A 115,364-nucleotide genomic window follows, 5' to 3' on the forward strand; every position below is an offset into this window, starting at 1 on the left:
GAATTTCACTCCATAGATGTTGCAACGCTGCACTCAGTAGTTGCAGGTCAACTGGCTGTGGACGGTGATTGTAAAGCCTTCTCTGCAACGCATCCCATGTGTGCTCAATGGGATTGAGGTCTGGAGACAACGGGGGAAGGTGCAGATGGGAAATTGCCGATTATTAACACTGATGAACAAATCTGCCTCTATGAGGTCTGGAATTGTCATCCAGAAATTAAAAATCCCTGCCAATGAGATTTGAGGGATGTAGTCTCGATAATTTCTTGGACATAATGGACTGCGGTGAGGTTCAACAATACGGAGTCCGGTTTATCCTCCGGTGTAAATCCCAGAACAGACCATTACACCGCCTCTTCCAAACTGCATTGAAGTGAGGATGATCTGGGGCATTGCACGCATCCCTTGTACTCGGTAGGCTCTTCAGCACCTGCTATCACTATAGAGACAAAAACACGACTCATCAATAAACAACAGCATTCCAATTGGTACTCTCTTCTAGGCGCTCACTGCACCATACTCTCCTGAGTTGCAGGTGGCAGGCTGTTGCTGTAGGTTGTCTCAAAAGGGCATACAATGTGAGGCCAACTTCCCTCAAACGATTCATATTAAAGGCCTAGCCAAAACGTCTTGTACTTCTTAGGATCTGGCAGGCACCATGAAAAGTGTTCCGTCTTGCAACAATGACAATATTTCTGTCCTCCCTTTACGTCATAATACACTGAGATCCATTACCAGGCCTCCTATTGGCACTTCCTCTAAGAAACGCCAACTGCCTTTGCAATATCCACTTGCAGGTGACCTCGGTGACTCATTCTCACAATAATATTGTGGACTTCTGGTTCGAATGATGGTTTCGAGATGATGTCTTTCCATGGTTAATAATAACAACTGGTTTAAAATGGAGAAAAGATGAGAAAAGGTGTTTGTTTACAAATGAGTAATCTCCATGTTTACTCCGTTATTAAAAATGAGGATTAACATTTGTTGGTTTTTTATTTGTATTTTTTATTTTGTTTTATCCAACTAACAAGAATATATCGGTCAATTTAGTTAAAATTAATAGAATAAGAACAAATTACAAATATTCCTATTCATTTTTGAACAGTTTATAAAAATGTTCTCTGACTGACTGAACGCACAGACCAAACTGCTGGATCTAAAGGGCTGAAATTTTGATAGTGCATTTCTATAATGACATGGAATGCCGCTAAGAAAGGATTTTTTGAAATTCTACCCCTAAGGGGATAATATGGACAATTTCTTACCATGTATAGACCAAAGTGAACTGAAAATAAGAAAAATTTGAGAAACAAGACATTATATTACAAAGCCATACTAGCACTCTGCATCGTATTGGAAAAGTATATTAAAATAGTTCCAAGTGGACGAAGTCCTGGGTAAAAGCTACTTAAACATAAAAATAATCTTAAAGGTAAATTATTTGTAATTGATAGATTTTTTATCACATAAAAGTATATAATGTATGATCCATAATACCAAAACACATGGTTTCTAGTGAGACTTCAACCTCTCTGGTCCATGTTTTCACCTTCCGTCTCCATGCTGCATCAAGACTATGAATCTGTCTGCTCACCGCCTTTCTCGTTTTCTAGCCTATGAGGTTATCAATAAAAAAAACATTCTGGTTCAAGCACTGGGTTAATTTGGTGGAAAAGTACTCATGCCCTTTTAACTCTAACTTCCGAGGTTCGGGAAAAATGGTGTGCCCAGTTGATGGGCATACGTCAAAGGATGGATGTTAGCGGGAAGAGTGTATGTGGTCGGCTCGACAGGCCAACTGTTTTCTTTTGTATAAAGATCTGCAGTACCCCCTACCCTGCTGTCCCTTAATTCAAGAAATACAGATCTTTCGCCCACAGAGCTGAGCTGGTTTTTTAAATTAATAACTTAACTACACTCCATGGCGAGAAAGAGTTATCCCTCTGTGCTCTTTGTAGCCTCAGAGAAAGGGAGGATGTGATCCATTTCTTGGGTGTATGTCCCATCCTCTCAGAATTTAGATATCCCTATACAGGTCACAGCAGGCTCAGCAGAACCCGGATAATTGAATTCCTTAATGGCAGGAACAGTCTGCAGTTGATCAGATTCGCACGACAGGCTTGGTCGTATCGTCATGATCTAATTGTGGAATTCAATTATGATCAATGTCCTTGTCCTTTTTAAATTAGTATCATTGTATTATTATTATTTTTTTTTTATTTATATATATATTTTTTATGGTTGTGGCTTCAACCTCTGGCAGATGGTTTTTATCCATACCGTTATTTTATGTAATGGCATATATTTTTTTTTTTTTTTTGTAAACATTTTGTATTAATAAAGCATTATTATTATATAATGTAAGATATATTTGGGATTTCTAGAAGAGGGGTTGGAAGAAGAAGGTCGTCATCAAACACGCCTCCGAGCACACCGGGGAGGCTGCTTCCTGCGACGCCGTCCCCGTCGAGGCACCCTCACCTCCTTTCGAGATCGCCCAGCTCGCTCAGCTCATCGCCGTCGAGGAGAACGCGCTCCGGGCCGCCGACGTTCGGCTCTGCGCCACCTTCGCGTTCCGTCTCGCGCAGCGACCTCCTCGCCGCAGTGCCCATCTCGGCCCCGACCAGCCCGAGAGGTTCGCCGGCTCACTCGATGAGGAAACAGCTATAACGGTTGCTTCCAATCCTCCCCGGCACGGCCGACAAGGGGGATTGGGTATAAACGAAAAAACCTATCTTCGACACGTGTGCTGTATATAAATGTACATTTATACTTTTTTAAATACGCAGCTGAAGCGCTTCCCCCCCTGTTTTACAATTTTCAATATTTAAAACTGTAGAATCTCATTAATCAAACCAGTATTTCCTTTTCAAACCATCTGCCGCAATCAACTCACAGTACCTGTTCAGGACTGTCAGCGTTCTGCGTTACTGGGAACGAGATATCACCTACCTCTACGCAGATACTGACAGTGTGATATCGCGCTCTACTCTCTTCATTTTTTAGTTCATGTTCTCAGAAACAGTGTGCTGTTTAAGTTATTTTAGCAATATCAAAATTACGTCCTGATTGTGTTAACTCCTAGTATGATGATGGGTAGGAAATAAATTGTCTTTTCCACAATAGGCATTTATTTGGTCTAATATAGACCATCTTCAGTGTTTTTATTTATTTATTTATTTTTTTAATAAAGTGGTTTGACGGTTTTTTAAATTCTTATAAGTTCAAAAGTGTATATCTATATAGACTTGGCGAATCACTGGAAACCCATTTATCCGGACCCCAATGATCCTTACTTCCGGATTATCTGGACCCGTTTGTTAAAATATTTTTTATAAATTATTTGGAGATCATGAGATGCGGTCTGGTATAGTCACACAATCTCCAAATAATCATTAATTAATGGTCACTAAAAACATTTTTTTTTATGAATTTTTCATATTTCTCAATGTATGTACATTAATTTTCCACCTTTTAGAAAATTAATATACATACATTGAGAATTATGAAAATTCAATTATGGGACCTTTAATTCGTCATTTGAAATTCGTAAAGGCCACCAAATCGCCCCACTAGTCACACGATCGAAGAGGCCAACAGTCACGTTTTTTTTTTTTTTTAATTTTTTTTATTAGTTAATTAAATAAAAAATAAATAAATAAAGGTGTATACTATTTTAAAAGACTAGAAATTGTTGCGTCATGTTGTTCGTATGTTGGCTTCCATTGAAAAGGATTTTTTTATTACATATATTTTTATTAGGTATTTTTCACATATAAATTTTTCGATAAACTCATGTCCGGACTTAAACAAAAATAAAACTAATAAAAATGTAACTTGAAAGTGTTCACTTTCGTATTTTTTTTCCGTTTTTATGAAATGATACTTATAAAATCATAAATTTTTGGATTATCCGGACTTTCAATCATCCGGACAAGTCCCGGTCCCTTCAAGTCCGGATAAACGGATTTCTACTGTGGTAATAAATGCCTATTATGGAAAAGACAATTTATTTCCTACGCATCGTCTTATTATTATGATGTTCCACAAAATCAGGGTGGACACCATCAAAAAATTCCTGGTATTTATTTTGAACACATATTTCTCTAAAAAATTTTGTCCTGAAAAAATGAATAAACTAAGTATATATTAAAAAATTACAGCTAGAAGCAAACGAACAAAATAAATTTTAGAATTTTATTAAAAATTGGCTTCGACCCATTGAGGACGGTCAGCGTTCTTTGTTCCGGAAGTGAGAGCCTGATGTCGTACTCATACCTCTACACAGATACTGAGAGCGTGATATCACGTTCATTCCTTTTATGCAGATGCTGAGAGCGTGATATCACGTTCATTCCTTTTATGCAGATGCTGAGAGCATCACGCTCTACTCTCTGCACTTTTATATTCCAGTTCATAGAAGCAGTGTGCCATTTAAGTTATTGCTTTTATTATATTGAGAGTGGGAAATTGAGAAAACCAAACTATTGTTTACCGTTTTATGACTAATCTGGATCTTGATGAAAAGCAAATTCGATTGTTATTGACAAACTTTGACCTATTTTAAAGACATCATCAGGGCAAAACAATCTTAAATATATCTACAAATTAACATAATTAAGTTTTTAATGGACGATTTTTTTATTTCTTTGAAGAACGACTTAGTCCCAACATTGCCAAGGACTGTAACTTTTTTCCCTCGATCAATTTTAAGGTCATCGTTTTAAACAACACACTGCTTTTTTGAACTTCAGGCTAGAAGTGAAGATACCAGAGCGGGATATCACGAATTTGAATTTCGTGAATTTTCACTAATTGGCAATTTGAAAAGGACCATCGGCGTGAAAAACCAAAAACGCCAATTTTTACAACAAAAAAAATACCTGGGATACCTCTTTACTTTCACAACCGATTTGCAAACTTATTTTTTCTTTTCCCATCTGCAGTTTAAAAACCAAAAATTCTTTTTGCCTGAACAACACCCGAATTAAATACAGGAAGGTGCATATTATTTTAGCACCATGATGTGAACTCAAACAAATATTTGAAGTACAAAAAAAAAAAAATTGTTAATACTTCACAATTCGACTTACAGTTAGTTTATATATTGTAAAGTTAAGTGTGTCGTTAATGAATATTTTTATATTTTTTTACTATTTTGAATAATTAGAACAAAGCTTTATTGTTGTTTTTTAAACAAAATTTTCGATGGAGAAACCATCTCTCATCTTCAAAAGACCCGAAACTTTGCAATGTTCTGTGGAGATTGTAGGGCATCTATAGGTTCTAGGTTTTTTCTTCTTTTTTCCCCGAAATCGACAAATGACCAATTATTTAAGACTCAAGACATATCGCTTTGTTTTTTGGTTTTTTTTTTCTTGTGTGTACAAAACAAAGAACAAAGGTTGTGGACATAGCTTGTAAAAAAGTATGTATTTAAACTATTCAAGAAAAACAGATTATTCCCGCTTTAAATTTTATAATATATGCTATAATATTATACAGACGACACCAGCCAAAATATATACGAAAAAATACATTTTATATTTAGAGCGAAACTGAGCCCTTCTCGTTAAAACATATAGGCTGGAGATTTTTATTTTAAGGCAGAAATGTTGAATTTATAAGCTTTTATTTATTTTAAAATTGTACTGATTGTTCAACCCTGAGGACCATCCCTCCGGCCTTTCAATACAAACCATGGTTGTTAAACAAAAAATTTTTATTTATAATTAGTTAAATTAATTAGAGAAAGAAAAGTCTGTTTTGATAAACAAAAAGTTCAAATTGAGGGTTCATAAATTTCTTTTGGGCCGGTTTGTCTGTGTGTCTGTTTTACATATCTAGAGCACTTATAAAAAAAAGCAATATGCACAACCAGACAGCTCAAAATTTTAGTCTAGCTCGTAGTGTTTTATAAAAGTACTAGGCCTTGCAGACAATTCTTTAAATTTTAACCCACACGATTAAACTTTCGCTAAAGCTTCAAACTCTTTTAAATAAAATTTTAAAAAAAGTTAAAAATAAAAACACAAAGGGCTAGAGGATGAAAGCAATTCAAAGGACAATAATGTTGAATGATGTCCAGTATGTTAAAGAAAAAAAATTAAATCAACGCCCAACTTCATATACGTAAACGAGAGAGCTGTTATTTAAACGACAGTAATAATAATAAAAATAAAACCGTCCTTTATATCACAATGTATTACCATTTTTTTTGAGTTTCAAAGTCTTTCGATTTTGTGTCTTTCAGTCAAATAAAATACAGAAGACTCGGAAGGCTTCGGATTAAAAAAAATAAATAAATAAATACATATAAATAAAACGACCCTTCAATAAAGTTCATTTTGCAAGCTTTCTAAATTTAATTGTTATAAAAAAATTTAGTCCAGAGCAAATTTGAAATCAGCTTTATTACATTTGATAAATCGTTTTTTTGCATTTGAAAACTGTCATGCTCATTGGGATACAATCATTAATTTATAAGTTTTGTCATGTTATTATATCAGTGTCTTACACCAATTCTCCCAACGTCGATGTTTTCAACCGATAAATTATTTTATATGATTTCTATGTCCAAGTTGTTGGTATTTTGTTTTTCAAGACTCAAAAATTGTTTTTTCTTGGTACAATATTTAAAAACTTGACGTTGGGAATCTGGCTTTAAAATATTAGGTGAATTTACTAATAAAATATTAAGAAAAAAAACTTGTTAACATTGACAAAAGATTCCTCAAAATAGAGAAAAAAGAACATTTGTTAACCTAGCAGGTTCTAGGTAGTTCATATAGTTTATAGATTGTTAAATTAGATATAGAATAAATTTATATGTATTATTGGGTGATATTTCTTATAAGAAACAAAATATATAAATAAAATGGTACTGATTGGATGTAAACGGCCAAAGTGATAATGTTGGTTGGATTTTCAATAAATATCAGTGATTGCTGATACGCTTTTCATTAATTACCTTCTAATTAATATTTATTTCAGAGGATTTGATCTTTTTTTTTCTACAATCAAGCGTTCAAAATAAATCTCCAAAATCTTAATATTTTACAATCAGAAGCTTGATTTTAAGGCTGTTTTTGAATTGTGTACCAAATTGCACTGATCGATAGATTATTTAATTTGGTAATGTCGAACAAATTAATTGTCATACTTAGTATAGCAGGAGATTCATTCACTATTTTCGTGGTCCGCTTGACCAATTAATACAAGACAATTAAGGTTTTTAGTTGAGATGAAAAAAAGCTAATGGCACAAGCGGGATTCGAACCCACGACCTTCGGCTAGATACGCCGCTGCTCTACCACCTGAGCTATTGTGACCTCGATCCACTCGGACATCAACTCCCCATCTCAACCCCACCTTATGAGTTTTCCCTCCTTTTGCCATTTTTCTTCTCGTGCCATTAGCTTTTTTTCATCTCAACTAAAAACCTTAATTAATTGTCTTGTATAGCAGGAGATTGGTACAGCCATTTCAAAGTACGATATTAGACATATGAGATCTTTTTGAGTGCTAAATATGAACTGATAGCAGTTCACGATTCTCTTGAATCTGTTAACAAGCTCGATCATGAGTCCATTCAAAAAGGGAAAACGCAAAGGAGGGAGCAAGAATTTGAAAAATTCAAAATTTGAAAGGGAAGAGTCGCTTTGCATGACGTAATTTGTAGAGGATGAAGAACAACGGCGGGAGATTTGGGAAATTAGGGGTTTCCAGCGTAGGGTTTGTTCAAGGATGATCTGTTGATTTTTGACAGATGGATAAAAGATCAGTTGTTCGTTAACGCAGAGGGGATGAATACGAGGTACACATTTAACCCACTGACAATTCCATAAAGTCCATTATTATTGATAAATAAGATGACTTCGTAATGATGTTCATAAAAAAATTTTTTTTTATTTGTTAATGAAGATTAATTTGTTGTAATAATGAGGTTTATAAGAGCAAATAAAAGAAATCTTCATGTTCATATTATATTTTACACAATATAAGTACACAAAAAAGTATATACAGCATAAAAGCATTTAATCGTGCTTCTTGAGGTGATATCGATGTGAAGACCCTCTTTCGTTTCTTTTATTTTCAATATATACATTTAAAAAAGAAAACAAAAACAAACAAAAACAAAAATAGAGCAAAATAAAGAAATAGAAAAAGGGAAAAGAGAAAATTAAATAAACTGAAAATACTTCGTGGTCAAGGAGCGTCGTCGAGGGGGTAGGAGGCGATGATGAAATATACGCCGAATCAAATTTTCCAGTAGTCCTCCTGTTTCCATCGGGGAATTCTTCTCTCGCCCGAGATGAATTGTTTCTTTTTGTGCGTTTATACTTTTTATTTTTAAAAAAATTTGAAATTACCTGAAAAAAGAATAACTCCCTCGGGGATTTCTCTATTGGTTTTATTCTCTCGTGAAATAATCGTGGCTGATTGGTCGATGTTGATACGTTGCGGCTCCTGATGAGTTGATTACTTATTCCTCCTCTTACTGTCTTGACGATTTGGCATTGGTTTGAAACAAATCAAACCGAACGATCCTTACCTTTGTGGGCAGAAAAGGTTGGTAAGAAATCAATAAATTTTTCTCTTTTTTCTCCCTTTTCTTCGTTGTTTTGTTAGTTATTTAAAAAAAAAAAAAAATACAGCATCCTCCATCTTCATCCTCTTTACAAATAAATGAGGTTATTTTCAGTTGCTATGTTGTTTTTCTTCTTCTATCGCTGCGAATATATGACCCTCACAAGACAAGAAAAAAATGGAGAAACAACAAAAAATAATTTCAAAATTTTTGTCGTTTCTTGTTTGGTCGTTTTGTTTTTTTATGTACACCCCCTCGGGTCAAGCCTCTGTTCTTCGAGTGCGAACGAGGCAACTAAAAAAGCAAAATTTCAAAACTCCTAAGCTCCCACATTCAGGGCTACAGAGCTCGCCTTACAATCTAGCTTTGTCTTCGTATCATCCACAAACACTAGTCCTCCGAAACTTGTCAAGAACTCCTCAAGCTCTGAATCTGTCTCAAACGCTAGCTCCGATCTTAGGAAGTCTACAGGTATCGATGGCCGATAACTAAACACAATTTTTACAGCATGAGCTAAATTCTATGAATTGGAAATTTACTTTTTTTTTCAAATATATATTTGTTTTTGCTATTTCTACATGTGGATGATTGCTTTTTCTCCTCCTGAATATCAATTTTTAAACAAGTGACAATGTTGGAAGCTGGTAAAGATGATATTGGTGAAATATTTATCTCCTTGGTTCTTCTTGGGTTATTTAAATTCTTCTATTTATTATTTTCTCTGTTCTCTATTTATATCCATTTTTTAATCTGTTGTCTTCTTGTGTTTCAAAATGTACTATCATATATTATTCTTTTCAGTAATGATTTTAATGTTCTTTCTTTTCTTTCTCCCAAAATTCGTGGGATTTCTCAATATCCTCTTCTTGGTTGGTCTGATATTTTCTGATGTTTCCCTTTCTGATGATATGGCACCGGAGTGTCGAGCCATCGTAAAAATGGATAAAAGCAATCATCCAATGTAAAAATACATAATAAATATATTATTAACTTTTTTAAAACTAATATTAATGGAAAATTGGGCTGAAACACTACATTTTTCATGTTAAAAATTAAAGATTCAATTGAGGAAAAAAAAGGAGAATTTTTTTTTATCATGATCTTCTAGAGTCGCGATACATACCTGGAACTCAGACAAAGGTAGAAATCATCCTTAAAATAAACTGTTAACACAAAAGAAAACCTAGATTGAAAAATTTATTCATATAATAATTTTAATTCTGAGACTTGATTTTTTTTTCTCTTGAAAAAATTTTATTTGTCTAAGAAGCAAAGTTAATTATGATTTTATAATGACCTGATTGTCATTATCAAGGGTAAGAGATCAAATTTCTTTGTTTTACTAAGGGTATTATGTTGAGAAAAAAATTAAGCTATTACATGACAAAGCCGGTCTGCTTTGCAATTTCAAGTTTAAAAGTACGTATATTTACAGGAGAGCTTAACCTTCGAGCGATCACACTGGGGTAGTTTGACTGACCCCCCCCCCCCCGTGCTTTCTATTGTAAAAATAACATAGAAAGAAATGGATAGATTGAAAAGTGGCCATCTGAGGACTGTCAGAGAAGAAAAATAAACTTTGCAGTACTACCTCGTGCATCATGTTAGTTTTTTCAACCGTTTATTTTAATCCTTTTTCTCCTGTTAATTGCACCAAGGCAGAGTTCTATCTTTATTCTTGTACTTCTTTACGTCTTAAATAATTTTACAAATAACATTTCTAATCCTGGGCGAAGTTTACTGATTGAAAAATTCAAGAAATCTTCAATTGGAATAGCTGGTAAATATTTCAGAAATTTGGATTATAGGCGGGGTACAGGGATGGAGATTTAATTTTCTTCTCCTCAGATGCCTTAGATTCAACGATTTTAGTTCAGAGCAGAGAAAATGATAAAATTAGAGAAATCCATGATGTTTTTGATTAGTACGTGTTCTTATGAGATGAATTATTTGATGATTTATTTTGATGGAGAAGCTCACGATTCAATACCTAGTAAATCTGCCAAATATATCAAATTTGTACACCACAATTTTTGAAGGGTTTTTTTTCCGGTTTTTCAAATTTGACGTTCACCTTATAAAGACAATCCCCCATTAGCCCTAGGGTGGGAAAAGCTGTATAGAAAGAGATTGTTAAGAAAATCAGTCTAGAAGAAACTGCAATGCGTACTACATGGAAGCAGGTAAGCTTAATTTGAGAAATTGCATGCTAACAAGTTCTATATCGAGCATAGAGCAGACGCTTGACAAAATGTATGCTGTGAAACCCACTAATTGCACTCAGGAACAAGGAAGACCGCATGGTTTGTTGTGGTTCACATTCAAATAGGAATAAATCAAAATTATTTATTGCCTATTGCTCACAGGGGAAAGTGGGTCCTTTAAAAATGTTAAATGTTGCTGGAGGTCAGTGCAGAAGAATGAAATACTGCCGTTATTACAGTGATTTTTGAAAAGGTCACCAAAACGCCACTTTTAGGGATGGTTAACTAGACCACTAGACTGACGATTCGGTAGGCAACTTGGACGGAAGAGTGTGGAGCCAGGGCTTGATCGGAAATGCTTGGACAGTCACAATTGTGTTATAAAAAAAGAAGAAAAAATTGTGTAACGTGTTTAAAAACTGGAAATTTCTGTACTGGATTCATCGGAAAAAAAGTTTCTTTAATTAATGTCATATTGAAGAAAAGGATGTTTAAAAAAACTTGTCTTAGTTAATTAAACTTAATTATAAGATTATTTGGAGATTGTGAGATGCGGTCTGGTGTGACATAGGTAAACATTTTCTTTATAGTGCCAACGTTTCAATCTTTATTGAGAACATCTTCAGGGTTCGAAGTGTTTATTTTCTGTGCAGATGTGTCATTATTGTGTGTCGTGTTGAGAGTGCTCTTACAGTGAGTCTAATTATAAGAGAGTTATTCTCTTTTCTTTTTTATTGATTCTATTGTTTATTTTTAAAATAAGATGTTTTTCCCTTGTTATACAGCTATTGTCAATTTTATTCTTAAGAAGCATAATCCCTTAATGTAATACCACTGGCATGGCAGTGCAAGTGCAAACACCATCATAAGGTCTGTTTGGTGGAGATATTCGAGGAATTGTTGGGAACTGTTATCTCGCAATCAAGCCCTATACTTATAGAGCATCTGTTGAAGTAAATACGTGGTGAATAGGCGTAACATCATGTTTCAGGCCTCGCACAGCTGCTCTCACTGTTGAGTAAAATCGCTGAGTTAGCCAAGCCCACCCTCCATACTCTTCAGACCTTGCCCCTTCATATTTTTACTTGTTCCTTTCCCAAGAATACCAGTTAATAAAATAAAAACGTTAATACCCCCTATACCAGTTAATAAATAAAAGGTAGGGAATTTTGTAACTAAAACACTCCGAAAACCAGACTTATTTTTCTCATTTAAGTCATCAGACTTTTACGAAAATAGGATATTTCTGATGATGGGGGCTCTGTCCACAAGATGATTAAAAATAACTCACTTTACTGATCAAGCAATGAACTGCTCTGAAACCTCTTTACTACCAACTCTTCAGTGATTGCTGCTTAATTTTGAATTTTGTCTTTACCTTCATTCAATAATTTCTCACCCATTCATGTTCCAATGGTCTAAAACACCAACTTTAATTTCTTTATTTATGAGTTATACCCAGTTACAAGAAATCACAATTTAATGATACTCAAATTTGAAAAACCGGCCAAGTTTAGGCAAGGAATTATGGGTAAGATAAATTTGGTGAGCGCGAGCATTGAGCCGTGAAAAAGAGCTGATTCTAAGGATCTGAACCACTGAACTGATTGAGCAGTTTCAATGCAATTTTTAAAAGTAGCAGTTTTTCAATTTTTCTCGCCTCTATTACGCAGACTCGCGATACTATAAATTCATCCTTTTATTGGTCTGTATCATTGCTCAAATTCACCTCTGAAGTTCATAACACATTCGGTAACTCTGATTACAAATTCTAACAAAATTTAACAATTTATGTCCTTGTTTTGGTCGGCCGTTGGATAATCAATTGCTAATTTTAATTTTTTTTAAAATGAGTTGGGATAAATTTATACCCCACGCGACCACTTGAAGGTTAACGTTCGACTATCTATTGGACATTGTGGGCTAGGCTTTACAATACTTAATCTCATTAACTTTTCATGTAAATCATGAGATTTTGAACCCAAAACATCAGACGCACTAATTATCAAATCTACGAAAAAAAAAAAAAAAAGTATCTAGCAAATACCTACGATTTGTCATACATCGAAGTTTTAAGGAACGGGTAAATTTGATACATACGCTTTTACTATAACTTTAAGAGCCAACGTCCTCTCTCTCAGCATGAAGAGGTCCATGAGGTATGACGACATCCTCGGCGCTGTTTTGTACAGCTTGAATATCTTGTGGAAAGAGCCGATCAGCCAGGCCTTCGAAACCTGTACGGCATGGCTGATACAATCATCTTTTTTGTCTTCGTCTTTTAATGAGCTCATGAGCGTATTCATGTCTTGAAGGGGGAAAAAATTATTAATATAAGTAGATAAGGAGTTTTTTTGTTTTTTGTTTTACCCATGAATTCTTTGGTGAATATGTAATAAAGCAATCTGTAAGCGATGAACTCTTCTCGGTTTGATTTGCCATCTTCAACCTCGTTGTGCAATATACGGAGTTGTGACTGGCACTGGTTGAATTCGGCGTGATCCCCTTTCTCAAGAGCTATCCTCGCATGAGTTTCATATACTTCTACACTAAGATTATCCCTTATACCTTGAACCTATAATTATAAATTTAAAAAATAAATTAAAAGTCAATCTTGTGTTATATATCATAATTTTTTTTTTACTTACAGTAAGATCTTGTCTAATTGATTTCAACTGCTCACATGCGTAATGATAATCACGTTCTGCACTCCATTTTTTCTTTACCATGTCTAGAGCTTTTATTAAAACATAAGGAGGCCGCACCTTAAAAAATAAAAAATAAATATTTTTAACGAATGTAAGTTATAAATAGACTAACTTGTGAAGCCTCTGGAGCTGAAGTGAGTCTCAAGTAGGATTTTTCCAAGTCCTCGCATGTTCCGACAATGTGCAAGTCGCTTATGTCAAAATCGCCCATTGGGTTGGGCGACGAGTTGAAACCTGTGTCGTATACGAACAAAACGGGAGGTTTTCTTTTTGCGAAGATGTTCTGTTGCGCTTGGCCCTGAACGTTGTTAAAACGAGCGGCGCGTTTGTCAAGGACTTCCTTCTTAACGACCATGTCCTCGTTGTTCATGAGGCCGAATTCAGAGTAGAAATGTGACTTCTCTCTTACGGGTGTGTTGTAGTGTGTATGCTTTTTTTGGTTTCTCGGCCCTTTTTTGTTCAAGTTGTTCCTTGGTTTTTTAGGACTCCTAGGGCTAGGGCTGCGACTCCTGTCACGGTCGTAGCTATCAGAGCTACTTCTTGAAGAACTACTGTCACTAAAACAAAAACAAAAAAAATTAAATATAAACTATATTATTCAACTTTAAAACCAAAACTTACCTTCTGTAAGTCCTTTTCGTCTGCCTTCTCTTAGGAGGCGAAGGGCTTTTCTGTTTAGGGCCCAACCTCCCAGCTAAGCTCGTCTTCAGTTTTTCTTTTAAATTTAGCATGGCTTTACTATCACTATCCAAACTAAAACCATAATAAATATATAATAAAGTAACTTGTTGAAATTATCAATAAATTTTGATAATTAACTTACAGCGGTAATGGTTCAGCGTACCAATCTTTGACCCAAAGAGTACCATCGTTAGTCGCTCTCATAAGCTTTCCCTTGAGAATCACACCCACTCTGTCTTTATCCATCTGAGTGACACATTTTGCATAGCATCTATTTACATAATCCCTATAAAAACAATACCGGTTATTTTTTTTTTATATATTTTTTTTAATAAAAATTATATAAAAAGTTAAAAAATAACCTTAGAGAAAGCGGCCATTCTTCAAGCGCTCGGATTCCTTGCTGTTGAGGCAAATTCTGCTGCGAAAGCGGCGGTAGAGGAGGCGGTTGCTTTGCAATTTCATTCTGGTTCTCTTTTAGAACGGGAGGAGGAGGCGGAGGTGGTGGTGAAGGCGGAAGCGGAGGCATGGCGGAAGGGAGCGGAGGGAACGACGGGGTGACATGCGCCTGGTTCTGTTGTTGCTGTTTTTTCTTCTTCTTTTTATTTTTCTTCTGGCCAGCCGTCTGGTTCTGGCCCTGCGGCCTTCCCTGGTTCTGATTAAAAGGGTTCGTCGGATTCAAATTGATACGAGGTCGTGGGACGTTCATCATAAACCTTATCGGACCTTGTTGAAAATCTAAATTTAAAAAAGGATTTTAAGACAAAAATTTTCAATGGATAAGAGAGATAAAATTGAGTATATATACATGCTACCTGTATTGTTTTGAGGGAAAGACCTCGCCGCTTGTATATTGTTCTGATCTTGGTTTTGTACGGGTACAAATCCGTTTTGCTGCGGTGGAGGAGGACCAGGAGGGAGAGGTGGAAGTTCGCTCATTGTCTCTTCTTTTTCTTTATTTTCCTGCGCCGCTGGCTGAGTCGTCTGCGCAATGTTTTGAAACGGTACCATCGGCCCTTGAGATACGAATCCTCGATACTGCTGGCTGCTCTGCTGCTGGTTCATATAAGCAGCTTGCATACGCTGCAATAAAAAAAAATATATATTTAAAAAATCAACACAGGAAAGAAAACCATTCAACTTACAGCGTAAAACTGATAATATTCTTGAGTCCCATACCCCTGCGGATACCTATATCAAAAATTCAAAATTAATATAAATCTCAGTTTAAAATATATCGAATATCTTACATGTACGGGCTTTGATACATGTTATACATGTTCATGTTGTAAGACCAAGGCTGCTGCTGTGGTTGCTGCTGCTGTTGTTGCTGCTGATGAGGAGGTTGAGCAGCATTTTTATCAGACATCACACTCATGAGAGAATAAGATTCTGAAATTTAGAAAAAAAATCCGTTTAACCTACTTGACAGAATTAATGTCGCGCGTTCACTTTATATTCAAACTCACCTGCCAGGTCAGAATATAATAAACTCTATTGAAAAGTGAGTTATGAAAACGGTTGAAAACACGATTTATTTTTTTAACCAACCGAGTCGCAATTTTATAGTTTTAAAGTCGAAATTTCACCAGAAACAATCGCCATTTACAACCCGTAATGACCTCAAGGATCAAACATGATGGAACCACCGTTAGGTGTCCTTGAGGTGATCGATCATTTCGTGACGACACCATTTACTACGTCACGAAAAGGGCGCTAAATTACGATTTTTTAAAAAGTCTACTTCTATAGTACGAAAAATTGAACACTAATTTCTTTTTAAAATAGACATTATTAATTTGACGAGACATATCTATAAAAATATAAAAGATGCGAAAAGGAATGATAAATTTAATGAGATAACAAAAATATACAATGGGGCAAAACATCAGCACACCCACTTTATTTTCTAACTTTTTTTTTCCGTAAAAACCAGCAAGGGCTATCATTGCCTTTATGAAACAGTGCATGTGCATGTGGGTATAGTGTTTTTTTTTAAATAATAATAATTTAATAGTATGCACCACGTTACATATTACATGCTCTTGATGCACGAATTATGACAGCGTAACAAAATAGTATAAATTCACCTTGATCCATTCTAAACACAAGTGTTAGATTAACGATATGCATGAAAAAGAAATATTGCTTCAATAATAAATCATTACAGTTAATCCAAATCTATCGAGTTGAAAAAAAGACAGTTTTTACACTATGTAGCTTTTCTCTGGAGGCCAAGGGACTGCAATGATTTTCTAAGAAAAGATGCTCTCTTTTTCAAACATTTTGCAGGTGAACAATGTATGATCCAACGTCTGTTGCACCATGGGCATTCTAAACTTTCTACAATGTTAAAATGATGAATGTTTGCTCTATTACTTTCATGGCCCGAGAGAGCTTGGGTTATTTTATATGTTAGGTCGATGCTGTTCCTTAACCTGGAGAGTGGAGGTGATGGTGAGAAAGAACGCCTTTGAGTGCTGTCCCACAGCAGATGTAGACCAATGTTGCTCCCATCTTTCCAAAACGTCCTCATTTACCAGGGCTTCCATGAAGGTCCTCAGTGACATTCTGAAGGATACAGGCAATATGGAGTCATTGACAGCTTTCTTGTTGCCCTCTTCGCCCACATGGCCTTTACTTTCCCAAAAACCACATCTATTCCAAGACTCTATGACTGGAAATTTCGTGTGTGTGTGAACCCTAAGGAACGTGTGTAACCAGCCCACCAGCCTCTACCACCAAACAGGGACGACTCAGGGGCAATTGTTGAGTTGGCATTGCTACTCCATCTTTTTTTGGAAAATCACTAGTGTATAACAAATAATGCGGTGGACCTAATATGCTACCTTGTGGCACTCCTACATTTATTATTTTTGATTTTCTGAATATTTATCTTCTTGTTTGATTCTAAAATGTCTGTCAGGTAGGAATAACACAACAATATGGTGTCAACTTGGTTGTTGACAATTTCAAATAGGAATATTAAGCCATAGGTGTTCCTTATTGTTTCCAGAGATATGATAGGGAAATGTGGTCTGTAGCACAGCAGTAAGTGTCATCTATGGTTAAACGGACTTTATGCACAGTATTTTAGGAATTTATTCTGCACTTTTCCAATGTCATGAATTGAATTTTTATAGTGGGGTAAATATATCTGGGCGTTGTATTCAAGTTCAGATCTTATATATAAATATATATATTTCACAGGGTGGGCGACCAAGTCCCGAGGGGTTAAATGCCTGGGTATACTCGTCGCCATCCCTAAAAGGTCCAGGACTTGGTCAGCTCACGTGTCCTGCATAAATCTCTTGAAATTATCCTCAAACCACATGATTTTGGACCATTTTATCTCAGGGAGTGATTTGGTGATGTCCGCTCCTTCAAAGATTTCAAATCTGGACCTAGCATACCTATCACACTCTGTTAAGTAGTGCCTAAGTACAGATCTTACCCCAAAGAGAAATATAACACTTTTAAACAACTTTTGTTAGTGATGTCAGATGTATTTCTCCTTAGAAAACCCAATAGTTTATAACATATTATTACTAGCTTTTACCCGTGACTTCATCCACACTGGACTCTGTTTTAATGTACCTTTCTAATGCAATGCAGAATGCAGTATGGCTTCAAATTTTTCTCATCTTCAGTTCACTTTGGTCTATACTTGGTAAAAAATTAAATGGAATTTCAAAAAATCCTTTCTTAGCGTCTATCCAGGTCATTATAGGAGTACACCATCAAAATATCAGCCCTTCAGATGCAGGGGTTTGGTCGGTACGTTGACTGTCCATCAGCCAGGGAACTGTTTTTTATATATATACAGATTATTATTAATTCATCACAGAGAAAAGATCAAGGGGGTGGATACTGTACGATAATAAAGATAGGAAAAATTTCCAGAAACTTCTCAGCTTAACTCTGTATTATTTGTCACATCGTTCATTTCATCTATATGCAATTTATTAAACTGTCCACAAATACATGACAAGAATTTTTTTGCTAAATATTTAATAAAATTTGTACCTGTGTGGATAGAGAATTAGAGTTCTTTGGTATAAATTTGTCGTTAGTATTAAACTTCAGAGAATCGTACCTTTCGAATTTTGGCGTCATGTAACATCACTTTGTCCAATTGGTATGGCATTGAAGCATAGTTGATAACAAACAGCCCGCCGTTTTATCATAAATGGTTAATATTTACTATTTAGCCACAAGTTGTGTCAGTTGACAGTTCTCTAGGTTATGATTTTGTAAGTTGAGACAAGTTTTTGTTTGAATTTTAATAAGGTAACTTTTTCTCTCTGTTGACAGTTGAAGGATTGCGTTGTAGACATAACCGCATGTAACTTTTTCCAGTTTGAACCAAGATGCTCTCTTTCCTCAGGAGCCTTGAGTTAGATAGATCGCAGCTTTACGGCAAGTTTATCACAGTCCATGAAGAACACGGTGGAGACGCCAGCTTTGCTTTAAGCTCCTTTATCACAGAATTCCTCGGTGATAGAGACGCCTCAGTCCTGGTTGTCGCTTTGCACCACAACTTCGAACACTACTTTCACACTTGCCTCAGGCTCGGGATGAACCTCAACAACCACAAGGATAGGATCGAATTCGTCGAACCTGACGCTGTCAAACTTTGTCAATTGGAAACTTTCAACGAAGCGGATGACTTTAAAAATTTACTGAATGTTTTGAAAAACAACATCAACAGGCTTGAACGCCAGAAGGGGAAAGTTTGCCTAGTCGTTGACTGCTTGACCGACCTGCTCGTTCTATCCGACGACGCCAAGACGGTCAAGATATTCATTCACTACCTGTACACTCTGCTCAAAGATAATCTATGTATAATCGTTCTAAACCAGTACGCCCAAGGGGACCAGGCGGAAATAAGCGTCAAAACGCATTTAGAGATGTCTTCACACCTGAACTTGTACGTTTCGCCTTTAAAAACTGGCTTTTCGAAGAAAGTCAGCGGTTCCATGAGACTCGAAGCGAGGGGCGATTCTAACCAGCTCAATACCAAATTCTACCATTACAGACTAACGGACAAACAAATTAAAATTTTCTCACCTGGCAACATTTCTTAAATCCACTTCGAGATACTATATATTTAACTGCATTCATATTTTATTAAAAATGTACATAGTACACATGTTTTTTTTTATATTTTTGTTTTAATTAAATAAAAACCAAATTTTTTTATTTGGAAACATTTATTTATGACATTCCCATTCATAAGGCATTGGTTCTTTAAAAATTCGTACTAAATATACACACAAATGTATGTATTTATTTTATTTATACAAATCTTGATTTATGCTTCATTAGAATACATTTGTAGCAAGTCTCATAAAATGATGTTTTTATATTTATTTTCTTGATATTGTTATATCAACCACCTACGGTTCCAGTGCTTAAAAAAATGTACTTTGCGTTTGAATTAAGGGCTTTAATTAATTAATTTTTTGCTTTGTGCATGGATCGCATCTGCCATATATAAGGACCGTTTCAGTTATATAAAAATAGTATCGACTATTTTCTATGTTTCAGTGGATTTGGATCACAGCTGATTTAAATTTTCTTTTTTACTGTCCTTTGATAAAACAAAATGCTCAAAATTTGTATTACCATCTGCAATTTTTAATTATGACATGTAAATCTTTATGTTGATGCCAAAGCATATATATATATATATAATGCAGGGTGGGCGAACAAGATCCGAGGGGTTAAATGCCTGGGTAGACTCGTACCCCATCCCTACTAAAAGGTCCGGGACTTGGTCGGCTCATGTGTCCTGCATAAACCTCTTGGACCTATTCACAAACCCCAAGATTTTGGACCATTTAATCTCGGGGAATGATTTGGTGATGTCCCCTCTTTCAAAAGTTTCAAATGAAATGTGAAAAACCTTATCCTACAACCTCAGTTGAATGCTTTTATATTTCATACTGTACAAAATTATTACAATTTATTTCATTTACTGGTTCAACTAATTCTCGCACTCTAGTCTTATTATATATTTACAAAGTGCATTATTTTCATTAAATATGTACCTAATTATTGCAGTTTCAATTGTCTTTCAGCTTTATTTTGTTTCCTCTGCCTTATTTGGTTAGTAATTATGTCTTTCATTTTTGTTGTTCAGTTTTTACTCTTTAATTGTATTTTTATATTTATCATTTATATTTACCATTTATATTATTACCATGTATATACGTCCTTATTCTTTTTATATTTATTTGTATTTTTACATATATTATTTATATTTTTTGTTATTGTAAAATGTCTTTTTTTATAGTGGATTTCAATCCATAAATAAATAAATCTAGACCTAGCGTGCCTATCACACTCAGCGAGGTAGTGCCTTGCCGTTTCTTCTTTTATTTTGCAAAAACGGCAAAAGGGATCTGGTAGAATACCCATTACGGAGAGGTGTCTTCTCAGTGGGCAGTGGCCCATCAGGATACCTATCATCCTCCTAATTCCCTTCCTTGAGTTAGAGAATAGCCATTTCGATTCTGCTGGTTTGATCTCCTTAACTAACTCCTTCGATCACCTGTGTCCGAGGGATAGATTCCATTCCTTAAAGAATTGTTTCATACTCCAGTGTTTAATACTATCTTTCGCTGTGCTTATAGAGTGAGGTAATACCAGTTGTGGCCCGACAAACGCAGTTTTAGAGCCTTCTTTGGCCAGGCTATCCGCCTCATTACCATAGTGTCCTTTATGTGCTGGTATCCAGATATTCTCAAACCTGGAAGATATTCTATTGATAAGATCTACAGTTTCCTCCACCAGTCTAGATGTTGACAAATCTTTTTGTAATGACCTAAGACTAGCTTGTCAGAAAAAATTCTACTATCTTTTCCCTTGATTTTATTTTCCATAAGTGTTCTACAACACACATTAATGGCCCAGATTTCCACCTGAAAAACGGAGGTGTTATTGCCAAATGGGGAGGAGATGCTGATTCCTAATTTAGGTATATGGATTCCAGCACCACTTCCTCTAGCATTGATATATCTGTATAGCAGTTTATGTTACGATGGTCATCATCCACACTATAGTTATATTCACAAGGAGTGACTACCTGAAAGTACTTTTTCCCCGAAGAGGTTTTAGCCTTTTTATTGCTAACGCTTAATAATTGGCCGTTAACCTTACTCAAAAGTTGTAGGATTTTCGAGTGACCTATGTTATTGCACTTATGGTTCCATCTGCCTTCACTAATTAATCTGTAGCAGCTGATTAGTGCTCTGACCTGTGGAGGGGTGTGGTATTGGTTATGATTTCAAGTGCTAGGTTGGGTGTAGTTGAAAATGCTCCTGTCATTATCAAACAGCCTAGTCTTTGAAATGACCTTAATTTGTTAATATTCCCTTTATTTTCTAGACCTTTCCACCATACTAAAGCTGCGAACAATATCTAGGTAGATGATGCCGAAGCATAGTGTATTTTATTTTCTTATTAAAATTGAAGACAGTTCTCTTTATTTTAAGCCCTCTGACCTCTGATTGGACTGCCAAATGATCGGACTGGTGGGCGGACTTTGTTTCGAACATGATACCGTCCGTTTTTCAGTAGCATATTGTTTTCCTCTGGCCAGGCGCCTTGTTTTCAGTATCTTAAAATTAGTCAACGTCTTTCCCCTTTCAACAAAGTAGTTCTCCTCTATTGCAACATGAGAAAATTTATCTTCTGAAAAGTGCTGTTTATGTGCACTGCATTTCCTGGCGGAAAACTCTAAGGCCTTGGAGCGACAGGTGTTATCCTGCAAGGGCGAATTGTAAGGTGGGGTGAAACATTTCTCCTCTCAGCAAGTTATTTTCTTATTAATCCCTTGTTTTCCGTATGTTTTATTTATTTTTATTATTAACCAATGTAGATAGCAATGAGGCGAGGAAATAATATGGCACGAATCTCTCTTCAGTTGTTCCTGGGATATCACCTTGAAAGAAGTAGGACGGCTACATGAATGGTGTCCTTTACCGAAGGCAGTCTCCTCTAGGGGGTGGTTAGCAAAGTTTAAATAAAACCACAGCCAGAGCAGATCCGGAAGTTCTTACGCTAGGGGTGCCCAATAGTCTGGGAGATAGAGTGGCCTTCTCTATCTAGGGAGTGCATGGGAGAACAGGCTGATGCATTTCAGCCACCTTGGGTAGACCTTTATGCACGGCATACGGTCTGATGCTTAATGCAGTCTTGGCCCCTCGAGGCTGGGACAGCTTTTACACCAACGCTGGCAGCTGTAACACACATCCTGTAGTGAGCGGAGGTGCATCATCTCTCATCTTGAGAATCAAAACGTCCGGTAAGGTCATGAGTCAGGTACGGGCGCTAAAGATCCTCATTGTCCTTTTAAGGACGACCGAGTATTTGGGAACGCACTGTCCAAACTCCAACTCCAGTGTTTCCATCAACAGGCTCTTTTAGACGACCTACTTTTCTTAACTCCTTTCAATAGGGCTTTTTCCAAACATAGAGTGGGTCTGGCACGTAATAACGGATCACCTTTATAAAGATAAAAGTTGAATTTTGAACAAAATGAAAAAAAACTTATGCACACACCCAATGTAAAGAACGATCACACTTCCCTGCAGTACTCCCGCAGAGAGCATCGGTCAGAATAACTTTTTCCTTGTCAAACCTGAAAGAAGAGAATTAATTAAAGTGTATTTGGATTTTGTAAAGAAACACTTTAATTTATACAGGAGACGCTTGTACCACACGTAGTCGAATGTTCCATATCAAGAACCACGAGAAACACTTGCTGAAGGGTCGACAGAGAACAAAAAAATTATGTATACATAAATCACTATGTATTAACAAACAAAAAAATTATTATTAAACTCGAACATTATTTGTTTTATATTAAACAAATTAACAAAATTGATTGCAAATTGTCAAACGAACTTTCACATACAATAAACACAACACAAGAAACGAACAAAGAGGAATTATTTTGAGTAAAAGGATCACAGTTTATTTTCTGGCAAGTACGCTGTTCTCCCCTTTTAAATATTATAATAATGTATAATACTGAATTTCAAGATATGTTTACTTTTTTCTGTCTAAAAAGTACAGTTTATAATTTTTTTTTTAATTTTTACAAAATGCAAAATAGTCTCACTCAACATCAAAGTATATCACAGTAATAAATGGAATGTTCACAGGGAATAATAAATGGAATTAATTATTAACAAAATTAAGTACCTAACATTTTAAGTCCAAGTCATTAAGAATTTTTTTAAATTGTTTTCTTTAGTTAAAAAAGAAAAACCTTAAATAAATTTAACATGCAAAATAAATTAACTCTTAAACATTTTATATAAACAATGGACGGTAAACTGAAATTAATTTCTTTTATTGTTTTCTTTTACCTTAAAAACACCCCTGATAATTAAATTTAACATAGAAAATAAATGAAGTCTTACAACACTTTATTTAAACCATGGACGGTGAATTGAAATGTGATTTAAAAATCAAAACTTAAGAGATAACAGATTTAAAACAAGAAAATATCAAAAATTTATTTTAAACCTGCTATCCCCCATTAAATATGGCTATTAAGGTCACAGTCTTAAATTTTACCATTTGTAATGACAATCTGATCTCTCTCAACCAAAGCGAATTATGGCGAATAAAAAAACAATTTTTTTGTATTAACAAGAGATCAAAGACCTTTGGTATTTATAATTTTGAAACAGTTTAAAACATGCAACAGCACCTCCTTGCTTTACTGTCGTCGACTACGTTTTCCGAAGTGTCGCCTGAGAACTTTTTAACGACGGCTGGAGAATCGATGTCTGACACGGTCGCCTGTGACAGGATGGAAGTCACATCCGGGCTCACGGTCCTGTTCTGCGCCCTTTGCTTTTTCAATTCAGCCAGTGTCCCTGCGTTTATCGTTACGGAGACGTGAATGTTGATTTTACCATTGCCCTCTGTTGAGTAACTCGTCTCAGTTGGTACTTCTGTTAAGAAAAAAAAAAAATCAGTGCGTTCAATGAAATTCAAAAACACTGATGGCTTACCGATTGGGAACGAGGGGCTGTCATTGACAAGCGCAGTTGCATCTTTTCCTTCAGGCTCCCTCCTCAAATTTGTCAACTCTAACAAACAAAGGTCATTTTCCACTGGAGGAGGTTTATTAACAGTCGGAGAGTTGGCAGGAACACTTTCACCGACAGGAGTAGGCTATTAACATTATCAATTAATTATTATTATTAGAAGTATTTTTATAATATTATTACAAAGCTTGCACCTATGGGAAAAAATTCTAACATGCCCAACAGTACAATTTGTAAAATTTAATTCAACCAGACACTAGATAAATCACTAATCTGCCTATCTTCACATGGTTTAGTCTGTCAGACGCTGTCAAGATAAGTAGATCAAAAATGATCGGTAATGACCAAATTATAAGTTTATTTCATTTCAGACCACATGGAGAAATCTCACGTTTTAATTTACCTGTGCGGCTTGAAGGCGTAGTTTGGCTTCTTGCACTGCGTCTCTTTTAGATGTAAGCCCCCTTTCTCTCAGGCTCGTCCTGCGTACCGAATGGGCCCTCGAGTTGTTGCTCTGGCTCCTCCTGACGCGCCTTTTCTCAGCCATTTTTTTACTTTCCTGTTCAGTTTTCAACTCGACGATGCGTTCTCTCAATTCTGGGTCTTCGCAAATATCGGCTGGCGTTTCGTCGTGCTTTGTCCTTGCATTTAAATCCGCTCCATTTTGCACCAACAACTCCAACACTTCAATCTAATATAATAAATATATAGTTTTAAATTATAATATCTTATTTTTGTTTTAAAATATGACATACATGGCCCCAACAAGCCGCTGCGTGAACAGGCTGCCAGCTGTCATTGTCCTTTCTGTCAGTAGAAACGTGATGATCGAGGAGGAACTCTACCACCCTTTGATACCCATTTGCAGCAGCGATATGAAGCTAAAAAATTGTCAAATCAGAAGAGGCTGTGACCGACGGAAAGAAAACTTACAGGCGTGGCTCCTTGCTCATCGGCATCTTCCAACCCCAGCACGCCAGTCGCGAGGTCTTGTAACATCGTGGTCTCCCTAGCAGCCCTCGTCTCATCGATAATCGCCTGTGTCACTCCCCTTGCAGCCATGGCACCTTCAATCTCCTCCAAAGACAGTTCATCTTCGCAGATATCATACGGCATATTTCCATCACCATTTACAGCCAGAAGATTTGCACCGCTAAAATTTAATAAATCAAATAAACAAAATCCCAACACTATTATTAAAGAATTTACTTGTTTATGAGGTGTTTAACAAGATGAAGATGACCACAAGTCGCCGCTGCATGAAGTGGCGTCCATCTTTCAGTATCCTCGGCATTCACATTCGCTCCAAATTCTAATAATAGTTTCATCATTTCTTCATTATCGTCAATACAACACTAAAAAATACATAATCAGAAAAGAAGAAAAAAAAAAAGAAGAAATTATATTGAATGTTACTTGGTGTAGAGCGGTCAGCCCGTCTTCGTTGGTCGAGTCAGGGCTGACACCCCGTTCGAGAAGCCTTTTGACCTCGGCGATGTCATTCCTCGAAGCGGCTTCAAGAAGTATTACATTATCGCTGAATCTAATCCCAGGTTTTTTACTCTTGTGTACGGGCCGAGTCTTGAGCCATTCTCGCTCCCTCATGGCCCAAGATTTCAACTGAGCCCTCCGCCTCCGCCTAGCCAGCTGCAGTCGGTCCTGGGTCGACATCCTCTCGATGGTTGGCATCTCCAGGACCAACTCAGCATGATCCATGGCGGCTAAAATACAAAAAAACATAGTTTACATAGATTTCAATTAATTATTCTTTCACGGGATCCCAGTTGTGATTTCATCTCAATCAAAACCTTAGATAAAAGTAATAATTAATTTAAAAAATTAATGCAGTCAATTATGTCCGCTATTTATATAGTTAGCTCTAAACAACAAAATAGGAGGCACACTATCAAAATGTCTGTCTATTTCTTGAGTCTAATTGAATAAAAATAAATTATTTATTACAATTTAGGACTGTGTGAACAATTAGTATGTCATTATCTGTTTTTAGAATATTTATTATTACTACTTAGATTTCATGAAATCAATTTATTGCTACTTTGACTATGGTTGATGATTCAGATTAATCAGTCAATAATTATCATGCATCTTCTTCCACCACCACGTAGATGCTGTATTTGTATTAATTAGATGAATTTTATGTATATATTCAAGAACCTGTTTGATGATACTTTTTAATTATTATTGCTTGGTTTTATGAACTGACAATTTTTACTACTTTGAACTATGTCTGATGTGAGTTCAATTGTCAATAGTCATAGATGTCTATTTTCTTCCACTGCCACGTACATGTATTTATATTAATTATATTAATTTTATGTACATATTTCATATAACTCAGTCTGATTGGGGTGAGCTACATTTTTTTAATTATTACTGTTTGGATCATATGAACAGTAAAATTATTACTAATATGAATTTTGGTTGATAATTCAGTTCAATCATAAATAGTCATCATGCATCTGTTTTCTTTGACAGCACTGGCAGACAAACCTCTCCATCACTGTCAGCATGCATACAGAGCAGGAAGATCAACAGAAAGTACACTATACCAGCTAACCAGTGACCTAAAGGAAATAGCAATCTGCGCATCCCTCGATATTGAGGGAGCCTTCGACAATGCATCTCATGCATCAATGAAGGTCTCTCTAGGTAAACAAAACACGTAGACCAAACCACATCCAGATGGATTGGAGAAATGCTAAGAACTAGAATAGTTGAAACAAAAATAGGAACAGACACTATAGAAGTAAGCACAACCAAAGGACGTCCTCAAGGAGGGATATTGTCACCTCTTCTATAGCCTAACAGTTGATGAACTGCTCAAGACCCTGGACTGTACAGGGATAAAATGTCAGGGATACGGACATAGTTCTAACTACCAGGAGAAAATTCCAGGAAACTCTCTGTGACATAATACAAGAGGGTCTAAAAATCACAGAAGGATGGTGTAAAACCGCTGACTTAGGAATCAACCCTAATAAAACAACTATAGTCGCTTTTACACGGAAAAGGAAACTAGATCACATGAGGCAAATAACACTCAATAATACCGTGATAGAAATCAAAAAAGAAGTCAAACATCTGGGCATCACACTAGATAAAACACTAGCGTTTAGGAAACACATTGGCTCTGCCGTCATGAAAGCGATGTGAGCTTTGATGGTCTGCAGAAGAATAACAGGAAGGAACTGGGGATGCAGACCGGAAACCCTGCTATGAATGTACACCATGATAGTAAGACCTATACTTACATACGGAGCTATAGCCTGTGCTGACAAAGCAGAACAAGTAACTAAAAGGAAAGAAATCACAAAAATACAAAGACTTGTATGCATCTATATAATGGGAACAATGAAAACATGTCCTACAATTAGCATGAAAAAGTACTGGGATTAATCCCCATACACCATTCTGCGGTAATAAGCGCAGAAAACTATCATTAATTTTACGAAAGAGAAACCTCCAACAGGAGGTTGGAATAAAACTAAAATGGAGAGATAGCAACAAACTATGGCAAGACCATCCGATACTCATGGCTCCGAGAGATGACATGAACAGGATGTTTGAATTTAATCAAAACTTCCGAATAAACCTAGGTACCAAAAAAGAATAGGAATGAGAGGGAAACACCTCTTTCAAGAATGGCACCATCCTTTGGTACACAGATGGATTTAGAACACAAGAAAGTACAGGGGCAGGAGTATTAGGACCTGGAACCAAATACTCAGAACCCATGTGAAAATACACCAGTATCTTCCAAGCTGAGATTCATGCAATCGAAAGACCCAACTCAACCTAAGTAAAGGGTACAAAAACAAGAATATAGCTATCATGTCAGATAGCCAAGCAGCCATCAAAGCACTAAGCTCAAATATCAAGGATGGTGCTGAAGTGCAAAACCAAACTAAACATATTTGGTACGCAGAACAAAGTCAGCCTCTGGGCCCCAGGACACATGGGAGTAGAAGCCGGACACCCTTGCAAGGCAAGGAGCTGCTACACTGCTGACAGGACCTGAACTTTTCTGTGGCATAAGAACCCACACTATTAACGAGTATCTCAAGGCAAAAAGAAAATGAGGGAACTATGGAATTCACTCATTGGACACAGACAAACCAAGAATCTTCTAACCAATTTTGGAAGGAAAGAAATTACAGAATGTGTCAAGGGAATCAGGAATAAACTGCGAATCCTAATAGGATTCCTAACAGAACACTGCAAGTTAAATGGACACTTAAAGAAGATTGGAACAATCCAAAATGGCACATGCAGATTCTGCAAAGAGGCAGAAGAGACACCAACACATCTATAACAAACTGCGGAGCTACACTAGCTCGCAGGAGGAAATATTTTGGGATGTATAATGTGACCATAGAAGAGCTTCAACCACTGAAACCAGGCCTGTTAATCAAGTTTCTTGATGAAATAGGACTCACCGATATGTACTTTAGGCAGAGCACGGGGGATACAATAGCTCTTAAAGGGCACAGTATACTATACCCTGAAATTACATCTACATCTGTTTTCTTCCACCACCATTTAGTTGCTGTATTTTTATTAATTAGATGAATTTTATGTATATTTCATGAAAACATGTATGATTGAGGTGTGCTACTTTTTTTTTTTTAAATACAGGGTTCGCAACAGCAGAGGTCATATCAATCCTCAGGGTGCCAGTGCTTAAAAAAAAAATCCCATTTGTAAATATGTCGGGGTTTGAATGCAGGCTCCTAGGTTCGAATCCGTGCCAAGTGATGAGCTTCTAATTATTATTGCTTGGATTTTATGAACAGACAATGTAGCGCTACTTTCAACTAAGTCTGATGATTCAGTTCAATCAGTCAATAGTTGCCATGCATCTGTCTTCTTGCACTACTAAGTACATGCTGTATTTTTACTGATTAAATTAATAGTATATATTGTATATTCTATTCAAATCTTCTTGATTGAGGTGAACCATATCATTTGTTAAATTATTATAGAATTGATTTTATGAGCAGTTAATTTATTCCTAATTTCAACTATGGCTGATGATTCTGTTCAGTCAGTCAATAGTTGCCATGCATCAGTCTTCTTTCACTTCTCAGTACTTGTTTTATTTATATTAGATTAATTTTATGTACATATCATACAACTCTGATTGAGATGAGCTATATTTTTTTTAATTACTGTTTGAATTTTACGAACAGTAAAATTATTGCTATAATTTGAATTATGGTTGATAATTCGGTTCAATCGTCAACAGTCATTAGGTGTCGGTTTTCTCCCACTACCACATACAGTGATTCACAGATTTGTTCACATCGGTAAACCATTTTCAATTATCTCTAGTCTGCAAATCCCATACTTTTTAATCCCAGACAACAAACAGCAACAGGAATGAGTTCTTTAAACTGTTAGTAAACAGAAATTTCACCCTAATATTCTTTATTCATGTTTACATCTTTGAACTGAGCCAGTTTATTATGAGTCTTCATGTGAACAGTTTTGTGTCATGGGTTACTTCAATTCAAATTTTGCAAAAACCATTCAATAATTCGTCTCAAATTTGTTATCAGGTATGAACAATTTAGTTATTTTTCTTACATATTGAAAATATTTCCTTTCCTTAATGGTTTTGGTCTATTCTGTTTAATTACATGATGCTTGTATGAAGCCATTTTCAACATTTTTGAAAGATCAAATAATGATATCTCTACAAGAAGGACTTCCTTATTGTGAAATTTCAAAAAAATATAAATGCTCTATTGGGTTAATAACAAAACAAGATCTTCCAGAATTTCCAATAATTGTTTTAAAAAGAACAGTAATGGTTCTAAAAAAAAATTTCCGAGGCCAAAAGGCGTTGTATCATAAGCTCCATTCGATCAGGAGAGATTGACAATGCTGTCCAAATTCAGCGTAGGCTGCGTGATAATGATAATAAATGCCACAAGTTGCTTCGCTTGAATTTTGCACAAAAAAAAAAAAAAACTACACAGAGGAAATGTGGGATAACGTGATTTGGTCTGATGAAACCAAAATTAACAGATTAGTGTCAGATGGGAAAGTTTGGGTTTAGAAGGGAAAGAAAGAACCCTTAAGTTCTCAAACGGTCCTACCTATGTAAAATTTAGTGGTGGGAACACGATTTGGAGTTGCATGACATCAAGTGGTGTTGGAGTGCTTCATAGAATATCAGGATGAATGAATGCTGTGGATTACGTTAACATTCTCGAGGACAGTTTGTTAAGATCCCTAGAAAATTGGGGCAAATCCATTGACGAGGTCCTATTTCAGCATGACAATGACCCCAAACATACGGCCAGGCTGACCAAACAGTGGCTTGCCGATCGTGGTTTTAATGCCATGGAATGGCCCCCACAGTCACCTGACCTTAATCCAATTGAGCACTTGTGGGGAACACTAAGAAAAGATCTTTAGTCGATTCTGCAGAGGACGCTTCAAACTTGGATTTTGGGAAAAAATACAAATTGAATGAGGCCTAATTGATCCAGAACAGTGCAGAAATCTCGTGAGAAGTATGCCCAGAAGGATTGATGCAGCTTTGAAAGCTAAAGGAGGACATACAAAATATTAAAGGACTTTCTATGACAATCATATTATAGTTTACAGATGGTAATTTCTTTTATATTATTTTAATAATATGATAAAGGATCAATTTAATTTTTTGGTGTTTTTTTGTGTTAAGATAAATAAAATTATTTAAAAAACTACGTTTACTTGATTTCCTACAATTGTTTTGCAAAGTAAATAATGAAATAACACAATTTGTATACCTATATCTGTGAAGTGAACAAATCTGTGAGTCACTGTATATGCTGTATTTTTATTAATTAGATTAATTTTATGAACAGTCAATTTATTGCTAATTTGCCCTATGTCTGATGATTCAGTCCAGTCAGTAAGTCACTAAGACGTACATGCTGCATTTTTATTAATTAGAAGAATTTTACGTATATATTTATCCATTTATGTTTAGTGGTTTAATTGACTAAATTATTTCTTTCAATTAATTATTCTTTTTATGTAAGGTCTTGCTTGAGATGGAAAAGTTAGCGTCACGAGCGGGATTCGAACCCATGACCTTCGGCTCAATACGCCGCTGCTCTAACCACTTGACCTATATATAGAAGCAACGTAGTGAACCAAAGACCGTGGGTTCGAATCCCTCTCGTGACGCTAACTTTTTCATCTCAACCAAGACCTTACATAAAAAGAACAATTTATGTATATATTTAAAAAAACCTGTTTGATTGAGGTGAGCTGATTTTTTTTTAATTATTACTGTTATGGCTTTATTAAGTTAATTTATTGCTACTGAACTTGGACTATGACTGATGATTCAATTCAATCAGTGAATTACTGCCAGGCATATGGTCTTCTTCCATTACCATGAACATGCTACATTTTTATTAATTAGATGAATTTTATTTATATTCCATGAAAACCTGTTTGATTGTTTTGAACTATAGTGTATGTTGAATTATTATAACTTGTAATTTGAACTAGGGCTTATGGTTCTATTCAGTTGGTCAATAGTCGTCATGCATGCCTTCTACTACTATCACATATATGCTGTATTTTTATTAATTAAAAGAATTTTATGTACATATTTCATACAAATCTGTTTGATTGAGGTGAGCTATGATATTTTTTAATTATTATTGTTTGGATTTTATGAACAGACAATTTATAGCTACTTTGAACTATGGCTGATGAGTCAGTTCAATTGTCAATAATCATCATATATTTATGTTTTCCATTATAAAGTACATGTTGTGTTTATATTAATTAGATTAATTTTATGTACGTATTTCATACAAATCTGTTTGATTGAGGTGAACTATGATTATTTTTTAAAATATTACTTTTTGGGTTTTATGAATAGACAATTTATTGCTACTTTGAACTATGGCTGAGGATTCAGTTCAATCGTCAATAATCATCATTTATCTGTCTTCTTCCTTTATTAAATACATGCTGAGTTATATTATTAATTACATTAATTTTATTTACATGTTATACAAATTGTGATTGAGGTGAGCTATGATATATTTTAATTATTATTGTTTGGATTTTATGAACAGACAATTTATAGCTACTTTGAACTATGGCTGATGATTCAGTTCAATCGTCAATAATCATCAAATATTTATGTTTTCCATTATAAAGTACATGTTGTGTTTATATTAATTAGATTAATTTTATGTACATATTTCATACAAATCTGTTTGACTGAGGTGAACTATGATAATTTTTAAAATTATTACTGATTGGGTTTTATGAAAAGACAATTTATTGCTACTTTGAACTATGGCTGATGAGTCAGTTCAATTAGTAAATAGTCGTCATGCATCTGCCTTCTTCCACCACCATGTAGATGCTGTATTTATATTAATTAGATTAGTTTTATGTATATAAAAAAATCGTTTGATTGAGGGAGCTACAATGGTTTTTCTATTTTTTCTTTTATGAGGGCTCACAAAAGCATAGGTCATGCCAACCCTTGGGGTACCAGTGTTTTTGAAAAAAACGCGCATTTGTAAATGACTAAGCATTGCATTCTAATTATTATTGCTTGGATTTTATGAACAGACGACAGATTTATGCTACTTTGAACTATGACTGATGATTCAATTCAATCAATGAATCGCTGCCAGGCATCTGGTCTTCTTCCACTACCACATACATGTTGTTTCTATTAATTAGATGAATTTTATGTATATTCCAGAAAAACCTGTTTGATTATTTTAGGCTAGTGTTTTTCGAATTATTATAGCTTGGAATTTGAACTATGGCTGATGGTTCTGTTCAGTGGTCAATAGTTGTCATGCAAGCCTTCTACTACTACCACATATATGTATCTTTATGTATTAGATGATTTTTATGTATAGATTCCTCTACAAACCTGTTTGGTCGGTTCGAGTCATATTGATAATTGAAAGCTTTGTTGAAAACTAGTTTACTGTGTGTTAAAAATCTACTAATTGTAGAATAATGGAGAGAAAGATTCCATGTAAATTAAAGGACAGTTATTTCTTAAGAGTTTTTATATCCATAACCTTCGGTGCAATAAATTATTGTTATTCAATGATCCTTGACATTTCGAGACTTCGGATAAAAGCGTGCGACCCGTTTCCTGTTACAAAGTCTTTTTCTTTCCCACACCTTATTATTTAAAAAAAAAAGTATTACTCCATCTCAATTTACCTGTTGATCTATCCGGTTTATATGCACCTTTTGGGGGGGATTTTACGGCTCGCACCTCGACCCGAAGGCCGGTGAACACGCGGGGGTTTCGGAATAATAAAAAGATAATAAAAAAATAATAATAAAATAACAGGACGGAATCGGCGTTTTCCCCCTTTTTTTGGTCTCTCTCTCTCTCTCTCTCTCTTTTGACCGGGGTTCAACAGCTGAGACGGGCCGACGATCCCCTCCCAGGGCTCCTCCCCGTTCTCAATCCTTTCATCACTTTCTACACCTTTCACTCCAATTAAAAAACTTTTTTATTTCATATAATCCATATGAAATGTGTTAAGGGACTTTCATTTTTCTCTACCTGTCGTCTTTAAGATCATGATTCCATAACGCCGGGTGCTGTTTTACAAAGCAACCTGTTTTCAAACTTTACAAAACAACAAAAATTAAACAAAGCAACATTTATTCTATTATTATTAATCAATGAACCTCATTTAACACAGAACAAAGCTAGATGATAGATGTGTTAGTCAGGGTGTGTATTATACTGCGTTCTTTAAGAGCTATTGTAACCCCCATTCTGTGCTTAAAATCACACTAGTAAGTCCTAGTTCATCAAGGAAGTAGATTAGTAGGCCCAGCTTCAGTGGTTGAATCTCTTCTATTACATTGTATATCCCAAAACACTTTCTTTGGCGTGTGTAGCACCATCACAGTTTGTTAGTAGGTGTCTCTTCAGCTTATTTGCAGAATCTGCACTTGCAAACAGAACAAACCTAGATGATAGATGCATGCACTCTTTAAGAGGTATTGTATTCCCCATTCTGTGCTTAAAAGCACACTAGTAAGTTCTAGTTCATCAAGGAACTTGATTAGTAGGCCCAGTTTCAGTGGTTGAATCTCTTCTATGGTTACATTACTTTGGGCATGTGTAGCACCATCACAGTTTGTCAGTAGGTGTGTTGGGGCCTCTTCAGCTTCTTTGCAGAATCTGCACTTGCAATCAGAACAAACCTTTTTTCATTTGACACAGAACAAAGTTAGATGATAGATGCATGCACTCTTTAAGAACTATTGCATCCCCCATTCTGTGCTTAAAAGCACACTAGTAAGTTCTAGTTCATCAAGGAACTTGATTACTAGGCCCAGTTTCAGTGGTTGAATCTTCTACAGTTACATTACTTTGGGCACGTGTAGCACCATCACAGTTTGTCAGTAGGTGTGTTGGGGTCTCTTCAGCTTCTTTGCAGAATCTGCACTTGCAATCTGAACAAACCTCTTCTCATTTGACACAGAACAAAGCTAGAAGCATGCACTCTTTAAGAGCTATTGCATCCCCCATTCTGTGCTTAAAAGCACAATAATAAGTCCTAGTTCATCAAGGAACTTGATTAGTAGGCCCAGTTCAGTGGTTGAATCTCTTCTACAGTTACATTTCTTTGGGCGTGTGTAGCACCACCACAGTTTGTTAGAAGGTGTGTTGGGGTCTCTTCAGCTTCTTTGCAGAATCTGCACTTGCAATCAGAACAAACCTCTTCTCATTTGATACAGAACCAAGCTAGATGATAGATGCATGCACTCTTTAAGAGCTGTTGCATCCCCCATTCTGTACTTAAAAGCACACTAGTAAGTTCTAGTTCATCAAGGAACTTGATTAGTAGGCCCAGTTTCAGTGGTTGAATCTCTTCTACGGTTACATTACTTTGGGCATGTGTGGCACCATCACAGTTTGTTAGTAGGTGTGTTGGTGTCTCTTCAGCTTCTTTGCAGAATCTGCACTTGCAATCAGAACAAAGCTTCTTATTCTTTTAAAGCCCGTCATATTTCATTTTCAATTATCTAATGTCTATAAGAAAATTTCACAGATATCCATTGATACATTCGACTCAGGATCTGATGGTGACTTCTCAAACTTCAAAAATATACCCTCAGTGAAGTTGTTTTGCAGCTTCTTAAACAATCATATATAAACAGTTGGAATTATATCTGTTTGGTTCCAAATCAAAGTAGGTTCAGGTGTCCTCACGGCTAACTCTTGGGTCTAACCCTTTTTCACTTATTCTTCAGTGACTTGACTTTAGACAATAACTGTTTCTTTCTATTTTTAATATGATCATCTTGCTCTTTAGTTTTCAGTCAATGATTTACACCAGTGGTGCGATGACATCTTTAAACTTGGACAAATGTTTTTGTTTATTACTTATTGTACTTAAAAAGCAATCCATCTGGCTCAATACAAAATTCAACCTTCATACAAAAACCATCTTCACAAGAGACTAACCGAGGAGGATCCTCTCGTGTTTTCACAAATTATGACGAATTGATTCTGTCTGTATATTTCTATTGTCTGACTGGTACTTTAATATGCATACTGTTTAGTCATTGCTGAATTACTTTTTCTTCACAGCTTACCAATAATATCGATTCTATAGAACAGTTCTTGAATCTTAAATTCCATTCTGCATACCAGCAGTAAAATGTTCTTCTACCAGCATTCCTGTATGCAAATAAATAAATGTTACATCCCTTCTTGATAAGGTAGACTTCCCAGTTTGAAATACTGATATGAATTTTTCTTTTTTTCTGCTGTATGCAGGTATGCTGTTCTTCGGTGTGCTTAATTGTTCCTAAAAGTTGCTGGTAGAAAAATAGTATCCTTGGACGGTAGAAAAATTTAGCCTGATTGCTGATTCAGTAGATGTATGTTCTACAACCGCACTGCCAGAATAAAAACCTTTGAAATGTCATAAATAAAACCCATTAAATCAAAAAAAGTCATTACAGGAAAAAAAATTTAGAAAATTTAAAAAATCTCTTGGTCAGTAAATAACATAGCTTGGTCTTTTCTGATCCCGATTTGTCTATCCTTCCTGCTTTAGCCTGTCAGACATGTTTCAGCTTTTCTCACCATATTCGGAAGTAGTTTTGTGTGTTATTTTGTTAATAAGTTTGTAAAATATCAATGCATATTTTAGAAGCAATGAGAAATGATCAGACCAAACAATTTACAGTTTAATTGTCTTTAGCGTTTTATAATATATATATAGATTTTTTTTAAAAAATTAAATACAACTTTTAAAATGGTTATCAAGCAATATAAATTTGTATGATACAAAAAATGGTACGTTTAACTCATCTGTGTATAAAAATTAATGCTTATCGAATACAACTGTATTGTAAGAAATTGACCGTTTGAAAGTTCGCTTGTGAATCGGCAAGCGGCATCAGGCCCGATCGCTCTACGGGCGAGTGGATTTTGATCTGCCTGATGTGAGTATCCCGCCCATTTTGGTGGTTGCTCATTATCGCAATCTGTATCATGAACGTCCTCAGCTGTTTCGCTTTGGCGTCCTTGACCGGTATGACGATCCAACCTGCCGGCTCGTGCAGGTCGAGTACTTCAATCTCCTGTATGTCGTTGTAGCTCGTACCGGCTCTGATCGACACCCTACAAAGGTTCAAAAGTGAAATCTTCCATTTAATATTAAACTATTCGTACAAACCTGGACGGCGTGTAGCTTTCGTCGAGTTTAAAATCAGTGTATATGCAGACGTCCGACACCGTCGTCTTTCTCCTAAACTGTATGCTTACAAGATGCGGCAGACCACCGTCCGACTGCCAGTACGTGTCTAATAAATCATCCCTTAGCTGATCCACACCAAAGCCTTAATGCCGTTGTAACATAAATTATTATTACTTTAAAAAAATCTTCAAGGTGGGATAAAATGTCCTCTGTAAAAAGTATTCACCGGGTTTACAGGAAGATAACGACCAGATTGATTGACTTCCGACCTCCCTTAATTTTCCAAGCCTTACATCGCGGAATAAATCGTTCTCTGCCGGTTTTGTTTCTGATTGCTTTTCATCTTCTTTTTCCATTTGCACGACTTATTATTATTATTGTTATTTTTTAAACAAAAAATAAACGTTTTAACTTAATTTGAAAACTGTATAACAGTTTATTACCTTCAAACTTCAAACGACCATAACTGACTGTGAGGTACCTCGAACTACCCTACAGATAGTAGCACATATAGACCCTCAAAGTTTAAAAAATAATAAAGTAACATGTTGATTATCCATTCAAATAATAATTATATTATAAAAAACCATATATCAAAATTAAGAAGAAAAATATGAATGCTTAAATTGCCTAAAATTGACTTAAAGGATAGTTAAATATGTATGTAGTTTGTACAGTTGGTTTGTATTTATTTCCCGGGTATGTTTAGTTCGGGTACAAATGACCAGAGCGCTCATAGTTAAACAATGTTGGTTATCCTCTGTTTATGTTTATGTTTCTTTACATTATCAATACTGATGGTCCATTAGAAAAAAATCGATTGATTGTAAAATGCCTGTAGACATTACGAGGCTGACGGAAGGCTGGCTGGAGCTGGAAAGTGACCCGGGGCTTTTCACCCTCCTCCTGGAAGACTTCGGGGTCAAAGGTGTCCAGGTGGAAGAGATCTACGATCTGCAGAAGTCGTTGGAAGGGCCGGTATACGGTTTTATATTCTTGTTCAGATGGATCGAGGAGAGGAGGTCGAGGAGGAAAATAGTGGATCAGAGCGAGATGTACGTCAACGACGAGGAGATAGTCAACAATATATTTTTCGCCCAGCAGATGGTAATTAATAATTGTTAATAAAGGATATAGTTGTAGGATCAAATTGGTTTGCGTTAAAGGTACCCAACAGCTGCGCGACGCATTCTCTCCTGTCTGTTCTTCTCAACTGTGCTAATATACAGTTAGGGTCGACGCTTAGTCGGCTGAAGGGACATACTGTGGGCATGGACCCGGAAAACAAGGGCTGGGCGATCGGCAACAGCCCCGAGCTGGCACGCGCGCACAATTCGCACGCGATGCCCCAGGCGAAACGCCGGCTGGATAAATCGTCCGGCGTCTCGACCGGCAGGTACACAGGCGAAGCGTACCACTTTGTCAGCTATGTACCGATAAATGGTCACCTTTTTGAACTGGACGGGTTGAAACCGTCTCCGATCGACCACGGCCCTTGGGACAATGGAGAAGACTGGACTGAAAAGTTCCACAGGGTGATAGCAGACAGGCTCGGGGAAAAGTACAATGACATCAGGTAAAAAGAAATTTTTTCAGATAAATGTTTGATCCACTTACTATAACTCTCCATCTCAATTTAATTGTTGTCACTGACTCTTGGTGTCAGAATCTGACTCCATCTCAACCGACACTAACTCATGGTCTGTGTATCTGATTCCATGTTAACCAAACTGACTTTTTCACCCTGGTCACAATAATCCTGTCTACAATTTGATCGCACATATTTAACATACATATCCATAAAATTGTACATTACATTATGTATATAAAGCTTTTTTACGCAGAAAACAAACACTTTGAGTGAGTCGAAATACTTTGATTGAATATAAAAAATATTTTTTTTTTTATTGTATAAATTCACTTTTTTCCACATCCTACATGTATTTGTTAAATTTAAACAATGCTTGTAAATCCCAGGCCCTGAAGATATCTCAATAAAGATCGAAACATTGGCATGATAAAGGAAATGTTTTTCTGAAACCTACGTCACATCTCATGATTTCTGAATAATAAAGCTTTTTATTCTCTCCTTAGATTTAGAATGTACCAAAATTTAAATGATTTACAAAAGTTAAGAATGCACTCAGGTGCCTTTCCTCTAACACTATGCTGTACCTTCCAACTTGATTCTTGCAGCAGTACTTCTCTCTAAAGCTTGAGCCTGGTCCTTTCCTTTAGCTCGCAATCAAAAAGCCATCCCACATCTAGACTGCTACCTCGCTATCCACCTTTAGGGTTTTCAATTAATTTAAAACAATGTAAATACTCTTTAGCTTTTCCATGACTGCTTAAAATTTGGGTATTTTTATTGTGTGAGCAAGTTGAGCCTTCCTACTTGCAAAATTGCGGGGAAAACACCTTTTCATGTGGAATCCTTGCTCTGTTTCAAGTACCTTCCAGAATTCTACTTTCATATCGTTGTTCATTGCCGCCTCCTATGCCTCTTGGTCTGCTGCCTTATTTCCTTTATTATCGATATGAGCCTTGACCCATTGGAATGCTATTTCCCAACCTTTACTTTTTAGGCATTGTAGGCAAGGTCTTTTTGATAATATTGGATGATGGCTCTGGTTATAACCATTCCTCAGTACTTCTAAGGCTACTTGGCTATCTGCTTTGATGGTCGCTGATTTTGGACCTTCCAATTTGTTGTCCTGTTCCAAGATTAATGATTTGGAGAATTAAATTGAGTTACTGGCTGCTGAAAGGGGCCATTCTTCAGGCGTCTGGTTCCAGGTCTGGTCCGCTGATAACCAAACTTGGTCTGAAGCATCTGACACCGTCTCAACTGACACTGACCAACGGTCTCTGAATCTGGCACCTGGCACCATCTCAACCAACACTGACTGACGGTCTGTGCATCTTACTCCATCTTAACCGAACTGACTTAGGGTCTTAAGAATCTGTCATCGTCTAAACAGACACACTGACCCACGGTTTCTGAATCTGACTCCATCTTAACCAAACATTCATGATCTAAGAATTTGACTCCATTTCAACTGACACTGACTCACAGTCTATCTTTTTAATAAGTTAGCTTAAAAGTAGGCCAGGTGATAACATATGTATGATAACGTATATGCTGAAAGATAAGCTGGAAGTGTGTGGTGATTAGTGACTGTTAATCGATATTTATTTTGAAATCGTGAGATGCGGTCTGGTGTGATGTAGGTTTCAGAAAAACATTTTCTTTATCGTGCCAAAGTTTCGATCTTTATTGAGATCATCTTCAGGGCTCAAAGTGTTTGTCTTCTGTGTAATTGTGCCATTCTTGCGTATCATGTCGAGAGTGCCCACTATAGGCACGATAAAGAAAATGTTTTTCTGAAACCTGCATCACACCAGACCGCATCTTACGATTTCTAAATAAATAAGCTGGAAGGTTTGTAAAAGCTGGACAAGGGTCAATACAATAAGGATAGAGTGAAAATGACCAAACTAAGGTTACTAAGGGCAGTAAATTGAAGGATTTCCCATAGTAGAGTTTGAAGTGGGGAAGGCCACTATAGTTGACCGTCATCATCATAGGACTATAAAAATTACAATCCCCTGACCAAAATGAGTTCAAATCCCTAAACTCTATTTTTATTTTAGATTCAATCTGATGGCTGTGGTTCCGGATAAACGTTTGGCCTTAACCCACAGGCTAAACATGCTTCGAACAAACAGACAGATAGTTCTAGACGCCCTTCAACAGTTGGTGAGCGATCGATGCGAAGGTGGAGACGAAGTTTCACTCGTTATCGGAGAAGAGATTAAAGATTACACGACGCCGATCGTCATCAGGACGTCCGAAGAGGACAAATTCATCGTGATACGCGTTCCGAAGGGGGACAAGCAAGAAGAGTCGCAAGGGCTCCAGAGGACGTTCTCGCCTAAGGACTTGTTGGCGCTTCTCAAGAACCTCGATTCAGAAGTCTCCTCGACTGAGGCTTCCCTCCGCGAAGAAAATGACAAGAGGAGAAGGTATAAAATCGATGACTGCCGTCGGACGCACAACTATGACGAGTTCATATGCACTTTTCTTTCGATGCTGGCCGAACAGGGCAAGCTGACTGAACTCGTCGTCCCACCTTCAGTCGTCCCGAAGAAAGTAGTCGTAACCAAAAGGACTCAGGAACGACAGAATAAAAAGAAAACAAAACAGAGAAGAAGAAAATAATTACTCGCTTTGATAATTAAGAAAGCATTTTTATGATCCTTCCGTTTGAATTCTAATGACAAGCAATAATTTATTATTAGAAAAATAAAGAAATGAATTTCAATGAATCTATTCAGAGGCATGAAATGGAAAAAAGGTTTTTCCAGTTTTGATACTATTGTAAATATTTTGTATATATATTTTATACTTGTTAAATATTATAAATATATCTATTTGAAGCTAATAAATGTTTATATTTATGGGGGAGAAAAGCTGGTAAGACAATATTCATTGTGCATTGTCCCCAATAATCATAGTTCTATTTAATAAGTCAGTTTCAGCAGGAGTTTACACTGATATTTTTAAAGGTATCTTGATCATTCCTTTATATATGGGCGGTCTTCGAATTTACCATTTTGTAGTCATTGGCATTAGATATATTTTTGTTGCTTTGCTCAGCTTTGTTAGCAATGCGCTAGTGTCAGGGCATCAGTTATATGTGATATGGACTTTTGATTAAGTTATCACTCAGATCGCAGGAGATCGGGGCAGCCGAGTGCTCATGGCGACTGACTCGTATTTGCCACGTTAGTAGCTTTGGGTTTGAATCCTGGAAGAGACCATGGCTTTTTAATAGATTATGGTTTGCTAAATGTATTATAAAGTTTGACCATGCAACATGCAATGCTTAAGTGCATGTTAAGCCCTCCTGTATGATCTATTTTCATTTAGACTTAATGATTATGGCATTCGTGAGATGTTGCTTAGCTGATCAATATATTTCCAATGACACCTGTGTACCCCAAGGATCACTTCTAGGACCATTTCTTTTTAAGCCGTTTATTAATGAAATTTATTAATGAGTAGTGAATTGTTTCATTACTATTTTGAGAGAGTTTTATGGTCTCACTAATCTTTTGTGAAAGTTTTTCAAAGTCTCACTTCTATTTTGTGAAAGTTGTTCATGGTCTCGCATAATTATTTAATATTTTGTGAGAGAGTTTTATGATCTCACTAATATTTTGTGAAAGTTGTTCATGGGCTTGCTTAATTATTGAATATTTTGTGAAAGAGTTTTGTGGTTTCACTAATATTTTGTGAAAGTTTCTTATGGTCTCGCTTAATGATTGACTATTTTGTGAGATAGTTTATGGCCTCACTATTATTTTGTGAAAGTTTTTCATGGTACTATTTTGATGAGAAATTTTTTACAGTTTCAACTAATGATTTACAATTTTGTGAGAGGTTTATGAACTCACTAACATTTTGTGAGAGATCTTTTTGGTCACTACTCTTTTTAGATAATTTTTCATGGTCTCACTAATATTTTGTGAAAATTTTTCATTGTCTTGCATAATGATTTACTATTTTGTGAGAAAGTTTCATGGTCTCACTAATATTTTGTGAAAATTTTTCATTGTCTCGCATAATGATTTACTATTTTGCGAGAAAGTTTTATGGTCTCACTAATGTTTTGTGAAAGGTTTTCATAGTGTCACATAAGAATCTACCTTTTTGTGAGTTTTACAAGCTCACACTATTTCGTGTCAATTTTTCCATGGTCTCACTGCTACTTTGTAAGTATTTTTCATGGGCTGACACAATACTCTACTTTTTTGTGATCTTTATTCAGATATCGTGAGATGCGGTCGGGTTTGTGATCGTTTTTCTCATACAATGATCTATTTTATGAGTTTTTCAATCCCCTCTTACAAGTAAATTCTTCTCTGCAGGTTCACTGATGGTCAATCAATTTCTAATTTTTAATTTGTTTCCTTTTTTAATTTAGCCTTGTCTATACATAAAAATAATGGTTGTACTTTAATACATGTAATATAGACATGAAGAAACTTGTCCATACCACCTTTGGCTACTTTGCTAAAAATTCATAATAAATGTGTGTTTCTTAGTGACCTGTTATTTCATAATTTGTTGAAGTCGTGAGGAAGTTTAGAATGAGGTAGTTTAGAAACACACCTTTTTCATTCTTTAAATGTCAGCAAAAAAGTAAAAAAGGTGTTTTTCTAAACTACCTCATTCTTGATGACTTCAACAAATTTTGGAATTACTGTAAATGGATATTATACCCTTTGAACGGTTGAGTTTTTATCCTGATTTAATTTTATTTCAGGTATTACTTTAAACATATACAACTTTACTTTATTTTTAAATTTAATTTCTGCTTTATGCATTGCTTGACTGTTGGCATAGTGAATTTTTAGTCTGCAATTTTCTGGTCGTATAAGAATTTCTAATTATGTATTTATTTATTTTCTGACTTGATGAATTCTTTTTTAAGAAGAAAGTTTTGGTAAAATGGTAGATTTGTAGAAAAATTAATGGTCATTCAACCCTTTGTCAAAGGAGTCTTTGCCCTGAATTGATTTCTTCTGGAGGGGGCTCCGACATGGGGAAAATCACACCTAAAAAAAGGTCAAAATTTTCACAAAAAAAAACCCAATTTGATGGAATTGTTCAAGCAGTTTTATACTTAAAAACGAGTCAAATGGTCAAATTTAATCCAGACGGTTTGAAGATTTTTCGACCATATCGGCTCACTCGCATTTTGAGTTTTGGCAGTCGTGGGAAGGCCCGTAAACAAGACCGTCGGCCGTACCGACCTCCACGTAAAAAAACGACCGTGTTTACGGTCCGACCGTCGGCCCGTCCGTAAATACGACCGTGGCCGTCCTCTCATCCGCATACGAGGAGACTTCAACGTTGACTTCCCCAGACGGGGAAAATATGGATTTTGTGAGTTATACCACCCGAGGTTATATTTACACACGAGCCCCTTTCCAAAAACAGGTTTGATTTTTTTCTCTTTCTCTTCCCAGGGGTTTAATGACATTTTGACAAGGTGTAAATATTAAAAGAAACCCGTGTTTTATCATGAAAACCACGGAACGTGCTATGAAGTAAGTATCCTTTCTTCCCCACTCTTAAACAGACGGATCATTTTCACATTTATGCTTTTTTCCCCATTTTTGTTAAGGATAAAGTTTAAAGATGTGTGAGCTGGGCTGATTTCACGAGGGCTGTCGTGTAATCTCGAAAATATGGGAATGTGCTGCAGCCGACACAACACCGACGGTGCCAGACCGTTGAGTAAGTAAACGCATCTGAGGTATTAAAGCCAAAGCAATCAAATTTCTACATGTCATGTACCAACATCAACACTATAAATACTATAAAATGATTTCCTGTTTAGTATGGATTTTTAACAATTTCTATCATCTTCTTACATAGTATGAATTCCATGCAATGATCTACTATTTTGTGAGCATTCTTAAGAAAAAGGGTTTTTAATGATGTCACACATGATCTACTATTCACTCAGAGTTTGTCATGGTCTTGAACAATGATCTGTGTAGGTCTTGGTTGAGATGAAAAGCTAGTGTCACGAGCGGGATTCGAACCCATGACCTTCGGTTCAATGTGCCGCTGCTCTAACCAAGACCTTAGATAAAAAGATTAATTGAAATAATTACTGGTGGTCAATTATGACTGCTAAACATATATGGATTATTGTAATAATTAAAGAACTTTGGTAACAGCTCCCCGTGGCCACTTCATAGGCTGAGAATCAAATCCTGGTAACACGACATTTGAAAAATGGCAAAAAGAGGGAAAACTTGAAAGGTTGTGGGTTGAGATGAGGGATGAATTGGTGTTCGAATGGATCAAAGTCAATATTTAGAGCAGCAGTGTATTTAATCAAAGTCGTGGGTTTGAATCTCAGTTGTCACTAGTACCAACACCTTAAATTTATTATAAAAAGAATAAATTAATTGAAATAATATGAATAATAATGGTATTTTATTTAACTGTTAGAGAAAGAATACAAAAAGAAAATAAACATTAATAATAAGTCAATTCACTAGTTTCGGGTCCGCTTGACCAATTAATATATTACAATTAATTAAGGTTTTTAGTTGAGATAAAAAAGGGTCACGATAGCTCAAGTGGTAGAGCAGTGGCGTATCAAGCTGAAGATCGTGGGTTCGAATCCCGTTCATGCCATTGACTTTTTTATCTCAACTGAAAACCTTAATTAATTGTAATATATTAATAATAAGAATGGACTAGTTCGTCTGTTGACAAAATAGAAATGAAACAATTACTAAAGCTATATTGTAGTAGTTTTTCATGGTCTCATTTCTAGTTTGTGAGCCTTTCATACTCTACGATTTTATTTATTTATTTTTTGACCCACTTCTATTTTGTGACAATTTTTTCATATTCTCTCACCACAATCTATTCTTGTGAGAGTTGTTGAGGTCTTGCACAATGATCTACTGTTTTGTGAGTATTTCATTGTATCACACAATGATCTATTTTGAGAGAGTTTTTCATGGACTCACACAATGATATACAATTTTGTGAGAGTTACACAATGATCTGAGTACTGTGAGTTTTTCAAGCACTTTCACAATGATCTCTAATAATAATAATAAAAATAATAATAATATTTTATTTTACTGTAAGAGAAACAATATAAAAAGGAAACAATCATTAATAATAACTCCATTATATTTAGTGGTCTGATTGACCAAATTACTTCTTTCAATTAATTAATCTTTATGTAAGGTATTGGTTGAAATGAAAAAGTTAGTGTTACGAGGGGGATTCGAACCACGACCTTTGGCTCAATATGCCACTTGAGCTATCGTGACTTTGATCTACTTGGACACCAACTCCCATCTCAACCTACTTAATATTAATAATACATTATTAATAACAATGGACTGTCTGTCAATAAAATAGAAATGAAACAATTACAAAAACTAGCTCTATTTTGTGGGAGTTTTTCATGGTGCCATTATTATTTTGTGAGTTTTTAATGGTCCCATTATGATTTTGGGAGGGTTTTCTTGGTCTACCTTCAATTTTTAGAGATTTTTTTCAAGGTCTCACTACTGTTTTGTGAGTTTTTCCATGGTCTCGCCACTATTTTGTGAGAGATTTTCATATTCTCACACAACAATCTAAACTTTTGTGACAGTTTTTCATGGACTCACACAACGATCTATTTTGAAAGAATTTTCATGGTCTGAGATGTAATTTGTGAGGGCTTTTCAATCACTCGCACAATGGTCTCCTTATTTTACAAGAGTTTTTCATGGTCTTACCACTATTATGAGTGAGTTTTTCATGGTCTCAGACTCAGTGTTGTATTTTGTGAGGATTTTTCAAGCAGTCACACAGTGACCTACTACTTGGTGAGTTTTTCATAGTCTTACATGGGTTTTTAAACTGCTCACAGTTATCTAATAATAATAATTATTGTTATAATTATAACTAACTATAAGGAGATATGATACAAAAAGGAAATAATCATTAATAATATTGGACTAGAGTCTGTCTATCGATAAAATAGAGATGAAACAATCACTAAAACAATGAGCTCTATTTTGTGGGAATTTTTAATGGCGTCATTATTATTTTGTGAGTTTTTAATTGTCCCACTACAATTTTGCGAGAGTTTTTGTGGTCTCTCTTAAATTTTTAGAAATTTTTTCAAGGTCTCACTACTATTTTGTGAGAGTTTTTTCATACACTCACACAACAATCTACCATTTTATGAGAATTTTTCGTGGTCTCATTATTCTTTTGGGAGTTTTTCGTGGTATCACCTAATGAACTACTATCTGTCAGTTTTTCATGGTCTCATACAATAATCTGTTTATCGTATTGTTAATGATTTCACCCAATTATGATCTTTATATTTACCAATACATCTTTTTCCAAAACGATTCACAATTTCATTGTTCTCTGTAAAAAAGTTTTTGAAACGTTTCATTTTACTTTCTTCAAATTTATTAAATAGTTACTGAAAGTTTATTTATTTATTTTTCAGTGTACCAACAAGGCTACAAAATGGGCATGGAAATGGGTGTAGCCGAGTCTAGATACACTCCGGATCCAAACCGACCAGGCCAGCTGAAAAGGCAAGGCGTCGATATTATTAGGACGCCAACGACGCCATCGGAATACAGAGATAGACAAGGTACTTAGAATATTATATCAGGTCGAAAAATAAGCCCTAATCATTTTTTGACAATTTATCAATATATAGACCAAATGAAGTTAAGTTTTTTCCATTAATAGAGTTTTGCAGGTACTGAAATAAATGAAATTTTTTAAAATGTATAAACAATAGTACAATTAATTAACGTTTTTAGTTGAGATAAAAAAGTCAATGGCATGAGCGGGATTTGGACCCATGATCTTCGGCTTGATACGACACTGCTCTACCACTTGAGCTATCTTGACCTCGATCCACTCGGACACTAACTTCCCATCTCAACCACACCCTTTTTGAATTTTCCCTCCTTTTTGCCATTTTTCAAAATTCAAAAAAGGTATGGTTGAGATGGGAAGTTAGTGTCCGAGTGGATCGAGGTCACGATACCTCAAGTGGTAGAGCAGAGCAGCGGCTATCTAGCTGAAGATCGTGGGTTCGAATCCCGCTCGTTCCATTGACTTTTTTATGTCAACTAAAAACCTTAATTAATTGTATGATATTAATTGGTCAAGCAGACCACAAAACTAGTGAATTTAATAAACAATTATGTTTTCAAAACATGCCAGGGATAAAATCAAATTGTTTAAAAATGCTACAGATTTATTTTACAACCTGAAAATATATCTTTAATTTGGTTGTTCTTACAGTTCAAAGCCAGACCATGGCTCGACATAAAATAGTCGTCGCGGTTTACAACTACCAAAGCAGGGAAGCGTCTGACGTCAGCTTTGTCAAGGGCGACAGGATGGAAGTTCTAGATGACAGGTAAAGAAATTTAGAATAAATTATGTTGGTATTTGTTAAATATTTTTTTCTCATTTATGCAATAGTGAGTCAGACTGGTGGAAAGTAAGGCACTTAAGGACTGGCGATGAAGGACTTATCCCTTGGAATTTTGTAGCTCAAGAAAAGTCTGTCGAGAGTGAAGAGTGAGTCTTTAATTTCATTTGCATTGTTTCCTCTGATTATTGCTTTCTAAAAAAAAAAAAAATTATTCTAGCTGGTATTTTGGTAAAGTATCGAGAAAAGAGGCCGAGAAATTTTTGATGGCTGAGGAAGAGCCAAGGGGAACGTTTTTAGTCAGGGACTCTGAACACAACCCGAGTGGATATTCGCTTTCTGTCAAAGACTGGGAGCAGACACGAGGCTATCATGTCAAACACTACAAAGTGAAACCGTCGGGTGACGAAGGCTATTTTATAGCAGCAAACAAAATATTTCCAACACTCCCTGCCCTCGTTCAAGCTTACACAAGTAAAACTTATCAAAATTAAAATTAAAATTTCCTTTTAATAATAATTTTTGTTTCTTTTTGTAGAAAATGCCTTAGGCCTGTGCCATGTTTTATCGAAACCTTGCCCAAGGCCTGAACCTCAGATTTGGGACCTGGCTCCTCAATTGCGTGATCATTGGGAGATAGACAGGAGCGAAATTCAGCTCATTCACAAACTCGGCCAAGGGAATTTTGGCCAAGTTTGGTATGGTAAGTCATTTTTAATCAAAAATTTTCTTTAGGAAACAAAAAAACTGTTTTTAAATACTCCCCTTTATTTTATCTAGGTAAGTGGAGAAATAGTATCGAAGTGGCCGTGAAGACATTGAGGCAGGGTGCAATGTCGACCCAGGCTTTCCTTCAAGAAGCAGCCATTATGAAGAAATTCCGGCACGACCGGCTTGTCGCTTTGTACGCCGTCTGTTCAAAACAGGAACCGGTTTACATCGTCACCGAATACATGAAGAATGGCTCGTTGCTCGGATTCCTCAGGAACGGTGAAGGGAAAGACCTAGCCCTTCAAGACCTCATATATATAGCTTATCAGGTATTTATTTATGTTTTTCATATCATTTTGTCCAGATTGTAATATCTACCGTAATTTTCGATTACGTTTATTTGTAATAATTTTGCACCAGAAAAAGAGCCTAAAAGCTATGTTATGTGTCAATAAAAATGTAAGTTTTCGCTGCCTTGCTGTGCAGTGCACTAAATCACTGCCAACCTTTCAATAAAAATATATATACAATAAAATAATAAAAAAATGGAAATGTGCATACATCAAGTCACTAGCTGAAATGTGCCTACTTGTTTTGTAAAGTAACAAATTAACAGCACCTCCTCGCCTCATAAAGTCAATAGTGAAAAGTGCCACATAAATTCTCTAGTGGAAACTGATCTCCTCCCTTAAGTCACTTATGAAAAGCAACCCCTTGCTTTATTAAGTCAATAGTGGAAAATGCCACATAAATTCTCTATTGGGAATGATCTCCTCTCCTCCCTTAAGTCACTTATGGAAAGCAATACCTTGCTTTATTCAGTCAATAGTGGAAAATGCCAACTAAAGTAAGAACTGATCTCTTGCTATATAAAGTCTCTTGAGAAAAGCTACTTGCTTCATAAGGCCAATAGCGAAAAGTGCCACATAAAGTCTCAAGTGGGAACTGATCTCTTGCCTCAAAAAATCACTTATGGAAAGCAACCCCTTGGCTCATAAAGTCAATAGTGGAAAGTGCCACATAAAGTCTCAAGTGGGAACAGAACTCTTGCCTCAAAAAGTCACTTGTGGAAAGCAATCCCTTGGCTCAGAAAGTCAACAGTAGAAAGTGCCACATAAAGTCACACATGAGAACTGTCTCTTGCCTTAAGGCACCCTTTGCTCTATAAAATCGATAGTGGACAGTGCCATATAAAGTCTCTAGTAGGAACTCATTTGCCTCATAAAGTCACTTGTGGAAAGTAACCTTGGCTCATAAAGTCAATAGTGGAAAGTGCCACATAAAGTCAATAGTGGAAAGTGCCCACATAAGTTCTCTAGTAGGAACTGATCTCTTGCCTCATAAAGTCATTTGTGGAAAGCAACCCCTTGCCTCATAAAATCAATATTGGAAAATGCCACATAAAGTCAATAGTGGGAAGTGCCACATAAATTCTCTAGTAGGAACTGATCTCTTGCCTCATAAACCCACTTGAGAAAAGCTTCTCCTAGCCTCATAAAGTCAATAGTGGAAACCGACTCATTGCCTAGTTACTAGTGTAAGGAATAATGGCTGAGAGATTAGGGTGTCCAACTCTTATTTACGAACTTGAGTTCCCGAATAGACATGGATTTTTAATTGAAATATGAAAAACAATGGAAGTTGAGTGGTTCTGACCCCTCATTGTGATAACTGGAGCATCTAGAAAAAACGGTGGTTGTTGGCTTGATCTTTGGACATATAAGTATGAAGGGTAACAAAAAGACAAACGAGGCGGCTTAGGCTGTAATGTCTCTACCTTGACTTAACCACCATGATCCAGCTCTTACGATTTGAATCAAGTAAGAGGGGTTCATATTAACTTGATTAATAATAGGTTGAAAAGATTGACACAGTCATTTACTTCTGGAGTGTGTTCTTACTTGGCTCCTTATAGGGAGCGTGTAGGCATGGTGCCCAATATGAGAATTGTGCTTAAGTAGTGATTGTAGGAAACAGGGCTGTTTTATTGTATATAATACTTGGTAGATATGATGCTTTTTGTTTTCTGATGGAATGTATTTATTATAGCGAATTTGTAGTGTGGAAAGGCAGATGGTGAAACACTTTTGGCAATTAAAGTAAATGCTTGTATTTTTTCAGGTGGCGAGTGGTATGAGTTATCTGGAAATGAAACAGCTCATACACAGAGACTTGGCGGCAAGGAATGTCCTTATCGGAGAAAACAACATTGCAAAAATCTGTGACTTCGGCCTCGCGAGGGTAATCGAAGACGACGAGTACTGTCCCAAGCAGGGTAAATATTTTATAATTTTACTTTAAAAATGTAAAACAAGTAATAAACTAATTGAAAAGGTGTAATATCGATATATTTCAGGGTCAAGGTTTCCTGTGAAATGGACAGCTCCTGAGGCTATCGTCTACGGTAGATTTTCAATAAAATCGGACGTCTGGTCGTACGGAATTCTCTTAATGGAACTCTTTACGTATGGGCAAGTCCCATACCCTGGTAAGATATTTTGTATTACTATTATTTTTTTAGATGGTTCTAATTTTGACGTTTTCAGGTATGCACGGTAGGGAGGTGATCGAACAGATCGACCGAGGGTACAGAATGCCGAAACCGACCTCGCACCACATACCCGATCCTATATACAGGATCATGCTTCAGTGTTGGGAAGCGGATCCGGAAAAGCGTCCCACGTTCGAGTTCTTAACGTCGTACCTCGAAGATTTCAATATAGCATCTGAAATCCCATATCGAGATGTGTCCGATTAATTTTTTTTTCTTTTTGACGACGTGCCAATTGCGGAAAAGTTTCCCAGAGGTTACAAAAGTTGCAAAAACAGGGTCAAATTTTTCAATTTTTGGGCGATCACGGATGGTGATGTGTTTTTGTTTTTGTGCTTTTTTTTTCCCAAAAACCCCCTCCCCCCACCCGAATTTCACTTTGAAGAGACTGTGCCTTTAAAATTTTCTGCCTTCTCACACAATTTTTCAAAGAGGAGAGAGAGGAAAAAATGCTATTGTTCTAAAATTTAACGTACATGTGTTAATGTACAATGATCTCAAGAAAGCACAATTTAATTTAATTTTTTTTTCGCTTTTTTATTTTTTTTAAATAGTAATATGTGCGGACTGATTAATTTGTAGCGTGAAGCATTGCGAATGGCAATCGGCGTTAATAAATGTGTGAATCTCTTCATATCAAGTCTTTGCTTGACATCCATGCAGTTCCTAACCATAATTTAAAAATAAAATAAAATAAATAACAAAAATACAGATATTCAAAATAGCCTGTGATTTTTATGTAAAAAAAGAACATTAGGGTGTCCGGATTTGAAAACATTTGAACAGACAAGAAAGTGTCCCTGCATCCCTTCTATTTTCAACAATATGGGTAGTGTAGATCATAGATTCTCAGCCTTATTCTATGCTTAATTATTTATTTTTTGTTAAAGGTGCTTTACTAATCGAGTAATCATTTAATAAAATGGCATGTGAGTTGCTTTGTGAAAGCATATTAACCCAGCAAATGTTTTTCTTTTTTAATACCATTTTATTGCATTGTTTAAAAAAAAGTTGCTCCGCAGAATAAAGATTGTGATTGAGATGATAAATTATGCCTTTTTTCAATCGCCAAAAATATTAGTATGAGCAAAACTGTGCCATCTGAAAGTTTTCCCCCTCAGATCAACACAGCGAAGAAGATTGAGAGAGAAATAAGTGGCGATAGTTTTTTTCTTTTGTACTAAAAAAATTGCAACAAATTGTGTTCTCTTGAGCATTTCGCTAGTCACACTTTTAACATTTTGGACTTTACCCTCATTGAATTTGCTTAAGAATACAAATTCACGTGAGGGGAAAAAATCAGGAATGACAAGGTCTCTATTGTAAATTACAAAAAAAAAAAAAAAATGCTTCTCTACTTTGTACCAATCAAAGGTTTTGCTAATTTAGTGATAATCATTAGTCAAAAATTTTTTCATTTTTTTACATGTACAATTTAAAAATAATTTTTTCTGTTATTAAAATTTATACTAAAAAAAATATAAATATATATAACTAGTATCAAAAGTAATATGTATGTATTTGTCTGTGTACACAATTTTGTGGAAATCAATGCATTTATTTACAATTTAGAATAGTAGCGTTTAACTTAACATGTTATTATTTTTTTATATTTTTTCCAAGTTTTCTTGTACTCAATATGATTTAAAATAAATAGAATGTTTATTCATTGTCTTATTATTGCTGTAACATCTCATTATTTTAATAATCCTGACAGCGTACTGGATTACGAGCATCAAATAATGCCATTGGTTGCGGAAAGTGTTTGCTTGCCTCAACGTCACTAGTGAGGAACACGATGGCCGAGTGGTCAGAGCATTCGACTCGAATGTGAAATCTTGATTAGCCGTGATGTATTTTTAATGGGAAGTATTTAGTGATACTGACCCCTCGTACAAGACACTGAATGGATAGTTGGATTCACAAGTGGACATTTGCCTTCTTGCCACATAACGTCACTAGAAATTTGACATTCTGGCAGATATAGTGTCTGGTTGAAATAGTGCTCTAACCTCATAAAGTCCATAATGGAAATATGTCAACACCACACAGTCATTAGTGGAAAATTGCCATCTTTACACATAAAGCCAATAGAGGTAATATATGTACATCATCCAACAACAAGTGGAAATTTGCCTTCTTTCCACACAAAACCACTAGTGGAAATTTGTCTTCTTGCTACAGTCAATTCTGTAAAACTTCGTATATATCAAATTCCCACAAAGTCATTCATGAAAAGTACATCTTTGCCAAATAAAGCCATTAGTGGAAATGGACATTCTGCCACACAATGTCACTAGTAGAAATTTGACATCCTGCCAGATGAAGTGTCTGGTTGAAATTGTTCTCTACTCTCATAAATTCAATAATGGAAAATTGCCATCTTTCCACATAAGTCACCATTGGAAATTGACTTTCTTGCAGTATAAAGACACTCGTGGAAGGTTAGCTCTTGCCTCAAAAGTTACTAGTGGAAAGTGCCTCATAAAATCATTAGTAGAACACTTCTTGCTTCAAAGTCACTAATGGAAATTTGTCATCCACTTTCCACCAGTGACTTTGAAACAAGGATGTACTTTTCACTTGGGTCTTTATATGGCACTTAAAACTATTGACTTTATGTGGTAAGAGGTCATTTTTCACCAATGACTTTAGGAAGCTAGGGGTAACATTGTATTGGTGCTTTTCACTTGGTCTTTATGTGGCACTTTCAAATATTGACTTTATGTGGTAAGAGGTTACTTATCACTAGTGAAGTAAGGAGGCACTTAAAAAAGTGACTAAGCAGGCAAGAGGCCACTTTCCACTAATGACTTTGGGGTGAGGATGTGTTTTTCACTTTAAGAGGTCATTTTTCACTAATGACTAGGAGGCTAGAACATTGCATTGGTACTTTTCACTTGGGTCTTTATGTGACACTTTCCACTATTGACTTTATGTGGTAAGAGGTCATTTTTCACCAATGACTTTAGGAGGCTAGGAGTAACATGGTCTTTATGTGGCACTTTCAACTATTGGCTTTATGTAGTAAGAGGTTACTTATTACTAGTGAAGTAAGGAGGCATTTAAAAAAGTTACTAAGCATGCAAGAGGCCACTTTCCACTAATGACTTTGAGGTGAGGATGCGTTTTTCACTTTAAGAGGTCATTTTTCACTAATGACTTTAGGAGGCTAGAACATTGCTTTGGTACTTTTCACTTGGGTCTTTATGTGGCACTTTCCACTATTGACTTTGGGTGGTAAGAGGTCATTTTTCACTAGTGAAGTAAGGAGGCACTTAAAAAAGTGACTATGGAGGCAAGAGGACACTTTCTACTAGAGACTTTGAGACAAGAACGCGTTTTTCACTTGGGTCTTTATGAGGCATTTCCATTCGCGACTTTATTTGAGTTGTCATATTTCCATTAATGACTTTAAATCGGAAGTAGGCCACTTTATTGTGGAAGAAGGCTAAAAATATGGTGCGTTTCCATCAAAATCAATCGCTGGCTCTTAATTAACACGTTATTAATTATAAGAGTATATCCATGAGGTTTTGATACTAATAGTCATCAGGATCTTTCGTTTTTCTATTAAATTTCTTAATACTGAACTTATTCTCAGGACTTTTTACTTTTGATTATGTATTATTTTGGCATTTGTGCAATTAAAGAAATTAAGAGTAGGTACTAGATGGACAATTAATTTGCTAGGGGGTTTTATGCGAGTCGAAGTTGCGCCCGTTCTTTTCTTTCATGGCAGGCCGGTAAATGTTTTAAAGATTAAATTTCCAAAATTGTTTTCCATTCTTGTTTTATATTATAGTTTAAAATAACAGCTGATTACATTTAAAGTTTAAACTATGTTGACCGACGACAACGTCCGCGGTTTTGTGCTCGGTAGATTCTTCTCTGTCCATCTTCAGTTTAATCCTTTCGTCTTGTGCTGTCCGTTTGACCGTCCGACCGGCTGAAATTTCACGCCCGGTGTCAGAACGGTGTTTAAAACAAGGTATTTTCTTTAAATGGGACGCTGACACTGTTCAGATTATCAAAATTGGCAAGAATTTCTGTAAAAGATTTGTTCAAAATTGTCCTTCTCACTTCTCCAGATTTCGTTTCTTCAAGGGGGAAGGGATGATACATTTCGTCCATCTTCTCAACAACGAAGACATACCGGTTCAGGTATTATACGCAAACATTTTGACATATAACTTTAGCGAATAAAACCGCTGTTTTTCTTATGCAATTACGACAAATTGATCGTAACAGTTAAAATTAAAAAAGAATACAAGTCAGTCTGTAAATATCTTAGCATCATCTAAAATATTTTTCTTGTAGTTACAAACTCAAGACATCGTACAATCTTCCATCTTTTCATTATACTGCACTGACAACGCCCGAAAAGGACGATCAACAAACTGATTTATTGCCTATCTTTAAGTATCTCTTCATATCACGAATATTTATGATTAAACAGACTTATGTTACTTATGTTTTGATCAGGTCCAGTTATCCTGGAATTTCGACATAATCACTATACTCAATGATTTGACAACTGTTGAACTTTATTCACTTGTACACCTAACTTGGTTGGTAGATATTCGATCACCCCACTGATGCAATCAAGCTTTGACGATTGAAAGTATTCTAGGGTCAAAGCAAGTAAAAAGTTCTATCAGGCTTTAAAGCCATGTGTGAAAAGTGCCTCATAGAGTCACAAATGCAGTTACCCCTAGCCTCCTAAAGTCAGTAGTGAAAAGTGACTTTATGCCTCATGAAGTCAATAGTGGAAAGTGCCACATAAAGTCCCAAATGAAATGTGGCATCCTTGTGTCAAAGTCACTAGGGAAAAGTGCCTCATAGAGCTACAAATGTAATGTTACTCTAGCCTCCTACAGTCATTAGTGAAAAGTGACTTTTTGCCTCATGAAGTCAATAGTGGAAAGTGCCACGTGTAGTCCCAAATGAAAGGCGGTGCCCTTGCCTCAAAGTCAATAGGGAAATATGACTCACAGAGTCACAAATGCAATGTTACCCCTAGCCTCTTGAAATCATTAGGGAAAAGTGACTTTATGCCTCATGAAGTCAATAGTGGAAAGTGCCACATAAAGTCGCAAATGAAATGTGGCATCCTTGTCTCAAAGTCACTAGGGAAAAGTGCCCCTTAGAGCCACAAATGTAATGTTACCCCTAACCTCTTAAAGTCATTAGAGAAAAGTGACCTCATGCATAACGTCAATAGTGGAAAGTGTCACATAAATTCACGGGTGTGTACATAGTGTCTAGTTGGAAAGGCTTTATAAAATCACTAGGGAAAAGTGCCTCATAGAGCTACAAATGTAATGTAACTCTAGCCTCCTACACTCATTAGTGAAAAGTAACTTTATGCCTCATGGGAAGTCAATGGTGGAAAGTGCCACATAAAGTCCCAAATGAAAGGCGGTGCCCTTGCTTCAAAGTCAATAGGGAAATATGATTCATATAGCCACAAATGCAATGTTACCCCTAGCCTCCTAAAGTCGCTAGAGAAAAGTGACCTCATGGATAAAGTCCATTGTGGAAAGTGCCACATAAATTCACTGGTGGGTACTTAGTTTCTATTGGAATGGCATTATAAAGTCATTAGAGAAATGTTTTTACTAGCAACAAAGCAACAGTAAAAAGAAAGTGCCTTCTTGCCACATAAAGTCCATATTGAAAAATGACCTCTTACTTGGTTTTACTTCAGTTGGTCTTTTATTTTTTACCCGTTAATTCTATTGGGTTGTCCGGAAAATAATGCAGGATTTTGGTATTAAACAAAAAAAAAGAAACTAGTTACTTTAAAGCAATGTTCTTTAATCAAAATAATTTCCCATACTCTCAATACATTTCTCCCAACGTGTTGGTAACTTATTAATTCCGTCTGAGTAGAATTCAGAATTTTTAGAATTGATAAAGTCAATAAATGCATTTTCCAGTTCCGTTTGATTTTTGAATATTATGTGTTGTAAGTAGTGGTCCAGGTGTCTAAAAAAATGGTAGTCAGTAGGCGAGAGGTCCGGAGAGTAGGGTGGGTGAGGCAAAGTTTCATAGCCAAGCTCCAATAATTTTTGTGACGTTACACGTGACACATGTGGTCGAGCGTTGTCATGCAACAAAATGGGCCCTTTCCGATTGACCAAAGAGGGCTTCATTACTGCCAATTTCTGATGCATGGTATTAATTTGGTTACAGTATGATTCAGCATTGATGGTTTCGCCAGGATTTAAGAAGCTGTAGTGTATTAAACCAAATGAAGCCCACCATACCGTAACCATTACCTTTTTTTGATGAGTTGGGGGCTTTGGAAAATGTATTGGAGCTTCTCCTTTGTCGAGCCACTGTCCAGAATCCACTTTTCGTCACATGTAACAATTCTGGCCAGAAATGGGTCATTTTTGTTTCGACAAAGAAGTGATGCACAAACATCAAAGCGCTGATTTTTTTGGCGATCGTTTAATGAGTGTGGAACCCAATTTTCGAGTTTTTTCACTTTTCCAATCGCCTTGAGGTGGTCAGCGACGGTCGTTTTACTGACTTTGAGTTGCTCTGCAAGTTCTCGAACAGTTGTTTTGGGGTTTTCTTCCACCACTGATCGCAGAACATCATCATTAAGAGAGGAAGGCCTTCCACGACCTTCTTCATCTTCAAGGCTGAAATCTCCCTCCCGAAATTTTTTAAACCACCTTTGCACAGTGCACTCATTAACACAACCCTCGCCCCAGACTTGGTTAATGTTTCTAGCCGTTTGGGCTCCGCTTCGGCCGAGTTTAAACTCGTAAAAGAAAATCGTACGAAATTCTCGCTTTGACATTATAAGGATGACTGAATTATTTCCAAGTAGCGGAATGCTACAGAGGTAAACAAACAATATCATTTGGAAGAGGATTAATAAGTGTTGACATTCATACAAATGAGTAATCCTGTAAACGTAAACAGAATATTTTATATAGATTGAAAACTTAAAATCCTGCATTATTTTCCGGACAACCCAATATATCCTGTAGTTTTAAAGTGAGAATAATCCATAAAAATTGTTCATTTTGCTATTTAGGAAGTGGCAGAGGAGTTTTTGGATGTATTTCACCAGAACCACGAAGAAGGGACGGCGGACTTCGTCGAGCTCCTGTTCCATGCGGGCGGCTGGTCGACGTTCGTCTACCTCGGCGGGACGTTCCCTCAGAAGCAGCAGTTTGTTGAGATAAAGGCAAACGTAAACCTTGGTGTCTGCACGGGAGGCCGGCGGTGGATAACTTTAAGTGTTGCAGGCCACGCACGACCTCTTCGCCCCGGTGGCCAACAGAGAGATCGACTTCCAGAGGCGGTTCTCCGAGTTCCTCAGCATCGTACTGGAAAGCAACAAGTGCTGTCTGATGTACAATGATCAGTTCATGTCCGTCGTCATCAGAGCCTATCAGATCCTATCCGCTGGGAAGTGGGACATGTTCAGGCTCATAGCTCAAATCCTCGGTATGCCTTTAAAACATCTTACTTTTTTTTCTCTCTCCTATGGATATATTGCAGGTATGAAAATGCTCTGCTCTCTCAACAAGGAATACGAAAAACTCAAAACAAATTACATATCAGATATATCGAACCCCATGACTCTTTCCCGCATCCATCGCAACACACTTTATCAAGGATGGCAGCAGTCATTTTTTAAAATATACCATTTAGTACAATTTTTCGTTTATAAAACACTCTGCGAGTAAGTATATGTTGCATTTTTTTTTGTTATGAGGTTTGATTATAAATTTTTACAAATTTTAAGAAAATGCCAAGGTCAAGGAACAGCAGATATCGTTGCCTCGCCATTTTGGTAATTTTCTTCATATTGGAGTGTTCATTTTGGGTTTAAAAATAAACTTTTGTTTTAATTTAGCCGTTTGACTAATCTTTTAAATGAACTGATGATTTCGACGACACTCCCTCCTACGCCCATGTTCAAGGATAGGTGGCTCACTTTGATATTGAACGGCCTCAGAGACAAGAATTATGACCATAAAGGCCTCTGCTACATGGTCTGTATTTTTTTTTTGTCGAAGAGACTTGCTAAATAATTTTAAAATTATAGGTTCTTTATCTTCTCCTTTGCCGCCCTGAGGACCCGAGGTGGCAGATGAGGCTATTCGATTTTGTGAAATCGGATTTGCTCTATTCCCTCAGGATGTACACTGATCTGTCTTTGATCAGTCTCAGAATTTTATCGAGTGTGGCAAAGTGCACCAGGATTGATTTGAATGGTTTCGAGCTGGAGACGATTTACTATTACCTGTACAACCCAGACCAGTCGCTGGCCATCCTCGCCGCTGAGCTTGTTTTCGAGTTCCACATGAGACAGAGCCAAGACGGCTTTTTGATAATAAAAAACTTAATTAAAGTCTGTCGCAATTCTTTTGTAAGTTTTTTTCTTATTTAAAATCTTGTCAGGACGTTTATAATTTTTTTTTTCAGATGCGCTGTGATGAATTGTTGATGGACTCGATTTACGATAATATAAAGGACATCGTGACCTGGGAATCGTGGACGGACTTTTTGAAAGATTGTGTGGAGGAAGATGTCCATGATGTCATGGCGCTCCTGTATGCCTATGCGCGCAAAATGACAACAGGTTTTATTCCAAGGTTTCGGACGGTGAGTCGGACAATTATACAACAAGACAGGTTGTTTCTATCCGGCTTGGTTTAGACGATCATCCGTGAGATGTCCCCGGAGGAAGTGACTGAAAACCGAAGGACTTTCACAGACCATTTTTTAAAGGATTGGTTCTGCCTGCTAGAACTGGGCAAGCTTACTGTCAGGCCTAAGTCCCTGGCAAAGTTGATCAAGCTACCTCAATATTTTGATGAGGCCATCATCTCAAAGGAGGTAGGACACTACTATGGACATCCCAACATGCTTCTAACTCTAAATATTTTTCAGAACGACGCGATGACTGATGTGGCCAAAGTTTGCCTCGCATACATCACACTCGGACATGAGCACACGCTCATTGAAGAATGCTGTCGAACCCTTTCAAAGATGAGCGAGTTTTCCCGACACAACCCTGATGTCTGTCAAGAGGTGAATCTTATCATTTCAGCCACGACTAAAGTCGTTTTTAAAGATTTCAAGAAATTTAAAACTGACCTCATGGTATGTTTGGTTTAATTGAGACTTGAATGATTAAAAAATCATTAGTTCCTCGTTTGAAAACATTTATAAAATGCAGTTTTTAAATGTTGTGAGGATTAAGGAAGGAAACTTTGTTTTTAGACACAGTGTCAAATTCTTTCTGCAACTAAGTTTTTAGAAGTTGACGATCTAATACTATGGGAAGTCTCCATGGAAAAACTCAGCGTCGCTTCTGCACAAAGGATGAACCAAAATTTGGTAACTTTAACGATTATAACTATTCAAACACTATAATGAAATTTTTCGATGTTTGGTAGATAAAAACTCTTATATTGATGCTTTTCCAATTGTTGATGAAGAGGGCCAAATGCGTGATTAACGAGCTCTGTGAGACGAAGACGTGCAATCTAGGGATGGTCAATGTCCTCGTCAGCAACTGCATGTCACGTTCTATAGCATTGAATTCCGTCATAAGGGCGTTTCTGGCTCCGAGCTTCGGTCCAGACGTTCGCAAAGTCGTAAGTAAAAAGTAAACCGTCTTAAAAGTCCCTGCGGTTAAAGTCTCTTCTAGGCATTCATGACCATGCTGGACCTCCTGGAATTCCTGGGACCGCATATGACACTCCCCGAAGGGATCTGGTTCTCAAAGACAGCCTTTGATGATGAAGACGTGTACAAATTAGTCAGCTACACGACGGAAATGATCGAAAACTCCAACTCCTGCCAGACAAACCATATAAGTAATAAAACTAAATATTTAAGTCATGGTTTGCTCTCTCTTTATAAGGCGCATATTGGTATTTCTCTACATACAATGTGTCTGGTGGGTACAAATAATCTTGTCCTTGCATAAATTTATATGTTGCCTCCTGCCTAAATAGTAGGTTGGAAGTGCCTCATAAAAACAGTAGTACAAAGTGACCTCACCACATAATGCGAATAATGGAATATGCAACAACAGTCGGAACAAGTCTCTTGTATCATAAAGTCAATGGTGAAAGTGCCAACTAGACTCATAGTAACTAGTTTTCCTATGTTTTCCTCCTGCCTACCTAGGCACTGGTTGGAAGTGTTTAATGATGTTAAAATGACCTCTTGTCTCATATGCCTCATGCCATTTGACTCACAAAGTCAATAGTGGAAAGTGCCTCCTAACCTCGAAGTAGCTAGTGGAAATTTGCCTGCTACCTACATAGACACTGGTTGGGAGTCCCTCATAACGCTAGTGACCCCTTGCCTCTTAAAGTCAATAATGGGAGCTGATCTTTTGACTCACAAAGTCAATAGTAGAAACTGCCGCCTAGTCTAGTTGAAATTTGTCTGCTACCTAATTAGACATTGGTTGGAAGTGTTTAATGATGTTAAAATGACCTCTTGCCTCATAAAGTCAATAGAGGGATCTATCTTTTGACTCATAAATTCAATAGTGGGAATCGATTTTTGTCTCATAAAGTCAACAGTGTAAAGTGCCTTCTAACCTCAAAGTCACTAATGAAACTGTGCCTTATTCCCACATAATGTCACTAGTGGAAAATGTCTCTTAGCTTAAAAGTCATTAGTTGAAATGTTCCTACCTCCCACATAAAGTCATTAGTGGAAAGCGCTTGTTAGCTTTAAAGTCATTGGTGGAAATGTGGTTTCATGTCCTTTCTTAATGTTTATCTGGGATTGCATTTATAGAAGGAGTAGTGTACCCACTGGATGACCACCAAAGGTAGTGAAATGCCGAAACGCGTTTAGTTGTTGATAACATCATAGACACAAACACAAACTTTACAAAATATATTTCAGCCAGTGCCAAATTAAAAGACTGTTGCTCCGTTCTTTACAAACTCTGCATGTTCATATCAAAAGGCATACTCGACGTGCAATGCCTCACCCCTTTGATGAGACATCTTGGAAAGGTGTTGTGATAATTGATAATAATTTCTGATTTAAACAAATAAAATTTCAACTGCTTTAGAATCCTATTCACGACGATATTATAGTTGAAGCGATAAATAAATTCACATCAATGTTTCCTCATAAATGGGAGCTTCTTTCAAACGCAATTTTCAACACGTATGCAATTATCAAAGATGACTGTTTGCCGAATGACTTACCTCTACAGGATACAGCGGAAGTAAGAGAGGTAATGAACTTCTTTCAGGCTTTTTTTAACACAGTATTATCATGGAAATTTTTTTTGGTAGATGATGTCGAAGCTTTTCACCGAGCTGTCAGTCCTGACGCAGGTGCTGACAAGAAGGCTGAGGTTCTCTGATCCGAGGACGCTTAGAAAAGTGAGCATCAGGCTGCACACTGTCCTGATTGATCAGGCTTTAAAGCCGACAGGGTTCCGTTCTTGCATCGACCTTCTATACGCCATAAGAGACCTTCTTGCCAATGAAGACGTCCAGTTCATGTACATCTCTTCCTCATTCTCATTAAAAAAATTTAAAATATTTCCATTCGCAGTTTGTCCTGCCTTGATGAGTACCACATAGAGTTCAGCGCGGATGTCGCAAAGTACTACAATTTCCTCAAGCAGAGCATCTCGCCGACGTAAATTAAAAAGTGCCCTGTTGGTAAAAGGTCGGCTGTTTCATTTCATTACATTATCCCAAAATTCTCAACCGCCAACCTTTACCGAACAGTGTATGAATATGTACTGTCTTATGTTTTGCTAACTTATTTTTTCTCCCAGGCCGACATTCCTTTCAGAAAGGGACAACCTACAGCTCCTGGCTGCTTACCCGATATCTTAGGTGCACAAGGTGTTCCAAACGATTCATCAATTTTATCACTGTTTAATAAATTTATTTATTTTTGTTTGTTATATTTTATAATTAAATTTGCTATGATAAATTTGGGCAAAAGGAAAATTTGACTGATTTATATGAGCTCAATCCTGCACATCCTTGTACATTGGAATTGAGCTTATGACAGAATCATTACCAAACCATCAGCCCTCTTGTACTAAAAATTCACTCTCACTAAGTACAAAACAAAATCTCTACTACATATAAAAAAACACAACAAAAAACAGCCTTTTTAACTCCAAAAATCAGAAAAGAGGACCTGAATCTGTGCTAAGCACAATTCTTATATCGGCTGACCTTCTTACACGCTCTATATAAAGAGCCAAGAATGTGAAAATGTATTTTAATATAATAAGTAATTATTTAATGAACCAAACTTGACAAATCAAAAAATCATACTACATGACTATCCTCATTTAACCAATCTAACCTTCAACCCACTCCCACTACATAATCACTCTAATAAGTACATTCACTTTCAATATACACCAAACGAGACTTGTACCAACTGCTATGCACAATAGAACAGCCATGTTAACTCCAAAAATCAGAAAAGAGGACCTAAATCCGGGCTAAGTACAATTCTCATATCAACTGGCCTTCTTACACGCTCTATATAAAGAGCCAAGGATGTGAAAATTTATTTTAATACAAGTAGTTATTTAATTAACCAAAGAGAAGACAAATCTAAAAATCAAACTATATGACTAACCTAACTGAACCGATCTAACCTTCAACCATCTCACATACACAATCTCTCTAATAAATACAATCACATTCACTATGCACAAAACAAGATCTCTACCAAGTACTAGGTTCAGTATGACAGCCTTGTTTACTCTAAAATTCAGAAAATAGGACCTAAATCCGTGCTCAGCATAATTCTAGTATCTGATGATGTTCTTACATGCTCTCCATAAAGAGCCAAGGGTGTGAAAATTTATTGTAATCATATTAGTTATTTAATTAACCAAAGATAGAAAAATCTAAAAATCACACTATATGACTAACCTCATTGAACCAATCTAACCTCCAGCCCTCTCACACTACAAATTCACGCAAATAAATGCATTCACTCCCAATATAAAAAACGAGATCCCTACCAAATATTAAGTACAATACAACAGCCCTGTTCCCTCCAAAAATCAGAAAAAAGAACCTAAATCTGTGCTAAGCACAATTCTCGTATCGGCTGGCGTTCTTACACGCTCTCTTTAAAGAGCCGAGGATGTGACAATCACAGGGAAACACAAAACGAGATCAGTACCAAGTGCTATGCAATAAAACAGCCTTGTTAACTCCAAAAATCAGAAAAGAGAACCTAAATCCGTGCTAACACAATTCTTTATTGGTTGGTGTTCTTACATGCTCTCTATAAAGAGCCAAGATGTGAAAATTTATTGAATGAATGAATGAATGAATAATAGTATTTATTTACATGGAATACAACAAACTCAAAATATGTTACAAAATACTTTACGGCATGGACAACAGTCCGTCAGCCGGAGGTGAAAATTTATTGTAATTATATAGTTAGTTATTGACTTAACCAAAGATAGAAAAATCTAAAAAACAAAGATTAACCTAACCGAACCAATCTAACATTCAGACCTCTCACACTACAAATTCTCTCTAATAAATACATTCACTCTAAAAAAAAAACTAAAAAAAACGAGATCTCTACCAAGTACTAAGAACAATACAACAGCCCTGTTTCCTCCAAAGATCAGAATAGAGGACTTAAAACTGCTCGAGATTAGCTCTCATATCGGGTGCCTCTTACACGCTCTCTATACGGAGCCAAGGTATGACATCCTTTACTTCAGAACATCGATCAACCTTTCTCTACCAATCTCGCACACCAGCTATGGCCCAAAACTAATACCCGGCCGTACCTATGGGTTCTTTGAATCGGAAATTTCGACGTAAAATGTAAATCTCAAGACTTGGAAGACTGCAGAAAGACATATAAACAGAATTCATAATTTCTGACAAACTTAACGCCCTAACGTCCATCAAGCAACCCGCCAGTACCTTATAAAAGATTTTCGGATATCTTAGCTAATCTTAAATAAAAGATTATAACTTATAACCGGATATTGCAAAAATAAGGGTTAATTTTATTCCTGCATGAGTGTAAAAATAATTTATTATATGTATTAAGTAATTTCATTGGATAAAACGACAGAACAGGGTTTTTTAAATGATTCCGCACCGTAACACATGAGGAAACTTGACAAATGGCCAATTCCTTCTTTAAACTAGTACAATTTACCCTGAACAAAGCTATAAAGTTTTTTTTTAAATCCATATTTAACTAAATTTTACGAGTTAACTTCCTGGAGTTTATTATTTTTATGTTTGACCTTTTAACGTTGTCCTGTTGGTACTGTCGCATACACCTTACTTATTAAGATTCCCTGAGGTTGTCACCTTTGCATTTAGGTTTTTTTTTTTAAATTTTTGATTCGGTAGTCAAGGAAAAAAGTCAGGTAGGCCTTTGGGAATAATCGCACTTCCCCGTTTCGATAGGGCCGAGATAGGCCAAACCCGGAAGTCGTGTTTTCGGCAGCCTTGACGGCCTGCCTGGGCCTCCTTCTTCCACTCACAGCGCGGAATTATCGCCAATTGTCCTTTACAGAGAGTCATTATCGAATTGAGCCACTATGAGACGCTGGCTCCTATTTGAAATTATAAATTATATCGGCTTTATGACCGGGTACTTCTAGAAAAGGCGAAAACCATTTAGATTCAGCTTAGACACAGATGGACATTCCAACCTTCACCCTTTCTTAAAATGCGAATCAGCTAGTAGAAAAAGTTATATAACATGTTCCGTCAAAGGCTGTTTCATGGTCATTCCATGTGCCACTTTAAGTCGGATTTCAAACCCAAAATTTGTCAAATTTCCCCCAGCTACTATATACATCTAGCATGGAATTAACTAAAAACCCAAAGAAATTTTGCCAAATATTTTTTTTTATTAATTCATTTCTTTTGTCATTTTTTAAACATTTTCTCTTTGCCTTTTGTTCTTTCCCAGGCCTATCTGAGGTTTATTAGAAGGGAAAATGTTGGCTGGTGTCGATTTGGAGGAGCGTAGCTGGTCCTTTGTTGGCCTCTTGAGTGGTGGGGCTGGTCGGGGCATGGAGTCTCAAGGACAAGAATTCCTCTGCACCGGCCTTGAAAACTGGGATCATCCCATCCTCCGGGCCCGGGGACCGGCTTTACTATCTACGTCCAATCCACTTTCACGATAATGGAAAATATAGAGGTGTAGATGGGAGAAAAAGTCCTTTTGCAACGACGGTTCTCGCCTACGTTGACGAAGTAGTCCGATTTTACAAAAGAAATAAGGAAAAAGCGGTCCATCTACCTCACTTACGATGTCGTGATCCGAAATATACCCCATAATTTAAAAAAAAGGAAAACAAAAGATAATGGTTACTCGGTAGAAACAAACAAACAACAGTCCAAATAAAAACTAATGCCCCGGCTTCACTTAATCTATAAAACACCTCATAAAAAACAACAACAATAAAACTATAAGTATAATAATTCAGCTTAGGTATATAATAAAATGTACAATTGGATAAGTAAGTAAATTGCGAGTAAATAGAGAGTTAGTAAATGAGTATGTGAGCGAATGCGTGAATGCTTATTTAGTATTAGAATGTGTACTTACAATTCACTTGGGTGAATGAGTTTGATTGATTTTTAGCTTGGCTAAGTGTGTGAATGTGTGTGTTGTTGTTTAGTGACTTGGTGAATGAGTATGTGCGCGAATGTGCGAATAAGTGAGTAAATGCGTAATTAATTATTTAGTATGAGAATGAGTAACCGAGTGAATATGCGATTGATGTTTAGTGAGTTAGCAGATGTGTAAAGTGAATGATTTTTAGCGAGTTAGGGAATAAGTAAGTGTGTGAACGTGTAAGTATGTAAACGAAAGCGTACGTGATTTTTTTTAGCGAGTTAGGTGATTAGTAAGTGCGAGAATGTGTCCTTGTAAGTGAATAAATGATTGTGTGGTGTTTGTGTGTGTGTTTGGTGAGTTACGGGATGAGTAAGTGTGTGAATGATTGTTAGTGATTGAGTGGACGAGTATGTGTGCGAAAGTGCGAATAAGTAAGAGAATGCTCAATTGAATATTTACTACGAGAATGAGTAAGTAAGTGAATGCGTGATTGATTGTTTACTGAGTAAGAGAATGAGTAAATGTGTGACTGACTTTTAGCGAGTTATGAGATGGCTAAGTGTGCGCGTGCGAGTGTGCGCGCATACGAATGTGTGATTGTTTAGTGAGTTCGGAGAAGAGTAAGTATGTGAATGCGTGATTTATTGGTTAATGGTTTAGTGAATGAGTATGTGTGCAAATTGATTATTTAGTGAAGAAACGAGTGAATGTGTGACTGATTGTTTACTGAGTTAGTAGATGTGTAAATATATAATTGATTTTTTTTAGCGAATTAGAAGATGAGTAAGTGTGGGAATGGCAAATAAGTAAGTGAATGCGAGATTATTTACTGAGTAAGAGAATGAGTAAGTGTGTGATTGTTTTTAGCGTGTTAGTGAATGAGTAAATAGGTGAATGTGCGCTTGATTTTAGGGAGTTATGAGATGGCTAAGTGTGCATGTGTGTAAGTAAATGTATGATTCAGTGGTGAGTTAGAAGATGAGTAAGTGTGTGAATGTGTGAGCGCGTAAGTAAATGCGTGATTGATTATTTAATAAGTAACAGAATGAGTACGCGAGTGAATGTGCGAATAAGTGAATGCGTTATTGATTATTTAGTACGTTAAAAAGTGAGTGAGTGTGATTGTTGTGTGGTGAGTTAGCACTAGTGTGGTGTTTAGTGACCGTTAGCCAACGATTATTTGGAGATTAGAAAAACATTTTGGGCACTCTTAACACGAACACAAAAATGACACATCTAAACGGAAAACAAACCCTTTGAGCTCTGAAGATGATCTCAATAAAGATCGAAACGTTGGTATGATAAAGTAAATGTTTTTCTAAAACCTACGTCACACCAGACCGCACCTCACGATCTCCAAATAATGTGTGATTAATTTTAGCAAGTAGGGGATTGGTATGTGTGTGAATGTGAAAGTGAATAGGATGAGTTTGCGAGTGGTTGATTTTTTAGTAGGTTAGATGGATGATAAGTGTGTGAAAGCGTGATTGATGATTTAGCAAGTTAGTACATTTGTAAATGTGTGAATACCTCATTTATAGTTTGTGAGTAAAAAAACTAAGTGTGATTGATAGTAGTGAGGGGACCAGTAAGTATGCGAATGTATGAGTGTGTAAGTGAATTTGTGATTGTTTGGCGAGTTAAAAGATGAGTAAGTGTGTGAATATGTGAGTGCGTAAGTACATGCGTGACTGATTATTTAATGAGTAATAGAATGAATACGCGAGTGAATGTGAGAACAAGTAAGTGGATGAACGATTGATTAGTTATTATGATAAAGAGTGAATGAATGTGATTGATTGTGTGGTGTGTTAGCAGGTGTGTAAATGTGTGATTAATTTTAGCGAGTAGGGGATGGGTAAGTGTGTGAATGTGTGAATATATAATGAGTAATAGGATGAGTTTGCGAGTGAATGTGTGATTGATTGTTTAGTAGGTTAGATAGATGATAAGTGTGTTAATAAGTAAGTTCATGCGTGATTGACTATTAAATGAGTAAAGGAATGAGAAAGTGTGTGAAAGCGTGATTGATTGTTTAGCGAGTTAGTACATTTGTAAATGAGCGAATAGTTTGCGAGTAAAAAGACGATTGTTTAACTATTTAGGGGATGTGTAAGTGAAGTGAATGTGTGATTGTTTAGCTAATGAGTGGTACAAGTATGCGAATGTGTGAGCGTGTAAGTGATTGTGTGATTGATTGTTTAGTGAGTTACAAGACGAATGAATAATTCAACAAGAGAATGAGCTAGTTGTGTTGTCTAATTAATGATTGAAAGAGTCAGAATGTGAATGTCTGAACGTTTTAAGTGTTTTTGATATTGAATTACATGAACGGCCAGATATTGTATACAATACGTTCAGAAAACATTTAAATAATTTTAAGCTTGTTTGGTTTTTGCAGGTTAAAGCATAATATCGTGGGCATGGCGCATAAGAGTTGTTTTTATTATTGAAATACATCGAATTTTTCATCGCTGTCCGATATAGTTTAACGTGGAATGTTAAGATTTGAAATCGACACTACGGCACAGATCCGATTCTCAAACGAAAAGAAGAAGAAGAAACGAAAGTTAAAAAGCCGCAAAAAGAGGAGGAGAGGGCGAAAAAAAGGGAAAATAAATCGTGTGGAGTTGTAATGTATGTAGGTTTTGATTGTGTTGGCCGGGTTAAGTGGATGCAGGCGAGGATGGAAACTGGTTTTCGACGTCTAACCCGGTCTCTGACTAAACCAGCTCTGCCTTCGTGTGGCCACTTACTTTCCGTTGTCCGAGTCCGACGGAGACTTTTTTTTACTTTTCTCCTTTTCTTAGCCGACCTAAGAAGGATCAATGAGACGACTATTAAAAAAACAAAAAACCTTTGTACAATAAATTGACTAGTCAAACTATACTTTCAAAACAGCTCTGGACATGATTTTATAGACTAAGTTTGTATCTTTAAACCTCCTAGGCAATTCTGCATTATAAAGGCTTGTAATTTATACATTTATTCATCAGAATTTTACAAGACATTACAATATAGTTATGATTATAATAATTCAAATTTATACGCACACGTACGAGGCATGACCATGACACCACCTCCGGGCTATAAGCTCATAAGAATCTTAAAACCGTACTGCATTTCAATTGCAGATCTGCACGAAAACATTCCGAACCTGTTCTCACAGTGAAAAACATCAATGGGAGCAAGGATGCTGAGGTTTGAAAAGAACGATAGAAATTTTAAAAAAATGTTATTGACGTCAATATTCTATATTCTTCGTTGTGAAGATATGGACCTTATTGACTTGCTATAAAGTGACCAAGGTGGTCAATTTTTTTTTCTCTACGAGCCGTGAGGACGTATTTTTAGCGCGAACGTCCCAAACCAGGTTTCGCCTGGTTACGTAATTTGAAAAGTGAATGTCAATAGCAGAGTCAATGGCAAGGCTACGAACCTGCTCCCTTACAACCTCAACCTTGAATCAGAACCAAATGCCAACTCGTTTTCCTACACCTTTTCGAGCGAGGCCCGACGATCCCACGCCTCGATCTTTCAACGGCCAAAACAAAATATTACTTCCCCGAGGGGGTATTCGCTTTTTGGCGGTTTTTAATAACTGATTCACTTATTTTATTATCAAGGAGGTAGGAACCAACAATTCTGCATCCATTGGTACTGCATGGATGACATCAGCCAACACGCGTTTTTTGGTGTTGGGTGATTCTTTGTACTATCAACACTAACACCTACCAAGCAGAATTTTAGTTCCTAATAGCTTTAGACATAGAACTAAAAGCTCACATAACATATGAACGAAGTCCGTAAGAAGAGAAGAGTGATGAGAATTGAGTGGCTCATAGGATCATCATGTTTTCCCAGGATCCTGATGACTAAGATATTAGAATTTGTTCTGGGGCTGGAGAGTAATTGATGCGATTCAGTCCATACTACTCCATCATTCTGGTCAGTTCGTTAAAAAAAAAATAAATAAAATAATAATAATATTTTAATACAGTACTTAAAAAAATATAGGTGCTTTATTGAAAGGAATGTTTAGGAAGAACTAAGAAACATTAGGAAAAACGTGGTACCAGAGTAGAATTGAATAAAAAAGCGAACAAATGACTAAACTCACAAACGAAAATACCATGGAAGCACATAAACGTTTGAAGGAACGATAATCGACTAAATAAATTTTTAAAAAAGACAACCCATAGAAAGAAATAAGCTCATAACTTAAATTGATTGAACAAAAATACAAACCATGGAATACTCGTAAGAACGTCAACTGTCTATACAAACATGAGAAAGTTACACACAAAAAGACGAGGAATTGAAACGGAAACCTATGAACGTAGGTAGAATTGAGTGCTAACGATCATTGACTAAACAAACAACTAAGTGAACTAATAAAAAAGACAAACTTTGAAATGAGATAAACGCATAAAATAACAATGAATTGAATAAGCAAAAAAAATAGTGAACTAATGAGTAAAAAGTTTAACAAGACAAAAACGCATGAACTATTGATGAATTGACAAGCAAAAAAAAAAAAGACTGAACCATAACGAAGTACATAGAAAGCATAAACGCATGAACTAAATATCAATTAACTAACAATACCACAGAAATGTATAAACAAACGATCAATTGACTAAACAACCAAAAAAAAAAAAAAATGAACAAACTAACAAATAAAAAGACAACACAGAAATCGGGGCGTCGGTGGCCGCAACGGGTTAGGCGTTGACACGGCGTTCATCACTGTAAGGTTAAGGTCCGGGGTTCGAATCCAGCGGCCCTGCATTCGAACCCGACATACTTACAAATGGGCTTTTTTTCAAAAACACCGGCACCCTGAGGATTGACATAACCCCCGCTGTTACGAACCCTCGTAAAATAAAAGTTAAAAAACAAAAAAAAAATATACAGAAATGTATAAACGTACAAAACTATCAATTAACTAAATAAACAAAAAGTAAACAAACTAACAAACAAAAAGACAACAGAAATGTATAAACAAATGATCAATTGACTAAACAAACAAAAAATGAACAAACTAACAAACAAAAAGACAACACAGAAATGTATAAACAAACAATCAATTGACTAAACAACCAAAAAAATGAACAAACTAACAAACAAAAAGACAACATAGAAATGTATAAACAAATGATCAATTGACTAAACAACCAAAAAAAAATGAATAAACTAACAAACAAAAAGACATACCATAGAAATGTACAAAACAAATGATCAATTGACTAAACAACCAAAAAAAATTAACAAACTAACAAATAAAAAGACATACCATAGAAATGTATAAACGAATGATCAATTGACTAAACAACCAAAAAATGAACAAACTAACAAACAAAAAGACAACAGAGAAATGTATAAACAAATGATCAATTGACTAAACAACCAAAAAAATGAACAAACTAACAAACAAAAAGACATACCACAGAAATGTATAAACAAATGATCAATTGTCTAAACAACCAAAAAAATGAACAAACTAACAAACAAAGGACTAAACTATCAATAGAAAGACAAACAAGAGACTACAACTGAAAAACAAATCTATGAAGCGCGTTTGAACAAGTGTTTAATTTGTGTAAAGGAACACCACAGAAATCCAATTAACCAGGTTAAACCAAGCTCTAAGAAATGGATGAACGGACAGATAACTTAACGTTGACCATTGTCGGTTTCCAAATTTTGAACGAAAATCAATAAATTTGTTCATGGATGAAGTTGAAGGCTATTACAATTGCTGAGGGCTAGCACTCAAGAACAAACTAATTCACAAAAACAAAAACGTTTGTAGAAAGAAAGTAAAATGGAATCTGAATGAGTTTGTATATATTGTAATATTTTAAAATCTCGCCTAAAGAACGCCTCCGATCATCTTTACACACTTAATAATCCATTATTTTGCATATTCCTTTGCGTTTCAATCCAGCATCGACAGATTCGCTAAAACATGAATCGAGGGTGATGAATAAATAATTTCGGTTTTAAATGTTGAAACGTAAATGTCGGAGTTAAGATTGAAAAATTGGATATTAATTGAATTAGAAGTTGTACCATAATGCAATACAGGAGAAGAAACGGTTTATGACATTTATTAATCTGATATAAAATCGCGTTTGTAAGAATTTTTGAACGCATTAATCGCCGAAAAGGAATTAAACATTTGGATTGTCTTGCGATTTAGAAGCGGAAGGTGGTTCGTAATAGAATCGAACCTCAACTGGAAGATGACCAAGAATGGCTTAGGAAGAGGAGGCGACAGGGCAGGGGCAAGGATACATATAGAAATGACATAACATCTCCCATGTGGTAAAAGCGCGCATTAGGGACGAAGTTTCTTCTGGAACTGCTTCTTTCTTCTGGAAATTTGCCTTCGGACCCTAAGTACGCCTCTTCCATGGATCTTTTTTTTTAGGCAGGGATCAAGGAGGTGGAACAGCTGTCCAGTGATATAACTCCTCCAATTATGATTTAAATGTCAAGGTTTGCTTGGGTTCGATTCGCACAACTAGGCACAATACGAATCTGGGCGATCTCGGTGGAAAAACAGAAAAAAGCAACGACCAAATCGACTCGTTAAATTCTAGAGTTCACGTTTACAAAAGTAAAAAAGGAGAGACGTTAATCTATCAAATTGTTTGGTATATTTCGCATCTCTTACTTCACCAATCAAACTTTCTTTGAGTTAAAATAAACCATTTATTTATCTTACAATTTGTCTAATCTTGTTTTTGTTTTTAATGTTACTTGTTTGCTTCTACGTCCGTTTGTTTTTCTTTTTTTTGTTTTTATGTTTATTTATACTTTCCTTCGTTGATATGTTCTCTTAAAATGTACACCCACTCACACATTCTCTCACTCTCCCTCTCTCTCTTACCACTTACTATTTCTCTCTTTTTTTCTCTTTCACACTTGCTTTTTCTTTCTCTCTTTAGTTCTCACAATTGCTCTCTTTTTCTCTTTCTCTCTCACCACTTACTATCTCTCTCTATTTATTTTTCTCTTTCACACTTTATCTTTCTTTCTCTTCTTTAGCTCTCATAATTGGTCTCCTTTTATTTTTCTCTCTCACCACTTACTATCTCTCTCTCTATTTCTCTTTCTCTTTCACACTTTATCTTTCTTTCTCTTCTTTAGCTTTCACAATTGGTCTCTTTTTATTTTTCTCTCTCACCACTTATTATCTCTCTCTCTATTTCTTTTTCTCTTTCACACTTGCTCTTTTTTCTCTCTTTAGCTTGATTCACACGTGCTTTTTCTTATTTTCTCTTTCTCTCTTTGGTCACCACGTATTATATCTTTCTCTTTGATCTCTCTTTTGTTTTTCTCTCTCTTCTCACTTACTATGTCTCTCTTTCTCTTTCTCTGAACACCTACTAGTTCTTTTTCTTTTTTCTCTTCCACACTTGATATTTCTTTCTCTCTTTAGCTCTCACATTTGCTCTCTTTTTATCTTTCTCTCACACCACTTACTATCTTTCTCTCTGTACCTGATTCCCATGTGCTTTTTCTTATTTTATCTTTCTCTCTGATCGCCACTTATTATATCTTTCTCTTTTATTTCTCTCTCTCTCTCTCTCTCTCTCTCTCTCTCTCTCTCTCTCTCTCTAACTTTCTCCCAATCTCTGTCTTTAGCTTTCACTCTCTTTTTATTTTTCTCTTTATCTTCCTCTCAATCTTTCTTGCATTCTTGCTGTCTCTCTATATCTCTCTCTCTCTCTCTCACTCAAACACACTCACTCACACACACACACACACACACACACACACACACACACACACACACACACACACACACACACACACACACACACACACATCCTTATTCTTTGCTATCTATCTTTTTATTTATTTCTCTACCTATCACATGTTCCCCTGTTGGAATTCTGCCAGAGTGTACCACTCAGTCTTTTGATTCCTCTTTCTCTCTCTCTCTCTCTCTCTCTCTCTCTCTCTCTCTCTCTCTCTCTCTTACCTCTCTTACACACACACACACATTTTCTCCTTAACATAAACTTCTGGTACTATAAATTCGTTTCTAATGCACAATTATTGTATTGCTTTTTATTTTCGAAGAATGCCATTCTGCTAGTAGATTACGTAAAGATTTATCAGCTCGATTAGGTCCGTCAGATTGATTCCAATGAAATCGTATGCTCTTCTTTTATCCAGGCCGTTCGAGAAATCTATGTGATAAATTTTACATTTGAACATTAATGGCAAAATATTGATTTAAAAAAAAAGCTCGGGCAGAATGGCATAGTGTGTTTGTCATATGGAGGATTGGTCCGATATATTATTATTTGTCAGAGCTCGCAGTCATCGTAACTAAACGGATCGAGGAAAAAGGTAAAACGGAAACATAGCAGTGTCAACAATCCCGTAGAAAATAGAAAAACGCCAGAGCCACCTTTTTTAAAGACGGAGTTCAACAGTTGACAACAGTGCTGACCTAGTCGGTTTTCCAAAACAACGCAGCTGGCTGGCAGAATCACTTGGTTTGTACGTAAAGTCCGTATATTACTTTAAAAAAAAATTACACATGGAATGTTTGATATTTTTTTAAAATAGCCGAACGTACGAAATTGATCCAAGGGTAGTGCAGTTGATACTGCACTGAGGCTATCGCCGGGTTTATCGCTGCACAACCTCAGCCCAGATAAGAGAAAGGGACCCGACCCAAATTCACGTTTGGACCGAGAAACTATGAAAAGACGAAAATGACGTTTATTTATGAACGTGCTTTCACGTCTCAAAGATATGTGGAAAAAGCTCTGCTTGTGCCCCTGTACGAGATGAACTGCCACAATGACAGTAATCTTAGTAATAACTAAATTAACAAGCAACCTAACTAATCGATTATTATAAACTTAAGCTTAACAAAGCTTTAATGCTGGTCGATGGACGATAGACCAATTTTGGTCACGGTGCTCAACGTCGTAACTATGCTCTAGAAACCCTGAACCTAAACCTTTGTAGGTATAGAAGAGAGAGAGAGAGAGAGAGAGAGAGAGAGAGAGAGAGAGAGAGAGAGAGAGAGAGAGAGAGAGAGAGAGAATGTGATTGTGAGTGTGTTTTAACAGAACAGATGAACGAACGAGAGAATATACAAATAAAAAAACAAGTAAAAACAAATGCCCAAGGGAAGTAAGCAACAGACAACAAGACAAAAAGAGACGTAAAACGAATCAAGGAGCAATTAAATAATAGGACATACCAATGAACTAAAGACAAATAATATGACTAATAGATGAGCAGTCAAATAAATGAATATACAAACAAACTTATTAGCGACGAAACTACCACACACCGGGTGACATAGGAAGAAAAGAACGAAGAAACGAATACGTACACATACACATTCTCTTTCTCGCTCTCTCTCTCTCTCTCTCTCTCGTTAATAGTAAGAGAGGTCTGTCGAGACCTAAATTTGCGATTTTTTTTAAATAAAACGAGATTAATTCATTCATTCCCTGTGTGACTACCTGTCTGTCTTTTAAATAAAATCTCGCGCAACTCTTTCTCTCGCTCTCTTTCTTTCTATTTATCTAACTACCTATCTCTATCACTTTATTTATCTATCTATCTACTACTACTACTAAATGTCTTTATTCTTTAATATATATACAAAGTTTACAAATCGGCAGTATATATTACAGAGCAAGAAAGACGTTCCTCATGGTTTAAAACCGTCTGAGGAATGCCTATGTATCTATCTAATTTATTAATTATATATTCTTTTTTATCTATTATTATTATTATCCATTTTTCTATCTTCCTCTTTACATCATTCTCTCACTAATTCTCTTTCCTTCCTACTTCTTCCATTTCTTACTACATCTCTCTCTCTCTTAAACTCTCACTTTATCTGTTTTACTCTATTGCATTTCACACTCGCCTCTCGACCTCTCTGGCCCTCCATTTCTCTATCTCAACTTCGTTTTTGTTTCTACTTAGATGTATAGTTATTTTCTCGCAATTTTATTATTTATTAATCAACTATCCACCTTCTGGTTTCGTTCTCACGCTCTCTTTTTCTTTTATAACGACCCATTACTATTTCTCTTGGCCAGAGAGGTCAAGAGGAGAGCGTGAAAAGGGATAGAGTAAAACAGATAAAGTGAGAGTTTAAGAGAGAGAGAAAGAGAGAGATGGAGTAATAAATGGAAGGACTAGGAAGGGAAGAGGGTTAGTGAGAGAATGATGTAATGAGGACGATAAAAAAAATGGATAATAATAATAATAGATAAAAAAGAACATATAATTAATAAATTAGATAGATACATAGATACCGTTTAAAACCGACCCTCAGACGGTTTTAAACCATGAGGAACGGAGGAACGTCTTTCTTGCTCTGTAATATATACGAATGAGAGAGAGAGAGAGAGAGAGAGAGAGAGAGAGAGAGAGAGAGAGAGAATTTAGCGAAATTTTATTTAATTATATATATATTCGTCACTTGGACTTTATTTTGGATTGGTATCTTTGTTGGTTGATCACTTTCTATCTGTGCCTCACTGATTCTTTTTTGAATCTCTCTCCCGTCCCCCTTTCTCACTCTCTCACTTCTTTTTGCCTCCTCTTTCTCTCTTACTACCCGATCAGTAAAGTTTTTAAAAGCGTTTCACGGGAAAGTAAAGACTAATGCATTGATCTTGGAAATAAGGAAATAACGTCGTACAGACGGTTTTTCACGGGATGTGGTCCGGTCTTACAGGGCGGATTCGGATTATGGGTTGAAGGACGCGTCGGAGGGCCAACCGGGGAACTGTTAAGGCTTTACTGTTTAGGTCAGTGGTAAAGGATTGGAGTAGGGCCACGTTGCCGGTTCTAACCTTCTTCACCATCTACACTAGGAATAGATCCAGTTCTCTTTGACTCCTGACCCATCTACCCGGTCCAAAACGAATGAAGACCACTCTACAAGGGCTGGTTAAAAACTAATCGGCCCGCTTTGAAATTAACTTTGACCCGTTAGATTTAAGACTCGATAAACCTAGTTACGTGGTTCGCTTTTGATTTTTTGATATACTGATTCCAGTATATTTTTTCTTTGGAGAGTTTACTTACATTTTCAGAGATACAAGATGAAATATCCTATCAACCTTTTTTCTTTCAATTGTGATGGCTTAAAGAGATACCTGAGCACGGATAGAGGACTTTTTTGATCTGCCAACCTTTTTTCCCCCCATTAATAAATTCAAACATGCGCAATTCTCTCTGTCTGTCTGTCTGTCTCTGTCTGTCTGTCTGTCTCTCTCTCTCTTTCTCTCTCTCTCTCTCTCTCTCTCTCTCTCTCTCTCTGTAAATAATTTTTTTTTGTAATGAAATAATATAGAATTAATGAGCGGATTGGGCGGAGGCGGATCGACACATTCGAAGTGGCGGCACGGTCCTTGAAAGCGAACGGGTTCAGGGACGTTGAGTCTGTACGGACGTCGTTCGAAATCACGGTGCTCCCTCTGACCCAGTCATCTCTGATTCGGGGCCGTGTCGCAGAAAAGTATTGAAAAACAATCCACAAACGACGGAATGGGCGAAGGAGAGCGAAGACGATGGGTCCTGAAACGAAGCCGGTCGTGAGGGCGGATTTGGCGGAAAGTTCAGAAATGAATTGTCTAAGATCAAGGCTAACAGGATTCGATAGATTAATTGGAAAACATTTTGAAACCAAGTGGTCATCTTTACAGTAATAAAATCATGTCAAACTCTCCCATTCAAACAGACACTCTATCACCCCTTCTCTCTCCTTCTCACACGCTTTCCCTCTATCTCTCCCTCTCTCTCACTCTCTTTCTAATCTATCTCTACCTAACTATGTATGTATCTATCAATCTCTCTTTCCATCTCTCTTTCGCACGATTTCATCTCAACCTCCCTCTTTCTACTTACTGTTCATCTCTCATTCATTCTATCTGTTTCTCCCATTCTCTCTCTCTCTCTCTCTCTCTCTCTCTCTCTCTCTCTATTTATATATCTATCGCTCTATCCATCTCTCTTTCGCAATATTACATCTCTCTACTTCTACTATACTTACTGTTCATCTCTTACTCATTCTCTCTCTTTCTCTCACTATTTATCTATCTATCTATCTATCTCTACCTAACTATCTATGTATGTACCTATCACTCTATCCATCTCTCTTTCGCAATATTACATCTCTCTACTTCTACTATACTTATTGTTCATCTCTTACTCATTCTCTCTCTCTCTCGCTCGCTCTCTCTCTCTCTCTCTTTCTGCCTCTCTCCCAATCCCACTCCCTCGCCCTCCTCCTCTCTCTCCGTTTCTGCCTCATTCTCTGCTCTCTTTCTCTCCCTATCTCTTCTTACATTCTTTTACATTCCTCCATCTCTCTTACAATATCATTAATTATGTCTTTCATACTCACCATTTCACTCACAGACTCTCTTATTTTAGCACTCTTATTCTCGTCCTATCCTCTCTTCCTTTTTTTACACTCATCGTCTCTCAATCCCTATCTTATCCATCCTACACTCTATCCTATTTTATTTCTCACTCTGTGGCTCTATCTCTCTCTTACCGTCTTCCTCCTTCCTTCCTTCCCTTATCATTCTAACACTCGAACTCTCTTACGTTATCTCTCTCTCTCTCTCTCTTTCATTTTTTACTCTTACTTCTCTCCTTTCCTTCCTTTTTTTCCATTTTCCTCTTCTTCCTGAAGGGACTTTCTCTTTCCTCTCTTTCCGTCTTCCTCACACTCTCGCTCTCTCTCTCTCTCTTTATCTCTCTCTGCCTCTCGCTCAATCCCACTCACCCACCCTCCAACTCTCCGTTTCTTTTTTATATTTATCCGTATCTTTTTTATATTAATATATCCGTCATTTTTACTTTATTTTTGATCGGTATCATTTTTTGTCTTTCTGTCCGTCTCAGTACATCTTTTGATTCTCCCCTTTTTCTCCTACTCTTTCTCACGCTTGCTCACTTTCTATCTTTTTCTCCCTTTTCTCTTACTATTTCTAATTTTTTCCTCTTCTTCCTTTCTTTGTAATTCTTTCGCTACCCGGCCATATTTCTTACTCTTTCCGTCTCGCTCTCTTTCTCTCTATCTATCCAACTAAACCAACTCTCTCTTTTGTAATTCTTAATTGTCTTACACCCCCTATACTCTCCGGCAGTCTCACTTTATTATTCTTCCGATCTCTTAATCTTTCTCTCTCACTCTTGCTCATTATCACTCCTTCCTCTTAGTTCTTCTAGTTCTTTCCCTCTTCTTTCTGTCTTTATAATTCTTTCTCTAACTCTCTCTTTTTCTCACTCCTTCCTTCTCTCTCTCTCTCTCTCTCTCTCTCTCTCTCTCTCCAACTTTCCATCTATCTAACAATCCATCTATCTATCTCTCTTTTGCTCTCTTTCTTTGATGCTCCCCCCCCCTCTCTCTCTCTCTCTCTCTTATATTATCTTAACTCTTTCCGACTTTTTTCGTCAGTTTCTTTGTGTGTCTCTTTCTTACTCAAACGCTAATATCTCACACCAACAATCTTCTTCAACTTTTTTTGAGCACTCGCATTTAAATAAAATCTTAAACTTTGGTTACAGATTATGAATTTAATAATGAAAATCAATCATGACGAGGTAATACATATGAAAAGAAAGGTCAATAGAAATGAAAAAGTGCTTGATTTATTTGTACGCCATAAATTAGCATTGTGTTTTTCATAGAACTGGAAGGCTGACACTAGATAAAGAACAAGTGGAAAGAAAGAATAAAATATTTTATCAAAGTACACATTATACGCTAAATTGACCAATTGAAAGATAATGAACAATACATTTTATTCAAATTTATATCGTTTCATTAAACATTAAAATTATTGAAGGCCATAGATCAAATTAAACTATCTGTTCATAAAATTGAATGTTGAATGTTTTTTGTTATAGTTTGTAATGTTTTTGCTTGATAGTAGGGTTTGTCAAAAATTATAAATAAAAAAAGAGATAATAAAGTCAGCTTTGTCGAAGGGTTAGGATTATCTGCGATATTTACCCTTTTTTGTCTCTCTACGATCTACGGGACGAGAGCAACTGCGGATAGATTTATCTATTCAATAAGAAAGGAATTTTTGTATAGGTTTCGTCTGAAATTGACCTCCGTTATCACGAATCCCGATGTGAGAACTAGCACGAAGTCTTATTGAAGAAGTTGCAAAATTCGCGACCTGCGCTTGTTTAAAATGTGGGTTAAAAGTTGTTTAAAAGCGTTAGGCGTGATTTCTTTAGAGTGAATTTTTTTTCACTCGTGGTATCAAAGAAGAGCTTACGGTTTCAATGGACCAATCAAACTGACCTAATCGAGCCGATAAATCTTTACGTAATCTCCCATTTGAGATTTGCTATCTTCGCAAATCGTTACTGTTTAAAACCTCTACAATCGCCAGAGAGAAATCAGAGACCCTCAATCGTTCCAAATATGAAGTAAAAACTGAAATCTCGCATAAAATCAAACTGTAAGTCAAACATACAGGGGAAACATGGAAGAAAAAACACCGAAAACCCAAGTAGTAATACAGACAATTAGATCCAAGTTAGACAATTCAGTCATTATTTGGCCCAACATATTTTAGAAAGACAGCCAAAAACCGTACGTAAACATAATAAAGAAATATCACAACAGAAACTAAGCATCAAGCCGGATCCGCCGACGATAAAAGGTTTAAAGTCTACTTCGACCTCGCAGTCCACCTGTTAGAAGTCGAACACAACCTATATCTCAATTAAATTCACTAGTTTCGTGGTCCGTTTGACCAATTAATATCATACAATTAATTAAGGTTTTTAGTCGAGATAAAAAAGTCAATGGTACGAACGGGATTCGAACCCACGATCTTCTGCTTGATACACCGCTGCTCTACCACTTGAGCTATTATCGTGACCTCGATCCACTCGGACACCAACTTCCATTTCAACCAATCGAGGTCACGATAGCTCAAGTGGTAGAGCAGCGGCGTATCAAGCCGAAGATCGTTGGTTCGAATCCCGCTCGTGCCATTGACTTTTTTATCTCGACTAAAAACCTTAATTAATTGTACTATATCTCAATGTTAATGTAGTCTTTGTACAACAAAGAACAAGAACACTTAGTTGGTCCCTGTAAGATTTTGTTTCCACCTTTACACATCAAACTGGGACTTTTTGTCAAGTTTTTAGCAGTAGAAGGACATTATTTTCAGTACCTCACGAATAATGAGGAAATTTCTGCAGGTATTTTTATAAGATCTAGAGTTTGGTGAAACAATGAAGGGTATTGAAAAACTCGCTTGGATGAGCTTAAAGTCAAAGAGACTAATAATTCCAACTGTAGCATAAGGGTCAAAGTGCAATGACAATTAAGGATATGAAAACTGTTGAGCAAAGGACCATGAAGATGGGATGTTAAACATCATAGCAGGACTGGCTTAACGTCTGGCCTCACGAGGGCTTTACAGTATTTTTGTATACAGTTCTCAATTAAAAAGACATGGGTTGTGCTGGGATTCGAACACAGAACCATTAGCGTGTCAAAACGAGTCCGTTGCCTTATCCACTCTAGCCTGAGTCTCCAAACGCCAAACATTGGTGGAAGATTATACGTAAATATTCCCCTTTTGATTTTTGATTTTAATTATTGTTGTTGAACGTTTTTTAATTAAATGAACTATGTATTGTTCCACTACCTGATGCCATCTTCTTTGTAATTTTTTAAATTTCGTCCTACCAGAGTTGCCCAGGTTTGTGTTTGAGTAAAGTTTCCATTAATAGAGTTTTTCTAAGCCCGGAATAAGTGAAAAATGTAAAGGGCCGATGTCAGGGGTATACTGGGTGGGGTAGAACTTTTCAGACAAGCACGTTTTCTGGTGCGCCTGAAAACAATCCCAGTGTTTGGTCAATTACTGACTTTAATAAGTATAAACGATAATTAACGGTTTGGTTGGACGCAAGAAGTTCAAAAAACCTCCCTTCCAATCCTACTAAATGGACATATCTTCTTGGGCTGTAATCAGGCATTTGGAGTTGTAAACAGTGAGTCGCTGCGTTTTTCTCAGAATTTTACTCTCTGAATATTGTCAAAGGTTTTTCCTATCTAGTTATAAATTTGTTTTTAAAAATGGTTCTTTATTATTGCGAATAAAGAGATGCGGTCTGATACATTCTCAGGTGGCATTTGAAGAACCGAGACATCAACCAACAAACCCACCTATAATTATTCAGAAATCGTGAGATGCGGTCTAGTATGATGTAGGTTTCAGAAAAACATTTTCTTTATCGTGCCAACGTTTCGATCTTTATTGAGATCATCTTCAGGGCCTGGGATTTACAAACATTCTTTACATATAACAATTACATTTTGGATGTGGAAAAGTGAATTTATACAATGCAAAATATATTTTTATATATTCAATCAAAGTATTTCTACTCACTCAAAGTGTTTGTATTCTGTGTAATTGTGCCATTCTTGCGTGTCGTGTCGAGANTAAACGTTTCGATCTTTATTGAGATCATCTTCAGGGCTCAAAGTGTTTGTCTTCTGTGTAATTGTGCCATTCTTGCGTGTCGTGTTGAGAATGCCAAGAGAGAAAAAAAAACCACCTATTTTCAAATGTGTTGATACGTTGAATGAGATGTATTAAGTGTCTCCGCGATGTGCAGTTCAGGGTTCATTGTGACGAAAGCTTGAATTTGGTCATCATCAACCAGAGCGCTTTGGTCTTACAAATCAAAATTTCTCCTTCCGAACCGAGCAAACCACTCATTGAGTTGTTAACATTGAGTCACAGCGTTTTCCCCATAATTTTCCTCTATGAACACCGAGGATTTTTCATCTCCATCAATAAAAACAAAATTCGTTAACTTTACGTCTTAGGAGGAATATATTGACAATCTACCAGATGTTTTCAGATAATGTGAAACGAATTAAGCGTCTCTGGAATATCTCTCAGTCAGTATTCTGTTCATTCAATTAGATAAATTAAAAAAAAAGGCTGGATACAATAAGGGCCACATTCTGTACACATTTATAGTAGATAGGTATTGGTCTGCGAGTCGGTGTAGATGTTGAACCGGAACAGGTTCACTTAATGGGTGTATTTCCACTCGCGGGTTTTTGCGTTATTCAAAAGCGTTTCGGCATTGCGCCATCGTCAGTGAGGAACTTCCCAGGAAGACCCTGTGCCGGTTCAACATTTTTATACTAACAATAATACTACTCAAGTAAGTAATAACTGATTACTCAATGAAACAATAGTAAAATAAATGACTTTTATTAATAATTTTTGTTATGCAGCATGGGATTTTTTAACGAATTATTGTCCTTTTTATATTTATAATTTGTAAGGTAAAAACAACTTTTCCATGTTTTTATATATATCCTGCTTTATTTTTTCAAAAAACGTTTTTTGACTTTTGGGAATTTACACCCGTCAACAGCATCTTATTTTTTTAAAATAAAGAAATGAAATTTTTCATTATACATATATAGTTTTTTTTAAAGATATATGACCATTTTGCATCGACAGGCCGCATGGCAAAGATGGAAATTTTGATTTAAAAAAATAAGATGCTATGTTTTTATATATAAAAATAATGATACATTAAAATTTAAAAAAAAACTTTTAATATTTTTTAACGTGATTTGTAATAAATTTCCTATTGTATTATTACATTAAATATTTTGGCCGCTCTGGAATAAACGCCCATCATCAGCATCTTATTTTTTAAATCAAAATTTCCATCTTTGCCACGCGGCCTGTCGATGCAAAATGGTCATACATCTTTAAAAAAAATTATATGCGTATAATGAAAAATTTCAATTCTTTATTTAAAAAAATAAGATGCTGTTAACGGGTGTAAATTCTCAAAAGTCAAAAAAATGATGGGCTTTATTCCAGAAGCGGCCCAAATATTTAATGGAATAATACAATAGGAAATTTATTAAAAATCACGTTAAAAAATATTAAAAAGTTTGTTTTTTAAATTTTAATGTATCTCATTATTTTTATATATAAAAACATACCCTGAAAGTTTGGTTGGACGGAATAAGCCCATAATAAAGCATCCCCTTTTAATCACACCAAATGTACCTAATCTCGGGATGTAAGTCGGCCTTTGGAGTTGTTAACCGTGAGTCGCTGCGTTTTAATTATGGCGAAGAAGAGGATCTGTTTATTTGAGCGCTTTAAAACTTGTTCAGACGGTGACCGTTATTGGATCGAGTCATGACTGTATGTGCTCATTAATGAACCATTTTTTTAATAGTTAGCTGGATGAAAAATCCATGACAATATTCAGAGACGAAAATCCTGAGAAAAACCCACCGATTCACTGTTAACAATTCTAAAAGAAGGATTTCATCCTAAGAAAGTGGGATTGATAATAGGTGCTTTATTATGAACTTATTTCATCCTACCAAAGTTTCAAGACCTGTTTTTGCTTCTAAAAATAATTAAATATATATTATGCTGAGATATTATTGTTTAATTGAGTAATCGGTAATAACATAATCGTTAGGAGTACATAAGCTCGAAAACTTGTACAAACTGTGACCCTTACTAGATCCAGACTTGATTGCTGTCCATCAGTTTATATTATGTTTTTTTTTTATCTCTAACTACTTGATTGATTGTCTAGGTTGAGCTTATATTAACGTTTTTACATTATTTCCAATGGCAAGATTATCTAAGCTAACATGTTTTAATGTACGTCTGTATTATTGTTGCGATCTTGTCCTTCTGGGTTTTGAGTCAAATTTACATTTATTTTTATACATTTGTCTAATTTATGATGAGAAAGTGGATCCATATGCTTCCGCGCTCTAAAATTGTTCAGCGATCCTTATTTTACATGACGGTATGTCTATCTGGTTATGCTTAGTCGGACAAACATTCTCTCTTGACATATGTCTATACTCTCACCTATCTGAATGGCAGGTTTTGCCTGTAATATAAAGTCAGTAATTGTCCAAAAACTATCGGCACTGGCTAATCGCAGGGGGATTGTTTTCAGGCGCACTAGTAAACGTTGGTACTTGTCTGAGAAGTTCTACCCCACCCAGTATACGCCTGGCATCGGCTCTTTAGATTAGGGCTTAGAAAAACTCTATTAACGGAAAATTTACCTTATTCGAGATGGCAACAGGTGGTGAAACAATATATAGTTCATTTAATTTGTTTACAATTACCTGAAATTTTCTTTGAATTTTATCATTAAACGAACGCACGACAACAATATTTAAAATCAAAAGGGGAATATCCTTTTTAAAAAGATAGTTCCTACTCACAGTAAGTTGTTTTGCAACGATCCGGATTTCGATCCTTTTAGCTCATCATCAGGTTGAAGGACTTCTACAACCACGTCTCTCGACATGAATTGCCAAAGTGAACCCGCTGATACCTCCGCCAACGCGACGTTCCAATTAGCAGCTGATTTTTTTAATGGCGCTCAATTTGAACGTGCGAAACGCGGAAATTATAACACAAATAAATATTATACTAGTAAATACTTAATATTATTAAATTACTATAAAAATAATAACAATTAAAATAATTAGTTTAATTATTTGGATGTTTGATATTATTTATGTACATATTTAAAATGGGAGGTAGATCAAAATCTGTTATATTATTAATGCATTTATCACCATGTTCAATTTTACATTTTTTAATTTCAAATTTCTCAAACCAATCTAGTTCTTTCCCTTTGTTGAAACTATGTAACACTCTTGTATTTAAATTTGAATTGAAATTATGTTTTGTTTCTTTTAGATGGTCCTTAAATTCCGAAAATTTGCTCGATTTAGGCAAGTGCCTTAGTTCTGGGTACGAATCCCGGCACCCACGAATTTTTTATTGTGAACGTTATAAAAAAAAGCACAGTAGTCCTTGTCCATAAAGCGTTAAGCCAATCCAAAAATCATGTTTAACTTCCCATCTTCCTTGGTCCTTTGCTCAATAGTTTTCATATCCTTAACCGTCTTCTTCAAGGTTTTTAGGTAAAAGTGAAGACGTGAGTATAAGAAATGCAGTTTGACCCTTTGTCCTGCAGTTGGAAATATTATTCTCTCTGACTTTAAGCTCATCCAAGCGAATTTTTCAATGACCTTCATTGGTTCACCAAACTCTAGATCCTATATACCAGCAGAAATTTTCTCATTATTCGTGAGATACAGAAAATACTGCCTTCTGCTAAATCCTTGAGAAATTTATCAGTTCCAGTTTGATGTGCAAAGTGATCTTGTTATTTGTTGAAGCAAGTCTACGTTAATATTAAGATATAGATTGTGTTCGACGTCTAACAGGTGGACCGCGAGGTCGAAGTAGACTTTAAACCTTTGATCGTCGGCTAATCCGGCTTTTTGCTTAGTTTCTATTGTGATATTTCTTTATTATGCTTACGTACTGTTTTTGGCTGTCTTTCTAAAAATGTTGGGCCAAATAATGACTGAATTGTCTGACTTGGATGGTCTATATTACTGCTTGAGTTTTCGGTGTTTTTTCTTCCCAGTGCGCCCTGTATGTTGACTTAGTTTGATTTTATACGACACGACGTTAAGCCAATCCAGCACTAGTCCGACCACCGTGTTTAACTTTCCAACTTCCTTGGTCCTTTGGTCAATAGTTTTCATATCCTTAACTGTCATCTCCAAGATTTTTTTATTGGAAAGAAGACGTGAGTGTTAGAAGTGCACTTTGACCCTTGTGCTGCAGTTGGAATTATTATTCTCTCTGACTTTAAGCTCATCCAAGCGAGTTTTTCTATGTCTTTCATTGTTTCACCAAACTCTAGACCATATAAAAATACCTGGGGCAAAAGTAACAAAAAAGAAATTGTATATTGACCAAAAACCCAGCCAGATAAGAACAGAATATTTCTAGACGGTATGAAGAAGAAAAGAATGTAGATATGTGTCAAAACAGAATGTTGGCCAGACAGACAGGCTGACTGGCATAGAATAGAAATTGTGCTGATGGTCGAAGGGCCGACTCGTGGAAACCCTCGCCCAGACGAATCGGAGGCCGACGAATGTATTCAAAATGTATTTGTATCCTTCGAGTTTTTCACGTGGAGGGGGGCAGGACGGCCGTGTCTAGACGGCCCTATCGATTTGATACCGAAGGCTGGAGAGGGGATCTCAACCGCTTCAGTTTACAGCAATGTCTCGGCCGATTCGCTCCTCGGAGGCTTAACGAACGAGCACAGCGCACAAAATGTGAGTAGACGCCTTGTTTTTTGACCGTAGACGCGAGACCCGGCGGACCCGGGACACCTGCATCGCCCTCCGACCTTAACCCTCGCCTAGGGTGCGGGTTCACACTTTTCCATCGCTCTGACAGAAAAAACCGTTTCAACCCGGTTATTAACAATTTTTATAAATCAAAACCTCACACGTCTTTTATGTGTTTTTTTTAAATACAGAAATCTTTCAAATCTATCGACTTTTGTTTTATAGTGTCTTTTTTTTTAAATATAATAAATGCAGTTCGTATCCCAAGGTCAATCAATTGACAAGAATCACATCAATATTTACTGTATTTTACACAATTCTGAACCAGAAAAGATTTTATCTTTTTCATCCCTTATTCGTCTTATTACTTAAAAAGACTTAAATTTTCTGTTAAAGTATATAAAAAATTAAACAGACCTGGTTTCAAAGTAGCACTTAACAAAAAACCTAGCAGAGATTTTGATCTTTTTTGGGGGTATAATCGATTTTATTTTTGTTTGTGTAAAGTTCGGCCAAATGTACACATTGTTATATATCGAAAATGTATCGAGAGGGTTAAATTTAAAAGAAGAAAAAAAAGGCAAGAAAATTCAGCTCGTGTGAAATTACGTGTCACAAGTTATATAAACGCTATAACAATCTGTGATAAATGGGAGCGGGAATGTAATAGCCGCTGATGCTCGGCGCGGTATCTCGAAACGCATCTGTTTTACTTTTTTTAATTTAATCTCTGTGACTGACTTTGTTCGGACGAAGTTCGAAAGTTTGGGGGACTTGATTTGCGGCGCGGCGCGTCCTAAGCGCGTTCGCTCACTTCGGACGGTGTCTCGGCGATCTTGACAACCCGGAACCACGTGGGCGGTTCTTAAACCCCGGGCTGACATAAATTCATCCAACTACATAAAACAACATACCAACCAATCAAAAAGAGCACAAAAAACTTTCAATCCTTAAAGAAACCTTCAATATAAAAATTATTTTCATTATAATATGTTTAATATAAAATTTTAATTTAAATTAATCTTCTTTTGTTATTTTATTTTTATATTGGGAGGGCTTAAAAATTTAGTATAATCACTTTTTTTTATTATAATGTCACTAAGGCTTTCCCTTCGTACGCTTTTTCACCGTGGGTCTGGAAAATGCCCCTCCCCCATAATTTTTCTTTTAACCCGTTGGACATGCGCCCTTTTTAGCCCCTTTTTCGCCAACCCCCTTTTTTTACTCTCCTGGTTTTTTCCGCGTGTTTTTCCCCTTTTTCGCCCGCCCTCGCCGCCGTCCACGTCCCAAGACTTCGATCCCGGATTTTTCAACCCTTTCAATTCCACCGTGGGAATCGCTGTGTGTTTTACGAATCGGGCGCCTATTTAAATTAATCTGATATTTAGTTATTGATGGTTTATTTGATTGATTTGGAGAGAGAAAGAGAGAGAGAGAGAGAGAGAGAGAGAGAGAGAGAGAGAGTGATAGAAGAGCGAGAAGATGAGTGAGAGGATAAGACAAAATAAATAGAGATGGAATGAGGGAAATAGTGACAGGAGGGAGTGAGCGAGAGAGAACGATTACAGAAAGAGTTGAAGAGAGTGAGAGTGCAAACGAGAAATAATAAGATAAAGGTAGGTAGATAGATAGATAGATAGAGATAAATAGATAAACAGATAGATAGGTAGACAGATAAATAGATAGATAGAGATAGATAGATAGAGAGAGAGAGAAGAGAGAGAGAGAGAGAGAGAGAGAGAGAGAGAGAAAGAGAGAGAGACAGAGAGAGAGAAGGACGAGAAGATAAGTGAAAGGGTAAGACAGAAATAAAAGGGACTGAGTGAGGGAAATAGTGAGAGGAGAGTGAGCGAGAGTGAGATGGTGCGAGAGAAGGAGAGAGAGAGAGAGAGAGAACGATTAGAGAAAGAGTTTAAGAGAGTGAGAATGCAAACGAGAAATAATAAGATAAGAATAGATTAAAAATTAAATAATTAAATAAATTATTTAATTTAGTTATTATTAATTAAATTAAATAATAAGAATAGATAAAATAGAAAAGGAGAAAGGGAAGAAAAATAGAGGAGAGGAAGGAGATATTATTTACATTGAATTTTACATATATATTTATGTCAATGCAAAAGAGTGTTTCACACTACATAAAAGTAAACTAAATAATCTCTCTTCCTGAAATCAGTGTTTCCACCAGTATTAACCAAACGTGGCATGGAAGGAAAACAGGGTTACCTTTTTTTACACTACAAATTCTGAGGGAAAAATAGATTTGATAGATAAATAGAGTGTGAGAGAGAAATAGATAGATCGATTATATTGTTCGATAATAATCATGTTTATCTGCCTTTTCAGTTGATTCTAAATGATAATGAAAGATTGAAAGTAAATAACCTCACATCCCGGAATCAGTGTTGCCATCAGTGTTACCCAAACCATGGATGGAGGGAAAAACAGTTTTAATTTTTTTATATCATGTATCTTTTATATATATATCAGCCTATCAATGAGAAAAAGAGATCTTGATAGATAGATAGAGGGGTGAGAAGGAAAAGAGAATGAGAGCGTGAGAGAGAGACTGATAAAGAAAGAGAGTAAGACTGATTGATTAAGTTTTAACTTATAGTCGCAAAAAGAAAGAGAGAGTAATAGAAACAGACAGACAGAGAGGTCTATAAACAAAGATAGAAGGAATAAAGAGGGACAAGAAATGAGAGAAAGTGAGATGGTGTAAGCAAAGAAGTGAGAGAGAGATTGAATGGGAAGTGAAAAACAAGAGGAGCTGGTTTGAGCAGGAGAAACACATTCATAAAAGAAAAAACTAGCATAAGTAATGCAATGTAATATTTGCAATAAAATAAGTACACCAAATAATAACAAAGTTTATCTTTTGTGGGATTAAGGTCAAAAGAAAAATATCACTACGAAAATAAATACAATTCTCCAGAATATAAAAATTGTTATTTTTACTTTATTTTGAAAATCGACTAATAATGTAATATTGGAATAATATTGTAACAGGACGGTAAAACTAAAATAAATACGTTCCATCTTAAAATAAGTCTCGAAGAGGGAAAAAGGGAAAATTCTCTATTCCACAGAAGGGGAGAAAACAATTTTCCGACTCCCCCTCCGCAGAACCACCCGTCATAGCGCAGGGAGGAAAAAACCCCAAAGGAAAATCGAAAGGCCGTGGGGTGAAAAATTAGAATAGTGTTTTTCCAAGTCCCTCTCGACGAGAGCGAGTCCCTCTCCCCGATGTTAAATTTCCACTGGGTCCATTTTTCTCTCTATATCTCTCTTTTTTTACCCCACTCGCTCTTTTTTCCCGGCGGGTTGAAAATTTGTTTTTCATTTGCTTATAAAACCGATGGTGCGCCAAGAAAAACAAGGGCGTTTTTACCAATTTTCCCCACTCTTGCTGGAAAATAAAAAAAACTGGATCCACTTGGATTTGGTTTTTAATCGAAACAAAACAAGTTAAATAGAAAAATAACAGGAGAACCTTAACGATAAGAAAACAATAAAATACTAAAGAAAAGAAAACTTACATTTTTGGATTTTGTAGAGTTATAACACAAGTAAATAACACATAAAATATTCAGGCAATTTCGTATTTTCTGTTATGATTAGACAAATCCTAAGTAAAATAAATAGGCTTTTAAGTTGATATTTCATGTAAATAACATTTTGACTGAAATACAACCAACAAACACTATACCAAACATAAATACAGTATTCTAAATAAATCTACTCAGAATACATAAAAAAAAGTACATTGTGTATATATTGAAAATATAAATATAACATGACTAATGTTTAAACGATCTTTGCAGATATATTATTAATTTTGTTTAGGTTATAATAACCTATTTGTTTATATTATCCGATAGTCAATTTACAGTATATTTGATTAATTAGAATTAATTAGAAAAATACTGTTTAGGAGTTATTTTATTATAACTACATTTTGTTATAACTGACATTTATTTTACACTAAAAAATCTGTTCAGTGCACTCTGTAAAATTTCAACAGATTAAACTAAATAGCATAGTTCAATAAGCGGGTTCATCAGTGAGTCAACAGCGTTGCCCAAACATAAGATGGAGGGAAAAAAACAACATTTTTTACCTATACTTAAGTTTCTCTGTGCCTTTTTTTACAAATCCGTGCGTGAGCTTGTTTTTTTCCTGAGAAAGAGAGGGAGAAAGAGAGAGAGAGAGAGAGAGAGAAAGAGAGAGAGAGAGAGAGAGAGAGAGAGAGAAAGAGAGTAGGCGAAGTGATTTTGCCATTTTTGAAAGATAGAGAGAGAGAAGAAAAGAGAGGATTAAGACGTTAGAATATATAATTTATATATATATTTAGACCACGAAAAACACCAATGACTGAAACTAAATAAGTTTTTGTATTTTGTTTTCTTCGTTTTTTTGCTTTTTGTAAGTTGTAAATGTACGGTACTTTTATTGAGCTATCTTTTATTTTTTGTAGTTTGTTATGTAAATCAATAATTTCAATTAATAAAAAAAAGAATAGAATATACCCTAAACTAAATAACTTCATTTTCTGGAATCAGTGTGGCCATTAGTGTTACCCACATTTGGAATGGAGTTTTAAAACAGTTTTACCCTTTTTTAACACATATCGTGCTTGTTAGTGTTTTTGTATGAGAAAAAAGAGAGTGAAAGAGGATGATTAATTAATGTTTAATTAATTTTGAGAGCGGGAGATGGAGAGAGAGAGAAGGAGAAATATTATTTATATATAATTTTTGCTTAAATATTCATACATTTCAAGTTGTCTTTTCTATTGTTTTATACTAGGAATAAGTTAACGAACTAAATTAAATAAACTCATTTCACGGAATCAGTATTGCCGTCAGTGTTACCCAAACATGGAACGGAGGGAAAAACCGTGTTACTTTTTTACACATATGTATCCGTTTATGTGCTTTCTTTTTGAAAAGGAAGAAGAAAAAGAATGAGATTTATGATGATTAAGAGAGAGAAAGAATATATATATATATATATATATAGAGAGAGAGAGAGAGAGAGAGAGAAAGAGAGAGGGAGAGTGTGTGGTGTGGGAGAGAGAGAGAGAGAGCGAAGAAAAAATTTGGGAGGAGAAACTTAATTTATAATAATTTTTACATAAACATTCATACGTTAAAATGTTACTCTGTTGTTTCACACTACGAAAAGCATAACTAAACACATTTCTAGTGTTGCCCTCAGTGTTACCCAAACATTGGATGGAGGGAAAGACAGACTTACCATTTTTACTCATATCTAACTTATATATAATATATAAACTATGTCAAATGTTTTATTCGTTGCAATATAATGAACTGTTACTTTAACAAAACTGTAAACACGTTTTTTCCGTTTGGTATAAAGTAAATTCTTGGTCCCAGTGAGTATTGAAGGACGATAAAGTGGCGTTGTGCGCCATTAATATTAATTAACCGTTTCACACGGTAGACAATATTTTTCTTAATCAATTAAAAGACGATCGAATAGAAAATTTTCCAGACGATTTGTGTTCGTATGTTTATATTTTTTAAGTGTTTCTATGTAAAGAAGTTTTATGATAAAATGTATCGACAAGGCGTCGCGTTAATCGCATTCAAATCCGCCTGCAAGTCAGTTGTGCATGAATTAAATTAAACCTTGTCCGTTTTCCTTGACCAAGAGCATTCCATTTTATTTACATGCGCTTGTTTATCGCAATTTTTTAATTATTTCTGCCAATTTTAGACCTTACGGGTTATTGATTAAAATAAAAAAGGCTGGGAGAGAAAACAAAATCAAACCTAAGGCAATTCAATCATTAAAACAATAAATACCTATCACACGCTTTTATACACGTGCAGGATTATTGGAAACAAAGTTTAAAATTAGAAAAAATATCAAACTTATTCAAAATCCAGGCACAAATGAGAAAGCTTTGTGCCCAGTGTTAAGTCATTTAATAGGAATCCCGTGTACAAGTTAAATTCTCTGTACTGACCCTGAAGACATGTTAAACCGCAGTTATTTAACAAACGCCTTTTCATTTTTTATTGCAACACAGCATTAATAGATTTTATATAAATGATTTTATTTTAAGCAAACGATAAATAAATTTCAAAAGGAAGTATGTAAAGCTGGAAAAGTTGTCGTTTTTATTAATAATAACGCCACTGTTCCCTCTATGGCAACAATTAAACAAGTCATAAAAAGACAATAAAATAAACTATCGCAGTACACATAAATAATCGGCGTCAAGTTCTATCTGAGAATGCTTTGTGCCAGGTGAGATACGACGCTCGACCCTGAAAACTCTCGAGATGTAAGTTATTTTCCCGATAACCGTTCCCTTTTAAAGATTATAAGGCTTCGTAGTCCGACCGAAAAAAATGCCATACCAAAACGACAACGTGAATTAGTTTTAAAAATAAAATTTATACGAGATTAATGGGAAAAGTGGAAAGTGTAAATTTCAAATGACACGATTATAATTCAAGATTATCCAGTATTTTTCGTTTTTATTTTAAATGAATAGTTGAAGGGGAAAGCTTTGTAATAGCAGTACCAGCTAGTTAGCTCTCACATTCTCTTAATAAAAAAAAATATATTAAAAAATAAATTAAAAAAGTAACCAATATAGATATGTGTAGAAAAAGGTAAAATTATTTTTCCCTTCAGCCCATGTTCGGGCAACACTGGTGGTAACACTGATTCGAGGAAGTGAGGTTATTTTGTTTAATGTGTTGCAGTTTTATATATATATATATANATTGAAATTGATGTAAACAAATGCTGTTATTCTCGCCTCAGAAAAACTCAACCTTTCATTTTATTTAGCCAGGATTTATAAATTATAAAACGGCAAATATGAAATTGTAGCAATGTCTTTGCGTGTAATTTATTTTTATTATAATTATTTATTTTATTCTTTACGGTTTTATTATTTTATTTATCGTTAAGGTTCTTCTAAATCATATGAGAAAGCTTTGTTTTAAGTTAATACATATTCAACATTAAGCCGTATTTATTTCAATTATATCATATATACAAATATAGCAGCAGCATCGAATCAAATTTATAACACAAAAAAAAATTGCGCCGAGATTCTAGTTGAAAGAATTGTGCAGAAGAAGAAGAAGAAGAGAAAAACCTGAAAGACCTGTATTGGACCATTCTGACCCTGAAATTCTCGAGATGTAAACACGTTAAGTTGCACAGATAACTTGAGTAAACTTTCTTCAGATTTGTAACTTGCAAAAAAATATAGACGTGTTGGAAATCAATACAAAAAATCGTACATATAAAAAATACACTGATCAATCAACAAATATGATCAATTTTACTTAATGCTTGACCAAATTGGAAACATGTGTATAATGTTAAACATTATGTGATAACATTTACACAAAAATAAACTATAAATTTGAAGTAATGGTTAAAAATAGAAACAACACAATATTTACAGAATCAATATAATGAAACAATTATTCAATAACAGCACTTAGGGTTATACGACCTTTAGAGCAGTCTAATGTTCCTCTAACTTCAATTATATTTTTTTTCAAATTAACAATCAAATTCAATTTTTGAACTATTTCGTAAATATTTAAAGTCTCAAATAGATTTTTTACAATTTCATGTTTGGGTAACACTATGGCAATACTGAATAACAAAATTTTTCCCTCCGTCAAACGTTTGGGAAAAACTGACGGTAATACTGATTAATAGTATTTTTCCCTCCAACAAATGTTTGCGAAAACTGACGGTAATACTGATTAACAGTATTTTTCCCTCCATCAAATGTTTGGGAAAAATGACCGTAACTGATTAACAGTATTTTTCCCTCCAACAAATGTTTGGGAAAAACTGACGGTAATACTGATTAACAATATTTTTCCCTCCAGCCAAAGGTTGGGAAAAACTGACGGTAATACTGATTAACAGTATTTTTCCCTCCATCAAATGTTCGGGTATTTTATTAAGTATCGAATCATTTTAGTGCACGATGTCCCCTTAAATAAGAATATAAGTAAGATTAACGCGGGCAAAATCCAATTGACACGACAAATGTATGGCCTGTGTCAGGTGCAAAGTCTTGGTTGAGGGCCGTTTCGCGTTTCATTCGAGAACTACCATGAACTGCGACCTTGTTGTCCGTTTGTCAAGGCCGCACTTTATAAACAGCCTCACGGATTCAAATCTTTCCCCGCAGTTGATTTCCCTTTCGTTTCAAAAGCAAGAGTTTTTATTGTAATGTCAATTTATTGACAGGGAGATAGGTAAAACCGGACATATATACGTAATTAAAAAAAAAAGGAGAATTGGTTGAGATAGACAATGAAAGAGAGGGCTAAAAAGACAATGGGAAGTTTACAGAGTAAATGTAACAGATTTATTGATTGGATTAAAGTGGAAAAATAGATAGAATAATGTGCGAATGTGTATTTTCGGCACCACTGAATCAAGGGCATTCTACAACACTTTTAAGTTGTAGGATCTATTAAAAAATGTATGTAAGCACATGCTTTTACCAGTGTCCATTCAATTTCAATATATAAAGCATGTGTTTTATATTAATTAAAACTATAAAAAACCATTGTAATGAGAGGCGTGATGACAATCTGACTCTCAGGTGTGGACATGTCAATGGGTTGTTTTTATATGCACAGCATATTGTTTATACCAATATAATAATATCACGTTCTCTCCTTTTTCCGATCCACAAGGGTATATTGTTTTAATTAGCTTTATCAGGATTATCCACCGTGTCAGCAGTTAGATCATTTTCAGACGGCCAATTATCGCGGTTTGCCCTTGGCGGGAGAAGCGTTTCGCTTTTCACGGCATCATCATCGTGCGTGTTGTATTTTAATTCCAATGGCGTCATTTATCCGAATATCCGAGGCAAAAGGGGGGAGGCAAAGAGCGGGAAGAGGCGGACCCGGATGGATCAGAATGCGAGAATCGTTCGGTGTCGTACTGACGAGATTTGTAACCAAAAATACTATCTCGTTCAGGCCATTAATGATAGATAAAGAGGGAGAAAAAAACGTTTTGATACGTACTGTTATCACTGATTAGTATTTCCCTTTTAAATCTTTCGCCTTATTTTAAAAAGTAAAAAACAAATTATAAATATTAATTTTTTTCCGATTTTGACTTGTGCGTTGGACCTTTTTGGGACGTTGATGCCTTTTAAATCACTTTTGCCGGTAATTCACTGTAGGTAAAACAAATTAATTTTACAATATAACAAACAATCGAAACTGCAAATCTACCTGTTCTGACTAAAGCAAACAAAGCTTGTGTATTTAAAACAGTAGAGAGTGGTTGATCACCTAATGTAATTTTGTGGTTTTTTGGGATTATTATTTATATCGTTAAACACGGTAGATTTTCCAATAATTCATAGCTTTTTGTCCTCATCATAATTTGATATATTCCTAGGTTATATTTAATGTATATGTACCATACTTATTATATGTATAGATTTACTATACAATAAAAGAACATTGATTTTTCCCTTCGTCCCATGTTTGGGCATCACTCGGAGCAACACTGGGGGCAACACTGATTCTGGAAAGTGAGGTTGTTCAGTTTATCTCCTTTGCTAATTCAACACATTGCACATTTTCAAAAAAATGCATAGACAATTCGAAGTTTACTTTTTTTTGCATATGTATTAAGTACACGCCATTACGGTTGTTGGTAATGAAAACTGTCATGTTCCGTCAATATTGCCTTTCGTTTTTCAAAGACTTAAGCGAAAACAAAAAAAAATTAAAAATCCAGCCGTACTTCCCCTAAAAATCTATCCCCTTTTTGAGTTGTGACACTTGTCTTGCAAATATTGGCTCTGACGGTCAATGAATGACTGTAAGGGTATTAATTTCTTTATGGTAGTAACAGGATACATATAAACCTAAGAAACAAGCATAAATATCCATGTAGTAATTTTTACTAAGATTATTTTTGACCCAAACTAATGTGCTTTCCTCCTGGAGTCAGATCTAATTAGTTATTTAAAATACCAAATTAATTATTGAAATAAAGGTTTTATTGATTGTTAAACATAGTGTAATTAAAACATTAAAAAAATCGTTGAAACTATAAAATAATGTAAAAGTTAAAAATTGTTTAAAAAATATTTTTAAAAAATATTATAATTATGAACGTTAAATAACTCATGATCAAGGTGTGGTCTTCAAAAAAAAAAAAAAATTCAGTTCTTACTGCTAAGCTTTCGACCTTTTTTAAGGTATCAGGGCCTATATTAATTTCACATTATGGAAAACATATTTTTACAATTCATTTAACAGTTGTTTTTCATAATGTGAAATTAGTATAAACCCTGATGATGACCTTAAAATAGGTCGAAAACTTGGCAGTAACAAATGAATTTGCTTTTTTGTTCAAGACCTTCATCCAGAGTGTTCGTGAGTGAAAAAGTGACAAGGTCTGCTTACAAAGAATAGAAAACGCAGCATAAGAGCTAGGAATGCTGTTAGATTCAATTAAGGACATGCAGTCTTCTTTTTTCACATAAAATATAATTTTGGTAATTCAGTATTTCCAATATTTTGATTTTCTGTAATCCTTCAAATTTGAAGCTGTGCCTTCATGCTTCCCTGATTTGTCAATGAAATCTGAAGAGCCAGAACTATCAGCATTATAGGACAAACTTTTCTTCCCATTACCCGTTACCAAAGTGAAATAAAAGATCCAATATCCATAAATTTAGATCTAAAGTGGTATTTGAAAACTGACAGACTTCATTGCCATTATTGATGACAGTTTCCTTCTTGCTGGTTGTCATATAGGGTGTATCAACTTCTATAGACCACCCATTTAATTCGGAAACGATTAACGTTAGCGAAACATGAAGTTGTACAACCAGTTAATTTTGGCTAGAAATCGAGTGGTGGGAACAGATTTAACATAACTGTCTCGTCTAGCTGGGAAATGACATTAACATTGTTATTGTAATTGAGAATCTCATATTTTTACTGTACATTTCGTTTCTATGCCTCTTTTACTGAAAAGAAAATTTTGATAGGATCGACCATTTCTGAATTATGCCCGACGAAAGACGCATGAGGGGGTATGATTTTTGTATCAAGACCCCCCTCAGTTTATTTCACATATGATTAGCATTAGCAAGTTAATTTAGGATAGGAATAGTCTCAGAATAGGGTAGAGAACTTAATATGCCAAAGCCCGCGCAAGTGTCCCTTACGCAGAGAAAAGTGGCTCGATGTGTCCCACATAACCGAGGGGTGTCATGCCTTGGCTCCATACAGAGAGCGTGTAGGCATTTAAGAACGGTTCTCGAGCACAGCAGTCGGTTTCTGGTGCCCTGTTCCGATTTTTAGAGGACTATTTTATGTATTTACTTGCGTAGTTATATTCTATGTGTTTTGTTTGAATGCGTGTATTTATTAGTGTGAGAGATGAGGGGTGATGGTGAAATATAGCGTTCGCGTCTCCAGCGGTTTGTGTGCTTAGGGTCGATAGCAGAATATTTATAAAAGTACCTCATCGACTCCAATTTAGGTTAGATTATTAATAGGTCGATTGAGGATTATCCAGTACACCAGAATACGTAAAAATAATCCGGCTTTTAGAATTTTTCGACTTGTGTCACTTTTCTTGTGGGAGTGCGATATGGACTTTATCGAAACCGTTGGTACAAATTGGTTCACAATTGGTGTCTCTGTGACAGTTGTTGCTCTGCCGGCAACATCCTTTTTTCTCTCTCCAGCGAATACCAGAGGCTTATTCGTCCAAAATTTTAATTTGTCGGCAATTGTAATAATTGCGGCCGACCGTCCGGGGATCCAGTGACACGGATTGCCCTCGGTTGGAATGGATTTCGGCTCCGACCCGAGCCGTGGGTGGGGATTGTAGTCTGGGCAGAGGCGAGTCGAGCTTTCAAGGTTAAAAAGGATCTCTCTTTCAATCCATCCCTCTCTCAATCACTCCTTCTCCTTCTCTCTCTCTCTCTCTCTCTCCATCGCTCGCCAGTCTCGAGACAAAGGGACCCGGCTCAAGGTTGGCCTCGTGGATTTTCAGCCTCTTTCGGCCACATCTGCCTCCCTCGAGCCCCTTTCGCCCTAGGACAACCGTGAATCTCGTCCAAAAAAATGACCAATTTGGTTCTATAGTTTGACAAAAAAATAAACCTCGGATGTACACGGAGAAATTTGATTAAAAAAAAAATACTCTTCCAGGATCGTCAGCATTGTCGCCTTCCCAAGCAAACACAAGAAACACATCTAGTTTCGCATTCATCCTGAAAATAGCTCAAATCTAATCTCATATTATTTTTAGACCTGAGTCTAATTCTGCCCGTCCTGTTATACAGCCATATATTCGTTATTCGAATGGGACTTGGCATGTCGTACCGGATTATTCGACCCTCGCGGGGAGGGGCATGAAATTTCAACAGGTCTTTTTTTAAGATAAAGATTTCCGACTAAAATCTAAAACAATTCAGCTATAAAATTTTATCCATTATATTTCATGGTCCGATTGACCAAATAACTTCTTTCAATTAATTAATCTTTTTATGCAAGGTTTTGGTTGAAATGAAAAAAAGTGTCATGCGGGATTCGAACCCACGACCTTCGGCTTTTAATATTTCAAGTAATAATAAAACACTACTTTGATATATAGAAATGATAAGTGGTGGAATATGTTGTTCAATCTTTATAAAAAAATAGTTCCAATTCACAGTTAAGTTAGTTACTAGGAAATGATAGTTACTCACACTAACTGTGAGTAGTAACTATCTTTTTATAAAGGTTCTTCTTTAATATTGTTTATATTTGACTAAGACAAGGTATTAGAAAACCAGCTTCTTCATTCCTGTTACTTATTTGTACGAAGTTAAATTAAACTGTTAAAGTGCCAGGAAAAAGAACCTTACTTATACCTTATCCTTGGAACTTAGGGGTATTAAGCTACATGACAGAGTGTCATAGATGAAAGAGGAACAACAAATAGCATTTAGAAGGACCAAACTTAATTATTTTTTCTATTTAACATATGATCTCAATCCCCTAGCTAATTCTTGGACTTAGGTACATTTCAGCTTCATATACAATTCTTGGCAAAAATAAAAATAATAATTTATTTTATATTCATTTTAAATTTTCCGTTTAGTATACATATTAACATTTAAAAACTATAATTTAAATATTTAAACGCACTGAAAATATATTTAATTGAATTTCACCCCCATTTTTTGTTCATTTAATAAAGTCGTGTTATTTAGAACGGAAAGAGTTGAGAACGCTCTGTAGGCTAGGTTAGGAGAGGAGATGTCGGCCGTTTTGTCCAAGGGCAGTTGCTTTACTGGTCGTAGACCCTAAACAAGTTGTCCTCCAAGCCGATTTGAGCTTGAATTCAAACCCGATCCGGCCAACGGAATCGATCCCGGAAATCGTTTAACATTTTCAACAGTTCCCTAAAAACGAGAAGTTCGGTAAATCCTTTATGTTTTTTTAATAAGTTTTTTAAGTTCCGGTACGTCGCGATAAGGTCGTATTACAGATGAAAATCTAAATCCATTGTCCAAATAATATTAATCTTAACGTTCACTTGCCATGAGGAAAGAAAAATTCCCCGTGACAAAAACAATTGATTAAATGAAATAAGTTTATAAAAATTATGGAAAACATGAACAGTATTCGAGCTGAGTGTCAAGGGATCCAGACATGGCTTAAGACCTGAGGGGAAAGAGAAAGATTTATAGCAAAATGTTGTATAAGAGAGAAGAGAAAAAAAGGATAAATGTAGTGACTCTTTATAATTTTTACAAGTAAATCCTACAAAATAATATCAAACACTGTTAGAATAAATTAATGAAAGAGTTAGGGATTATGTTGCAAGTATAACAATTACAATAAGAGGAAATATGTCTAACATAGAAATGTACCATCGTTGTCTTGTACAGTAAGATTGATTTAGATAGTTGTGGGACCGTAGCCAAATAGAAACAATACAACATAAAGGCTAGTATTACGACGAAAACTAAATCAATGAAAGTAGATTTATAAATAGAATCTATTCGAAAATATGGTGGAAGGTGGGTAGGGTGACAGAGAACCGGAACAAAAGGAAAGAGAGAAAAGAGATATTAAGATATTATAAGAGAGAGAGAGAGAAAAAAGAGAAAGGGAGAGGAGATAGAAAGAAATAGCGACACGAGAGAGAAGCGGAAGAGAGTGAGAGAGAGGAGGGAAAGAAGAGCAAGAGAGAGAGAGAAAAATAGAGAGAGAGGGAGAGATAGAGAGAGAGAGAGAGGAGATAGAAAGAAATAGAGACACAGAGAGAAAAGGGGAAAAGAGAGAGAATGGAGGAGAGAGGAGAACGACAGAAAGAGAGAGAGGGAGAAGAAAGGAGATAGAAAGAAATAAAGACACAGAGAGAGAAGGGGAAGAGAGAAGAGAGAGAGAGAGAGAAAGAGGAGAAGGGCAAGCGAGAGAGAAAGAGAGAGTGAGAGAGGAGATAGAAAGAAATAGAGACACAGAGAGAGAAGGGGAAGAGAAAGATTGAGTGAGTAAGTTAGTGAGAGAGAAAGAGGAGAAAGAGAAAGAGAGAGTGAGAGAGGAGATAGAATGAAATAGAGAGACAGAGAAAGAAGGGGAAGAGAAAGATTGAGTGAGTAAGTTAGTGAGAGAGAAATAGGAGAAAGAGAAAGAGAGAGAGAGAGAGGAGATAGAAAGAAAGAGAGACACAGAGAGAGAAGAGGAAGAGAAAGATTGAGTAAGTTAGTGAGAGAGAAAGTGGAGAAAGAGAAAGAGAGAAGAGAGAGAGAAAGAAATAGAAAAATTGATTGATAATACTCATAAATAAAATAGATCATAAAAAAATCACTATAAAAAAACTTTAACGAACTAAACTAAATAATTTCACTTCCCGGAAGCAGTGTTGCTATCAGTGTTACCCAAACAGTGGATGAAGGGAAAAACAATGTTACCTTTTTTACACATATTTATCTGGGAGAGAAAGAAATCTAGACAGAACTTATTAGTAAGGATTAGAATTATCAAATTGCTTTGAACCGATATCCGGATTTCGAGTAATCCATAAAGACGAAAGAGTCATTATCAGCGAACAAACAGCCGAGTTTCAGCCGGCTTTATTTAACTTTTTGCGGCCAGGGAAGCAGCAACTGGCGATCGGATCTTTTTATTAAATACCAAATTTTCTCTTTAATAAAAAGGTTAATATTATGACAGCTTCAGTCGGTCTGAAGGGCTACAGTTCTTGAAGCCTGGACAGCCTTGCGGGTTTAGGCTATTCTGGGCTCATTTTGCAAAGTTTTTAAACCTACAATGGAATTACGTATTTAGAATAAAATGCTGTACATGCCTTAAACGGCAAAAGGGAGTATGTTCCCAGATATGTACATCATTCTGACCTTTAGTACGACAAAATTGTAGAAGATTGTCGGTTTAAAATGAAATTGAGATTCTGTCCTCGCCCTTTAATGCAATTATGTATATTGTAGTTGATTTTAGGGTAAATTATTTTGGCCATAGCCCTTTCCTCCGTCTTCGGTTTATTTTCTTTCTCACGTTGTATTTATCTCATCCTTCTTCTGGCAGTACAGACAAGTTATCATAGTTTTAATTAAACTTTAAATTTATATGTTTATAATGAGATTACATTCGATCCTTTCGCACTAAGTAAGCACTAAGGACCAGACTTACATCAATGTAACCCATTACATGAGAGAAAAAAAACAGTTTTAATTATTTTACAAGATTTTGTTTAAGAGGAAATCATTGTACAAAGAGTTAACGTAAAGATAATCGGATATAAATCATACAAAAAAAAAGGTTTTTTAAGATGCTGTTTTATAGTACAAAACCTTTAACATACTAAACTGAACGACTTAAGCGAGATTCGGGAAATGACAGTTCCCGACAGTGTTACCCATACGTAGAAAGGAGGGAAAATCAATGTTAACTTGTTGTGGAATAAACATATACATATAACAAGTATGGTACATATACTTTAAATGCAATTGATTATTTGGAGGTCGTGAGATGCGGTCTGGTGTGTCGTAGGTTTTTAGAAAAACATTTTCTTTATCGTGCCAACGTTTCGATCTTTATTGAGATCATCTTCAGGGCTCAATAAAGGTTAAAACGTTAGCACGATAAAGAAAATGTTTTTCTAAAAACCTACGTCACACCAGATCGCATCTCACGACCTCCAAATAATCATTAATTAACGGTCACTAAACACCACACATTTAATTACAATCTAGAAATATATCGAATTATAAAGGGGGGACCAATATAACCTCTGAAAAGTTTGAAAATCTACCTGTGTTTTGAATTAGTAAAAGTCCAAACAAAACTCCCTTTCTAGAATCAGTGTTGCCCCCAGTATTGCCAAAAACATTTGATAGAGGGAACAACCAATGTTAGCTTGTGAACAAACAAATACAAATGTCTATTTATTCACATAACCTAGAAATATATCGAATTATGTAAGTAACCGAAAAATTATGAACTATTTGAAAATCTTAAATGTAGGGAAGGAGTTAAACTAAACATTTCACTTTCTAGAATTAGTGTACCCCCCCAGTGTGGCCCAAACATGGGTTGGGGGAAAATCTATGCTAGCTTATTGTGTAATAAATGTACACATACAATAAGTATGGTACATACAGTGTTATTCATTAAATTTTATACTCTTTACATAATATATCATAAATTCAGAATTTTCCATTTCTTACGTATATATACAGGTATATATTATTTGGCGAATTTTTACTTGGAGAGTTTTAAATTTTTAAAATTGGTATTAAGATCTGGGAAAACGGTTGGTTGTCATTTAATTATGATTTTATAACGCTAATTAAGGGTTGGACGGAGTGGTCAGAGGAGTCAATCATATTCCAATTGATCACATCATAAGTGGGAAGACGATTAAAACAAAAGTTAAGAAGATTGCAGCAAAAATGGATTTCAATAACAGTCCATGTGGATTTTGAGAAATGTTGTTGGAAAGAGGGTCAATTGAAAAAACAACTAGTTAATTAAGACGGACGCCAATTCCCCGGCGTCTTGATGAGAATTTGCGCCGGGTTTCGCTGTGTTTTTGTATTGACGGAGTGTTGGTCGCGTGAAAAGGTGTTAATTGTTTTGGTCTGTTGGTCAGAAAAGAGCGGTTACGTAATAAAGAAACGGACGAGTCCGCACGCGTCTTGAGATAATGTTGTTAAACCTAGGTCATGGTACCATCATGTCAATAGGCCTCAGCCCGGACCATTTCCTCCACCATAATCCCGTCCCCACCAGGTCCCAGGCCACGTCCGTACCAACTATTTTTATTCCACTCCTACCACACTAGATTCCTTTTTATTTTCCCTCCGTTTGACCCGAAGAAGATTCTTCTATTTTCATCAGCTGTCCGCCTCCCTACTCGGTGGAACACGATTTTTTCCCCCATGCTCTTTTTCTCGCTATCTTCTATTTCTCTCCGACCGTTAGTGGAGTAAATTTTTTTGCCCCTTTTTCTCTATTTCCCTTTCTCCGGTTTTTTATTTCCCTTTTGTCTTTTTTTTTTCTTCCTTGCCCCATTCCATTTAAATGACGGTGACCATTGACTGAAAGGAAAAAACGCTACAGGTTCTTCAAACGTTTAAACTGCTCTGTCTCCGTCTTTTTTGACAATTTATCTTTATTTTATTTTGGTTCGAAATGGTATCATAAGCTCACAAGGATCCATATATTCTCACAATACTCTAAACATTATATTACAGATCTATGGATGTACCTATTAATAAATATATGGTTTTGTGATAAGTTGATAACTTCTTTTACAATTATCTATTATTAACATAGTTAAATGTTGTTATCCTAACAATTTTAAGCTACGAGATCCAGGATTTTAATTAAACCGTTAAAATTTACAAATAGGGTCATACAAAGAATAGCTTGAAGCTTAAAAGATTAAAAACAAAACCTTATAATACGGGTGAGTTAAAAAAATAATAATGTAATTTTTGTGGTCTTTACAGATTGTAATGCACAAAGATGGCCATCAATTTCTCAGCCTCCTTTGCCGCGTGTCTAGCAGCGGGCTTAAAAGTTCCTCGGCAGTTCATGTACTGCATAGCACAAGGTAAGGGTTAGATATAAGCTCTCTCCGGTTTTATGACCGTTTTTTTTCCGCAGATGCAGGAGCGCCGTACGTGGTGTACAAGGACGGGCATGGAGGCGGGAACGGGACGGTACCGGTGAGCCTGGCCGGAGGAGGCGTTGGTGGCGGAGGAGGAGGCGGAGGGGGAGCCAGCGCTAATCCCCCGGCTCAGAACGGCAACCCGACCCCGGCCCCGCAGAACGGGAACGGTGGCCCAGAATGGAACGAACCCTTTCCTTCCAGCCCGCAGGAGTCGGCCACCCCTATTCAGCAGCCGAGCCCTTCACCGCCCTACCCGCAGCAGCAACATACGCCGGCCAACAGTCTACCAGGTAATTCCAGACGGCCCAACTATGACATCTCGGGCTGACTGTCCTTCCTTAGTTTCAGTGGAAGAAGAAGCCACTAATGGAGGGGACCACGAGAACAACACCCAGGAGGACATGCCGTGCGATATGGGGCCGGGTTCCGGTGGAGGAGGAGGCGGAGGCTACTATCCCGGCCCGCCGAGGCACCACGTCCTCTCCCCGACCGCGTTCATGTCGTACCTGAAGCAGCCGATGGTCCTCACGTCGTTGAACTCGGGCGACCAAGTATCCGATTTCCACTCAGGTCTGTCGACGAGCATGCCCCGACGCTATCCCACGACTCACCGCTTCCTAACATTTTTCTGTTGCTTTTCTATTTGTTAAAAGAAGTATTCCGCCCAGGGATGCCGGACCTTCTAGGTGGAGGGCTCAAAGGGGCGCCCAACGGGCCCAACTCGGTCCAGTCGATGGGCGGCAAGTCCTGCGAACTTCGGCTCTTCAAGTGTCTCACCTGCGGCAAGGACTTCAAGCAGAAGTCGACCCTGTTACAGCATGAGCGCATCCACACGGACTCGAGGCCTTACGGATGTACGGAATGCGGTAAGAGGTTTAGGCAGCAGTCCCATCTCACGCAGCACCTAAGAATCCACGCCAACGAGAAACCGTTCGCCTGCGTCTACTGCGAAAGGACTTTCAGACAACGCGCCATACTCAACCAACACCTCAGGATACATTCAGGTAACCAAGAAATTAATATATCTCGATCTTTCCCACAAATTCCTGCTATTCCCAAGAAATCAGAAACCATTAGCCTTATCCAAGACTTTTCCTATAAACACTAAAATAAAAAGGGGGATAAAATAACCCGACAAAGGTGTGTTGAAACGCGTAGTCATTTACATCTCAACTCGCGGGACTAGTTAACCTCGGAAATACCAGACGGATCGGACCCGTGTACAACAGTGAATCTCTTCTCCTCTCTTTTCTTTCTTTTTCAGATTTTGGATCCTCGAATAAATCGAGACCGAACCAAAAAATTCAGTTCGACTCGACGCCGAAAAAGAGGGAGAGCCGGGTACCTCTCAACGGAAAGGGTAGGCGAAAGTTGGCCTTGTGTGTGTCTGTTTGTTTTTTTGTACAATTTGATTTTAGAAGTTTTGGCATGAGAAACCCCTTGAGCACAATTTGTTGTATTGCATGGGTACAAACTTGACCATGTCCACTTTCAAAAACTGCATCTTAATCGTTTTGACAGTTGAGTTTTTTGTTTTAATATCGATTTGAGTAGGATTGATATGTATTCATATAGTATTTTTTGTAAATATTGACATTTTAATTTACTGTTACTCCTTGTTCTTCCAAACTTGGGCGTATCTTTCAGGGTTATTTTATGTATAAATAAACAAAATGGAAATATATAAACAAATATATCCAACGCACCTATAATTTGCATGAAAATTCCACACTAGAAAAAACAGAAAATCAAATTCAATTTAATAGATTGTATAATTTATATTATTTTGACGTGAGACAAACTTTTACAGCTGCAACTCCTTTTCCGTTTAATAAAAAATAAGGTCAAAACGTAAAATAAGTCTATGCTGAAACATTGTTTGTTATGTTCTGTTGCTCCTAAAAGAATGCATCTTCATACACACCCAAACCCACCGCAAATGTATCCATTTCAAGCCTGAATCAGCAGAAAAGTCTTGCTGTTCGAAGCTTCCTATCTTTGACTTTTTTAAACTAAATTAACATCATATTTTTTTTTCAGATGTGAGCCCTCATCTTCTGTACAAAAACGGCCAGCTTTGGCCGCAGGACGTCCCTTTTCCTCAGCAGGACAACAAGGACGGTCTTTTGGGCCTGGCCCACCACCAAGGATTCGATGGACAGCACGATCCCGGTGCTCAGTGCTTCCCGGACGGCACTATAAACCAATTTCCTGCCTACTTCAAAGACGCAAAAGGTAAACCCCAAAAATCCTGCTACGAACAGCTATAAAACTGTTTGAATTTCGAAAAATAGAAAATCTAAGGTAGACCGATTCTACAACCACTTCTAGTGTAACTTGACTCTCGCAAGGATGTCTCCTACGTCTATACTTTTCTTTATATACAAAAGTTTCCTTTCTGTCTTTTGATTATTACATTAATTAAACAAAGGGCAACAATCAAGGCGTTATCGGTAAATATTCTCTGGCTCTGGTTCCAGCAGTATATCACATACATGCTCTATTCGATTCCTGATTTTCGAAGATAAGGGAAGAAGTTTCAGTCCAACCTCTTGGCGGTTCAGACAATGCCATGTACGCCTGACATTATCATGGAGTAAAAGAAAGTTATATCAATTATCTTGGCATAACGTTCAGCAGTTTTGGTTGCTAAGGTGATAGTGTGTGATTGTAGGACTCCAATGGAGGGATCTAAAAAAATTGGGAGTAGAACATGAAGAGTCTTTGGAGAGTAGGCGTATGATAGAATTAGGAGAAGGCTTATAGGATATTCCTCAATTTTATGTTAGTAAAGTCCAAATAGAACCCAAGTTAGAGGATTTTTTTGGATAGGCTGGTGGGCAGGTATGTCTTCTGAGTACAATCGTCACCTGGTTCTTTTGTCAATGTAGCTTAATTCGCCTCCGAGTGTAACATCGAATTGGGATTACGTGTTCTTGGGTTGCGTACGCTGTTAGAATAGGGTCAAAGTTATTGCGGTGTTATCAGCTAAGGTTGTGATTTGATGGTAGTGTGTCAGTGGTGTAAACTATGAATCGGCCGGTCCTAGGATATTCCCGTGCGGAACGCCTGTCTTGATGGCTGAATATTCAGTGCCAATTTTCACCTTAAACCAACGATCCAGAGAAAAGACTACTGGGCAGTAGTATGGAGAGGACTATAACCGAATTGATGGGTTCGGAGGGTGTTGTAAGAGTAGAATATGCGGATTGTATTTGACGAGGCGTTCGGTGGTTTTACCCTCTTATCCAGATATTGGGATGTAATTTCGATGTAAGTTATTAAACTTTAAATTTCCATACTGTATACATCACTGTATAAATTCATTTTCTTATCTTACATATATTCGTTTAATTTATACAATGTTTATAAATCTCAGGCTCTGAAGAGGATCTCAATAAAGATCGAAACGTAGCACGATAAAGAAAGTGTTTTTCCGAATTTCGTTAATTTATTGCATCTAATGGAAAATAAAACTACTTTATCTTGAACACTATGATTAAATGTAAAAAAATATTGATGGAACAGAATACAAGTTTAGAGAAAACCTGTAATCATAATGGGAATGGGTTAAATGAGAAACAATAAAGTACCCTCTGCAGGGTTACTGTACTGGGACAAATAATAATAATAATTGAAAAACGCTACGGACTTATTTTACAACCTAATAATTTTTGACTGTATTTCTTGCTTTGGATAATGATATCAAAAATAGGATGGCACGTCAGTGGTCGACAGGCAAGGTGGTTTTCGAATTAGGAAAAACAGAAGGAGAAAGGATTTTTTGTATCCCCTGTTTTGATTATAAACAGGGTGCTGCACGTTTAATTCTTTTCGTATTCTTTATTATCGACCGGTTCGAGAAGCATAGCTAGATTTTTTTCCACACCGGCGCTCAGGTCGTAGCCGAGTTTTTCCACCTCCACCTCCGGACAACCTCCCCTGGAATTCTATCCCCACTCAGTTCCCAATAATTCTTCCAAAAGGTTAATTCGCTGTTATTTGATATTTAAAAAAAAAAAAAAAAAAAAAAAAAGGAAAAAATTATTTGTTTTTCGCGGGAGAAATGGGTGTTGTACGTGACTCGTCCAACGCGACTTCGTGTTTTCGTAAAATCGGTTTCTTATTATGCTAACTCTCCTGCCGATATCTATTTCATCGTTTTTCTACTTTTAACCCAATTATAATTAAAACATAAACAATAAAAGAGGATACAGTCGTAAATGGGTTCTTCAGAAGATATAGACGCGGTGAATCTGACCGTCAGCAGCCTGTCAGAAGATGAAGGTATACCTTTAACACTGTACCTCATTACCTCATACTGAAAGCGCACTGAAATAGACCAGTACCGTCATTCCACACCGTACTCTACATTTTTATCCCCTATTATTATCTAAAATTAAAAATATTCACTAATAAATTTTTAACTAAAAAAATCAAATATGTTAATTAAGTGAATGTTTAAATGTGTAGAGTTAAGCTTTTTTTCAATGTAGATGAAATTATGGTCATAGCAAAATTGTGACTTTTTTTTTTAAATATTTGCTTATTTGTTAAAGGTGTCGCGCATGGTATAATTGGTCAGAATGGCAAAGGGATACCGGAGATGATCCAGTCGGGCCGTCAGGCCGGTATGCCACTCTATGTCCGCTGCCCCATATGCCAGAAAGAGTTCAAGCAGAAGTCTACCCTACTCCAGCACGGGTGCATACACATAGAGTCGAGGCCGTACCCTTGTGCCGAATGCGGAAAACGGTTCAGACAGCAGTCGCATCTCACACAGCACCTGAGGATCCACACTAACGAAAAGCCATATGGGTGCCTCTACTGCGGGAGGAACTTTAGACAGAGGACGATACTCAATCAGCACGTCAGGTAATCTTTTTTCCTTGGAAAACAAAAACCTACTAATCTTTTTCTTTTTTTGTTTTAAATCTGTATAAATCTAAATAAAACTAAATTTGAACTGTCCCCTGAAGGAGCTGCACAACACAAAAAGTAAGTCACTGACAAACATTTAACTATACAAGAGTGAAAATTTATTATTTGGTCCTTGCACAAAATGTGTTCGAGTATTTTTTCCTTTGAGTTTATAGCTTTCTCATCTCTTTAACTTGTAACACCAGTGCAAAGGTCACACTTTGCAATAATTGGAATGATTTGATTTTAATAACATAAAATTAACTACATTAGATATTTGTAACAATATTAACAACCTAGTTAGGCAGAGAATAAAATTAAAAAAGTCCAAAACAAAATTTATTTTAACTGATACCTATAAAGGTCAGAAAGAAGTGGAAATTTTGGACTTTTTTGGAATGTCATGTCTGCTTGCCACCTGTGTAAATTTTTTTTTATTATATTTGCATTTTAACCTTTTTTGCAACTTGTGTGCCTTAGTAGAATAAAAAAAAGTCTAAATGGTTTAAAACGCAAGGCTTTTCTCTGAGAGATGAGAGAGCTTGTTAAACAAATTTGTATTTTATGTATTGAAAATATTACTTGTTTTGCACTTCAAGATGAGTATCTATTAAATATGTTTTTTGTATTGTGTGCGCCTCTAATAACGAAAGCACATGATGTTAAAAAAATCAAAAGTAAATTTTGTTTAAAAAATAAATGTTAAACATAGTGTGGATGTTTCTGTTTTGAAGGATCCATACAGGAGAGAAACCGTACAAATGCTCTCAATGTGGAAAGGATTTCAGACAGAAGGCGATACTCGACCAGCACACAAGGACGCACCAAGGGGACCGGCCGTACTGCTGCCCAATGGCAAATTGCCGGCGGAGGTTCGCGTCGGAGCCCGAACTCAAGAGGCACGTCGACAACCACATGAACCCGCATGCGGGTAAGCGGAGGACTCTCTCTCATCCGCAGCCGGTTGTCAAGCCGGAGCTGTACCTGCCACAGTGTTACACGCCGGCGGCTGCGGCCGCTGCGTTCCAACAACAGTATTCCATGTCACAGCTTCTCCAGCCGCCTCCGCAGAGCACGGCTCTGGTGCAATAGGCCTTGACTTTTTCCTTGTCGTTACGATAAACATTTCTCGACTTGGAATATGTGGAAAATCGTTCGTGCCTAACTTCGCCTACATTCCTTTTTTTTTTTTAACTTCCCCCCTTCTGTTTTAGGGTCTTGGTAAATGATTTCACATTCTTCCTGCCCCTCATTTCAATTTTTTAAACTATATTGTAAGTATTGTGTGTATGTTCGGTTGGGTGGAGTAAAGAAATGTCGACCTCTTTTTTTTAACTTAAAAAATGTCACTTTTTCAAAACTTTCTTATTTTAAAAAATCAATGGTTGTTTCTTAACTATAAAACCACCTCTAATTCTATAGTTTAGGGTAGAAAATAAATTTTATACTTAACGAGGCCTATCGAAAAAGTAAAATTGTCTGGCTGAAAGTTCAGTTGGAAAAATGCAACATAGTTCTGTTGTATGAGTTACAAACTTGTTCAGAAATATGCAAAAAGTCGTGTATTAGACGAACAAAAGGAATTATCGTTACATCCAAATTTTGGTTTTGTTTAAATCATACCATGGTGAAAATAATTTAAAGTTTCCGTCTGTTCTGGTGGTTTTATACTTTTTATTGACTCTTGTTTCATTGTGTGAAATTTTACAAATTTCTCGACGAGGGAAATAGTTCAAGTTTATCAATAATTGAAATCTTTTTTTACATAGGAAAACGTGCCTTATTAAATTATATTAACAAAAAATTAAAAATATGATAAAGTTCGAATGTTTAATAGGTCGTACATAGTCATGACATAATCTGTGTTAAATTATGGAGGGAAACTTGTGTGTTTGACGTTAATAATACAAAAATGGAAAGATCTCAAGTAAAAAATTAAATTTGCGATAGTTTAACCCCCCTGTTTATCTCAAATCACAAATAATTTCCATAAGAAAAAGGGCAAAAACAATAACACAGTAACAAATCGGTAGAAGTAAGAAATCCCTACCTCAAATCCTTGAACCGGAAAAATCTCAGGGACGTTACTATTGAAACAGTGACATGACAGACAGTGATTGTTTTTATGTACATACGATGTAAACTGTATATAAAAAATACATAATATGTACAATTGTACATAAACTTTATGGAGAGAAATTTTTTTCTGTTTATATATTTTATTCTTATATTATTCAAAGGTTGAAAGTTTTAAAAAACTTTCTTTTTTACTGTTTTAATTTTATGTTTAAAAAGTTTTTTTATATTATTTTATAAAGCTTCAAGCTCAAAAAAAATTTGTTTGCAATATTAGGTTTTAGTTGTACAACTTAGCAATATAATAAAAAATTATAAAATTTAAAAACAAAAAGAAAGAAAAAAATGTGCCTAAATAAGTTTATCACAAAGGAGAGTCGGTCCTGTATGTGTGATAATTAAAAAAAAAAATGTGTCCGCACGATTTTGTTTCAAAGAACAGGGTTCCAAACCGTGGACAGGATGGCCAAATGTACAATCATGAATGTTATAAATACTAAAAAGAAGAGAGAAAAAATTATGGAGAAAGAAAAGAAGATCGTCGAAGCATAGACCAGTATTGATATAGACATTCTATAATTTAATATTAAAACAAACTTTCTCTCCCTCTCTCTCTCTCTCTCTCTCTCTCTCTCTTTTTTATATATAAAATTACTTTTGAGGAAAATTTGTATTTTTCTTGGATATTTTTCCCAGACAAAATAAACCAACAGAAATCAAAGTAGTAAAAAAATGAACATACTTGAACCTAAGTCCAAAGCATAATAATTAGCACAATGTTACATGAGGTGCTTGAAGTGTTATATGAAATATTAATTTTTTACATTGTAACAATGAAAATTTTAGCATGAAATATTGAAAAATAAGTTTATTATTATTATGTATTTGAGGCATACAAAATACATAGATATTCAGGGTGGTACATTTTTGATGCGTCATATACCACACCTGCTTAAATAGACTCTGGTGCAATTTTCTTAATTTTTTATTAAAACAAATTTGTTGGCACTGAAAGAATTTATTTCTAATTTTGCATAAATTACTCTATGTTTAAATTAATAAAGCTATAAAATCTACTGATGAAAAATGACAATGTATTCAATACTTTCCTAAATTAAAACAAAATAAAAATAAAAAAATTGTTCGGGTAAAAAAAAGCAATGAACTTGAAGTCAAATGAGATGTGACTTCCCTTTAAGCCTCAATGCTATTGGGTTATTATAATTGGACATTTCTCAGTTTTACAGGCATATCATATAACATGTTTGTACAGCATGATGTAGTTTATTAAAAAAAAAGTTTGTAAATATTGGAGGAAAATGTGGAAAGCGTGTTTTTAATCTAAACGGGATTAAATATTATTATAATTATCCAAAAGAGGATCTGTTAAAATCATTTTAGCCAGATTTCAGACCATTTGGTCGTTACTGATCATTTTGGTTTGCTTTACCTGCTGGGTTGGTCTTTTATTTAAGGCATTTCGCCAACTTCAATATATCTGTGATTTCTGTGCTAGGCAAATCAAAGTGACCAGAAGCAACCAAATGATGGTGGTTTAAGTGTTCACGGTGTAGCAGAAAAATAAAAGACCACCACAAGCAGCCTACCCCAAACTTTTTTTGCTTACAAGGGGGAAAAGCTGATATTCCATCAAGAGGCTACCCTCCTGGGTGTGGGGGACTTGCACCCACTAAAAAAACCAACCCAAAACTTGCTATTTTCCCATCCTGAAACCATTACGATCATTACATCACAATCGCTTACTAAGGCTTATAAGCCCCTCCTGTTCTGGCTGACCTCAGAGGACAGTCGTTCTTCATCTCTTTCAATCACATTAAGAAAATGTATGGCAAGCATCATCCTGCGGGAATACTCCTATTATGTGAGTGATTAACAATTTAAAATTGAGTAGGTATGTGAAGTTAATATATAGTGAAGTTACCAGCGAGAATAAGTGCCTTGACTTATTTATGTGGGGGTCATATCAAGTCTAAAATCAAAACAAACCCCTATGCCTATATACCAGTACAAC

General features: G+C 36.0%; 9 protein-coding genes across 23 annotated transcripts; 6 read left to right on the forward strand and 3 right to left on the reverse strand.

Moving 5' to 3' along the window:
• Positions 1–1,655: 1,655 nt before the first annotated feature.
• LOC112127049 lies at positions 1,656–2,814 on the forward strand (the record flags this gene model as incomplete). The annotated part of the gene is given in 1 exon segment (XM_024227322.1): positions 1,656–2,814. A coding segment is annotated over 1 exon segment (199 nt), but the record flags the coding sequence as incomplete, so codon positions are not given.
• A 5,160-nt stretch (positions 2,815–7,974) lies between these two features.
• Positions 7,975–19,350, reverse strand: LOC106663138 (leukocyte receptor cluster member 8 homolog). 4 transcript variants are annotated; one of them, XM_014387736.2, is made up of 12 exons: positions 19,257–19,350; positions 15,437–15,578; positions 15,332–15,377; positions 15,002–15,269; positions 14,549–14,924; positions 14,329–14,472; positions 14,127–14,258; positions 13,618–14,062; positions 13,446–13,562; positions 13,168–13,372; positions 12,898–13,105; positions 7,975–9,081 (listed from the first exon to the last, which is right to left on the reverse strand). In XM_014387736.2, the coding sequence occupies exons 1-12, from the start codon at positions 19,264–19,266 to the stop codon at positions 8,913–8,915; spliced, it is 2,262 nt and encodes a 753-aa protein (XP_014243222.1). In that variant the 5' UTR covers positions 19,267–19,350; the 3' UTR covers positions 7,975–8,912. The 4 variants fall into 4 exon arrangements, with proteins under 4 accessions (XP_014243222.1, XP_014243221.1, XP_014243223.1 ...); XM_014387735.2 differs by having other exon boundaries at positions 14,999–15,269; XM_014387737.2 differs by lacking the exon at positions 19,257–19,350 and adding an exon at positions 15,656–15,823 and having other exon boundaries at positions 14,999–15,269.
• On the forward strand, positions 18,320–19,368 carry LOC106663139 (elongator complex protein 6). Of its 2 annotated transcripts, none has more exons than XM_014387740.2 (2): positions 18,320–18,476; positions 18,546–19,368. In XM_014387740.2, exon 2 carries the CDS (start codon positions 18,557–18,559, stop codon positions 19,271–19,273), a length of 717 nt encoding a protein of 238 aa, XP_014243226.1. In that variant the 5' UTR covers positions 18,320–18,476; positions 18,546–18,556; the 3' UTR covers positions 19,274–19,368. The 2 variants fall into 2 exon arrangements, with proteins under 2 accessions (XP_014243226.1, XP_014243225.1); XM_014387739.2 differs by having other exon boundaries at positions 18,328–18,439; positions 18,501–19,368.
• A 4,325-nt stretch (positions 19,369–23,693) lies between these two features.
• On the reverse strand, positions 23,694–33,654 carry LOC106663249 (protein phosphatase 1 regulatory subunit 16A). Of its 2 annotated transcripts, none has more exons than XM_014387942.2 (8): positions 33,491–33,654; positions 25,673–25,977; positions 25,466–25,611; positions 25,190–25,409; positions 25,012–25,137; positions 24,660–24,947; positions 24,221–24,383; positions 23,694–24,160 (listed from the first exon to the last, which is right to left on the reverse strand). In XM_014387942.2, exons 2-8 carry the CDS (start codon positions 25,970–25,972, stop codon positions 23,895–23,897), a joined length of 1,509 nt encoding a protein of 502 aa, XP_014243428.1. In that variant the 5' UTR covers positions 25,973–25,977; positions 33,491–33,654; the 3' UTR covers positions 23,694–23,894. The 2 variants fall into 2 exon arrangements, with proteins under 2 accessions (XP_014243428.1, XP_014243427.1); XM_014387941.2 differs by lacking the exon at positions 33,491–33,654 and adding an exon at positions 33,189–33,439.
• A 2,818-nt stretch (positions 33,655–36,472) lies between these two features.
• LOC106663226 (anaphase-promoting complex subunit 10) lies at positions 36,473–37,482 on the reverse strand. Its single transcript, XM_014387896.2, has 3 exons — positions 37,232–37,482; positions 36,985–37,147; positions 36,473–36,929 (listed from the first exon to the last, which is right to left on the reverse strand). Exons 1-3 carry the CDS (start codon positions 37,359–37,361, stop codon positions 36,638–36,640), a joined length of 585 nt encoding a protein of 194 aa, XP_014243382.1. The 5' UTR covers positions 37,362–37,482; the 3' UTR covers positions 36,473–36,637.
• A 228-nt stretch (positions 37,483–37,710) lies between these two features.
• LOC106663225 (ubiquitin carboxyl-terminal hydrolase calypso) lies at positions 37,711–41,392 on the forward strand. Of its 2 annotated transcripts, XM_024227317.1 has the most exons (4): positions 37,711–37,753; positions 37,847–38,112; positions 38,172–38,581; positions 40,660–41,392. In XM_024227317.1, exons 1-4 carry the CDS (start codon positions 37,726–37,728, stop codon positions 41,225–41,227), a joined length of 1,272 nt encoding a protein of 423 aa, XP_024083085.1. In that variant the 5' UTR covers positions 37,711–37,725; the 3' UTR covers positions 41,228–41,392. The 2 variants fall into 2 exon arrangements, with proteins under 2 accessions (XP_024083085.1, XP_014243381.1); XM_014387895.2 differs by lacking the exon at positions 37,711–37,753 and having other exon boundaries at positions 37,760–38,112; positions 40,660–41,391.
• A 2,380-nt stretch (positions 41,393–43,772) lies between these two features.
• Positions 43,773–52,956, forward strand: LOC106663205 (tyrosine-protein kinase Src64B). Its single transcript, XM_014387867.2, has 12 exons — positions 43,773–43,960; positions 44,044–44,124; positions 44,202–44,314; positions 47,067–47,216; positions 47,882–47,999; positions 48,065–48,163; positions 48,235–48,488; positions 48,553–48,717; positions 48,795–49,054; positions 50,847–51,000; positions 51,082–51,213; positions 51,272–52,956. Exons 3-12 carry the CDS (start codon positions 44,266–44,268, stop codon positions 51,481–51,483), a joined length of 1,593 nt encoding a protein of 530 aa, XP_014243353.1. The 5' UTR covers positions 43,773–43,960; positions 44,044–44,124; positions 44,202–44,265; the 3' UTR covers positions 51,484–52,956.
• A 1,949-nt stretch (positions 52,957–54,905) lies between these two features.
• On the forward strand, positions 54,906–63,175 carry LOC106663231. 5 transcript variants are annotated; one of them, XM_014387905.1, is made up of 19 exons: positions 55,067–55,267; positions 55,368–55,440; positions 58,334–58,492; positions 58,548–58,749; positions 58,804–58,987; positions 59,051–59,098; positions 59,162–59,300; positions 59,354–59,677; positions 59,734–59,913; positions 59,968–60,147; positions 60,202–60,414; positions 60,535–60,651; positions 60,711–60,911; positions 60,965–61,133; positions 62,185–62,297; positions 62,357–62,524; positions 62,586–62,797; positions 62,851–62,937; positions 63,080–63,175. In XM_014387905.1, the coding sequence occupies exons 2-19, from the start codon at positions 55,393–55,395 to the stop codon at positions 63,138–63,140; spliced, it is 2,805 nt and encodes a 934-aa protein (XP_014243391.1). In that variant the 5' UTR covers positions 55,067–55,267; positions 55,368–55,392; the 3' UTR covers positions 63,141–63,175. The 5 variants fall into 5 exon arrangements, with proteins under 5 accessions (XP_014243394.1, XP_014243391.1, XP_014243395.1 ...); XM_014387909.1 differs by having other exon boundaries at positions 58,334–58,486; XM_014387908.2 differs by lacking the exons at positions 55,067–55,267; positions 55,368–55,440 and adding an exon at positions 54,906–55,022.
• A 24,845-nt stretch (positions 63,176–88,020) lies between these two features.
• On the forward strand, positions 88,021–113,835 carry LOC106663156 (zinc finger protein 629-like). 5 transcript variants are annotated; one of them, XM_014387765.2, is made up of 10 exons: positions 88,021–88,117; positions 106,173–106,276; positions 106,330–106,626; positions 106,679–106,906; positions 106,990–107,340; positions 107,601–107,696; positions 108,377–108,571; positions 110,896–111,211; positions 111,316–111,334; positions 111,991–113,835. In XM_014387765.2, the coding sequence occupies exons 2-10, from the start codon at positions 106,189–106,191 to the stop codon at positions 112,189–112,191; spliced, it is 1,791 nt and encodes a 596-aa protein (XP_014243251.1). In that variant the 5' UTR covers positions 88,021–88,117; positions 106,173–106,188; the 3' UTR covers positions 112,192–113,835. The 5 variants fall into 5 exon arrangements, with proteins under 5 accessions (XP_014243251.1, XP_014243246.1, XP_014243247.1 ...); XM_014387760.2 differs by lacking the exon at positions 111,316–111,334; XM_014387761.2 differs by lacking the exon at positions 111,316–111,334 and having other exon boundaries at positions 106,993–107,340.
• Positions 113,836–115,364: the final 1,529 nt, after the last annotated feature.

This window comes from Cimex lectularius, unplaced genomic scaffold (genome assembly GCF_000648675.2).
Source record: "Cimex lectularius strain Harlan isolate CLEC.00 unplaced genomic scaffold, Clec_2.1 scaffold185, whole genome shotgun sequence".
In the NCBI taxonomy this organism is placed as follows: Eukaryota; Metazoa; Arthropoda; class Insecta; order Hemiptera; family Cimicidae; genus Cimex; species Cimex lectularius.

Excerpts from the sequence above, each read along its gene's own strand:
- LOC106663156 (XM_014387760.2), top strand. The coding sequence starts at position 106,189 with ATGGCCATCAATTTCTCAGCCTCCTTTGCCGCGTGTCTAGCAGCGGGC. Across the intron at positions 106,277-106,329 it reads CATGTACTGCATAGCACAAG|ATGCAGGAGCGCCGTACGTG; the intron begins GTAAGGGTTAGA and ends TTTTTTCCGCAG. Across the intron at positions 108,572-110,895 it reads CTACTTCAAAGACGCAAAAG|GTGTCGCGCATGGTATAATT; the intron begins GTAAACCCCAAA and ends TATTTGTTAAAG.
- LOC106663231 (XM_014387906.1), top strand. The coding sequence starts at position 55,393 with ATGATACATTTCGTCCATCTTCTCAACAACGAAGACATACCGGTTCAG. Across the intron at positions 59,301-59,353 it reads ATAAAGGCCTCTGCTACATG|GTTCTTTATCTTCTCCTTTG; the intron begins GTCTGTATTTTT and ends TTAAAATTATAG. Across the intron at positions 59,914-59,967 it reads TTATTCCAAGGTTTCGGACG|ACGATCATCCGTGAGATGTC; the intron begins GTGAGTCGGACA and ends GGCTTGGTTTAG.
- LOC106663139 (XM_014387740.2), top strand. The coding sequence starts at position 18,557 with ATGCTCTCTTTCCTCAGGAGCCTTGAGTTAGATAGATCGCAGCTTTAC.
- LOC106663226 (XM_014387896.2), bottom strand. The coding sequence starts at position 37,361 with ATGGAAAAAGAAGATGAAAAGCAATCAGAAACAAAACCGGCAGAGAAC. Across the intron at positions 37,148-37,231 it reads GTTATCTTCCTGTAAACCCG|GCTTTGGTGTGGATCAGCTA; the intron begins GTGAATACTTTT and ends AACGGCATTAAG. Across the intron at positions 36,930-36,984 it reads GAAAGCTACACGCCGTCCAG|GGTGTCGATCAGAGCCGGTA; the intron begins GTTTGTACGAAT and ends GAACCTTTGTAG.
- LOC106663225 (XM_024227317.1), top strand. The coding sequence starts at position 37,726 with ATGACCAGAGCGCTCATAGTTAAACAAT. Across the intron at positions 38,113-38,171 it reads TATTTTTCGCCCAGCAGATG|GTACCCAACAGCTGCGCGAC; the intron begins GTAATTAATAAT and ends TTTGCGTTAAAG. Across the intron at positions 38,582-40,659 it reads GAAAAGTACAATGACATCAG|ATTCAATCTGATGGCTGTGG; the intron begins GTAAAAAGAAAT and ends TTTTTATTTTAG.
- LOC106663138 (XM_014387735.2), bottom strand. Across the intron at positions 14,259-14,328 it reads TACGCTGAACCATTACCGCT|TTTGGATAGTGATAGTAAAG; the intron begins GTAAGTTAATTA and ends TTATGGTTTTAG. Across the intron at positions 9,082-12,897 it reads CTTAAAGTTATAGTAAAAGC|TTATCGGCCATCGATACCTG; the intron begins GTATGTATCAAA and ends AATTGTGTTTAG.
- LOC106663249 (XM_014387941.2), bottom strand. The coding sequence starts at position 33,210 with ATGACTCGAACCGACCAAACAG. Across the intron at positions 24,948-25,011 it reads CAGCGGCTTGTTGGGGCCAT|ATTGAAGTGTTGGAGTTGTT; the intron begins GTATGTCATATT and ends TTATTATATTAG. Across the intron at positions 24,384-24,659 it reads TACGCCTTCAAGCCGCACAG|CCTACTCCTGTCGGTGAAAG; the intron begins GTAAATTAAAAC and ends TAATGTTAATAG.
- LOC106663205 (XM_014387867.2), top strand. The coding sequence starts at position 44,266 with ATGGGAATGTGCTGCAGCCGACACAACACCGACGGTGCCAGACCGTTG. Across the intron at positions 48,489-48,552 it reads CCTCGTTCAAGCTTACACAA|AAAATGCCTTAGGCCTGTGC; the intron begins GTAAAACTTATC and ends TTCTTTTTGTAG. Across the intron at positions 49,055-50,846 it reads TCATATATATAGCTTATCAG|GTGGCGAGTGGTATGAGTTA; the intron begins GTATTTATTTAT and ends GTATTTTTTCAG.